Here is a 144,179-nt window from a genome sequence, read left to right as displayed (position 1 = left end):
AAGAAGTAAAAATAATTTTAAAAACAAAATGAATAAAATAAAACATCTTCCTAGTCTTTTCTGCTTTCTGAACTTTTACTCCTTTCTCAAGATTTAGTTCTAGTGTTGTTATCTCTGAGAAGTATTTATTCCCTGACTCCTCACCCTCTTTTTTGACTAAATTGGGTGTTTTTTCCTCTGTACTCTCATAGATTCTTACCAAGTTAATATGATATATAAACTTATGCTTTATCCAGGCTTTTGGTTTGGTAAACCTACTCCTTTGTCCTGCAAATCCCATTAATTCTTGGAATGTGTTTTATTCGTGATTATTTTCTCTACCTTTCCTTGTAGGGCAACTTTGCATGTAGTAAGTGTCAAAATTGGCTATTGTCAGAAGAAAGCAATTCATCAGCTGAGTAACGATACAATGTTATTAATAACACTGTGTTGATGTTCAGGTCCATGTTCCCTAACCTTGAAATAATTTGGATTATTTTTCATTACGTGAAAAACCATGGGATGACTAAAATAATTATGATTATACTTTATATGAGCATGTAACTTCCACATGGAGATTTTTCCAGTGTTACGGGTCAATCCTTTGGACACCAAAGTTTGAAAGAATGTTTCGGTTTCTTAAAATGACAGAAGCATTACCAAATGCTTTGAAAAACCTAAATTTTGGATGTTATTTGAGTATTTCTCATAATCAGCTTTTCTCTAATCCCAAAAATGCAACCTTTAATAATAGATTTCTCTTATATAATCATGGCAGTGATCATGTCACTGCTCACTTTATAAGGCACATTTGAAAGTATTCCATCTTTATTACATACTAAATGACTATTCATAGCAAGGCCATATAAAACCAATATCTGTTAGTTCAAAATAGAGTGCAGTTGGATGTGACTACATTTTCCCAAGAGGCCAAATATGATTTTTCCATTAAAACTTTTGTTTTAAGGTGTTGCATGGGTAATATATCATAGCACCTGGAAAGAGAATCTTGGATCACCTAGCTTCTCAGTCAACTCTGTATGCGTTGCAAAACAGTTGTAAGTTAACGTGTGTGGTGGCGATCAATATTGTTTGACTTCCCGTGAGCAGAAACAAAAAAGTAAGATGTTCTGCATCTTAGTGAAATCTTGCGATGAGGTTGACCCATGTCACAACATACTTCCTTTTTCTTTTGGACTTGAATGTGGGGTACAGAGTTCACAGTGTGAAAATCTAAGTTAATGAGGAACACTTCCGTTAGGAAAGCTCATTTGAATGTGAGCTTATATGAAAATTAAGTTTGCAAATCATGATATCCTAGAAGTTAATCATATATTCAAGGATACAGTGACTTAACATCATAAAAGTGCCAATTCTATGAACATTTAGATACAAATTAACAGCAGATTTAGTAGAAAATGCCAGAAGGATTTTGGAAACTTCTTGATATAGTCAGTCTGTAAAGGAAAAGATTCACCCACAGCTAAGGTAATTTTCGAAAAATTAGAGCAAAATGGTGAGATTTAGTCCCCTTCCCAATATATTAATATATATTATAAGACTACAATAACTAAAACATGATGGTATTGGTATAAAGATAAATAGACCAATGTAACAGGATATTTTAGAAAGAGTTCTTACTATAAATGTGAAGTTGGCATGGGCTAAACGATAGCAAAATAAATCTGTAGACAATGGATTCATTTTTAGTCAGCTTTGTTGGGAAAATGCACTTGTATGTCTAACACATGTTATATATACAGTAGGTCCTCCACATCCACAGGTTCCACATTTGTATTCAACCCATCATGGATTTTGTAAGAGACCTGAGCTTCCGCAGATTTTGGTTTCTCTCGGGGGTCCAGGAACAAATCCCCTGAGGATACCGAGGGACGACTGCACTAGAATAAGTGAGCTAAATGCTTAAATGTCAGATGAAATTGTAAGGTAAACAGACACAATTACAGAAGAATAGCTTTTTGAACTTGGCATAGTGAAAATTTCTTAAACTGGACCTCAAAACCATAATGAAAAAAATGGAGAGATTTGACTAGATAACATGTAGGATTTTTTTAATAATAAAGGGTATTGACAAATTGGTCACAAATATGAAGATATGTGTACATCTATAATCTATAAAAAATTAATATCTGGTATGTAGAAAACATTTCTTTGAATAAGCAAGAAATAGACAAGAAAGCTCAATTCATTCACTTAATAAATAAATATGCTTTACTTTGTTCCAGAATTTTTGAAAGTGCTTAAAATATTAATTCATTTAATCAGAATAAGTCCCACAGTTTGTTAACTGCTAGAGCTGGGATTTGACTGCAGACAGTCAGTTCTAGAATCAGTATTTTACTTGTCAATAGAAAAACCAAGAGAAAAATGAGCACAGGATATTTAAAAAAACTTAGGGAGGAGGGCTCCTTAAAAACTAATGGGAGACAGACTAATTTACTAACTGGAATCTCCATGGCTCTTCCAAGTAGCCTAGCAATGAGTTGGATCCACAAACAGAATCTGCAAGATCTTCCAGCGAGAAAGCCTCTGGTGCCCAAACTCCACAAGTTGCCTGACTGGTGCCGTCAGGATGTTTCTCTCGTTGACAAAGCCATTCTTCCAAATGGAAAGCAAGCTCTGCTAAATCCCCTTCTCCGTTGCCCCTGATCCCATTTGGCAGCAGTAAGAGGCATTACTTAAAATGAATCAGAATACACCACATGCATCTGGACCAACTTGCAGTTGGAAGATGCATCTCACCCACAAAGGGGACAAAAGTTGAATTCGATGACCATAGACACATTTGTGGAATATGGAGCTGCCTTGTTGCCCCTGGAGCAGATAGAATACATACTACCAATATTACTGATTGACAATATTTGCAGGACACTGGAATTTCTTAACATAATAAAATTTATCAATGGGATCCTATTTATGTTTGTCACCAGGCCTCCCAGCATGGCATTTGGTGATGGCTGCCACTATCACACATGGATAGCAAATACCATTGAGCAATGGGATGGCCCTCTCAAAGATGACCTACAACAGCCTCTCTGGCAATGACTTCTACAGCGATGTCTGTTTCAGCTACCCTTGGTGATTGAACTCTGGAACACTGCCATACTCTGCAAGGATTTTCTGCCTCAGTGAAGCTCCTCAGCCCTCAGGTGTTGGTTATGGGGAATGAAGAAGAAGGTCCATGTGATAAATCAGGATACTCAAATTTTAATATCACAACATAAGGAGTTTTATATATTTAACAAAATAGAACATATTGGTACCACACCTACTGTTATGCAGCTTGCTCTTTTCACTTAGCACATCTGGAGATCTTTCCATTTCACTTTATACAGAGATTTTCTTTTAAAAAATGCTACAAAGTACTGCATTTCTGCATTTCTATCTGATATATAGGAACTCTAATGATTCTGTATCTCAGTACTCACTTTTCCTTCCCCTTTATTCACATGTACTTGACCACCAAAGAATGGATGGGTATTTGCATTGCATGGAATAAGGATGACTGGATAGACACGATACACGTGATTTTTGGATCCTCTTGCCCCCAGGCTAGCACCATATCATTCCCTGGGGTTTTATGATTCCTACTCTCTGGAAGTGAAACATTGCTATAGTTTCAAGATTTTGCTACAGATTCCCTTTCCCTTACAGTTGTCCTTATTTTTCTTTAGAGGTCATTATTAAAGGGAGAACGGTGACTATTGGATTTCTGTTTATGGCTGCAGAGGAAGGACAAGCATTCTAGCAGTTTCCCAAAGCAGCAATAAGCATGAACATATCTGATCTCGGGATGTTGGGGAGGGTGGTCAGAAGGTGGATACAAATTATCTTTCTCCTTTCCTATCACAAAACAACCAGCCTCCAAGGTCACCTATAACTGGGTCAGTCTGTGGCTCATAGTGATGTGGCAAATGGTCCTTGCAGTGTGACCAAGGTGTGGGGGACCTTGTCAGAAACCCTTCCCTTTACCAGGCAGTCACTCATTCCTGCTGACTGTTGCAGCCTCTTTAGTCGATTTGCCTTAGTCCTCCACATAGATATTTCCATCAACCACACAAGCTCTTTCAACATTTCCTTGTTCCCTCTGGCATAGAATGCTATACTTCTCCTGATATCTTGGCTCTTTGCAACCACTCCACATAGTAAGTCTTACTGCAAAAAGCTTGGTTGCAATTTTCTCCACCTTCTTGATGAAACCAGACCTTGCCACCACCTTAAATAGCAGAAAAGCTATATGCCCAGAGCAGGAGGTAATCAATACTAGTTGGATATATGATTTTACCTCAAAATGAACTACTATTACCACATTTTGCGTCCCCTAGGGCTTGTTTTTCTCTAAAGTAGGCAAACTCGCTCTTGCTTTCCACGTAGATATAATATTATTTGTGCTCTGGAGGGGGCCATATTATTCTTCATGATGACCCAAGAACTAGGGGTGGGGAGGGACATATCTCATTATCCACACAGGTTTCTTGCACTATCAGCAATATTCCTAGGCTAAAAAGGGACACATGGGCTTTCACTCAGTGAAATAAAAAAAAATGACAGTGAGCCATCCTTCAATTTGATCCCAGGAGTTTCTCTTGTTTTCTCAGCCTGAGCTTCAAGCCAAGTGGTTTAGATGATCTCCACAAATCCTTCTGATGAGAATTTTGCTGACTTTCTATATACGTAATATCTTCTTCACCATTTTCAAGAGAAGCTAGAAGTTTCACTGAAGGTTCAATTAACTTCCACCCCTGATAGGAAGGATTATGTTTAATTAGTTCTCCTCCTAGGGACCAGTAGGTGACCAAGAAGATTCAGAACCCTCTGTTGGATGGATGGATGGATGCCCCAGACAGCTCTCTATTTAGGTAGCCTAGGAATGAACTGGCTCAGCATGAAGATCTGCAAGATTGCTACCTGATATTGGCCCTGAGAAGCAAATTCCTGTAGACAATTCAGGCAGTCTGGATGTTCCTCTCATCAGTAAAGATCCTTCTAAGCATGGGAAGGTCAAGATCTTCTGATTCCCAGATTATGTAATTAATCAGGTGTTCCCTGTCTCTTTCAAATTTCCCAAATAAACATGTAAAGAAGAAGGTTAGTGGAATACCTTTCCTGGAGTACCAACTATAGTACAAACTATAGTACAAACTATAATATAGTGTGTCCAGTTACATTAGGCCTAGTTGTAGTAGACCAGTGGGAAAGTAAGGACACAGGGGACTGCATATAAACAAATTTTACCTAAGAATTTCCCCAATAAATCTACTTTATACTTGTAGGGCATGTATATCATCTCTGCTATGAGGCTAATAACCAACTAATAAATGTAGGGAGAGATGCACAAGTTTACTAGTAATCAGAAAAAAGCAATTGAAGCAACAATGGGAATGTTGGAAAACAGCAAGCCCTGGCCAAGATATGAGAATAGATTACCACTCAGGATTTCATGGGGAATATAAATTGTTACTCTTAGTCTTGCAATAGGTTTTGAACTTTATTTGGTATATAGCCCACAATATGATGTTCCTCTTCTTGGTATATAACCCAAAGGAACCCTCACACTGATCAAAAGAAACCATGAATGAGAATGATTTTCACAGCATTTTCATGGGAGAAAAAAAATTGGAAGCTAAATTGGTGCCCATTTCTAGGGGAATGGCTAAATACTATATAGTATAAGCATAATATTGAATAGGTAAAATGAATGAATGAAGTCTACATGTAAAACATTGGTAGGTTTCAAAAACATCAAACATGTGAATGAAAAAAGAACAAAATCAAATTTGGAGTACAATGTCATTTAATTAAGTAAAAAATACATATATTAGAACAGGCACCTTAAAATAGAGGATGTTCAATCTTCAATTTAAAAGATACACAATTTCATTAATAGTCAGGGAAAAGTAAATTAAAATCACAGATGTGCAATAACACGTTCACAGAATGACTGAAATGAGAAAAGACAGAAAATTTCAATTATTATCAACAACATGGAACAACTGCAATCCTCCGAAACCATTCTGAGAGTATGACACTTTTAGAGAAATGTTTGCATATCTAATACACTGAATACATGTGTACGCCATGACTCAGTAATTCCTGTTCTAGGTATATACCAAATATAAACACATACATGTGTTCAAGAAAAGGCATTTGTGAGAATGTTCCTAGCAGCACTAATCATAAAAGCCAAAACCTAGAAGCTACCCATATGTTCACTGATAGTAGAATGATACGCTAGACACTGACAGTTCCCTGGCCAGACACCTTGGGCCTTTCCATTGTAGCGCACACCAGACTGACTTCCAGCTGCTCACATCTGGAACTCATTGCCTGAGGCCCTTCTTGACTGGCTGGATTGCACTCTACCACAGGCATCTCAGGAAATAAGGCCAGAGAATTAGTGCTCTCTGGGAGCAGCCTGAAAACAGTGACTATTCGGAGAGTATGTATAAATACCTCAGCCTGTGGTTCTGCTGGGCTCAGTCTGAGAGCTGAGTTCTAAGTTAGCTTTCAGACTTCCCCAGGGAGATTAAGATCTAGTTACCTGTTTTGATAACTTGCTTGGTAACAACTCTCCCTCCGCTTCACTTCTTCGCTTTCCTAGTGGAGTCTCCTGCTCTCACCCCAGTCCTTACAATCATTACCATTGCTCCTAAATAAGCTACTCTGCGAGAGCAGCTGTAAACATAGGAGGTTATTTATTGGTTGTTTTTAAGTGACTTTGATGCACTGAAGGAAGAAACTCATATGACTGAATCAGTCAACTATCAACTCAGGGCACAAAGTGAAAGCCAGAAGGCCTTGATGAAACGTGTAACACACCCTTATCTCCTGCAGCCAGAGAGCAGGTTGTGCTGAAAATGAGGTGCAGGACACAATTTTGAGAATAATAGAGTTTGAAATAGGCTGAAATTTCTATGCTAACTTCTGGCCCCTGAGAGAGAAAGAGTGTGGCCCTGGGACCGGCTCGGGAAAATCTAGCTTGATGTGCTTAAGAACTAGAACCTCCACATTTCTCAGAACTCTCTGAAAAGCAAAATTGACCTGCTCCTCTTAGCTAGAGAATAACCACCTCTTCTTGCCTGTAGACTCTGTGGAGTCTGCATCTGAGGTGATGCACGATGCATCCTGCCTTCCTCAGAATCGGCCTCCATCTTTTCTCATTACTTTTGGGCCAATAAATGGAATCAAATGTCAACATGACCCAAAAGGTTGTCTGCAGCTCCACCAGGGTCATATACTCTGACCCAAGACATCATTATCTCTCAGCAGGGTTACTGCAAAAGGTTTCGACTGATTTGTTGCTGTTAGCCTTCCCTTTCTACCATCTCTGCTTAACATACCAGCCAAAGCTGTCAGCTCATGGCTCTGCTCTTCTCAAAATACTTCAGTGGTGTTCTACCTTACTCAGAATAAAACTTAAAATGTTTACAATGGACTCTAGAAAGTGCCCTTCCTTTGATGACCCCACCCTCCACCCATACTTCTCTGAGCTCAGTCTTATTTCTCTCCTCCTCCCTCAGTCACCTCCATCCACAGTGGCTTTCTTGCTGTTCCTCAAATAAACCAGCACAATCCCATCCCAGGCCTCTTAGACAAGCTGTGTCCTCTGCTCCAAATGCTGTTCCTCAGGATATTCACCTGGTCGCCCTCTCTTATCTCATGCACGTGTTCTTTGAATTGTCACTTTTTAAATGTGGTCTTTTCTTACCACCTCATTAAAACTATAAACCCTCTCTCTCCTCTAAGATACTCTGTACAACCTCCGTGCTTTCTTTTTTTCTCCATAGCCCTTATCATATTCTAATATACAGTTTCCTTTACGTATTTAATCTGTGTATTACCTTTTTCTTTCTATTAGAAGATAAACTTTATGAGCACAGCTATATTTTTCTATTGTATTCCCTTATGCATCCCCAGAACTTAGAGCAGTACCTGACTCATAGTAGGTGCTCAATCCATAAGTGTTGAAAGGATTATTATATAAAGAATAAAATATGGGAAGAAAAAAAGAAAAAGTGAAAAATTAGTAAAGGTAATGATAATAATAACTGCTATAGATTACTGAAGTCCTACTTGGTGCCATATAATACAATACTTAGAACAATCCTATAGGTAAAACATCCATCCATTTCACAGATGAGGAAACTAAGTCTCTGGTACATTCAGGGAGAAGCTTAAGATTACACAAAAGGATGAGTATTTATTAAGTGTGTCTGACTCACACCTTAGTGGTCTTTCTATATCTCAACACTGCCTTCATCAACTAGTCTCCAATGGTAACTTACTCTTTTTTAGTCATCTGATATTTCAATTTGGTAACATAGATGCATATTGATAAGCAATAAACCAGTAAACCCGATTGCAATAACAGGCACTGGTTCAGAGCAGAGATTCTGGTATTGGACTGCATGGGCACACATCCTGGCTCGTACAAGTACTGGTTAAATTTCCTTGGATGTTTTTGTTCATCTCTCTGTGGCTCAGTTTTCACCTTTGTAAAAAGGGGATAACAATTATTCTCTCTCGACAGTTTTTATAAGAATGTAGTAAACTAGCAGAAATAAATAATATTTAGAATAATGATATTATAAGCACAAGTGTTATGCTCATTTACATTACACAGCACTTTAAAGATTTACAGTGTTTTCACAAAGTTTCCATTATTTAAATTTATAGCAATTTCATGAGGTAGATAAGGAGAATATTTTATCCCTGTGTTATTCTTTGACTTGCTAGTTATTTATCATTTGATGTTTGATATGTCCTAGTCTCAGCTTAAGTCTTACACAGATAAAAAATAAAACACAATCCCTGTCTTCAAGAACACCCAGATAAGAAAGAAAATATAGTAGAATAAATGTTTTGATAGAGGTAGCCAGAGGATGCTGAGAAAACTGAAAGCTACAGAGGTTAATAAACCTGTCCAAGAGTGCCCAAACAATAAGTCTTCTCACTCTCCATCCACAGTTTTCCCCTAAACACTGGTAGGAATGGTGGATAAAGCAGTCTTATGAGGTGGGAGATACAGGGTCTGAGCTTTTTCTTGCTGCCAGGAAAATCCCAGCTTCTCCTTGCATTGCAGCAAAGGACTGATCTCATTCCTCCTTCTTTCACCTGGTCTCCAGGTTGGTGAGCAACATCCCATTATCCCGAAATTATAAGTAATAATTCTTATTAAAGCACCAAGGTGGTACAAATAGATGCTGTGGTCATGAACTCTTATCTGACTGGTTCACAGAAGAGTAGAATAAAGTCAGTGTTTCACTTAACTGGGAACCAGGAAACCTGGATATGACCTTGGGCAAATGATTCCATTTCTCTGCACCTTGGTAAATATTAGCTATCATTATCACCTTTATGGTTTCTAGAATGACTTGGATAGGAGTCACATTCTGTAAAAGAAAACCAAAACAAGGCGCTGCATGACCTCAGAATGTAAGTTCATTTTCTATGTTGATTCTTTGCCATCTTTTCCAGTGTGTCAAATTTTGTTTGCTTTTTAAGCTAAAGGAAGTGACTAGCACACTGCTTTGTCCGGAGCTCACATTGAAAAATATTTGCTCAAAGAATGAACTGTCATCCACACAAAAAAGCATATTGGTAACTCGGTGTTCAGAAAGACACATCTATACATCTCGTGCTCTTTCTAATCACAGTCTCATCTTTTAGACTCAATTCGTAACACCTGCAGGTCCTTTAGAGCTTCTGTTTCTTTGCAAGGCAGCTTTCCCCGCAGAAAGTCTGTGTTCTGCCACAGCTGCACCAATTAGTCTCCCTGCCCGAGAAGAGTGACAATAGTGATATTTCTCCAGATGAATGATAGACCTACTGGAGAGTCCACAAATCAAACTGTCAATTTTCTTTTCTCCTTCAGTTTCTTTTGTGTTGTGTGTTTGTATGTAATTTCTTCTACAAAAATGCCTTTGGATAGAGATAAAATATCTTTTTTTTTTCAAGCTTAACTAAATAATGAAGCATATCTGTGACAGATTTTGACACATTTTGGAATTACATTCATTGCCTACAAAGTGTGGCAATCACATGAATTCTTTGAAAATAATGATTTAAAAATGCCAGTGGTACCTAGAAAAGAAGCAGGCTAGGGAGAGGGTGCTAATGCACGCTCCTGATAATTATATAAAACAAAATGTGGATTTGCAACTAAAGCACAAAAGCCTAGTAGATGCCCAATTCAAATTTTTTCTAATTATAATATCATCATTTCTTTACAGTTTTGTCATAACCTAAAGATTTTATGGTATTTTAAATTTCTGTACAACTTTAAAAGGAATACATGCTACAGTCTTGCAGTGTGTTGAAAACAATATTAAGGGCAGGATAACTACATTCATGCCTCTATTTTCTATTAAAAATATCTCCAGTGACTCACTAAGTTTTCAGAAACCAGTTTTTGTTCATTTGCTTGTTCTTAATTCAGACATTCAAAGAGAGTTTTAGATTAATGTGCAGAATTTAAGGTGAAATAATGTTGAAAAATACTTTTCCCCACAGAAATCTAAGAAAGTACATGACAAATCATGAAAGCATGACGAAGGAGAAAAACCAAAACATGAATTCACAGTTATAAATCATGAGATACTGAAAAGTTCCAGATAAAATGACTGAACCATGCTTGAGGGTAGAGTGACTTGATTTTAGCATGTGGTAAAACTTCGAGGGGCTTTTAGGATTCATCCTACTTTATCTCCTTTCCATGTAATGGCTTAAGAATCAGAATTCCTCGGTTTAATTCTGATGCAAGCCACTTAAGTTGTTCATGCAGTCTCTTCTTATTTTTTTTATTTCTCCTTAATTTTTTTTTATTGGAGTTTAGTTGATGTACGATGTTTTGTTAGTTTCAGGTGTACAGCAAAGTGAATCAGTTATACATATACTTATATCCACTCTTTTTTAGATTCTTTTCACATCGTAGGAATTCCATATAGTATTTTGCATGGAAAGAATAAAAGAATGCACATGCATACTCTTCTAAGGTTTATTAATTCTTACCAATGCAAAATACTATATGGAATTCCAATGATGTGTATCGTACTATGCTAGATGCGGCTAGGGGAAAAAACAAAACCAAAAACAAACGAACAGGAAGAGAAAGCTGCAACAATAAGCCTACCATGTAAAGGGAGAGATGATACACATGTTTAATTAATTATATAAATAAGAGAGAAGGGAAAATATTGTAAGAGAAAATAATGTGCTCTAGGAATCCAGAAGAGGGAAATACATCATTATCAGATGGAGGAAATGGGCAAATTCTTATAGAGGAGGAGATATTTGAACTGGGTCTTAAGTGACAGGAGATGTTTAGTTATGTGAAAATAAAAAGTGGCAAATGCAAAAGCAAGTTTGCAGCCTTATAAAAATAATATTTTGTAGGCCAGTTTAATTGGAGTAAGAATATAGGAAGACTAGTGTGCAAACATAAATGAGGATGCAACTGTGGAAGCTTGAAAATCACACCTGATCTACCTAGAATAGGTTGTAAAAATGCTGTGTAAAATGTCATACAAATTTATATTACTGTTATCAGGCATTTGACATGTAGAAGATATATGGAATGTGGTGGTACTATCAGGGTAAATGGTTATTAGTGAAAATCATGTCATAATGTGAATGTATGTTGGAAAAGATCACTGTAATAATGTAGATGAAACATGAGAGCCTGCAGAATCCCTGAGTCCTGCACAGGAAGCCTTCGATTATGTTTTAATTTTTCTTTTGTAGAGGGGAAAATGAATATGAAGGGACTAAAATCTAAGTATTTCAGATAATTTTTTTCTCCTATGAAAAAAGCAGCAATTATTTTAATGTGGTATTTGTGATAAACAGTATTTTTTTATTCATTTGCACGCCATGAGTAAGCTTACAAGAAGTATGATAAGCAACAAAGAATGACTTTGTACAATAAGCAATCACTTTTATTTTGCATAACATGAATGAAAGAAACATTAATAAAATACTGTAGTAAATATATATATCGGAGGACCTCAGCAATGTATTATCGGTTTCATGTTTTAAGTGGTAAGTTTTGAGAAATGCATTCCTCTGAGGAAAAAAAAAAAAGATAGATATTAACAGGTTTACATAATCCTGTTGCAAATAGTTGGAGACTGACTGCATGAAAATGGAACATTTCCTAAAAATTCACTATACATTTCAGCAGTTTTAGCTGGGTCAATTACAGTTTCCAATGAAAGCAAATCTGTGCATGTGGCATTGTCTTGAAGGAAGATATCTCATTCAGGCATTCTGTACAAAACCATTTAATCAGCCTCTGTGTTATGTAGGAACCAGAGTATCTCGACTGCAGCTGACTTTATGGATCCAACTCTAGATAAATTTGCCCTGCATAAACTGAAGGATTATTTTGCTTGTTTTATATATATATATGTATATATATTATATGTGTATATATATATATATATACACATATAATATATATACATATATAATATATATTATTTTGCTTGTTATATATGTGTATGTATAAATATATGTACGTGTATAAATACACACACACATTTATATATATAAAAATATGTAAAGCAAATTAAAAGAATGTACTCACACTATGAATATTATTATGTAGCATTTACTGAGCAAAAATAAATAAACATTTTGATATTTAGATGTAAGTACATACAATATAATACAGTGATAAAAACATAGATTAAATGACCAGATTGCCTTAGTTTGGAGCCTATTGTTTCCACCTGAGAATTATGGGATCTTAGATCTTTGTTTTAATCTTTCTATACTTCAATTTTGTCATTTGAAACTCTAGAATTAGCATTATTAAAAGAATTAAATGAAATACTACAAGTAACTTGTGTAGGACACAGTGCCTAGCAGGAACTGAGTGCTTAATATTTGTTAGCAGTTGTTGTTATTGTATAAGATACTCATTTCCTTTGCTGTTATTATTATAATTACATTATATGTATCCTCTCTTCCCTGAAGTGATGGTGAAATCTTGAGTCAAGCGTAATTAAGGAATACTGTCTCTTGATTCCTTCTGAGTCCTCTTCCTTCTTTGCCCCATTCTGCACTGTTACTGGAGCTCTGGGGCCTTCGACTTTGATCCATGTATTTTTCCCAGGGAGCTCTCATTTTATATATATATATCTAAGTCCTTCAGTTCACTTTAGTATGAAAACAGCTTGTGTGTAATAAGATTTATAAGTGAATAAAATTTCAGTAGCTAAAACCATAAGTACCTCAGTAATTTTTCATATTTTATGTTTGAGACCCCAAAGGGCAATAGGCAATTCTCTGTACCATAGGGGAAATTGGAGAATGTAAAGTATAAGAATTCTTATTTTACCAGCCATGTTATTAGAAAGAACAAGCAAACCTTATCTTCAGTACATTAAAGGAAAGGTCATTGAGCAGCTTTTCATTTCCTTCGTTGCGTTTTCCTTTTGGAACAGTGTCAGTTCCAGGCAAGAGCCTATCACTTGTTCTTTCATTTTCTTTTCTCTTTCAAGATACTTAGGAATCTAAAAATATCATTTTTTTTCACTTGGTTATTTCTCAAAAAAGCCACCTTTCTATCCTTTTACCCTTCTACTTTTCTTTATATCCTGCGGACATATTTTTGCTATGTGATTTTTCAGTTGTAGTTGTTCGTTTGGAAAAGGGTTAATATCAATTCTTGACCCTGTGAAATAGGGGTGAGATAAAAAGCTGTATGCCTTGATATGAGACACCGTAAAGTCAACTGAGGGAAGCCAAGGAAATCCAGTTGTGGGTACTTGCAAACTTATCAGCTTGCAAACAACTCAACACATTATAAATTATTTACATGTTCAGATTTCCACAGTAATTTATTTATGTGAAAAAGTGCTATAAGCTGAGTAGAATCTCTTTCAATCTTCAGTAAAGTTTCAGAATATGCACATGAAACAGTATAAAAATCATATTGCTTTTTTAAAAAATAAAAAACAAAATGTTTTTGAAATAATATTTTTTAAAACATGTATCTTTATGAGGAAGATGGCATTGTCAGTATCTACTAATTTCTCAGTGTTAATTAACTACATTATGAAACTGCAAAAGTGAGACGAAAAGGGCACAAAACTGAAAATTATTAGCAACATTTTTCTCATGCATTTCTGAGTTTAGGATAAAATGATATTGCCATGGCCTTAGAATTACAACTTAAGGCAATTTTTTTTTTTACTATACTTACTCATTTTTTAACTTGAAGTATAATTGATTTAAAATACTGTTTGTTTCAGATGTACAGCAAAGTGATTCAGTAATTTTTTAAGATTATATTTCATTGTAGGTTATTACAAACTTTTGAGTATAATTTCCTGTGCTTTACAGTAAATCCTTGTTGCTTATTTATTTTATGTATAGTAGTTTGCACCTGTTAATCTCACATTCCTAATTTGTCCTTCCTTCCCTCCCTCTCCCTTTTGGTAACCATAAATTTGTTTTCTATATCTGTGAGTCTGTTTCTATTCTGTAAATAAGTTCATTTGTACCATTTTTAGATTCCATATATAAGTGATACCATATAGTATTTGTCTTCCTCTGTCAGGCTTACATCCTTAAATATTATATTCTCTAGGTCCATCCATATTTATTTTCTGGATATATACCTAAGAGTGGGATTGCTGGATCATATGGTAGCTCTATATTTAATTTTTTAAGGAACCTCCATACTGTTCTCCATCGTGGTTTCACCAATTTACATTCCCACCAACAGTGTAGGAGGGCTCCTTTTTCTCCACATCCTCTCCAGCATTTATTATTTATAGACTTTTTGATGATGGCCATTCTGATCCCTGTGAGGTAGTACCTCATGGTAGTTTTGATTTGCATTTCTTTAATAATTGGCGATGTTGAACATCTTTTCATGTGCCTGTTGGCCATGTGTATGTCTTCTTTGGAAAAATGTCTACTTAGGCCTTCTGCCCGTTTTTTGATTACTTTTTTTTTTTTTAATATTGAGTTGCATGAGCTGTTTGTATAGTTTGCGTATTAACCCCTTGTTTGTTGCATCATTTGCAAACATTTTCTTCCATTCCATAAGGTTGTCTTTTCATTTTGTTGATGGTTTCCTTTGCTGTGCTAGAGCTTTTAAGTTTGATTAGGTTCCATTTGTTTAGTTTTGCTTTTATTTCTTTTGCCTTGGGAGACTGATCTAAGAAAATATTTCTATGATTTATGTCAGAGAATGTTTTGCTTATGTTCTCTTTTAGGAGTTTTATGGTATAATGTCTTATATTTAGGTCTTTGAACCAACTTTGAGTTTATTTTTGTACATGGTGTGAGGGAGTGTTCTAATTTCATTGTTTTACATGTAGTTGTCCAGCTTTCCCAGCACCACTTGTTGAAAAGACTATCTGTTCTCCATTGTATATTCTTGCCTCTTTGTCATAGATTAATTGACCAATTTAATCTTTTTAAAAATCTTATTTATTTATTTATTTGAGGTAGAAACACTTACCATGAGATCTACCTTCTTAATAAATTTTTAAGTGCACAATGTATTATTGTTAACTATAGGCACAATGTTGTACAACTTAATAATCCTGCTTAACTGAACATTTATACCTATCAAACGATGACTCCTCATTTCCTCCTCCCAGCCCCTGGCAATTGTCATTTTACTCTTTCTATGAGTTTGATTATTTATTTATTTATTTATTTATTTATGGCTGTGTTGGGTCTTCGCTTCTGTGCGAGGGCTTCCTGCAGTTGCGGCAAGCGGGGGCCACTCTTCATCGCGGTGCGCGGGCCTCTCACTATCGCGGCCTCTCTTGTTGCGGAGCACAGGCTCCAGACGCGCAGGCTCAGTAGTTGTGGCTCACGGGCCCAGTTGCTCCGCGGCATGTGGGATCTTCCCAGACCAGGGCTCGAACCCGTGTCCCCTGCATTGGCAGGCAGATCCTCAACCACTGCGCCACCAGGGAAGCCCATGAGTTAGATTTTTTTAGGTACTTCATAATTAGAATCATGCAGTACTTGTCCTTCTGTGACTGGCATATTTCACTTAATATAATGTCCTTCAGTTTCATTCATATTGTTGCATGCCATAGGAATCTCTTCTTTTTTTATGGCTGGATAAAGTACCCTTGCATGTGTATGTCACATTTAAAAAATCTGTTCATTCACTGATGGACATTTAGGTTGCTTTTACAGGTTGACTATTGTGAATGATGATGCAGTAAACATGGGAGAGAAGATATCTCTTCCAGATCCTGATTTCAATTCCTCTGGGTATATATCCAAAACTGGTGTTGCTGAATTATATGGTAATTCTGTTTTTAATTATTAAAACAATACATACAGTACTGGCATAAAAACAGATCGAAATATATGAAATATAAGGAAAGGTGCACAAAATCACTAAACATCAGGGCAATGCAAATCAAAACCACAATACAGTATGACCTCAGATCTGTTAGGATGCCTACTATTAGAAATAACAGTAATAATACAAGTGTTGGTGAGGATGTAGAGAAAAGGGAACCCTTATAAACTGTTTGTGGGAGTGTAAAATGGTATAGCTGCTATGGGAAACAGCATGGTGGTTCCTTGAAAAATTAACAATAGATGTGCCTATTTATTCTTGATTGCACCAAATATTAATTTTTAAGTTCTCAATGTTACTCTGATATATTATTATTATTTATGCCTATAAACTTAATTCTGATATTAACATTTTTATAAACATAAACGCAGATACAAATATACAACCATTTCTAAAATGCAGTAAACGAAGGAAAAATTATTATAAATATGCAAATAATTTGTAATCAGTATTTTGGAAGAGTGTTTAAGTGGAAATTATCACTGCACTTCAATTTCCTTAGGGAAGATTTTTTATGGAATAGGAAGAATTAAGAAGGTGTCTGGCAGAAGGACTAAATGAACATTTTAGAAAATATAACAAGATTGTTACACATACCAGAACATAGTATACAAACTGTGATGAAAGCAGAAGAAATGGATTTTAAAAAAAATTAAATGGTGACAGGCAGTGTAAAAGTAGTGAAAAAAAAAAAAGTATTCAGCCTCTGGTCTATTATTTTAGTTCTATAGGGGAAAAAAAATGAACGCGTGGGGAAAGGAAGATCAGCTTCCTACTTGGCTTGTCAATACCAGCTGACAGGCGAATTGGGGCAGTACCTCCTTCCACCAAGTGGAGGGTGGAAGATTAGTTCTTTGTTTGTTCCAGCTAACACCACTGGCCCGGGGAGTCAGCGTGCTGCCAACTGTTTTGATAGAAAAGGGGTGGGATGGAAGATCAGCCCCTAGCTCAGCCTCACTGAAACCATACAGGAGAGGGTTCTGTTGGTATTTGGCTGTAATAGGGTGAGTACTTCCAAAATTGTTTTTCTGTTCTGTTAAGTCCCTTTAGGGAACAGCCTTCCCTCAGAGGTTTTGTTGTTTGTTTACTTGTTTGTCTTTGCCTATCGTAGGTTCTGGACTAGAATCTTTCGCAACACTCTGCCCAGGATACATAGGCGGCAATAAGGAAACCCAGGGGGCCCAGCATTGTGTTATTCCTCAAGTCCCAAGGTCCCTAGGCAGTCCACATTCTTCTTTCTACCTTTCAGAGTCTTATACTTGTCTGTTGTGTTATATCCAGGAGATTTTTAGTTGTAGGCGGGATAATCTTGGAGAAATGGGGTGACTCCACTTGGGCTGAAAGTAGAAGTACACATTGCTCTGTTTTGCTCTATTCATCACACCTGCAGGTGTCTTCCATTCTCTCACACTTTCCTTTAGAAATGCAGCTTTCTAAACTATTTTTCCTTCTGTAGAGTGATATTTTTTGAATATGCCTGAGAATTAAAGATAATGGACACAGCACTACCTATAGCTAAGGATCCTTGCACTCTCTTCTCTCTATGGGAAGCTATTTTAAAGATTATACTGTAATGATTCAGAGAGAATAAGGAACTTGACCAAAGTCATATGCTTTGATAATGACTGAGCCTTGATTTTTAACCGGGTCTGTGAGATTCCAAACCAGTTTTTTTTTTTCTTTTACGGCATGTTCTTCCTTGAATGGAATTATTGCTTTGCTTTTCATTGCCAATATGTCGATATATCAAGAGTTCTTTATGTAAAGATCAATTTCAGTAATCTTTTTATGCTTAGAGCTTAGCATATACTAAGAATTTGAGCTTGTTTCTTAAATAGGTGCTAATTGGAGCGTCCTTTAAATTTTTTTTAAAAGAAAGTGGAGCTCTTAAAGAGATTAAAGCCTACTCTGGAAAATAAAAATAAAAAGGAAATAATTCTTTGTAAAAGCATCTTTTTCCGTATGCAAAGGAAGGAAAATTTAGAGGCACTTACACAGAAAAGAAAAAGATTTGAAATAAATGTAAAATACGGGCAACTTAACCTGCAACTAAAACATGAAAGGAATTGTTAAATCATCTTCTTTCAGCTTTATCTCCAGAGTCATCAGTTAAATATGCCAGATGAAGAGTCTGTGATGGAGAACACTTGCTGGATCAAAACCAAGAATGAAAGGTAAGCTTATGATTTACAACAAATGTTTATCATGTGTTTTTCAACTTAAAGGAAAAGAAAAATTCCTAAATATGTCCAGATTGCCAAAAGTTTTGTTCTTTACATAAACAAATATATCCAGAGACAGAAATATTTGATATCCATGAAAGCTTTTTTAAAACTTTTATTCAATGAGTAGAATATAACTATACTTGAAGTTCTCAAAGCTTCTGTTAGCAGCAAAGAAATAAACAGTGTGAGCTTAATTTTCTTTGACTTTCCCTCAAAGTGTATATGGAACCAAATACCAAAATATTCTTCAAATATTTCATCTAAAAATTCTTCCACAAAGAGATGGAGGAACATTAGCTCTTAAAAGAATAGTGAATATTTGATATATGTAGATAGTTATTTTCTTCCAGAAAATTCAGTCATAAGTAGCAGGGAAAGAGTACCACATAAATAAGCAAAACTTAATAGCTAATGTTTCCTGATCTTTAGAATATTTAATTTGGCGAACACAAAATTGTCTTGAAATGATTCTATAAAATTTGCGTATATTTATAAAATCAATATTTTCATATTTATTTTCATGTTTGTAGTGTGTCTATGCCATTTATTTACAAATGTATGTATTTGAATATTAAAAGTAACTACAACCACAGCAGGGTAGCTTGGCAAGATATAATATCTGTTTAGGCTAGTGTGGAAATTGGTAATATCCCTTTTTCCAAGTAATTAGTTAAAACTGTTGATTTCTACAGACACTCAAGAGGGAGAATGACTGAAACCACAGTTATAATAATAGTTCTCTCATAAAGATGTATATCAAGGGAGGACAGGTTGCTGAAAAGGAACTTGTGATCACAGCCTGGTTAAAGTAAGAGATACATTTTTTTCACCCTAAAGGGAGAAAAAAAATGACCAGAGCTGGAAGCCAGATTTGTTAAACAGGGTTTAAAAGTAAAAATGAAATGAGGTGTTCTCTGCAGCATGGTAACAGGTGCTTGAACTTAATAAGCCTCAGCTTCTCTGGTAGTAGGCTTGTCACATAAAAGAAGAGTTATATTTGACAAAGTTTACCTAGTTTTCACTGTAGTTTTTTGTCTTTTCTTCTGTCCTTTTAAGGGAAGAGGTGAAAGAATGGAGTGGTAGAGGTGATCTGGAAACAGCACTCATAGTGTGTGCTCATAATGTATTAATTTATTTTGCCAGAAGAAAGAAAACCCTAGTTGTTTCACATTTGAGTACTCCCACTTTAAAAAGAGTTATTTGATACTATAGCATGACAATTTTTAGAGTTGGAAGTGAACATAGAAACGTATTGTCTTGCTATAATTTTAATTTCTCAAATTTGACTTCTATTAAATAAATGAGCTACAGAATCAAAATTTTCTGGCAGTGTAGTTACATTTGTCATTATTCACAATATGCCATAATAATAGTAATAATAAATCAAATATTCTGCTTAAATTTTTAAATTTTATGCATTATAAAACAGTATTCCCTTAAACGACAAAAATTTCAATCATCAAGTTTATAATTAGACAAAAAAATTGTCAATTTAAAAACTAAAATATACCCTGCTAAAAAGGATTATAGAGACTTTAGATTTGTGTTAAGTTCTTTTTTTAATTTAATTTTTATTTTACACTGGAGTATAGTTGATTTACAATGTTGTGTTAGTTTCCTGTGTACAGCAAAGTGATTCAATTGTACATATATCCATTCTTTTTCAGATTCTTTTCCCATATAGGTTATTACAGAATATTGAGTAGAGCTCCCTGTACTATACAGTAGGTCTTTGTTGATTATCTATTTTATATATAGTAGTGTGTATATTTGTGTTAATTTCTACTTCTTGAAAGTATAGCATCAATGTAATATATTTAAATATGAAATATGTTTTCAGATTTTGGAACCATTTTGAATTTAAGTTTCCACTGGTCATTCAGAGGGAAAGTATGCATGAAAAAATTATGTTCATCATTCTGTCTGCCAAGGTGGTAGTTGTGAAGCTGCACTCCTTTTTAAATATAGCTGTGCCTATGACACCTTGCAGTGAAGGTAGCTAGACTTATAGCAGCTAATTCAGTTAGATGAAATGTGGCAAAGCAAAGACTGTGTGATTTGATGAAGGTTATTTATGACATTGATGAAGAACACCTCACAAAATAATTTTTATTAAAACTATGTAGAACTGGGCAATATTTAAATTGTTAATTTGTGCTTGCTAATTAATTATGCTCAAAAAGTCTATTCATGACATATTATTGTTCCTTCCAGCATGTATGCTTACTGACAAAATGGAAGAGAGCAAATAGATTAAAATATGGAGGTATTAACGGAGTGAAAATTTACTGAATTAAAGTCTAAAGAGGTGCCATGAATAATCTATTATGAAATTGTTGCTCAGCACCAGAAGAATGTGCTAGAATCTAGCTTGTTTGGTTGATGAAGAGTTGATATTTTAACCTCATACTTTAACCTACACCGAGAGATTTTTTTTTTTCTTAAATTTCCAATATAGTTAGAATGTTTAGCACTAATATGAATTTTGAAATTACGGTAAGTAACAGAAGGGTCTTGCTTCCTAAAAAGTCATGTCCTCTAACAGTAACATAGAATGTTCTGGGAGCAGCTTCAAATCTGAGGAATTTGCCATTTATATCTATAGAATATACAGTCTACTTGAAGCATTTCAGTCACCCTAAAGACATAAACTAGCAATTGTTCACCTTAAAGAAATGAAATGTAAGAATGTTTCACTCTTAACGTTGTCTATACAAAAGATCTATTTCAATTGATTGGTAGGCTAAAATAAATTTTGGAAAAATATTGAAAGGCAAACAGTTATATTGTCTCTAAAATTCTTTGAAGCACTAAAATTCCAAAGTTCTATGATAATTCACCTGGACTATATAATACAGGTTTCTGACATTGTAGTTATACTTGTTATTATTCAAGTCCTGTCATAATTTTAAAGCTCAGATAATCCAATATATAACAGTGTTGGCAAAAAGATGTAGAGTATATCTTTTCATTCTTTTACTCCCTGAGATCATTCTAGAATATACAATTGTTTGGCAATGCAAGTGATAGAAACCAGACATGCTGCGAGATCTATAGATATAGATTGATCTTATCTTGTTTTCCTCCCTAAACTTGGCAGCTACTTTTGACATCTCTCAAGTTAATCCATCAAGTTTAGAGAACAAATCATGATATATTCAAGCACTAAATTTTAATTGACTAGGAATAACATTGGTTCCCATGTCTTTTTGGACTAAACCACAACATATAGAGAGGTTTCTGTGGTGGTGTTTTGTTTTATTTCCTACAGCAGTCCAGAAGAACTGTTTATCTGTTCCAAATTAGAAATCAGATAACTCACTTTTTTTCTTTCTTTTTAATTATAGGGAGATTGAGAATTTCCAAAGATAAGTAAAAGAACAAGGAATTAAACTTGAGCCAACAAAATGAATGAATCTAGTAATAGAATTAAGTGAGCCAATAATATATACATATATAGCTAGACAGTGACAAAGGTATTTACCATGTGGGAGTAGCTCATTGGTTGTAGGGACCCCTAAGGAAGTTACTCTCCACAAACTGAAAAAGTGAGGAAACAAGGAGAGAGACAATATAGGAACTACCAACAACATTAAGTTGCTCTCCTTGATATAAAAGTGAGGGCTTGCTAATATGTGTGAAAGACTAGAAGAGATTAGCCCTAGTGACAGTAAGATATGGTGATTTGACCAAGTCAGACTTGAGGGGGAATTATTGGCTCTTTCCAACAATCAGTGCATGTAGAAAATATCGGCTGCTAGATACGCACACCAAGATCTCAAAGGTCTACCTAGAAAAGGGAATAAAATCCAACCTAAAGCTGTATGTGATTTAACAGTATATCTACAATGTAGGCACAATCTTGGCATATATGATATGTAATTTTTACCTTTTACTTTTTAAAATTAAATTTATTAATGTAAATTCGTGGCAAGGATGTACTTCAGAAATTCCCAAGTGTGCTTGGAAAATGCACATTCTTCAATTATACTTCATGTGGATGAATGAAAATTTGCATAAATAGGTATGCCACAAAGACTACTTTGAGAATCAGAGGCTGATTGAATAAAAAAACAGGCATTCTCACTCATCTCATGTACCTTAGTCCCTTTGGTTGCTGTAACAAAAATACCATAGGCTGGGTGACTGGAACAACATTTATTTCTCACAGTTTTGGAGGCTGAAAAGTCCAAGATCAAGGTGTCTGTTGGGGCCCTGCTTCCTTGTTCATGGACGGCTGTCTTCTTGTTGTGTCCTCACATGGCTGAAGGGGCCAGGGAGCTCTCCAAGGTCTCTTTTTATAAAAGCATTAGTCGTCTTCATGAGGGCTCCATCCTTACAACCTAATCACCTTCCAAAGGACCCACCTCCAAATACATGGTATTTGGGGATGCACACTGGGGATTAGGTTTCAACATAAGAATTCTGGGGAGACATAAATGTTCAGTCTATAGCATCATCGTTTAATACCAAGAGGCTGAAAATTGAGAAGTCTTAATTTAACCAACTTTTCAACACTAAACATCTGCAAAACCACTCTTGAAACTGCTAAATCATATATATAATACATATAATTATATATATACAATTATATATATTATTTATTTTCCAGAATTTTGTTAGATTCCAGCTCTCCAGTTCTCTGGAGGTTAGGACAAGGGTTTACATGCCACTAATACAAGTTTACCATATCCTGAAGTTCAAACCCTAACCTTGGCTCAAAAGTCAAGTTAGCTCTCTGTACCATCATTCCTAGTGAAGGTTGAGCAAGTCTTTCTTTGTTTTCCAGTGCATTCTATATTCACAGTAAGATTTTCCCCCAATGATTAACAAATCTGGGAATGAACTCAGACAAGCTTTGGTTGAACTCATCCTGAGTATTCAGCAATTTCTTCACAATAATAAGTCAGACTTTGGAAATGTAAGTTATATGGTTATCTCTGTTAAAATTCCATTTACTGATTGATTTAAAACCTGGAAGACTTTAGGGGAAGATTTGCTCTATGCGTTTGGACAAATCTCCTCTAGGAAAGATATAATTTAAATCAAATCATTTCAAATCATGATTGAAACCACTAGTCAGGAAGACTTGTAATCAATGCTTGTGTGAAAAAAATGAATATGTGTAGCTTGATACAACGTCAGTGTATTTTTCTCATAGCTCAGATGTAGATGTTTTCTATTAGGAGGTACATACATTGTGAAGCAGTGTATTGTTTTGCATTACATCTGTCATTACATTAGAAAACCATTTGGCGGGTTTAGTCATGCCTATGATACGCCCATTCATCTCTTAGTGCTTATGTGGTACCAACATACTGCCTTGCTTAGTGATTATATTTTTACTCCTTATTTCCTTTCAAAGACTCTGCGGTAATGGAGGGCAGGTGTTTTGCATTATTACTATTTCTTTTATGCAGTTATTAGGTAGTAAATATTTGTGATTGAGACTAATCTTTTTTATTTTCTCAGTATTACTAGGTACCTACCATTGAAACAATTATCACATCAGTAATTTTTAGACTTTTATTTGCGATTTTTGATGGCTGTTCCCAAAATATTCGTATCTGAGAGCAGAACTTAGTGTCTTTGCTCAGTGCTGTGTCTCTTGTGGCTACATAGTGCTCAGCCCATAGTAGTTGTTAGAGAAATATTTATTGAATAAATTAATAATTTGAATGAATAACTATATTCCAATATCTAAGTTTTCATAACTTTCTGTCTATAAAGAAATGGCATTAAAATGTCTCAGTGTATTTATAGAGCAGTTTTAGCATTTAGTGGTTCTGGTATTAAATTACATGCTAAGCTGCTATGAAAAAGAGATCTGAAAACAGTGACTTAATAAGACAATAGTTTATTTCTTTTTCACCCATCAATATGGACATGAGTGTTCTGAGGTGACCAGGCTTGCTCTTGTCTACAGTGTTATTAAGGGACTGGATCTTATTAATAGCTTCAAATGATAACCTTTTAAAAATATGAGACATTAGACACTCATTCAAATGGTTCTTTAAATATGCTATTGACCAGTGTGAATAAGTGTTTTACAGGTATTGGCTTCTCTCAAAATTTTTACTTAACTTTTGTTTCAAACTTCTTTATCAAGTGTTAAAAGCTGCATTACATATGTCTGCACATATATATCTTCTACATGAGACAATCTTTCCTTGATCTACAAAAGTAGATGAACTATGAATAGTATGATTACACTTCAGCTGTATATACACAAATGTGTATGACTTGGTACACAAAAGACACATCTGAGCAATATGTTTACAGTAACATCTCTGGGGATTTATAGGAGACAGTGACTGTACAGTATAGATTTCTGTAAAGTATGACTTTAAAGAACTTTTTATGACTTTTGTAATCAGAAAAACTATGTTTTAAAGAGGATAAAATTTTGAAGAAATAGTTCTTTATGATGATGCATATTTTAACCATTTGTGACAGAGCAAAGGAATTATGCCAAAACACAAAAAACACCAAAGTTTTTTACATTAAAAATTTTATCTTCACAAAGTAATTTTAAAAATATGAAAATAGTAGCTAAGCCCTTATTTTTCGGGAGACCAGGATGTAATTAATATTTTCAAAGATACTAAGGTAAAACATATTAACTTTAAATGTTGGAATCTCAAAGAATATTTACCATAAATATGAAATCTATTTTGGAACTACTATTTGAAAGGAATGAACCATTAAATAAAATTATAACCAAACATGTGCCAATTTTCTACAAGTTTGATATACAAGTTATTCCTAAATTTAATCTGAAAAGGACTATGCGAAGTTTAATTTCATCTATAAGAGAATCAGTTTAATTGAGTTTGGCCATTTATTCAGTATAGCTTTTAGAATAATATTCTATACAATTCCAAAATAGTGCATACTTATTTGACTCAACTAATCATAGCAGTCAGCACAATAGCTTGCCTTTCCTAAAACCTTTCTTGAAAACTTTTCAAGTGACATGGAGAGAGAGCAAGAGAACAAGAGAAAGAGAAAGGGGACTGGCAATAAGGATATTGAACAAAAATTAGTAATGAAACTGATGGAGCCTAAAGAAATCAGTAGTATTTGAAAAATATTTGCTACCTCACCTGGAAGACACATTATGCTTTATGAATTTAGTTCAATCAATGAGCACTTCAGTTGAAGTTTTATATTTTACATTTCAAATTTCAACTCATAAGACTTAAATCTTACTTTCAGAGTCTAACCTAGGTGAAATCTTGAGACCCTTGCTGGAATGACATTTAAAAAATGTACGTGTTCGCTTCTGAATAATACCACAAGGATTCAATGAATATCTCATTTACAAAATGCAAAACTAATTTTTTCACAATATTTATTTTAATCCTTATGGCTAACTTGTGAGGGAAGCTATGTCCATTTTAAAGATGAGGAAACCAGTCCGCAGTCCTGCTGCCAGAGTGTACCCGGGATTTGAACCCAGACAGCAGTCTGGCTCTGCAGTCCAGTCACTAAACTACCACATTATAAAGTTGCTACAGACTTGAGTTGTTTGTAATATACTGGAATCTCCTCTCTTAGCCTGCCCCCTCCCCCCAGTTTTAGTAATGGTGTGTCTGTAATGTGGCTATTTGCTTAGTGTAGATCGTAAAGAGTCTCCCATGTGCACCTTCTTAATCCCACTACCTTTTCCCCTACAAATTATTCAATCTTCTGAAATTCATATTTATCACTTATATTTCCTCATAGGTTAATGACCCGAATATGCATACCTAATTGCATAAATTTAGTTCACCCCTTTTTATTATTTACTTTGTGGAGTCTCCATTATTCTACAAATCCTCATCTATTTCTTTCTTTTCCTTACAGTTAATTTGTTGAAGAACCCAGGCTATTTGATGATTGCATACTTCTTCCCCTCTGTATTTCCTGCAAATGGATCCAGAATTAAAGCCACTTAGATTTGATCACTTTAGCAACTCTAGATGATGTTGTGTTCTTTCATCAAGAGTCATTTTGTATCTGGTTGTCTCACTTTTTATGATGCTAGCATCTGTTGCTGCTTAGTGCCTAGATCCATGTATTTAGATTGAGCTGAAAAAATGATGATATTTTAAGTTTATCATATCCTTTCAATTATTAGATGGAATTCTTCTAAAAAGAGATTTTTTCCTCCTTCCAATAGTTGGTTATCCTGTGGTACAGTTCATCTAGTAGAGACAACACAAATATTTTCCCTTTACTTATGAGTTCGCAAGATAATAAAATTGTTCACCTCAAAAGTAAGATTTTTTTTCCTGCAATATCATGGAGAAACCATTGATTTAAACATAGTTTTGATCAGTTTTCTACTCATATCTTTCCAGTGTACTTTTATTTTCTGCAGGTATACTATTTTGCTACTTACTCTCTTTTTCCTTATAATAACTTTTTATGGGGTTTGGGCCATAACGCTTTCCTATTGCTCACTCTTATGTGAAATCAGGTTTTCTGGATATTTAAAAGGAGGTTAGTTCAGGGTAGCTTTTATTGCTTAAAAGAGCTGCTCCCTGTTGTTTTTATGCAGTTTTCAAAAATACGATGATTTGATTTCTGAGCTTTTCCTGCTCTGGTCTGCTCCCTCACATTCCTCTTGAAAGTCTCTTTTCTTTTCTTTTTTCTTTGTTTTTTTTTTAAAATAATAATACTATTTTATTTTATTTTTTAATTAATTAATTTACTTGTTTATTTTGGCTGTGTTGGGTCTTCGTTGCTGTGCACGGGCTTTCTCTAGTTGCGGCGAGTGGGGGCTACTCTTCGTTGCGGTTCGTGGGCTTCTCGTTGTGGTGGCTTCTCTTGTTGCGGAGCACGGGCTCTACATGTGCGGGCTTCAGTAGTGGTGGTGCACGGGCTCGGTAGTTGTGGCTCGCAGGCTCTAGAGCACAGGCTCAGTAGTTGTGGCGCACAGGCTTAGTTGCTCCGCGGCATGTGGGATCTTCCTGGACCAGGGCTCGAACCCATGTTCTGTATTGGCAGGCAGATTCTTAACCACTGTGCCACCAGAGAAGTCAGAAAGTCTCTTTTCTTTCCTTCTATACTCTCTGTTCTACTTTTTAAAAATTTTATTCTCAAGAATTTTTTCTCAATGTGGAATCATGTTCTGGAAGGAAATTTTTGCTGGTCTATTTCAGAAGTTGAGAGTTAATAGACTGCTCCAGCCTTTTTAGAGCTAACTAGAACCCTAGTACACACCTGATAATGAGTTGCTCATTGTGCCTTTCATTTTCAACTACTGCTCCAAAACTGACACACTGTGCCTTTCTGTTGGTTCTTAGGTACTAATATTAATCCTTATTTCTTTGAAAATATTTATTTATCATAGCATAGCATTCACTTTTTAATATATAAGACAGATTATTTTCTTTCTGTAAATGATACCCAGATGTCTTAATATCTTTTCTTCACAATATGTCACAAATATCAGCAAATCATCCATTCTGTATTTTATATCCATGACTGAAAAAAACATCTTGTTTTATCATTCTTTTACTGTTAATATAACCTCTAAGCAGAAATTCTAGGTACATCCAGAGAAGGGGTGTGAACAGTCTTTATTACATGAACATCCTTAATTTCAATAGTGGGCTTGATAATTATTTGCTGTATAAACATTTGAAATGGATTTGCTGTCTATATATTTATACCATACTGACAATTCACTTCAGTAATTTCCATCAGCTGAATGACCTATTCAAGTTATAGAACACAGATAATTAAATGACAAAACCATATAACATTCAGTTTAAAATCGAATATTCCATAAAATATAACTTCGGGTAACAAATTAACTCGTTTCTTCTACAGTGTATACATAATGCACTAAGCAATAAGTTCAAAATTAATACCTTTTACCTTGGCAACTCTTCTTTAATTTCAGTTGTAGGTGGTCTGCTTCCATGTATAATGTAGAAAAGAAAAGAGCATTGCTACCAATCTAACAACAAGAAAAAATGAAGAAACTATAAGACTGTAACTTTTCATAAACCCATCAGAGACAGGATGCAGAGTAAATAAGCAGTCTGAAATCTAAGGAAAGACAAACTTCTCCAAGAGGAGATGGGGAGTGAGCTTTGGCTCACCTTTGATAGAATTTAAGAAAGAGATTCTGGCTGTCACATAGGAATGTAAGAATACAGGTAAAATTTTTAGGTAAGTGTTCAAGGCTGAATGGAAAAGACTGCTAAAGTATAGAAACCTTAGGAAAAATAGACACGGGGAATTTTAAATAACTCTAAAAATAATTGAGTGTCTAATGCAAAAATGGTAGAAATGTGGGTTTACAGAGTATGTGAAAGTAAAACGCATGACTGCAATAGTATAAAATTTGACAGAAAGAAATTAGAAATACATTGTGTGTTCCTTCATTTTATAATTGATATGATTTAATATTATTTGAAGTTAGACTGTAATGAAAGATAAATACTGTAAACACAAGGGAAAATAAAAATAAAATAATAGTTATAGAAATTGGCTGTTACTAGAGATAGCATGAAATCATAAAATAAATTTAATCACATATAAGTGAACAAAAGGAACAAAGGAAAAAGTGAACCAAGTAGAAAACAAATTTTAGGATTGTAGATATAAATCTAGTCATATCAAAAATCGCATTAAATTTAAACAGCGTAAGCACAACAATTAAAAGATGAAGATTGCCAGAATGGATTTTTTTAAAAAGGCAATTAACCCCTTATCAGTCATATCACAGCTCGCACAACTCCACATCAAGAAAACCAAATAACCCAGTTAAAAAATGGCAGAAGAACTGAATAGACATTTCTCCAAACAGGAAATGCAGATGGCCAACAGGCACATGAAAAGATGCTCAACACTTCTAGTCTTCAGGGAAATGCAAATCAAAACAATGAGGTATCACCCCACACCTGTCAGAACGGCTGTCATCAAAAAGAACTCAAATAACAAACGTTGGCGAGGATGTTGAGGAAAGGGAACCCTTATACACTGTTGGTGGGAATGTAAATTGGTACTGTGGAAAACAGTATGGAGATTTTTCAAAACACTAAAGATAGAACCACCATATGATCCAGCAGTTCCACTTCTGGGTATATATCTGAGAAAAAACAAAAACACTAATTCGAAAATATACATGCACCCCATTGTTCATAGCAACATTATTTACAACTGCCAAGATATGGAAGCAACATAATTGCCCATGAACAGATAAAGAAGATGTGGTATACATATCTATATACATAGATAGATAGATAGATAGATAGATAGATAGATAGATAGATATAGATATATATACATGTACACACACACACACACTCAGACACACTCACAATGGAATACTACTCAGCCATAAAAAAGAATGAAATTTTGCCCTTTGTAGCAACATGGATGGACTTGGAGGGTATTATGCTAAGAGAAATAAATTTGACAAAAAAAGATAAATACTGTATGATATTACTTATATGTTGAATCTAAAGAACACAACAAACTAGTCAATATAACAAAAAAGAAGCAGACTCACAGATATAGAGAACGAACTACTGGTTACCAGTGAGGAGAGGGAAGGGGAGAGGGGCAAGAAAGGAGTACGGGATTAAGAGGTACAAACTATTAAGAGGTACAAGCTACAAAGATATATTGTACAATATAGTCAATATTTTGTAATAACTACAAAGGGAGTATAAACTTTAAAAATTGTGAATCATATATTGTATACCTGTAACATATAATATTGTAAAGCAAATATACTTCAATAAAAGAAGGCAGGCCCAACTATATGCTGCCCACAAAAAAAGCAGCTTACATCAATTTATCAGTGACTCCCTTAAGATTTATTAAGCACTTAAAACTTTGGAAAAAGTAAAAAAAACTAGAAAGTATGATAGTAGTATATCAGTTTTAGTATGATTATTATGATATTCAGTCTGATATTAAAGTCCAATATCACCAGTTATCACTGATTTCTCAGTTACTCATTCCCCACATTATCTGGCCTATATCCGCTGATATTCGAACTCTTTATTTTCATTTTACAAAGCATAATTTCCATGAAATGTCTTTTCACTTCTTTACTCACTCACAAACCTGTTGAATTCTTAATCTGATTTGGACATTATGCTATAAGTAGAATAGCTTCATTCCTCTTCTCACTTAATAGAAAGTTTTCATTGAATTTCATATTCTAGCTTAAAACCTGCTTACAACCTATCTCTTTACTTCGAGTTCTTAGTAAGTAATTTTTTTATTTCCTGTTTGAAAATGCTTATTTTTAGATGTCTTAAGTTTGTTGAGTGTTGATGTTTGCCTCTTTGGTTTGGTAAACACCTGGTGGATGAAATTGGGTTTTATAGGTTTCTTTTTTATATGTCTTTTCAAAGTTTTAACTGTTTAATACACAACTTAAGTCTTAAGAGAGTCACTGATAAGTTAGTGTAATTTTTTAGTCTAAGATATCAATGACTACATTTTAGGAAATATTTCTGTGGAACATCTATTCATCCATCATGCTTGTCTTTCTCTCGGTATTGAAAACTGCAGATGTTTTTCTACTATTAGCACACATACTTGTACAGTATCCCTCATGAGTTTCCTTTGCCTTTTCCCCAAATCTGTCATTATGCTTGCACTGTGCATTTTAATGCATAATGGAAAACCTGCATGCATTGTGAACAGTGGCATAATGTATTCTTCAGGGTGATAAGTTATGTTTCATGTAATGTCAGTTCCTCTTTCTGAATCTACTCTGTTCTCAGTAGATGTGTTTCAAATTAATAGAGCATTAGTCCCTAATCAAGGAAGTATTTAGGAATACATTTTTAATTAAAATGAACTATGGGGAGGAATAAATAGTGTTAGACTTTTTTGTGTTAATTTGACATAATGCATTACTCATGAATCTTTGTGCATTATTAAAGATTAGATCATTGGTATTTCTGTAAACCCAACATAAAAATTAAGGCAAATGGAAAGAAGATTTAGTAGAACATTTTTTAAAAAGCTTAAAATGACAGAGGCTGTGATATAAACCAAATCATAGAGTATATACTTTTAAGGACCAAAAGCAATTATATAATCAAGCCATCTACTTGCTTAGAAACAAAGAACACTACAAGACAGACGCATCGCCTGTTTTTAATTACAGAGACTACGTGATCTCCCTTTGTAGCTTTATCATCTTTGCCATCAGGAAGTTCTTTCACAAGACAGCTTCAATGAACAATAACGTCCGACTTTTTGTTTGTTGGTTGTTAAAATATATTCATTTTATTTGTAGAACTCCAATAAATGCATTTTCATTTTAGGCATGAAATAGTAAAATCCCAAGTTCTAGCTCCAAGGATTTCATAGTTAATATTTACGCCTCAGCTAAAGTTCAGAATATATGAAAAAGAAACAGCAGACTCAAATCTGTAAGATACTATCTGTGAAAAGACACAATCTTATAATCTTGCAAGATATGTGAATTAATAGTAGAAATATTTTTCTGTAATTGCGGTCTATGGTCTTTTCATCTTATCAAGATTATAAAAATAAAATAATTGTACAATTATTGGGAAAATATTATTGGGATTGAGACTGTTCCCTTGACACTGACCTTATTAGAAGACAAAACTATGTAAAATTTGTAAGGCACATACTCTAGGGCATGAGTGATAACTTCCTTAGAAATTATTTCCAGGGTGTATACAGGGTTACTTACATGACATGGTGCTCAGCAATTGGAAATTCACTTTCAAAAAGTAAGTGACTCCTCCCCACAAAGAAGTAAAACCTCTCTCCTCTATGTAGCAACCCACAGATGGTCTTTGAATGAGGTTCAGATCCAGAAGTCAAAAAGGGAAGAAATACTACTATCTCAGAAGGAAAACATACCAGCATGCTCCACTTATAGAGTCAGAGAATCAAAACCAGGATTAATAAGCAAAGAGTAAGAACTACCAGTAATAAGTTCTATAGGACTTGCAGCAAAAATGGGAGATCTTGGCACAGACCAGTCAGAAGAGGATACAACTGGAAATAAATTACTTTCTGATTCACATTGAGTAAGGATTATGACCAAGGCTTTGTGATGAGGATCCAAAGACGGATGACAAAAATCTATTACATATCTTCTATAATTTCATTTCGTTCAAGTAAATATATGATAGTTGTAGTTTTCATTACAGAATTTGGGTCCTGGAAGGTTTTATAAAGTTTTTTGATATATTCATAAATAGCTAAAGAATTATCTCTGTATTGTCTTATATAGCTGTATGGGCGGGGCAAATATCACAATAAATATTTTGGTTGTATAAAAATAAAGTTAGAGAAACAACACCTCATGCCTATTTTGACTTAAAGACACATTTGTTTTTCTGTCTGGTGTGAGAGCTTTCCTCAAATGACCTCAAATAGGATTGTGGTTCAGACTCAGAGAAGCTGAAAAAACTTTCAGTAATGTCAATTAATAGTTGTGTGTACTTAAGCAAATAGTTTTCTCTCTTCAAACTTCACATGGCTCAGCCATAAAATGGCAACAATAGTTACTCAAAGGAATTTTGTGATGCTAAAAGGACACAATGGACATTATTACAACTAGATCAATGCCTATCACATATCAACTACTCAAATAGATGAATATGAAAAACTGTGCATAATAGATGGCCCTCTGTTTCTACTGTTATCTTTCACAATTTTCTTCCTAGCACTCATTGTTGTCATTTATATCTACTTGAGTAATTGTTTTGTGTGTGAATGAATAATCACTCCTTAGGCTTGTGCTGAAGGCGTGATCAACAGAAACAATTTCCTTGAATACTAGCCAAGGAAAACCCTTTGTGGCTTTATTACAACAAGAAGCAAATGCCTCTAGAGCTTTATGCTCAGAAGCTGCCATATTAATTTGGAAAACCAAAACAATCTATTGTGTACTATTGGATGGTTAAACAGACAAGAGTTATAAGTGTAAAAATGCTTCCACTTACCAAATTTGGAGAGAAGTTGCTGTGGTTCATAAGGAACTTGGAATTTTATCTGTGACTCCATTTCACCGTTGAAAACCAGAATGCCACCTAGGGATTTAGTGTTTATCTCTGTGCTCTGCAAGAAAAAGCCCACAATAAGTATAGATCAATCATTCCTTAAAATCTAAAGGCTCAAAGAGGAAAGATACATGTGCAAAAAATACATATTATTTTGGAAACCATCTCAAAATAATAAATATTAAGCCAGTATATAGTATATGAACTTATCTTGAAAGTAGCCATTTTTCTGCTTTATTTGTACCCATATATTGCTCTGGATACTGGTAACAAGCAAAACCACACTATAAACTCCTCATCCTCCACCAAAGACCTCTGCTGTTAAGCCTTTGCTGGAATATGATATTGGGCCACTTTATTTGGCATGGATTAGTGCTTTCAGTTTAAGCAGCCTTGCTTATATAAGAAACAAAAGATACAAGAATTAAACTGAGCATGTGTCAGTATATATATCTACATTTTTTTCTTTTCTTGTACATTGATTTTTTATATAATTATATATTTATTGTACTAAATGTAGAAAATATTTAATTGTATATTAAATAACATTTAATAAATCAATATATTTAATGATGTCAAATATAAAATATTTTATATATTTAATATATATTTCTATACTTTCAGGTTTTTTTTTCTTTTCAGCCCTGTCAGGTATAAGAGAATTCAGAACGTTTGAAAGCATTTTATTTATGCTAATGTATTGAAAAAGGTAGAAAAGGAATCAAATGGGACTCAGGTATTTTTATAGTCAAATATTTAAGTATCAGCCTAACCACTGCAAGGAAATTAGAGAAAATACATTTAGAATTTTTAAATATTTTATTAAGCTACTCTCAGTATTTTGTTTACATATATATTTAACTGACAATGTACCCAAAAGTCTACTAAAATTCAGTGACGAAAATATTTCAAAATATGTATGCATGTGATCTGATTAGGGTCAATGTTGAGGATGAGCTTAGGTGATGACTTGATTGGGTTAAGGTAGCTATCACCTTAGTTAACCATCAAACCTGGGACAAGCTGTGCAGAGGACAAACACAAGGTCAAGAATACAGTGAGCCGCATCACTCATGCCTCCCTTGTTCATCCTGGGGATGCACCAGTAATTCTAGGGGCTCAGGGCTGTGATTGTTGTGAGGAATCTCACACCAGGAGTTCACCTTACTACAACAGAGGGAAATTCTTGTGTGCCAAAGTTACATACAGCCACCTTTCATTCCTCATGTGGAAACCTGCCATACTGTGGGCTCTGGTGCAGCTGGCCCGGCCATAGCTTATCAGGAGCTAAGAGCAAGCAGGATGCTATCTCCTTACCAAATACCATATTTTCTTAGATAACTCTCTCCTAACAAATGTGTCCCCACCTTCCCCTTGGAGATATTGAAAAATTCTATATAGAGTTAAAAAAAAAAACTTTATTTTTTACCCTTATAATACAATTTATATGAATCATTATTAGGATAAGCTGCCACTAAAACATTTTCCTTAATAGAAAGATACTGTAGATAGTAAAACAAATTCTAAAATATATTCCTCAGCAGATTAGCCTCTCAAGGTTATTTAAATGGTGGGAATATTAAGAAAATACAAATACTGCTACATGTCCTAGTTATAAAACTCAGTCAAGACTTCTGGCTTCTTCAGAGTCGTTAGCAAGCTAAAAACATTTGCTCTCATCCTTACCACAACAAAGGTCTGAGGATGCAGGGCAACCACGTAACTCCAAATCCATGAAAATAGTCTCTCCACAGAGTGAAGAAGGGAGGACTTGCCGACTGGGGTAGCTTCTTCCAGGTACCATACAAGCTGGTAAGGAGAATTCAGCTAAAATTCTAACAAGTTGCTTAAGTCTGAGTTTGGACTAGCATGAGAATCTAGAATCCTTAAGAGCTAAACCATATAATTCACAAGGTGAATTAACTACCACTCAGGGCTCTTCTCCATGGACATCACCAGGTGCTCATAAGAAACATGTGGACAACACAAGAGACCTGAGACAGCATCCCTCATGGTACTGGCCTCCCTCCTGGGGACAGGAACAGAAGCTGTTGCATAAAACCCTACCTCAATCCATATCCCCTTCTCCCCTCGGGAACAAGAGCCCCACCATGCTGGTGGAAAGGCAGCCAACCCTGTCATCTTGTGGCACTGGTAAAAGACCATCGCAGCTGGGAGGAGGGAACAGAAAAGCATCCTCTCTAGTGGGGCAAGGGTTATAGATACACCCTGGGCCTAGACAATTAAAGGCTGGGAAAGGAAAAATCACTGAGAACTCTTCATTCCTGAAACCCAGACACTGTATGTAGCTGCTTAAGACTGAGGTCAAATCAGATCAACAGAGAATTTCCTCTCCCCTGCGCCCCACTGTGAGGCCAATAAGCACTGAATAGTAAGTAACCACAGTCTAATTTGAGGAGAGGAACAAGAGAGAGGAGGCACAGCGCCAAGTAAGGGTCTGACACTGAGTGTGGAGGAGACACTGACAAAGATCCTCTGGCAACACAGCGCTCATCCAAATACAACTTCAACTATAGAAATCTGAAACCTGTGGTACACTGAAGGCAAACATAATAATAATACAATCTGAACTCAGTATAATTCCTGACTAGATTAACACAAGCTCCACACGAAAGGCCTGGCAGAAGAATATGCACGCACAGGCATAAAGTTATTTACTTCAGTGTCTACTGTTTTACAAAAAAAATGTGGGTGAATCTCCAATGCTTTATGCTAAGTGAAGGGATCTAGATGTAAAAGGCCAGATAATGCATGAGTCCATTCATATCATTTCTGGAAAAGGCAAAATTAGAGGGAAAGAGAGTAGGTCAATAGTTGCTAGTGCCTGGAGTTGGGGGAGGGGTTAACTCCAAAGGGATATGGGATAATTTGTTCTATACCTTATTATATTGTTTGTTTCACAACTGTATATATTTGTCAAAATTTGCAGAATTGTATGCTAAAATGGTGAATTTTACTGTTTGAAAATTATACTCTAAATGAATAAAAATAAATTAATCATGATACATTGCAGATTTAAGAACAGATTTTTTGTTTTAAAAAATGGAAATATTACAGTAAACGTACATGTACTTTTCAGATAGATCTTGGTTTCAAAATGTCAATAAGTGGGGTATAATAGGTACATCTTAGAAGTGATATACTGATACTGCTTCCATTCTGGAGAATTACAAAGCACATTAGTGTGTTAAAGACTCTGATTGCTCTGAATAAAGAAAAATCTAGAGAATCTTTTTGTGAATATACACTTCTTAAGGCAATACCCTTTTGTGAAACACACACTAAGAAAAGATGACTTACAAGTTCTAGAACTTTGAAGAATTTATTGCTATATATTAGCTAAGAAGCATTTTTCAAGAAGCCATTTTAGAGAAGTACAATTTATATAAATTGTCACTAAAGAAAAACAATATAGGCCCCCCTCCTCCAGTGGGTAGTTTAGTTAATTGACCAGTAGAAAGTTATTTTCACATTAATACTATGATAACTATGTGAAAATTGCTCCTCTTCCCACAAAAAAAAACCCATGCAGCCGTATCTTAGGAACTTGCGCTAATGAAAGATCAAGTTGGAAATCACCCATGAACAATATCAGGCAGAGTTGGCTATGCAAATTGTGGGATCCATTGCAAAATGAAAATGAGGGGGCCACTGTCTAAAAAGCAGGTGAAAAAAAGTGTCATTTGAAATACTAAAGTATAAAACTTATTTCTTTTTTTCCTCTCTCTTGTCTTATCATGGTATTTTTTATTTGCTATTTAATGTCCTCTCCTACTGCACTGTATACTCTCCTGGTGAGTGCAAACCCTCATACATCTCCCTGGGCTCGAACTCATGACCCAACCTGTGTGTGTTCATGTAGTAAGGGAATCGGTTCCCCTCCCCATGGCCAGCCACCCCAATCCATAGAGGCTGGGCAACCCCCAAGAGGTTGCAACCTTCTTGGGTTGTTACCTGGTTTGGAAACGGGCGAGAGTCACCTGCCTAATGCACCATGGTGCAGCTAACCTTGGGTGGAGATGGCCACGCCATGCCCACTAGGGACAGCTCACACTCAACGTACACGGTAGCCTCCTGCCTTGTTAAACACAGATTCCTGTGCTCATTCATGGAGATTCTGGTTAACTAAGGTTTTTTGAGTCCCAGAAATCTGCATGTTGAAGGAGCTCTACAAATGATTTTGATATGCAACCACATTTGGGAGTAAGATATTACTCCTGAATTTGAGGTCTAGAGGCGAGTACAAGGGCTAGTTTGGAGAAGGTCTGATTTTTCACATTACATTAAATTGGCATCTGAGATGAGGGTATTTTCTGCTTCTTTATTTGGAAGCAGAATTCAGCCGAGACCAGCCATTAAAAAATATAAAAAACTTAACATCTTGCTTTTTATGAGACTAAGAATTGAAAGGAGGAAGTAAGGGAAAAATTCAGGATTTGTTGTCACGAGTGTACCTTAAAGATAAAGTCACATAAAAGCTCCTTAAAAACAAAGTAACCTCACAAGAGAGAAATTGCCAACCTTTTCTATATAACGTGGAAGAAGCAGATGGGTCTGTTTACTTGAACTGTTCAAAATAAATTTACATATTATTATATCTCTAAGAAACCAGATTATTTCCAAAGTAACCAAAGAAGTAAAATGTTGAAAATTTTCACACAATCTTGTTCTAATTATTTCAGTATCATTATCTGTAGATAATTAAACAGTTTCATAATTCAAAAAAGAAAAAAAAAGCCTTTAAAATGTTCAAATATTTTTGGCAAAGAAAACAATTTCTTAAGTTTTTAAATTTGTTTGAAGATAATTAAAACTGTGACAACCTATTGAAGTAGTGCCAAGTAACTTGTTTACACATATAAGCAACATAGTTTTTTCCCGGTGTCTACTCCAACACTTCTTTCACATGGCTCTCAGGGGCATGCATCTAAGCAAAAGTATGATCTTGTTACCACCTTACTGTAAATACTTCAATGGCTTCCTAATCTTTTCAACAAAATTGTCAATTGTTTAGCATGGCATAAAGGGACTTTAAAATTTGGCTGTTTCATTTCCCACTTAACTCCTTCATCAGTTTGAAAAAATTAATAAACAGAAACTTCAACTAAATAGAGTTAGGAGACCAGAAGGAGGAACTCTCAAGTCCTGCTACCATAGCTGAGCTCAGCAGGAAAAAGAAAGACTCCTCTTCTTTCCTGGCAAGGACTGAGCCAATGAAAAGCCATGAACTCCTTATTTACTGTAGCCCTCCAAACTTCCTTTTCCTCTCTGGAAAAGCCTTCTTCCCTTGCTGTGAGGGGACTTGCATGTGGCTCACCATAGTTGCAGACCCCAAATTGCAATTCTCTGCTGATCCTAAATAAACTCAATTTTGCTGAAGAAATATCTAGCAGTCTTTTTGTCAACTTTTTTAGGTCAGCAAGTTCTTTATACTTTCCAGACTTTCTGGACTGCTTGCTTTCACATAAGTTTTTTTTTTTTTTTTTTTGACTTCACTACTAGATAAATGCTTCTTTATTCTTTGAGGATGTGCTCAAATGTTCCTTCTTTGAGAGAGCCTTCTCTGGCCTGTTGTAGACATCATTAGATGCTTCGTCAAAAGAGGAGAAAAAAATGAGAGAGTGAAAAGGGACAATAGTAGTGGAATAAGAAAAAGAACCTAGTACAGGTGTGTGGAACATTCCTTATAATCCTAGATTTGTGATTATCTTTCCTGTGACCTTCAATATGCCACTCTTCCTCTCTGTCTTGTTTATGTCATTGATTAAAAGAGAAAGATGAACCAGATGACCTGTAAATTACAGCCATCTGCTTCTATGCAGTTAAGAGTGAAGAGAAAAAAAATGAAAAAAAACCCACAAAAAAAACATGGAATGGGATAGCAAAACACAGTCTCAGATTTTGGCCTTTCTGAAGAGACTGGAGATGGAGAAGAGATAAGGTAAAGATATGTACAAGTAGTGAGGTTGTGTTGCGAAAATTTTCTCATAAATTGGAAGCTATCCAACAAGAGTAATTCTAACTTCTCTCATCACAAAATGTTTACGATTTGAAAAAACAAGAGGAAGAAATGGGAGCAGGTATCAACTGGTCTTGAGAGTGAAGCGTAGTAGAGATAGAACAAATCGGAGATGATTTGAACAAACAGCTGCAATGTATTCTATTATCAAGTATTTACTGAGCATCTACCAAGCAGGACTTTCTGTTCCAGGCAACGGGATTACAAGGACAGACAAGTTAACCTTGAACCCTCCCCTTTTAGAGCATCATTAAATTGTCAAATGGTAGTATTGGTTGTAGACGTGAATTTCTGGAAGGCCCAATTGGCCGAGGTTATAATTGCTTCAACAATGCTCAGCAGCTGACTATCGGGGAAGAAGAGGCCAGTGGTGCTTCCTAAGGATTTGTTGAAGAAATGATCAGTTCAGAGAGGAGGCGTCTTAGGGTGGTTGTGAATTTTATTTAAAATACGATCCTAATTGCTTGGAAAGACAAATGAAGCCTGAATATAAGAAGTCAGAGATTGGGGTCAAGATGAGAGTGAAGAGTGAATATTTTCTAGTTATGATATTCAGTTGCAAATGATTCAAATTTATGATTTTAATCAAGCTAAGCATAACAAAAAAAAAAAAACATAATGCACAAGGCAAGAAGCCAGCACTCAAAAAGCAATGATATTATGGCTAAATGAAAATTATTAACTCCAGTTGTACACTTGATTACCCTTGAGCAATTTCAATTGATTTGGGTAAGACTCACATATGAGGAAATCTGAGATTTTATCCTGCATTTTTGGCTCAGTTTATAGTCCTCACACAAACACTAAAGTGCAAGTCCAAGGAATTAGATAACATTGCATGAGCTATTTTTTGAGTTGTTGGTTTTTTATATTTATAAATAATTCTAAATGATAGTTTGTTGAGAAAAATAAAGAAGAGTGAATTTGGAAATAAAGTAGAAATGTGCTAACTTAAATCCTTGTAGATGAAAAAGAAATATCTTTAAACATTTAATCTCTTGAATATCAGTTGTTAAGCCATTTGACTTTTACATGATGTTTAAGAAAAATCAAGTGCAGCAGAGCTACCAGGATTTATCACTGCATTTAAATAAATGCATGAGTTGACAACTTTGTATGAATTAGTTATTAGATTTTATCCTGAGAGATGGGTATTGTCACGTCACCTAAAACAATAATTATTCACTAGGAGAAAAAGAAAGAAAGAAAAAAAGGATATAACACTTGATCAGTTTTTGCAAAAGGAAATTACTTTTAGTGAAGCGTGATTCAATCATAACACAAAAAAATCATACCAATGCCATATCCTTTTCACTTACTTAAAAAAATCAATTTACTGTATATTTGTGATTCTATAAATTCTTACTAAAAGTATTATAATTCTCATTCTTCCCACTTTATTTAAAAGTGTTACTGGATATCAAGCTGAAGCATCAACTACTTGGTTAAAACTAGGCCAAGGGTTACTGTCCATAGGAAGTAATTTGATTATTCCTCCTGAAATGATGACAGATTCTAATGTATGCAACACAGCACTATGGACAGGATATCCTGTACATGTATATGAGTATTTGCTTTTGTGGAAGGTGGAAAATGGAGGCAATATCTAATTAGTCATGACAAGAGTGACTGGTACACATGATTTGGCATCCATGCCTGTGTTTCAAGCAGGGGCTTCACCAAACACCTGAACTGGGTGCATAGAATCTCCTTATGTCAGTGAATCCTGTTGCAACCAAAATTGTACTGCTGAAAAGGATGAAATTATTTGGGGTTGCACACAGTAAGATTTCTTGAAGATATTTTGCTAATAAATTCAATTTTATTAAGTTTATTTATTTTTTATTTTTGGCCACGTCGGGTCTTAGCTGCGGCACGCGGGATCCTCATTGCAGCACACGGGCTCAGTAGTTGCGGTGCGCGGGCTTTAATTACCTCGTGGCATGTGGGACCTAAGTTCCCTGACCAGGGCTTGAACCTGCGTCTCCTTCATTGGGAGGTGGATTCTTAACCACTGCGCCACCAGGGAAGTCCCTATTCTTAAGTTTATTAAAGATAAAATATATGAAAAATTGTACCTGTGTTTACATACAGCATCTATTTATTAATATCTGTTCTTTACTCAATTGTTAAAAATTTATTTTGATGGTCTGACATTTAAGGAACTTCCACATACCTGACTGCTTCTTATCACAGCCTGGAGCTGATGAAGCACTGTGTTGTGCAACTGCAGATGAATTCTTGGACAGATTTTTCTGCTTCACTACCTATTTTGTAGGTGCCAAAAATAATTGTTGATTGTGCCAAGTTGTGTCTTTATCACCTGTTAAACATCTCGGTGCACTGTCACATGGCATCTAAGGTAAGTATGCATTTCTTCTTGCCTTTACTTTCTTTATTGCACTCTATTCATAAAGCTTTTCTTTCTTTCATTGGCCTGTGTCATCTGTTGTATGAGATGAGCTTTAAGTCCATGTGATGTTTCTGTTTTTTAATTTGCTTTTTCAAACATGGTTACTTTTTAAAGTCATCTAAAAATTTGAAACCAGAAAATGAATCTACTTTATTTTCACTGCCACTTAGCTGTCTTTTGCTTTTCAAGCACATCAAACCACAACCAAAGCAAAGAATGAAGATGAGAGAAGGAGTGAATTCTGAACCAGATCCAGTGTTTTCTGCCCAAAGCTCCAAGAGACAATGTTGGAAACTCTTGCAATTCACATCCTGGAAGTATTCTGACTCAATGCAACTGGTAAATATTAAGTATATGCTTTTGTGGATTAAATCTTAGCTCTTTTCCCAACACAACTTAATAATCATTTGGATTGGCTTATTTGTTTGTGAAAATATCTAAATAAAACAGCACTATATGCAAGGATAAATGTCTCAGAAGCAGTTGTACTTTACTTAGTGTCAGATTTAAAACAGCTTTATTTGCATTTATATTTGCAAAAGTAATGAAAAAGTATAAATATATTTTATACTAAAATTTTATAGAAATACATGTGCTTTGCAATTCTTTTCTGTACCCACACCACCACAAAATATATGACATGGCATCTCTGGCTTTCCTGTATTGTGGTATTTGAACATGAGAATTCTGAAGTGAAAAATCACTTTTTTACAATAAATGATAGTAACACTTATAAATCATTTAGATTATGCAATCCAAACAGGGATAAAAACAAATAATACACTTACTTAAGCTTCTGCTATTTTTTCAGGTCATTAACTTTTAATCATCTAAGATGTTCAGTCACCATAAAGGAATTAAAAATGTACTATATCTGGGTAATTGGTAGTATAAAAAGTGCTCTTCTGCATTAAAAGTCAGTAAGTGAGATGAGATATATTCTTTTTTATACACTAGTAAAGGGGTATTTTTTCTGTTATACATGATGAAAGAAAATATTTATAGCATTGTTTTGCTTCTATTTACAAACATTAAATTGATGTACTTTATTTTTATGAAGAATAGACTTTAAGCATTGCAATCTATAACTGAAATAGCTCAGCAGTCACTCAAAAGGTAGCTTTGTGTTAGGAATGACAAAGCAGAATTGGTACCAATTCTTACCTGATTTTGATGAATACATTTTGAGGTTTTGCTCTACTCACCCCATAGGACACTGACAGAAACAGAAGACATGCACAAGGTCCTATGAGAGGACTGTTAGAGAAGGTGCATGGACTGAGGAGGAATTTCACCTGGAATGTGCCAAAGACAAGGACATACACCCAAGGCATTGGCTACCCTTGCTGACGTTAGAATCGTGGACTATGAATTACGAAATGTATAAGCAAATACTGTTTTTTTAAAAGCTATATATGTGTGTATATGTATGTATACATGCATGCACACACATATCTTTGCATGCCCACATACACAGATACGCAGTTTTGTAAGCTGTATCATTGCTCTATGTAGTAATGATCAAAATGCTTTCTTTTTCCTTTGTTTGAATTGGATCTATTTGAAACATTTCTATTTCATTTCATAGATTTGTGGTGGTTTCCCACTGGGAAAAGAGAAGAATGGGAGAAAAATCCAAACCTAGATTCCACTTTCCTGGAGATGTTCTCCAAGGCTTCTAGCTCCACGCTCTGCATTGTCCTCTTTTATTCATCACCATCACATTTGGGAACTAAAGAGCTTTTCACAGTCTTCTTCCTGCCTTTGGGTCCACAGGTTGTTTTAAGGCTTGGACACTAAAACATTTTTTGGCCCAGGTTTGCGGTTTCTTTGGAAATAACCCCTCTTTAAAACTAGAAGATCTTGAAGTTATTTCCTGCCATCCACTTTCATGTGCCAATAATCCCATCCAAATTTTTTCTAGACATAATTCTCAAGCATGATTTCTTTCTTTTGTTCTCATCGTTACTTCTCTCTTTCACCGTCTTCTCCTCTTCCCTTTTTCCTTCCTTTATAATAGCAGACAATTAAAGGTAATTAGAAAAAAGTAATCTTGAGTGGGAAGGTAACACACTTAATCTGATCATCTGATCTTTGCTACCAGACCAAGTACTTGGATCAACTGAGAAATCTTACTAGGTCTGTGGTACTCAAAAATTTTTTTTTCAGTTTTATCCATTTTTGACCTTCAACATTGTCTTTTCCAAACTCTAAAACCCTTGTTCTCATCATGAAAGCCAGCCAGTCATTGTCTGAGCGCATCTTTATTTTGTAATACCTTGTTAGAGGCAACTAAGACCTTAGTGGCAACTAACCTACATTCTGACTCTTTTCAGCAACTTCCTCTAAAGTCACAGGAAGAATTGTCACATGGTCTTACTTCTAAGGTATCCCAGGCCCCCATTTTAGGTGTTTCACAACAGAGCAGGGGTCTGTACTCAAAAGCCTACTACATCTGTACATCTGTGTCCTCACCACCTGCTGCCAACACATTAAGTCAATTCTATGCATTTAGTTTTTCTCCTACTAATTTATGTTTTATGGTTGTTAATACTAGTTGGTAAAATGTCAGCTCTGATATTTCAGTAAGTTGGTAAAATGGAAGTTAATTGTCATGCATATAGTGTTTTGTTGATGGCACGAAAGAGCTGGGGGTTGTGTTTCACATAGTCACTTAGTGACTCAGGCTACTCCATCTCCTGGTGTCTCAGTCTTTTGCTGGATCCTCTGCATCTGGCTGACAGATGGGGAAGTAGGTAAAGATAATACATGGGGGAATTTTATGACCCAAACCTAGAAATGATACATATTTTAAAAGTTTGCCCATTTCTGTTGGCCAAAATGCAGCCATATCTCACTGCAAGGGAGTCTGTGGGTACAGGAAGAAAAGAACAAATTATAGATACAGTTTGCAAGTTTCTGCTGCAAGTTAGAATTAACCCTTTATTTTTCTTTGTTAGAGTTTGGATTATCTGAAAAACTTCTGTGTCATTGATTTATGATAAATTATTTTTCTTAAAATAATTTTTCTTATTTTCTTAAAAAGGTAAAGCATTTCCTTGTCTATGCATTTATTTTTCCTCATAGTAATTTCTTAATCACTTCAAACAGAAGTAAGAAAATTATATGCCATGGGTTGGCTGCCTGCTTTTGTAAATAAAGTTTTATTGGATCATAGCCACTTCCATTTTTTTACATGTTGTCTATGATTGCTTTTAAACTCTAATGGTAATGTTGAATAGTTCCAAAAGAGATCTTATGGCCGGCAAGTCTAAAATATTTGCTTTGGGAAAAGCTTGTGCACTCCTTATTTAGCGAATACAAAACCAGCTTTGTATATATCTGCTTAGGACAGTGAATGAAAAAATGTTGTCTCCAAAATGATCTCTTCATTGATCTCAAGCCAACCTCAATAATATTTTATTCAAGGAAGCAAATGATAATTTACTTCCTTTTTAACTTGACAACATCATTTTCAGTACCTGAGCATCCGAGAATTAAATGCTTCATGTAGGAAACAGCACTTAATTATAAAATCAATGTGATTTTGGCAAACTCCCAGACAGGAACTTCATTTCTATATCTTTCTCCAGTTGATCAAGATGCAGTAAAGCAAAGCTATATTATCAAAATATACATTACCAAACCTCAAAAGAGAAATGATGATCAATTTTTGGACAATGAAAACTCTAGAATGTTTGATATATCAGGGAATGATCAGTGAATTAGTTTATGTGGTGGGCAGATTTAATGATAATACTAGGTTTATATTGAAACTTTTTCCCCTTAATTCTCAGAATTATGATGTGTACAATTTTCACTCTTTATAATTCTGGAAATTGACAGAATAGTGCCACCACACAGGTAAGTTTTGAATGAGAACTTGGTCCAAGGCATTTGACATCAGGTCTGTTATGGTTTCCACTGTGATGCAGCCATTTTCGTATTAGCTACTCCTTGGGTTTTAGTTAATTTCCCAAATAGCCTCTTCAAAACAACTCTTCAGAATGTTGTTTTACTCTTTGATAAAATGAAAATTGCCTTCACATTGAGCTAGGTGCTTTACATACATTGTCTCATTTACTCTCTAACAATAACTTGTGCATTAGTAGTATTAATATGTGAAGAAAAAGTTGGACTCAAAGAAGATACGTAACTTGCCTAAGCTCACACAGGAAAAATAGTCCTTACACCTATCAATTTCATTAGCTAAAGTGTTTTGCACTGATAAGTGTTTTAAAGGAAACAAAGGGGAAAGTGTGATGGATAGGTAAGTAGAGTAGAGGAGACCTACTAAATTGAGGAGTTGTAGAAAGCCTCTCTGAAAAGTGATATTCATGTTGAGACCTAATGTGAGGAGTCAGTCATAAGAAACTCAACAAGTTCTTCACAAGAGAAGTAACACCAAGTGTAATGACATTAAAAAGAGAAATAGGTGGTGTTCTGCATTCTACTGAGCAATACTCTAGTCACTATTTTTCTTTTCTGCTGTTACACGTATCTATTAAACATTTAGTTTCAGAAATTTTACTTTTGGTACAAAAGTATTCATCTGCTTTATTTTTAGATGTCATATCTCTGGTAAAGTTCATCATTTTATCTATTTTTGTAATGGTTTTGAACATTTTAATTAAAGCTGTACTAAAGTTTGTTTCTGATGACTCCAAAATCTTGACCACTGGTGGTTTATTTCTATTGGCTATTTTTTTCTCTTGGTTTTTGATAATTTATTTCTGTCTCTGTCATGACTGGTAATTTTTAACTGAGTGTCAATCTTTGTAAAGAATGCTAAAGACTCTGAGTGATGTTACCTTTCTTCAGAGAAGACTTAATATTCACCTGGTAGGCAGGTAGCATATGGGAAGATCACCTTGATCCAATTTGAGACTAAAATTTTTCTAAGCTGTTTGCAGGCTTTGGTAGGACTGGTCTACTTCTACTCTGTCCTTACTCCTACAGTGTATTGATAGATTTCCCAGAGTAGTCTCAATGGAAAGGCTGGGGCTTTTCAGAGCTCCTCCTATTTGGTGAATAGCCTAGCACTGTCAGATTATTAAGCACTCTTGAGTGTTTCAGCCTTTACCAAACATTTTCCTCCTAGTTTCTTGATTTTTCACCCCTTCATGCAAAGATCAGGAATTGGTTCAGATTTGAGGGGAAAGTTACACCAAATGTCACTTCATTTCTTCATGATTCCCTTTTCTCCTAATTTGGATCCTCAAATTCCTGCTGCCATGGTAACTTTGATTTCTACTATTTTTCCCATCCCATTTGAGTGAGTTGGCCACAAAATCTATGATGTTGTTTTTTGTTCAGCCTCTTTATCCTGTCCTGGGACTGGCAAATGTCTGAAGTGGAAAAAAATCAGTGGTGAATGGAGGGCTTTTTTAATTGCATTTTCCTCGCTTCAGGATTGCGGCCCCTCAAATCCTGGCTTCCTTGTCTGCTCCAAGATTCCTTCAAACTGCTGTTTGTTTGTTTGTTTTAATTTTAGACAGCTTTAGTAGTTTCTTGGCAGAAGAGTCTGTCTGATACAAGTCAATTATAGGTGGAAGCAGAGGACTGGAACATGACTCTGGTTTAAATTTCCATCTACAGTAATAAATATGTTTAGTTAGGCATTTAAAAAAACTGTCAGCATAGTTTGTCTTTTCTGGAATAAAGATAATAATGATAGTTTATGAGACTGATATGATGATTTATATATATGTGTATATATACATACACATATATATAATCTCATAGCAGAGCACTTGGCAAATAATAATGAAGCAATAAATGTTGGTTCTTTCCCTTCCTTCTCTTGTCTTATTTAAAGGTCATATTTTTGACTGCTCATTGATCCATATTTACCAGATCAGTGACATTTTCATGATATATGTAATAAGTTTCGAATGATGACAGAGAAGAAATAAATATGCAGGAAGTAGAGCATGCATGAATATATTCCAAGAAAATACATTTCATCTGCATACCAGGTACCTTCTCAATTGTTAAGTTTTTTGTGAATTTTTATTATAGTTTTTTTAGTATGATGTACTTAGAATGATTTAACCAAACATCAAGTAAACCCAGAACAAATACATAAGAGAATACATATTTTTTAAGATATTCACATTATGATGAAGAGAAAAAGATACGCACTGAATTTGTATGTGCTAAAATCGATATAAAGTGGACAAGATGATGTAAGGTAGATTTCATGAAAATACAAATATATTTTAAATGCATTTGTAATGTTCCTTGCCTAGTAATCAAAAAAATATTGCTAATGCTTTTGTTGTTCACATGAATGTTAGTATTTATTTATATTTAATGAATTCACCATTTTATTTAATTTTCTGTAAAGTCTTTTCTAATATAAAAGTCTGTAGTAATTGATAATATCTCTTTGTTTGCTGTTTTTCATTGTGAGTTTCCAAAATACAGTGCTGTGGATTTATTTTCATGGTAGCAGATTACTTGTCACTTCACTTTTCCAGGGCTAGCAGCCTAGCAGATCAATGAGAAACTCATTGCCTTGAAAGAGATCAGGTGTTAGGTTTGTCATAAGTAAATCTTCAGTCAAAAAATGTGTAAAATTAATAGATTGTGTTTAAAAGTCCATCCGAGAATTGAACAAGTTGATAGTTATATTCTTTATTTTCTTTTGAGAGAATATGAACTAAATATAAATCCAAAAAAATCATTTAATAAAAAGGCACTGAAGGAGCCAGAAGCCACAGAGAAGAAAAACAGCTCAGATACAGGTCAAAAGTTCGCCTTTCCTAACAGACAATGGATATTAAGTAAAGTGATCATTGGAATTGATCAAATTAGTCCAGTCACCCAAAATGCGACCACACACCTGCCACTCAGCCTCAGGTTAACATTGCTGGAGATTTAGTGTAACAACCGAGGAGAAGGGGGTGTTCTGATACACACACAGATGTAACAAATAATAGCAGCAGTTTTCAGAATTTTGTATTTCTGAAATACAAATAAAATTTTAAAGAATTTTTGAGACAAAAACATTTTTATTTTGCCAAAGAAGGAAGTCTCTTTTTTTTAAGAAAAGCAAAAAAAAAAAAAAAAAAAAAAAAAACCCACTAAAATATTTACAACCATAATTTATTTCAGAACAATAAGGATTTTTGGACAACAAAATGTAAGAAAGATGTAATCTAAAAAACAGACTCTCTTATGAAAAAATAGTAAAAGTGTTGTCAGTGACATATACATACACATGTACATCCATATTACATTGTCATTTTTATTTGGGGGACTATTGAAACAAAGGCAGAGAACAGCCTCAGTCAGAGTACTAGCTTGACAGATCTGCTATTATAAGACCTTCTTTATAGTCTCCTCTGGAGGTACAGGATGTTCTCATTTTACTATTTTGTTTAACTGTCTTTACCACCATTAAAGTTTTGGTAATATACCTAATATCTTCCAACTTTTTCACTGAATCCCTTCAAGTTATTTTTCTGTATTAGACTGTGCTTTATTTTATTTGTTTGACATTGAGCGTTAATATGTAGTGCATTAAAATTTTTGAAGATAAATGGTGTATTTAAGAATGAAGAAGAGATGATAAAGTAAGCCCTCCTTTTGTCTCCTAAGCCTATAAACTTGTTTTCCAATCTGCTGATTATCTGAATATGTGGTTGGTCTTTTAACCAGTTTCTACTATTGTATAATATAAAAAGTGCTGCTGCAATGCTTACACAAGAAGTCGCTGTGTTATAGATATATATTCTGTACTCTAGGAAATTATTCTACAGAATAACACCCACAAGAAAACATTCATTAGATAAAGCACTGAATTCTAAATCTGCTTCAATCTGACATTCACTTACCATTTATAAGATGAAGATTAATTTTTGTTGGTGTTGGGTTAAAATATTTGAACTAGTAGACAAGATTTACAAATAGAGATTTCACATGAAATTCCAGATTCCCCACTTCCTTCAAAAATCCAATTTACTTCACTTCCCTGTGCCTTAGTCATCTGTAAAATGGGAATGGTGATGGCACCCTTCTCACAAGTACTGCCCATTTGGGAATAGATGGGGTGTTTTAAATATGGTGTTGTGAGATTTAATAAACCATTATATATCAAACAATGAGCACAGTCCTGGTACACAATCAACACTCCACTGACACTGAAGACTCACTGTGCCCAGCACTGTGTGCGGACTCAACATACCACGGCATCCCTCTTCCCTCTGTTTTCTGAGGATGGTCACCTGGCCTCCCAGTCTCACAGCTCTGGCCTTTGCTGACTCAGATGGCAGGGCTGAAAAAGAGCACAGGGTAGGCAGGGACCAGCCAGTGAGGAACTCCCACTGCACATATGCAGACAAAATGGACAGAACTCTGATCTTGCCCTCCTCTGCCCAGGAATGAGGCAGAATTTGCATAGAATATTAACAAAAACTGACCAAAAACCATACTAGATTTTAAAAAATCAACATAATAAAGACTACATTTTCTGACTGTAATGTTAATCAGAAATCATTTACAAAAAGTGTTATGTGTGTATATTTAAAATATAAAATATTTATATATGTATATTATACATGTATATATATGTAATCATTTGTCTGAAACCCCAAACAACCATATTAATAAACACTTGGGTTAAAGTAAAAATGATAGAAGACTATAGAAAGTATATTTCTTATTTTTTTAAACATCGTATTTTAAAATGTAGGTATAGGAACAAAGATCGATAAATAACTGAATCAATTTCCAAAAATAAAAGGAAATAAAAGGCCAAAGAGTGATTATCCACCTTATCAAATATTTATAAAACATGTCACATATCCATTTTAAAACAATGTAATACTGTCCCAGTTATAGACAAATATACACATGGAACAAAATAGAGGGGTCAGAATGAGAGTACCTTATAAGGAGAGAAATTCGAAGTGCAAAATGTCAGTCATTTGGGAATTGATGGAGCACTTTGCATATGATGTGGGGCAATCACACACTAATAAGAGGAAAAGGAGGTCATTTTTAAACAAAACAAAGGTAAACTATGACAGATTGAGTAAAAATAAAGTTATACAATTAAAAGAAGGGCATGAAAGGAGAATATTTTTTGTGTATTTGTGTTAGAGGAAATTTTCTTTAACAAGACTGAAGAACACAAACCATAAAAAATCAGATTTTGTTACATTAAAAGTAGGTTCTACAATATAAATCACCAAATGCTAACTTTCAATAAATATCACAATAGAAGATTTTTGCATGAATTGAACCAACTAGGTACTAATATCTAGAATACTAAAGGAATTTGTAAAATAAACAATAACAAAACTAAAAGACAGGAAACACAATAGAAATATAGTTAAAGTTATGACTAACCAACATATGGAAAGAAAAACAATGGTTAACAGATATTTGGAGATATTCTTATGAGAAGTGGAACCATGCAATTGAGACAATGATGAGTACATGTTCTACAGCTCAGATTAGCAAAAACCTTCAAGCTGATCAGTACTAATTATTAGTGAGACTATAGCAAAAATATTTAATTTTGATGCAGTATATACTGGAGTGGTCCATTCTGGAGAAATGTGTCATACTTGATGAGATTAATATTCACATAGCCCAACACTCAAAAATTTCACTTTTCATAAATTAACAAAGTCCATAAGGAAGCTCTTTGTAGCACTGATTGCGGTATCAGGGGTGTGAAGACAACTTGGGTAGTCATCACTAAGAAAATGAGTATGTAAATTTTTGTGGCTACACTGTTTACTGCAGCAATGTATGTATCACACCAGGGTCGGCCATTAAAACAGATACCAAGAGAAACAAATAAGAGAATAAAATCCATACCATGACATGTGAATTAAACATTTTCTACACTTACTATACAGCACTATCTCTTTTACAAGGATTCACACATAGGCCATTGTTTTTGTTATTCGATCTCGGATCCATTCCCCTCCTTCACCGGCAAGCTACATTTCCAAAGGTCCTCTGCTAACTGCTGTCTGGTGAGGTTTGGCTAATGGAAGCACTGGTTAAAGTTGGAGAGGAAGAGGAAAGGAATCAGGAAACTCTTCCTCTCCCCATGCCTCCCTTATACTCCTTCCTTTCTCCCTCTTCTCTCTCTCTTTCCCTCTCTCTGTTTTGGGTAGGCATTTTTGAGCAGTAGCCATATCTTTTCCAAGGTTCTCACTCTTCACTAAACAGAACCTATTTCTGTGGCCCTAACTCCTCCAGAGCAATTCTGGACATGGTTCAGAACCATGCAGGATTTCCCTGATGTCTGGATTCTGGTGAATAGCACTCCTTTCCTAGTGTCATTCCAGTCCCAATGGGGTGTAGTGGTCTCCTGCTGTCTACTTTGCTAGTGTTCTCCTTTTGCTAATCTCTGATTTGCTTCACCATCCCGTTTGCCTTCTCAGTTTCTCTACCACCTGTTTAATTTTGTATGCTGAGTTTCTCACTCGAAATTCTAGAATGGTTTCCATTTACTGATTGGAATCTGAAATAGTATTTGATATTGGGAGTGTTCCCAGGAAACAGACCCTAATGCAGGATACTAAGATTGGGAGACTCATCTGCTTAATCTTTAACATGATGATAACCTCTGCAGATGGAAACTGAAATAATAGCAATCTGTGACAGGCAGAGGCATTAAATACACAGTTGCTTGAAGTATAACACTGGCTGAAAGGAAGTATTTGGAGGATTAAGTAATGGCTATAGTAACCATTATGGTAACAGTGACGGCTGCAAGGACTGCAGTTTTCTAACTGTGATCAAGAGTTTACTGAAAGAAAAAGAGAAGCTCAGGGCTGTGTTACCTTTCCTGCTCTCCGTCATAATGTTATTCAGACTTTAATTATCAGCACATCCCACAGAACATCACACAGGTCAATTATATTGATGGTATTCAGGTTGCTCTTGGAAGCAGCAAGAAGCAAGAACCTTAGATGCCTTAATGAGACACACAGTGTCAGAGATTAGGTGGTGAACACCATGAACACTTAGATCCACTTGGATGATGTCTCTACAGATCTTGTAGGCTGGGGCATGTTGAGATAATCCCTCTAAATTAGAAGATCACTTTAGATTTTGGAGGCAAAATATGCCATACTTGGTGTGTTGCTCCAAAGAATTTACTGAATAACCTGAAGGCTTCCTGCTATTGCCTAATTCCATTTGTTTCAGCATCTGTTGTTTGGCTTATTACTCATAGAGCAATTCCCTTACATGAAATTCCCTCTGTTTGAAACACTAGATGGCTTCTGTTTTCTTGAATAGCCATTGACTTATACAATGTGTACCCAAAGACATAATCTATACAAATTATAGTGAGTTTCTATGTGTGAGATAATAACTAGAGAGAGTATCAGAGTAGAAGAGGAAAACTACAAAACAATAAAAAAGATGGAGCTTGAAGAGAATGTAATATAAATGAAAGGGTGTAATTAATTCTGATAATCTTAAATGACAAATTAAAAATCTATAAACATGAAACTAAGATCGTGTGACCTATTAAAGTTTAAATATATTCTTAGTGGCAAATTAGGACTAAAACCCTCATCTCTTGAATTGCAAGCTATTTCAATGACTCAATACTGTTCCATGCTTGCTTTCAGGTTTTAATTTGTATCCTACTTGTGCTGAGAGCCTCTTTCAGAGAAAAAAATAAGGATATATATGAAAATGCATACTGTGAAGCAAAGAGTCTTGAGGGTAGAAATTGTACACTTGAAGGAGGATAGTTATTATGAGAATTTCCATTAAAAACACAGTGCTACATTTTTCACCCAAAGCTCTGTGGTTTATTTTTCTGTCTTTGGGAATTTCACAAACAACTTGTAAAGTTCTAGCCAAACCTTTGAGGTTTGCCTTTCCATAAGTATATGGAACAAGCCAAAGGCTGCAAATGTAGCCAAATGAAACAATGGAAACCACAAGACCTGCTGGCCTGGCTCCTCTCTCCTCTACTTGATTTTGAGCCCCTGGAGAGGAAACCACCTGAGTTGCATTTGTGTATGGTTAGAGCTCTTGAGAACTAAGCCTCCTAACTAACGGTTCTTATTTAATTTGAAATAAAGGGATAAAAGTATTGAATTCTAAGGAAGCAGAAACAGTTTTGTTCTTACCATTGTTGTTCCTTTTTTCTTTTTAATTTATGTCTTCATTGCTAACCTTTCAAAGGAGCCTCTGCATAGATGCATGTAGCCACAGTGTGTTTCTATTCCCAGGGGTTCTGGAGGCCACAGTGATCCGTGTACTTCCTTAGAAAACTCTTTAAATAAATGGAATCTATTGGGCCCCACCAGCTGGTGTAATAAGACTGTATACTGCTTGAAAACAGAGTTAACGTGTTTTAAAATCCCTTTGCTATTCACTGGTAAACAGCTAGGATATTATTCAGTAAAAGTTTATTTTTAACTTTTCGGCTCAATTTATACCCTAGACAGGGCTGTGTCATACACTACATTTATCTTCCTTGTCTGTAGCCTGTTAGTGCCATGCCCTCCTCCAGTCCCAACCCTTATTACATTGTTGTGCAAATTTAATTTAGCCAAGACCTATTGAGCAATATAATCTCTAGAGCCTGACTGCCGGAGTTACTTAAACTTTCAGTGCTTCAATTTCATTATCTACACTAGTCTTCATAGTATTGTTGTGAGATTAAATGAGTGAATACATATAAAATGCTTACAACATGCCTAGTACATTGGAAATAATCAATAAGTATTTGCCGCTAGTCGTCATCATAGCAGTAGTACTAGTAGTAGTAGTAGTAGGATGTCCCAGTAGCATGTTACATATTAGAATATGGAGAAGATGGGAAACTCTGAGAATCCTTAAAGAGCATAATTAAAATTTTTAATTGGTAGCATTTGATAACAGGTCTGCCTTCTTCAGTGTCATTTGTGTTTTTATTGAGATCAAACACCAAAGATGAATAAACTCTCAGGCTGATGTTTCTTGCACTTAGTAGAAGAGAGCTTTTGGAGAGCTGGGCAGTTTTACTCACTACTTATTCAATTACACGTCATTCTTTCAGCAACGATTGAGTTACCTGCTGTTCCTGTGCATGTTAGGTAGGGTAATTCTAGATGCTGTAACAAATAAACTTCAAAATTTCAGTGTGTAAGGAAATACAAGTTTAATTCTGGCTCATGCAACCGTCCAATGACGATGCTCCCGGTTCGCATGCAGCTTTCTTCAGGAGGTGGTTCAGGGACACAGGTCCCTTCTGTCTTCTTGCTCAAGTATCCCCCTGGGCCTCAAAGGGCTATGCTTCTTATCACAAGATGGAGTAGAAAAGGAAAGATATGGTAACATTGTCTATTAATTACTTTGTTCTGGAAATGCAAATTCCACTTCTTTTTTTTTTTTTTTTTTACTTGACAAGACTCCATCCAAATGCAAGAGAAACTGGGAAATCAAATAGTGCTTATGGAGCTGCTCATGAAAAACAACTCTATCCTACAGAAGAGGGGGAATAACTCTTGTTGTATGGTTAGCCACTTCTTCCATACAAGGCTACAGAGATGAATCTAAGATCTGCTTTCATTTATCAAGGGAGTAGTGGGGGCACAGGCTGGAAACCAGGAGGTGAGGTTCTTCATTAAGCCCAAGAAGGTCAAGTCATGCTTTAGAGAGGATATGGACACCACAGTCGCATCATAAATGCGCACAGTTCAGCAACACAAAAGGAAAGGTATCATATTCTAAAAAGGGACTATGATTTCCAGAGGTGTTGAGGCCAAGGAATTCCAAAAGGCTGAGCGTAGGTGTGGAGAACTGGCTGAAAGATGAGCAGTACATTCAACTGAGCAATGTTTTGTAGGGGACATAAGCTAATTTTTAGAAAAATTACCCAGAAAACAGGGTATAATACATTTGAAGATATTAGAGGCTCTGAAGCTAGTTGACAGATGAAGAAACATAAGTGGAGGGAGGCGGAGATGGCAGATTATGCAAGAAATTCAAAGAAGCTTTGGTATTTCACCTTTTTTATGGTTGCCCATTCTTTCTGCGTGCGATGTCTGTCCTTCTTTGCATGTTTACAATATAAAAAAAACAAAATGGATTAAAATTTTTATAAGCTTTTGGAGAACTGTAAGTTACTTTTTATTTTTTAAAACTTATGTTGCAAAACAACAATAGTAATGAGAATCAACATATGCATATAGGGTACTATACTATCAATGGTGAACTAAGTATCCACCATGCTGGACTCAAATAAACAGACTTACACACACACACACACACACACACACACACACACTATTACATGGGGGACAAAGTCAATTAGGAATTGAGTATAAAGTAAAGGAATATTTAGCCCTATTTGTATTTCTTCTGATGGCTTACTTCCTTACATACCCCACAGTTAATGTCTTAGTAATTGTAAATCCACTAGGAGATTTAGCTTACATATAAGTAACCACCATCGCTTAAAATTTTCTGGGAACTTGGCTGCCGTTTGTGTTCATCAAATATTTGAGAGTTATTTTCAAAGACTCTAGGCTGTCCAGTGCCAAGCTATTGTTGGCCCAGCAGCTTACCCTCAATTCCTAAGTAGCTTCTTTCTAGAGAAATTTAATCTGCATGTTTCTAATCCATTTAAAATTAGATCATCAAAATAAAGTTTTGTATGAGCTATCCAGAATCCCTGTGAGAGAGTTTCTTTATTTTTCCTCCACTAAAGGAAGATGTCGCATTTGTTAAAATTCAAGTATGCTGCAAAGCTAGAAACCTCTTAGAAACTGATTTTAAAACTTGGCAGTCTCTATTCTTTTATCCCCAAGGCATACAGTAGGTGCTTTGGAAGTTTCTTTGTGAATTCATTTTTAGAACATTGCTTGAAGTTTACTCATATAGGACTGAGTTCCTTCCTTTCCACCAAGCCACAGTTCTTCCTTTGGAACTTCTCCTGAATTCAAAGGGTGCTACACAGGTGGAGTGTCATGATGGCTTCATAAGAAAGAGTTTGAGACATATTTCCAATTTTCTCTTTAAGATAATCTTATATACTTCTTCAAGCAGGACTGTGTTCAAAATCACTTCCTGCCACCTGAATTCTGAATTTCATTGTAATTTTCCTTGGTGTACTGTTTGCTATTACAATCAATCCGATTTCAATTTGACCCTTTTTGGATCTCCATTTTATATATTTTTCTTGTAGAAGCCTAGAGAAATTAACTGCCTAATCACCCTATATATAAATGTTATATTAATAATAATTTATTTGGTGTTACATAATTTTTTAGTTTATTGGTATTATTCACAAGTAAAAATAGAAATTAAATGTTTTTATCATCACCTCAAATGACTTGCAATATTGCCTATCACTAATTCCATTTACTCACTGAAAAAAAATCGATTGCCTTAATGTTCGAATATAATTTTAGGTTCTACAATGAACACTAAAATGAATCTGACAAAATCTACCATGCTAAAAATCATTGTCCAAGCGTAGTGTGTTGATGGGGGTTCCATATCTCCAACGCTTATCCAAGGGAAATCTCTAAGTATTTCATATGATAATTACTAACACTGTGTTTTTAGATGATTTAAGAGGATTTATGTCTCATAAAAAATTGATATATTTTAATGGAACTTTCAGACTAGAAGGATAAAATAAATGTGGGGACCATATAACATTCTTATTGATCATACTTCCATATTTTCATCTGCCCCTTAGCCACTCCTCCACTCTGATCAGCGTTTCTCCCTTTCATCCCCAATTCTCTGTCTTCTCCACTCTGGGCTGGACCCAGCACTCCTCTTGTTAGCCCTTATTTACAGGAGAACATTTACAGTCTGCCTTCCATATCTGCGGAATCGAAACCCTTGCATAAGAAGGGGTGACTGTATTCATTGTGCTACATCATTTTATACAAGGGACTTGAGCATCTGCAGTTTTTGGTATCTGCAAGGGGTCCTGAAGCCAATCCCCAGCCAATACTGAGGGAGGACTGTATATTGTGACATTTTCACTCATCTAATACCAAATCCTACAGATACTTTTCAGTTTCTGTAACATTCAGCAACATTTCATTCCATCAGACATTCTCTTGCTGAAAACGTACTCATCATAAGACACTCTTTTTTTCTGTAACAGAATTCTATCCTTGTTGTCTCCCCTGTGTTCCCAACCATCACTTCTCAGTCTCTTATGTTAGTTCCTCCTATACATGAGTTTCATTATTTTAGTTCTTTATGACAACTTAATGGAGCAGGTATTATTTTCAGTAGTTTAGAAACAATGACTCTGAAGATGCTTTTAGATCACATAAATAATACATTGCAGGGCTAGGATTTGAATCCAAATCTATATGCCTCCAAAGTCAGAATTTTCCAATCCACACTTTGCCTTGCTAGGCCACAGCTGGGCTGGCTCCAGGGCTCGCCTCTTTGCCTGCTGAAGGCATCAAGAGATCCACTAGCTTTCTTTTGTTCTTTAGGGCTACTTCCACCCATGCCTAACCTGTATTATACCCATTCAGTCTCTTATGTTTCATCTCCCTACATGCCTAGTTTTGAGTAGCACATAATCTTTCAAGTTCACCACGTTTTTTTTTTTTTGTATTATTTGAAAATTTTGCTACAAATCACTATAGGAAAGCAAATGGCACAACCACGTGATTGTCCCAATGGTTGAAGAATCATATCAACTTCTTGATAAATCTAGATAACCTACTCAGTTATAAGCTAGTGCTATTTTAATGCCAAGACATTGTAACCCATATGTTCCTTTGTACAAAGAAGCAAGTTAAATGTGTTTAACAAACAATTGCATGCAATCTCTTGTATCTGCTTCCACAAACCTTTACAACCAAATGTCCCACCAACAGAAGTTATGAAGTTTTTGCTGTTTATAATTAACAAAAGTCAAGTATAATTAACCTTGGCCAGCTCTCTCAGCTCTCTTGTATACTTCAGCTCTATCACTTTGGAAATCATGGAGGTTTAGGTGTGATTGTAACTAGTACATTCCCATACGTGTCTAACACCTCTCCTTAGCAGCCCCAGACTTCCTTATGCACAATTATTCTGGAAAGTGTAGATTTATTCCCTTATGAGCATTTTCAAAAAGGTGCAAACTGAAGTGTAAATGGCATTCATCTCACCAAATCAATTAGAATGTAGCTGCTGTTAAGGTAGTTTAAAAAAAAAAAAAAGAAAGAAAGAAATATAATACCTCTCTCAGACATAAAGATTTTGAATACAAAATATCTAGGCATGAACATCATTTGCAGACTTAGTTCTGGCAGTTTGATTTGCAACTTTAATTTGAGGACAGTCATGGTTTTGGTATGATTTAAAGACAAAACTTGGAAACCTGAATAAGCAAAGAGATAGGTCTCTCCTCACGTACGTGGTATATTCCTGCTAACAGTGTGCTTCTGGAAAAGAGGTAAATGTGACTTCGTTAGGTGACAGATCTGCTCAGTTCTCTCATGCATGTAAGCACAATCTAAGACTAGCTCTGAGGGTAATTTCATTTTCAAATAATTTATTCATTAAATAATCTCTTCCACATCTTATTAAAACCCAATAAGCATAAGAAAAAGAAAGAAAAAAAAAAACGACTGCTTTTAGAAACTGCAATCAATCTCATTGATTTAAAAAGTAAATTGCAACCCTACCCCCTCCTACCCTGCTGGATTGTGATTCTCTAAATGAAAGGGCTGGGATTTGAGCATCTTTGTTCTTGTGCTTCTCACAGTAATGGCATACAATAGAAATGCAATAAATGTTTGTTGTGATAAACTAAAGATACAAATAATGCTGCTATTCAGAGAAATTACAGAATCCCTAAGATGGCAGCTTAGTAGTCTACTATCACATGGTTTTGAAGCTGGAAATAGCCATTATTTTGTTTGTGAGACTTGGAGTTTTTAAATGGCTAAGGGCGGAGTTAATTTTGACAGTTAAGTTTTATAGTTTGGATACATATTAAACATTTGGTTTTAATTGAGGTTTTTTGCTCAGGCCACCCAAAAGCTTCCTTTTAAGAATATGTTTATGCCTGTATGTTTCTTCCCTGTCACCATTTGCTGATGCAGTATTTAATTTCTTTCATTTATGGCCTAAAGTATAATAGTCTGCCAAAAGAAAGAGAGTTCTCTAAGTATGAAAAAATATATTTTCCAGTTTTCCATTAGGAAATCCAAACCTCCATAGTTCCATTTGGATGCTGCATTTCACTATTTTGTCCCAATTCACTAGTTATAGATGTTTTAAAAAGTGCTGAAAGGCATAAAACCAATATCTAACATGGATATGGAAATTAACTCGGTAGGTATCCCAAATTTTATTTCCCCTTAACTTAAACTTACATGAAACTAAAATAACTAGTAAATTCATTCAATTTAGTTTTTTTAAAATACATGATAATGATTGTTTCATTGCCTGATTTTTAAGAGACACACATACATGCACACACACACAGAAGAAAGAGATTGATTTCTTAACAATTTCTTTTACAAATCTAGAAGACAGGAAAAGTCCTAAAACCTCGCCTTTCATCTGTTGCTGTCTTCGTGATTACAAAAGCATCTGCAGACTCCAAGAAGCGTGCACTCCAAAAATCTGAGGACCAGGTCGTAAAATGTCATTCTCATAGTACAAGAATAAATTCATAGTAAAGAAATTAATAATTTATAGAAGTAACCCACCCAAAGAGATGGTTTGTAACTTTGTTGTAAATCAAGAGGTTTGTGATTTAACTAATTTTATTTAGAGAAATATACCCTGTCAGGAGCATGGCATTCTGTGTGGAATTTTTGGAAAATAAAGTTTAAATAAATCAGTATTTTTCTAGTACTACTGAAATGAGAACAAGACATTATTTGAGAGGCATCAGCACTTGAGCCATTAGAAAGTTGTAGTCTATAGAAAAGCAAAGATGATTTTCCAAGCTCTACCACAGCCTGAATGAAATATCCCTCAAGACCACACAGATCCCTTTGCCTGGATTGCATGCTTAGCATATATTTTTATAGTAAGAAAAAGATGACACAGTTTGCAAATATAATTATTCCAGGAACTAGAAAGGAATGTTAAAAAATTCTATTCTATGTGAAAAACTGGTATTCTATTTCATAAACTAAACTTTTATTAAAGCAAATAATTATACAAATATTCATTGAGCTAAGCATATAAAAATGAGCAAGACACAGTCTCTACATTGAGGAAATTCACAATCTGAAAGGATGGAAAGAAAGGCACATATGCAGCTCTACTACTTGATATGTGTTCATGTCCTGATGGTTTAAGTGCAGACGGGAGAGAACATTGATTGTGCCTGGGTTTGTCCACTGAAGGCTTCCTACATGAGGTGATATTTCTACTTCAGTGGATAGTTTTTCTTCATGAGTTTAGTTAGCATGTATTGATTCAGTTAAATTTCATAAGAAGTGGATCACCAAATTAATTGTTTGCCTCTCTCTCTTTACCTCTCTTTATGCTTTTTAATAATAGCACATTGAACATGATTAAAGTATGAATATATAAAAAAATCATTTTAGGTGGGCCCAAGAAGTATAACCTAAATGGAATTGCGCATCTTTTTTAAAAAATTTTTATTGGGGTATAATTGATTTATAATGTTGTGTTAGTTTCAGGTGTACAGCAAAGTGAATCTGTTATACAAATACATATATCCACTGTTTTTTTACATTCTTTTCTCATATAGGCCATTACATAGTATTGAGTAGAGTTCCCTGTGCTATACAGTAGGTCCTTATTAGTTACCTATTTTATATATAGTAGTGTGTAGGTGTCAATCCCAATCTTCCAATTTATCCCTCCCCACCCTTCCTCCCCATTTTATTTTCTACATCTGTAACTCTATTTTGTTTTTGTAGTTAAGTTCATGTGTAGCCTTTTTTTTAGTTTCCACATATAAGCGATATCATATGATATTTGTCTTTCTCTGTCTGACTCACTTCACTCAGTATGAGAATCTCTAGGTCCATCCATGTTGCTGCAAAAGGCATTATTTTGTTCTTTTTTATGACTGAGTAATATCCCATTGTATATATGTGCCACATCTTCTTTATCCATTTCTCTGTTGATGGACATTTAGGTTGCTTCCATGTCCTGGCTATTGTGAAGAGTGCTGCAATGTTCATTGCAGGAATTGGGTGTCTTTGAACTATACTAGATCCTACCTTAGTATTTTATTACAGTGAAGAAAACAGACACAATTACATGTAGGTGTACACACATATGCTCACATACAAATTCAAATAAAAAACATTGAAAAATAATGTAGACTTTCTTGAAGTTTTGTTTGGAGGAGGGGAGATTAAGATTGTGGATACACTGCACATATTTTTAAAACTCCCCTCTGAATTTTCTCTCTTCCCTAATCTTCTTCAGCTACTCCTTCTTGTCCTTTGTCCTTATTCCCTTAACCTTTCCATTCGAAACATTACTTCCACAATCCCTCTCCACAATCCTATAATATACCCAACACCACAATTTAAAAATTAGTGAAAAAGTATTTGACAATATTCAAACCTTTCCTCTAATTAAAACTTAGACTTCTTTTTGTCAGTCAGCATTCTGTGAGGCACATTAATTCATATGTGTAGTTCCCAAATGATAATGGAAAACAGTCAGTCTAATTTTTCTCTGTTTAAATGTAAGCAGGGAATAATAATAACTTTGTGAAATGCTCATTACACGTCATGAACTGCAGGTAAAATATCACTTGTGATTCTCACCATACCAAAGTAGATAAAAATTTTCTCTATTTTAACAGACAAGGAAGCTGACACACTTCATTAAGAACATAGATGAGAATTTAAACCAAGTTTGTCTGCCTCTAGCATCCTCACTTTTCCCACTACATTATAATGATTTTACACAAAGCTGTAATGGCAGTATATTTTGAATATGTGAACACAGGCGCTTGAAAATAAATTGACCAACGCCTGGAGGAGAGAAGATGGCGGAAGAGTAAGACGCGGAGATCACCTTCCTTCCCACAGATACAGTAGAAATACATCTACACGTGGAACTGCTCCTACAGAACACCCACTGAACGCTGGCAGAAAACGTCAGACCTCCCAAAAGGCAAGAAACTCCCCCCGTACTTGGGTAGGGCAAAAGAAAAAAGAAATAACAGAGACAAAAGAATAGGGACGGCACCTGCACCAGTGAGAGGGAGCTGTGAAGGAGGAAAGGTTTCCACACACTAGGAAGCCCCTTCGCGGGCAGAGACTGCGGGTGGCAGAGGGGGGAAGCTTCGGAGCCACGGAGGAGAGCGCAGCCACAGGGGTGCGGAGGGCAAAGCGGAGAGACTCCCGCACGGAGGAGCGGTGCCGACCAGCACTCTCCAGCCCGAGAGGCTTCTCTGCTCCCCCGCCGGGGCGGGCGGGGCTGGGAGCTGAGGCTCGGGCTTCGGTCAGATCGCAGGGAGAGGACTGGGGTTGGCGGCGTGAACACAGCCTGAAGGGGTTAGTGCACCACAGCTAGCCGGGAGGGAGTCCGGGAAAAAGTCCAGAGCTGCCGAAGAGGCAAGAGACTTTTTCTTCTCCCTTTGTTTCCTGGTGCGCCGCCTAAACGAACTTCAGAGACGGGCGTGAGCCGCGGCTATCAGCACGGATCCCACAGCAACAGGGGCGCAGAGGAAAAAACGGAGAGATTCCCGCACAGAGGCTTGGCGCCGAGCAGCGCTCAGCAGCCCGAGAGGCTTGTCTGCTCCCCCGCCGGGGCGGGCGGGGCTGGGAGCTGAGGCTCAGCTTGGGTTGGATCGCAGGGAGAGGAATGGGGTTGGCGGCGTGAACACAGCCTGAAGGAGTTAGCGCACCACAGCTGGCTGGGAGGGAGACCGGGGAAAAAGTCTGCAGCTGCCGAAGAGGCAAGAGACTTTTTCTTGCCTCTTTGTCTCACGGCGTGCAAGGAGAAGGGATTCAGAGCGCCGCCTAAACGAAATCCAGAGACTGGCGCGAGCCGCGGTTGTCAGCGCGGACCCCAGAGACGGGCGTGAGACGCTGGGGCTGCTGCTGCCGCCTCCAAAAAGCCTGTGTGTGAGCACAGGTCACTCTCCACACCGCCCCACCCGGGAGCCTGTGCAGCCCGCCACTGCCAGGGTCCCGTGATCCGGGGACAACTTCCCCGGGAGAACGCACTGCGCGCCTCAGGCTGGTGCAACGTCACACCAGCATCTGACGCCGCAGGCTCACCCCGCCTCCTCTGTACCCCTCCCTCCCCGTGGCCTGGGTGAGCCAGAGCCCCCGAAGCAGCTGCTCCTTTAACCCCGTCCTGTCTGGGTGGGGAACAGACGCCCTCAGGTGACCTACACGCAGAGGCGGGTCCAAATCCAAAGCTGATCTCCAGGAGCTGTGCGAACAGAGAAGAGAAGGGGAAATCTCTCCCAGCAGCCTCAGAAGCAGCGGATTAAAACTCCACAAACAACTTGATGTGCCTGCATCTGTTGAATACCTGAATAGACAACGAATCATCCCAAATTCAGGAGGTGGACTTTGGGAGCAGGATATATTAATTTTTCCCCTTTTCCTTTTTTTGTCAGTGTATATGTATATGCTTCTGGGTGAGATTTTGTCTGTATAGCTTTGCTTTATAATAGCTTTATTTTACTTCACTATATTATAGCCTCTTTCTTTCTTTCTTTCTTTCTTTCTTTCTTTCTTTCTTTCTTTCTTTCTTTCTTTCTTTCTTTCTATTTTTTCTCCCTTTTACTCTGAGCCGTGTGGACGAAAGGCTCTTGGTGCTCCAGCCAGGCATCAGGGCCGTGCCTCTGAGGTGGGAGAGCCAACTACAGGACACTGGTCCACAAGAGACCTCCCAGCTCCACGTAACACCAAACGGCAAAAATCTCTCAGAGATCTCCATCTCAACATCAAGACCCAGCTTCACTCAACGACCAGCAAGCTACAGTGCTGGACACCCTATGCCAAACAACTAGCAAGACAGGAACACAGCCCCATCCATTAGCAGAGAGGCTGCCTAAAATCATAATAAGGCCACAGACACCCCAAAATACACCACCAGACGTGGACGTGCCCACCAGAAAGACAAGATCCAGCCTCATCCACCAGAACTCAGGCACTAGTTCCCTCCACCAGGAAGCCTACACAACCCACTGAACCAACCTTAGCCACTGGGGACAGATACCAAAAACAACGGGAACTACGAACCTGCAGCCTGTGAAAAGGAGACCCCAAACACAGTCAGATAAGCAAAATGAGATGACAGAAAAACACACAGCAGATGAAGGAGCAGGGTCAAAGCACACTAGACTTAACAAATGAAGAGGAAATAGGTAGTCTACCTGAAAAAGAATTCAGAATAATGATAGTAAGGATGATCCAAAATCTTGGAAATAGAATAGACAAAATGCAAGAAACATTTAACAAGGACGTAGAAGAACTAAAGAGGAACCAAGCAACGATGAAAAACACAATAAATGAAATTAAAAATACTCTAGATGGGATCAACAGCAGAATAACTGAGGCAGAAGAAAGGATAAGTGACCTGGAAGATAAAATGGTGGAAATAACTACTGCAGAGCAGGATAAAGAAAAAAGAATGAAAAGAACTGAGGACAGTCTCAGAGACCTCTGGGACAACATTAAACGCACCAACATTTGAATTATAGGGGTCCCAGAAGAAGAAGAGAAAAAGAAAGGGACTGAGAAAATATTTGAAGAGATTATAGTTGAAAACTTCCCTAATATGGGAAAGGAAATAGTTAATCAAGTCCTGGAAGCACAGAGAGTCCCATACAGGATAAACCCAAGGAGAAACACGCCAAGACACATATTAATCAAAATGTCAAAAATTAAATATAAGGAAAACATATTAAAGGCAGCAAGGGAAAAACAACAAATAACACACAAGGGAGTCCCCATAAGGTTAACATCTGATCTTTCAGCAGAAACTCTGCAAGCCAGAAGGGAGTGGCAGGATATACTTAAAGTGATGAAGGAGAAAAACCTACAACCAAGATTACTCTACCCAGCAAGGATCTCATTCAGATTCGATGGAGAAATTAAAACCTTTACAGACAAACAAAAGCTGAGAGAGTTCAGCACCACCAAACCAGCTTTACAACAAATGCTAAAGGAACTTCTCTAGGCAAGAAACACAAGAGAAGGAAAACACCTACAATAACAAACCCAAAACATTTAAGAAAATGGGAATAGGAACATACATATCGATAATTACCTTGAATGTAAATGGATTAAATGCTCCCACCAAAAGACACAGGCTGGCTGAATGGATACAAAAACAAGACCCATATATATGCTGTCTACAAGAGACCCACTTCAGACCTAGAGACACATACAGACTGAAAGTGAGGGGATGGAAAAAGATATTCCATGCAAATGGAAATCAAAAGAAAGCTGGAGTAGCAATTCTCATATCAGACAAAATAGACTTTAAAATAAAGACTATTACAAGAGACAAAGAAGGACACTATATAATGATCAAGGGATCGATCCAAGAGGAAGCTATAACAATTGTAAATATTTATGCACCCAACATAGGAGCACCTCAATACATAAGGCAAATACTAACAGCCATAAAAGGGGAAATCGACAGCAACACAATCATAGTAGGGGACTTTAACACCCCACTTTCACCAATGGACAGATCATCCAAAATGAAAATAAATAAGGAAACCCAAGCTTTAAATGATACATTAAACAAGATGGGCTTAATTGATATTTATAGGACATTCCACCCAAAAACAACAGAATACACATTTTTCTCAAGTGCTCATGGAACATTCTCCAGGATAGATCATATCTTGGGTCACAAATCAAGCCTTGGTAAATTTAAGAAAATTGATATCGTATCAAGTATCTTTTCCGACCACAACGCTATGAGACTAGATATAAATTACAGGAAAAGATCTGTAAAAAATACAAACACATGGAGGCTACACAATACACTACTTAATAACGAAGTGATCACTGAAGAAATCAAAGGGGAAATCAAAAAATACCTAGAAACAAATGACAATGGAGATACGACGACCCAAAACCTATGGGACGCAGCAAAAGCAGTGCTAAGAGGGAAGTTTATAGCAATACAAGCCTACCTCAAGAAACAGGAAACACCTCGAATAAACAACCTAACCTTGCACCTAAAGCAATTAGAGAAAGAAGAACAAAAAAACCCCAAAGCCAGCAGAAGGAAAGAAATCATAAAGATTAGGTCAGAAATAAATGAAAAAGAAATGAAGGAAACAATAGCAAAAATCAATGAAACTAAAAGCTGGTTCTTTGAGAAGATAAACAAAATTGATAAACCATTAGCCAGACTCATCAAGAGAAAAAGGGAGAAGACTCAAATCAATAGAATTAGAAATGAAAAAGGAGAAGTAACCACTGACACTGCAGAAGTACAAAAGATCATGAGAGATTACTACAAGCAACTCTATGCCAATAAAATGGACAACCTGGAAGAAATGGACAGATTCTTAGAAATGCACAAACTGCCGAGACTGAACCAGGAAGAAATAGAAAATATGAACAGACCAATCACAAGCACTGAAATTGAAACTGTGATTAAAAACCTTCCAACAAACAAAAGCCCAGGACCAGATGGCTTCACAGGCGAATTCTATCAAACATTTAGAGAAGAGCTAACACCTATCCTTCTCAAACTCTTCCAAAATATTGCAGAGGGAGGAACACTCCCCAACTCATTCTACGAGGCCACCATCACCCTGATACCAAAACCAGACAAAGATGTCACAAAGAAAGAAAACTACAGGCCAATATCACTGATGAACATAGATGCAAAAATCCTCAACAAAATACTAGCAAACAGAATCCAAGAGCACATTAAAAGGATCATACACCATGATCAAGTGGGGTTTATCCCAGGAATGCAAGGATTCTTCAACATACGCAAATCAATCAATGTGATACACCATATTAACAAATTGAACGAGAAAAACCATATGATCATCTCAATAGATGCAGAGAAAGCTTTCGACAAAATTCAACACCCATTTATGATAAAAGCCCTGCAGAAAGTAGGCATAGAGGGAACTTGCCTCAACATAATAAAGGCCATATATGACAAACCCACAGCCAACATTGTCCTCAATGGTGAAAAACTGAAACCATTTCCACTAAGATCAGGAACAAGACAAGGTTGCCCACTCTCACCACTATTATTCAACATAGTTTTGGAAGTGTTAGCCACAGCAATCAGAGAAGACAAAGAAATAAAAGGAATCCAAATCGGAAAAGAAGAAGTAAAGCTGTCACTGTTTGCAGATGACATGATACTATACATAGAGAATCCTAAAGATGCTACCAGAAAACTCCTAGAGCTAATCAATGAATTTGGTAAAGTAGCAGGATACAAAATTAATGCACAGAAATCTCTTGCATTTCTATACACTAATGACGAAAAATCTGAAAGTGAAATTAAGAAAACACTCCCGTTTACCATTGTAACAAAAAGAATAAAATATCTAGGAATAAACCTACCTAAGCAGACAAAAGACCTGTATGCAGAAAATTATAAGACCCTGATGAAAGAAATTAAAGATGATACAAATAGATGGAGAGATATACCATGTTCCTGGATTGGAAGAATCAACATTGTGAAAATGACTCTACTGCCCAAAGCAATCTACAGATTCAATGCAATCCCTATCAAACTACCACTGGCATTTTTCACAGAACTAGAACAAACAATTTCACAATTTGTATGGAAACACAAAAGACCCCGAATAGCCAAAGCCATCTTGAGAACGAAAAATGGAGCTGGGGGAATCAGGCTCCCTGACTTCAGACTATATTACAAAGCTTCAGTAATCAAGACAGTTTGGTACTGGCACAAAAACAGAAATATAGATCAATGGAACAGGATAGAAAGCCCAGACATAAACCCACACACATATGGTCACCTTATCTTTGATAAAGGAGGCAAGCATATACAGTGGAGAAAAGACAGCCTCTTCAATAAGTGGTGCTGGGAAAATTGGACAGCTACATGTAAAAGTATGAAATTAGAACACTCCCTGACACCATGCACAAAAATAAACTCAAAATGGATTAAAGACCTAAGTGTAAGGGCAGACACTATCAAACTCTTAGAGGAAAACATAGGCAGAACACTCTATGACATACATCACAGCAAGATTCTTTTTGACCCAGCTCCCAGAGAAATGGAAATAAGAACACAAATAAACAAATGGGACCTAATGAAACTTAAAAGCTTTTGCACAGCAAAGGAAACCATAAACGAGACCAAAAGACAACAATCAGAATAGTAGAAAATATTTGCAAATGAAGCAACTGACAAAGGATTAATCTCCAAGATTTACAAGCAGCTCATGCAGCTCAATAACAAAAAAACGAACAACCCAATCCAAAAATGGGCAGAAGACCTAAATAGACATTTCTCCAAAGAAGATATACAGATGGCCTACAGACACATGAAAGAATGCTCAACATCATTAATCATTAGAGAAATGCAAATCAAAACTACAATGAGATATCATCTCACACCGGTCAGAATGGCCATCATCAAAAAATCTAGAAACAATAAATGCTGGAGAGGGTGTGGAGGAAAGGGAACACTCTTGCACTGTTGGTGGGAATGTAAATTGATACAGCCACTACGGAGAACAGTATGGAGGTTCCTTAAATTTCCAGGACATGGAAGCAACCTAAATGTCCATCGACAGATGAATGGATAAAGAAGATGTGGCACATATATACAATGGAATATTACTCAGCCATAAAAAGAAATGAAATGGAGGTATTTGTAATGAGGTGGATGGAGTTAGAGTCTGTCATACAGAGTGAAGTAAGTCAGAAAGAGAAAAACAAATACAGTATGCTAACACATATATACGGAATCTAAGGAAAAAAAAAAAAAAAAAAGGCCATGAAGAACCCAGTGGCAAGACGGGAATAAAGACACAGACCTACTAGAGAATGGACTTGAGGATATGGGAAGGGGGTGGGGTGAGATGTGACAGGGTAAGAGAGTGTCATGGACATATATACACTACCAAATGTAAAATAGATAACTAGTGGGAAGCAGCCGCATAGCACAGGGAGATCAGCTCGGTGCTTTGTGACCACCTAGAGGGGTGGGATGGGGAGGGTGGGAGGGAGCGAGATGCAAGAGGGAAGAGAAATGGGAACATATTGTATATGTATAACTGATTCACTTTGTTATAAAGCAGAAGCTAACACACCAATGTAAGGCAATTATATTTCAATAAAGATGTTTAAAAAAAAAAAAAATTGACCAACAACAATATCAATAACAAACTTCCTAAGACCCCAAAGTATCTTTGACTTCCTTTTCCTTTCTCTCCCCCAACAAAAATGGGTGCATTCATCTACATCCTGAAAATAACCAGTTTAAGAATAACCCCCAATTGCTAAATGCCATAAAGTCCAAGGCAGCACCCATTGCTTGCACCTGGAAATCTTGGGATTGTGAAGGAGTAGAAATATTTCCTAAAGTTACCTTTTCGGGAAAAGTGAGCTCTGTAGATCTGATTTCTTAAAATGCCATTCCATAAACAGTTTATCACAGACACTCAAATTGGAAGACTTTAGAAATGAGTCTACCAGTGGCCGAGGATGGCAAAGATTGATATAGGATATTTGAAGCATAAAAAATGACTAATATTAAGTATTTTAAAAATTACCTGAGGCACCAAAATACGAAATTTAATACAACAGAACCCTTCCACAATTACAAAATGTCTATGCTGGTCTAGCTACATTTTTGGAGTTCTTCAGTTGACAAAGACATTTGTCAGATTAAATACATATAGAAAATTGTTATCTACTGTATCTAGATGCAAACTTTCAAACATCCCCAGAGGAACGTATATGTTTAAGACTTTTTCAACAACCACTAAAGTAGTATCAGGAAACTACAAGTTAAAGTATAATACAAATAAAACAGGTATCATGATTTGATCCAGAGTTTTATATATTCCCTATTAGAAGAATTCAAATAAAAGTCCAAAATAGCCCAGTAGAGATGTCTACTTTGAAAAGAGGCAAAGGAGCACCTATAATAACTAAGAAAAATGTTCTCTGCTAATGAGCCATTTCCAGTCAGAAACTAATAATGTAGGGATACTAGATGGGACATTTTAAAAATAGTTATGTTTTCTAATGCTAACCAGCAAGATATAAAATAATTTTTCTTTACTTCAGAAATGTGTTGTACTGTATAGGGAATTTACAGTTTTAAGGAGAATGATTGATGTGTTGAATTTGAAAAAGTTCACATAATTTAGTAATATAACCTCCTTTTCTGTTATGATTTGAAGCATTTGCAGCTGTAATGGGCTTTGAGTCCCTGGGATAAAGGCCTCAGCCAAAGCCAGGAGTTGCCTATAAAGTTCTCTTTGACAGAAACTGGGATGGAATCCAGGCTCATTTCAGCAATATTTGTGGAGAAGAGGATTGAACTCAATATATGTGACCCCAAAGTGCATTTTTGGGGCTTGCACCATATTTATTAAAGCCTTGTGGCAGACCTAGAAGTTATTAAATGGGTGAGAGCAGGATTTATAAAGACACAGTTCTAAGCAGCCATAGTTCAATTCGACATACTTTTACTGATCGCCTACCTGGAGCCATATCTTAGGCTAGGAACTCATGGTTATAAAAAAAGAGGCAAATATCGTCCACAGACTCAGGCAACTCTCAATCTAGTAGAGAGAGAGAAGGCAGATATAAATAACTGTAACACATGGCATAGTATGATAAAAGATTGTAAAACAGGTACACAGTGCAACTGGGAGTTACAGATACTGAAAAGAATCAGGACTACATTGACGGGGAAGGTAGCCTTTTGAGTTGGGTGCTGATGAAATTGTGCATGCCAGTGTGTATGGAGGGTGAGGGGAGGGGGACAGGATTCCAGCTAAAAAATTAGTAAATTCAGAATATATTCAAGAAACTGAAGTTAGCATTTCAGGAAGCAACACTTTAGCAGAATTCTAAGATACATATTTTTAGAAGAAAATGGTTTAAAATATTGAAATTAAGATTTTCATGTCATTGTCATTGATTCAATTGTAGTTGGAAAGATAGGCTGGCCATATAAGAAGGAAAATCAGAAATTTGGAAGTCACACAGAGAAGAGTTAAAGTAACTGCTTCAGTACTTACCAGTCCTGTTGCCCTGTGTATAAGTTTCCTATTGCTGCTGTAACAAATTGTCATAATTAGTGGCTTAAAGCACCACAGATCTATTATTTGACGTTCTGGAAGTCAGAAGTCCAAAATGGATCAGCAGAGTTCTATTCCTTCCAGAGATGCTGGGGGAAAATCTATTTCTCTGCTATTTCCAGCTGGCAGAAGCTACCTCATTCCTTGGTTCATGGCCTCTTCATTCATCTTCAAGGCCAACAGCACAGCATCTTCAAATCTCTGCTTCTGTCATCACACCTTCTATGATTCTGATCCTTCTGTCTCCCTGTTATAAGTAAACTTGTGATTACATAGACAGACTTGGATAATTCAGGATTATCTCTCCAACTAATAATCCTTAACTTTATCACGTCTACAGAGTCCCTTTGCCATGTAAGGTAACATATTTACATTTTCTGGGGATTAGGGATGTTTACATCTTTGAGGGACCATTATTCAACCTACTATACCCTGGGAACATTATCTAATTTCTAAAGCTTAACTTTTTATCTTATTGTAAAATAGGGATAATAATGTTTCACAGGGTACTTTTGGAGCTCAAATGAGAAAAAGAATATAAAATAATTAGCAGAGCACTTAATAAAAATTGTAATTACCACTGCCAGTACTATTAATGGTGTTATCATTTTGAGTGTTCTGAATAATAGGATGAGTTTTACCCATCTTATTTGGCAATATAGACCTGATCCTTTGAGGAGTGAGGTTACACTGTCAGAACTTGACATGTCAATGTTGAGTGTTATGAAATATTCTATAGAGAGACTGGAGACATAGGGCACTCTCAGGGGTGGGGGGACAGTGTAAATACTCAGGTGTAATAGGATAAACTATAAATATTTGCAATGTATGTGATAGATGTAGAATGAATATTCTCAAGATTTTTAGAGGGCCTGAAAGTTAATAGGTAAATGATATTATTCCAATAGCAAACTGGGCAAGAACATGATAAAAATTATCTGAAGAGGATCACTGATGAAAAACAAATGTTTAAACTATATATTTACAATTAGTAGTGACCAAATAAAATAATTAATTGCTGTGATCCATAAATGGGCCACAAGAAATAAAGAACTGTTGAGGGTCACCTTGGATCCTATCCTGTAGTGCATCCTCAATGGGTAATGAGACCTCACCTTTTGGAAGCTGGAGGGGAGTTGGCCATACTCATAGGGGTCCATAATGAATGAGATAAGAGAAAAATGCATTATGCAAAATGCAGTGGAAATTTCCCAGTGGTGGCCTCTGGTAAATTTAGAAAAGTATTCACAAAAGAGTAGCCTTCAAACATCTGCCAGATTTTGAGAGTAACAAGCTTGTTTACAAAAATGCCAAGCAAATGAAAAATGTCTTGTTTTCCTTACCTCTTGTTTATCTGCTTCAACCCCAAAGGAGAAATAAACAAAACAAAATAAAACAAATAAACAGGCAAACAAAGGCAAAATGTTCAGCAGAATTCATTCAGAGAAGGAGGAGACTCAGAAAAGAGAAAAAAAGCCAACCACCTCCTATTCCTGAAGTCAGGAGGCACATCCTTAAAAGGCAAGGTATGAAAGAGCTGGAGAGACTATTTATCTTCAAATGGAGTTCAAAGTTTCGGTTATTACCTGAGGCTAAATGCATTTAATTACTGAAGTGAGAATGCATTTAGCAGTTTAAAGTAGCAATAGGACTTGCTCTTACGAAAAAGTGATTGGAAGAGTCATGAACTTTCACTACTGAGTGGTTTTAGAGGGAGAGTGGCAGAAAATATAATACAGCTGCTTTTTATTACACTCAGTGAATACTAATCGTTCAATGTCTGGTTAAATGTACATATTTACCCAAGCCATCATTAATATTCATAAAAGCTAGAAAATAATCTAAATATTCAACAACAGTAGAAATTAGATAAATGGTGAGACAATCATAAGTAGAAGTTTATGTGGTTTTTGAAGACTATTATTTTATCATAAAATCTCAGACAGTTATTGCATAATATATCTGTTCATTTTAATATAAAATTAATTTCATAAACTATTCACCATAGAGGGCTGTGATGATGTTTTCCATTGCTCTGTAGTGGTATGTCAACTTGGGCTAAATTGAAGAGAACTGATGCTGCCCGTTAGGCTTGATACCTAAACAATTTCTCTTTTCATGCCTTGGATTTATAATATTGTGAGGAGGGAAGTACAGAATTATTACAGAGAATAATAAAATAAAATAGTAATGATTTTTGATATTGCAAGTTTTAGATACTTAGTATGTAGTTGAAATAAAAATACAGTCTGTAATATGAAAGAGCAATAATATCTGTGATCCACTGAACACTCTTTTAGTTATGTCAGGGGAATATTTCTCAAAGGACTTCTTAGAAAATAAAGATTCTTTCTTTCTTTCAACACGTTTATTGAGTGTCCATAATAAAGCAATAACCACACCAATTTCCAGGAATAAAACAGGACACCTAGCAGACATGTTTCTTGGTCTAGTAAGGACACTAGACCTTAATCAAATAATTACAAATGCGTTTAAATCGACATTGTGATAGTGGCATTAAAAAGAGACACGTGGTTTTAAGAGATCATATATTAGAAAAAGTTTCCATGAATGAGTGTCAATTCAGCTACTATTTAAATCAGAGAAGCAGGGAGAGGAAGAGCATATTGGACTGAGGAAATTGGATGTGTATAGGCCAAGAGTAGGAAGGAAATTTAAAAGGTGAAAGAGGATATGTGTCTGGACATTTAACACAAGAGGAAATGTGATATGAAATACAACCAGAGAGGTAGATAGTAACCAGACCACACAAGACTGAATAGGTCATTTTGGAGTATTTAATTTTGCAGTGTTAAACATTTTAGTTATTTAACATCGCTCTTAGGGTAAATATATTGTTTCAAAAGATAAGGGCAGTGAAGACATGAACTCAAAGTGTTGAAGATTCCTTGGAGAAATCTGGCAGTAAAAGAAAGGAACTAGGACAGTAGCCGGAAGGTACTGCCAGGGTGATGAGAAGTATTTTCAATTGGCAGAGACATCAGCATACTTCCAAGCCAATGGAACTTGTGGCTAAAGATACTGAAATAAAAGCATTTCTATTTTATTCCCCCACTTTCACACACACCAAAACCAAGAACAAAATCATAAAAGCAATTCAGGTAGAGAACAATTCTATGTTTAATAAAACAAGTACATCAGAGGAATATTTTGATATTCATCAATGTGTTTTTCATTACTGGTATTCTGATTTGTTCCCACCCTGTCTCCCCATTTCAGGAAACATCTATGTAAGTCCAGGAATACCAACCCAAAGCAACAGAGGTTGAACAGTTGAACAATAGAGAAAAAAGTGTCAAGTTCTTGACTTTTGAGCTCAAAAATTGTCTTCTGAAACTCACTGTAAAGATATCATTTGAAAGAAATTGATTCTTGAAAATTTTTTTTAGTTATAAAATATTTTGAACTATGTAGGACCCAATATCTATAGAATAAATATAGATGTGGGAATAATGAATACTGATGTAGGCGCCAGTTTTCCCACCATGAGCTGAATAAAGATCCCATGAGCAGGAGAAGAGAAAGGCTTAAAGATGTGGGTTCTGGGAAGGGACTAGTTCCAGGGAGAGGATATGATGAAGGAACTACCCAATGCTTTGGGGTAAATCTGAGAGCGGAGGAAACTCATAAGCAGTTTCCATTAGGATCCTGATGACACCCTGATGGCACCAGACTTTTACCTGTTCCTTCCACCAGCAGAGTCTGATAATAGGAAAAGTTATACATATAGAAGCCTCTGAAGGAATAGGACAGGCATCCCTACCAAGAGTCGCTGGAGTATTATGAGAAAGCAGTCACATTTTCTCTTACATTGAGAAGGGCAAAGTTTGACAAGAAACTTCCAGAGAGCATGAAGGGTAGAAGTTCCAAAACTGACTTTGTTGTTAGGTTTTAGCAGATATCAATGTGGTGCTATAATTAAGGCGAATAATTAGACACCTCAGATGATACATTCAAGGCACTGATGGGATTGTTCACCTCAAGGGATACCAGAATAAACAAATACTAAACCATGTGGTTTTTACCTTTCCAAGATTCAGGGTGGATACATAAGCCAGGAGGAATTTAAATGACACTCTAGAGATACAAAGGAGGAGATCAGTGAAAAACATTTGTTGAAGCCTGAAATGATAAATATACCTAAAGTAAGTAGATTAATTTTTAGAACCAAATTTGGACTTGAAATAAAAATTGTTATAGAAAAATAAAGCTGTCTTTATTGTACATCTGAATTTTTTTCTTGTAAAAGATATGCTCACTCCATAAGGAATCAGCTACAATCCAAGGATATAAATCACAAGTGTATCTCATGATCCACAATGATAGAGAACATTGAAAACTGATTCATACTTCCTCAAAACTTGGGTAGAAAAAAAAATAATGAAGGTTGCTGTCACAGATGAGATAAGAGCAAGGGAATCTTGGCTAAGCTGTGAGCCAAAACTGAAGCCAGCGATGTACCTTTGGAAAACCAAGTGATATCATTGAAAGATGGTCAGGTAGAGCTGAAAGATAAATCACATTGACACACCATTGTTAATTGTTTACAAACTAACACTCTACCTGAGATAGACTTCTGAAGGTAACATCAAGTAAAGGGTAAAGAATGAGGATACAATAATCATGAAATGGGAATTTGACCTATAATATGAATGCTGAAAATTGAGTGAAGATATATCCTGGGATATATCTCCAAATAACAATCCCATAATAAAAGCAGAGCATGCCAACTCGTCACCCTGCCTCTCCCACCGGACATTACTTCTTTGTTATACCATTATTCAGCAGATAAGTTACTACATTCAAAATTAAACGTCAATAAAGGAACCCATGTAAGACTTAGCTATAGATTTTATAACCCTCATTCTCATGTTCCCCAATAGGGAAATTGTGGTCTTGAATATCCGCTGCCAATAAATCACTAAATTCTTTCAGTTATGCATACCACATTACAAAAAAAAAAGTATCACTTTGAACAGTGGGAAAGAATTTGTCTGTTTTATATACTCAAAGGTATACTTTGAGCAAGTGAACTGATTTTGTCTTACAGAAAGTGTAAATTATATAACTTATTGAGTTACTTTTTACACACTAGCTATTAAAAGCTTATTCTCAATATTATAACCTAACTAACCTACCCTCTAATAAGTCCTCTAAATACTTTAGTTTTGTTTCTAGCTACAGTTTATGTTCTCACTTCATTTTTATCCTTAATTTGATTGAATTCTATATTTAAAACACTTTTGCTTTTATATATTCTTGGGGAAAATCCATCATTTATTTGAATGAGGGAGAGTAAAATAATAAAAATTATTTTCATAAATACATTCAAAGATTTATATAAAGATTAAAATAATACCGTGTGGTTATCATTGGTGAGATCCCATGTGAAATTTTTTCTTCTTTATACTCTTATTATTTAATAGTCTTTTGGAAGCATGTTTTTTCCCATAATGAGAAGACATTTTATATTAAAAAACAAAGTTTAGATGAGAAATTTTCGGTCAAAAAGTTTATTTGCAGAGAAATAACCCCCTAGATCTCAGGTTCTTTAAAAGTCTATTTCTCACTCACACAACTTATCCAACATGCATCAGCAGGCCCTGCTCATTGTTGTCACTCATGGATCTAGGGCAATGGATACTTTATACAGAATGCTACCAATTGTCACTGCAGAGTGAAACATGCACTGGCTTGTAAAGTTTCCGTCCAGAATTTGCACATAACACTTCTCTTCACACCTCATCCATCAAAGGAAGTCATACTTCATGGGAGACAGGGAGTGACATTCCTACCATATGCCTGGAAGTAAATGAGACTGAAAATAATTCAAAAGGACTAATGACAGTCTCAAATAATAGTGATCATTTTTACTAGAATGGTGAAAAAATGTTGGGAAGAAGTATTGCATGGAGAGAAAAAAATTATATATGTATATGTGTATATATGTATGTATATATAGATATATACACACACATATATATGATTGATATATGAGTAGAGACAGTGTAGAGAAAAAAAAACAGCAAGAATAATTCATGGATCTTTAGGGAATGAAAAAATATGTGCATTAAGAAAAGTAGAAAACCCATGATAATTGTGTAAAAGGTGGTGATTATTTAATTTTAGGCTTATTGACTCTAGGATAGTAATAATAAATATACAGTTACAAATTTGGCTGTTTCTTGGAAAAGATTTGGAAGCAACTGACTTGGAGATGGAAGCTGAAAATGTGGAGTTACCTAAGGTTTCCAAAGGAGAAAGTGCACATCAAAAATGGCTGTCAGCAGATTTTTGGAAATTAGTCTAACAGAAAGATGGAGATAAAAGATGAATGTGATGAGTAAGAGAAGGGACACTAAAAGGATTCCAAGATAATTGTGATAGGCTAATGTCAGAAAAGCCAACAAATATCTAGGAGAATGATGAAATTACATCATTGGAATGATCTATAATGTCATATACCATGGGTATAATCAGGAGGTGGCAACTGAAGGAAAGGATTTAGTGTGTTTTATGTCAATGGGAATTTCTGAAGGAGGGCTGGCTTCTAGTAGAGTGGGAAGGACATATACCAGAAAACAAAGGGTTAATAAGTAAGTTGATGTGAAAGAACTAACAGTAGTCCTTCAAAACAATTCTTTGAAGATGATGATTATGAAAATGAGAGAGATTTTTAGATGAGGAACAGTCTAGATAAGGGCAGCAATATATTGTCAAAGAAAATCAGTAAAAATGGAAGTAGGAATAGTAATGTGTAGATACAGAGGTAAATGATAGAAACTGATGGATTAATAAAATAAAAATGAAACACACACATTTAAAAATAATCCCTGACCAAATTTTAATCAATCTCTGGTAGCTATCAAGCATTTATCTAGGTTGGTTACTTCACTAAATATTTGTTGGCACGAGTGCTAGTCATATGAGCAAATTATAACATAGCTCTTCTTTATCCATTTGTTCTATCAGTTACTGAGAGAGGTGTGTAACAGTTTCTGACTATAACTGTGGATTTATTTTTATTGTTAGTCCGGTGAATTTTTACTCATATAATTTGAGTTTTATGCTGTAAGTTGCACAAAAATATTTTTTTTTGTTAGCAAACTGAACTGTGATTCTCAGCTAATTTACTATTGTATGCCAGGATGTAGCTTTTTTTTGTTTACCCTGCTTGGGGTTTGTCCCACTTTCTGAATCTGGAGCTTAATGTGTTTCATCACTTTGGAAAATACTTAGCCATTATTTCTTTAAATAATTTCTGTATTTCACTTTCTTTCCCTTTTATTTTTGAGATTTTATTTTCATATAGTTTTTTTTTTTACTCTTTTCCTGTGTCTCTTACTCTCTGTTTTGTAATTTCTCCTCATATTTCTTTCTATTTCATTCTGGAAATTTTCTTCCTTTGAATACCTGTTTACTAATTTTTTCTTCAGCTCCATTTAATCTATTATTAAGTCCATCCACTAAGGTTTTGATTCACTATATTTTTCCTGTTCTGTGATTTCCATTTGTTTCATTTTTATAATTTCCAATTTTCTGCTAAAATTTCCAATGTTATTTATCTCCTTGAATATGTCAGGACTACCTAAATACTGTGTTTGATAACTCCATTTTCTATAGCTGTTTTACATTTCCTATTTCTCTCTCTTTTTTTAATAGAGAAAGAATTTGAAGTCTAAAATAATGACTTGAAGCTGAGATACAGTCCTTCAAGGATTTTTTTTTTCTCAGCTCATTTCAGTCCCATTCAAAGCAGGAGGGTTTATTACTCTACCTTATAAACTCTGAACTCACCAACCTCCCAAACACTTTTTCTGGAATTCAAAGACATTTTAAGGGAAAATTAGCCCCAACTGCTGGGCTCACATCCCTGGGTTTTCTGTTTTGCCTTGGATCTTGGTCCTGTTATTTTCCTCTGCCTTTTTAGGTCTTCAAGTACATATTTTTTTTTAAATGTTAAGTTTTCTCGCTGTCTTCAGTAAGGTGATTGTCTCTAACGAATCTGGTTGGTCAACACAAGAAGCAGTAGAACTACACCCCTTTGCTGAATTTTAAAGAAGCACAGAAAATGTTAGCCATTTGTTAAATTGTGAGATATTTTTAGGGCAGAAATTCTAATTTATTCATTGTTATGTAGAAAATAATCAATACACATTTTAGTTTGAATATTAGCTGTTCTCTTAATTTCAAGTAACTCCATGTAACAAGAAACTTGAATTTTTTATATACTTCTGCTTATCTGATTCTTATCTTTCAACTTGTAACCATATGTGATGATTTTCATTTCTTTGACTGCCATCTACTTCCTCTGGATTTTTCCTGCAAGTATGTCATCAAGTATTAATCAAATTTATCTTGGACTTCAGGTTTTTGCTTCCAGCTACCCCTACTCTCATTCTGCCCATCCACCCAGTGGCCAATTGCTCAGACTTGTCCCCTTCCTATTTCATACAGTTTTAAAAATCTGATAACTGCACTAATATGAATTTAACTGTTAGAGACAACTGTTGATTTCTATACTATTCTTAAATTTAGATTCTAGTATAACTTGATTGAGGAAAATTTCTAATTAATATAAGCTATTTATCCTGTATTTTAGGTTTTCTGGCTTAGAATCTAATCTGATTGCTTAGACATCTGAAGTCTAATTTGCTTTCTCAAGGCCATTTTTATTTTCAATTTGCAGGTTGTGTCTGAAATTCTGTGAATTTAGGACAGGTTATAACTTGAAATGACAGGCAACACAGTATGATTTAACATTTCAGAAATAAGGATTTGTTATTACTGTTGTTTTTTAACTTACATGCCTTGTGAAACTTGTTAATGAGAAAGTTAATTGTTTTATTGCTTGTATCCCTGGAGTCTGTGGTCTTTTACATGTTGTGAGCATGCTTGCTTTAAAAATCAGAAGTAAGAAACCATTGCAAAGATGTGCCAGTGAAAAACCTGTATCAATCTGAATTGAATGCTGTTTTAACTCTAAATATTATAATATGAGAGAAATATAAAATGTTAACTAGAGAAGGCAAAGAACTGACAAATATATTTTATTATGACAGGAATTATTGAAAGTTTAGAAAAAAAGAAACAATTTGCACCCTTGAATAAATAGCCATCACATGGTAGTTTACTAGCAGGATAACCTTTTGAATCATGATTTATTTTTACCTAAAGCACTCTTTATGCCAGTATTTTCCAGAAACATTTTAGAAATACCTCACCATCAGTAGTAATGATCATCATCATTACTACTCATCATCAGTAGTAATCTGTTATTATATTATGTGCAGGACACTTGACTAAGTGCAGAGAAACATCTTTTTAAATGTTCTGGAATAATTAGTTCACTCTACTTAACATTTTACCTTTCATTGACTCAAATGGAAATAAGAAAATAGAAATGTACATAATGGGGTAATTTCAAACTCTTGGAGTACATTCAACAATTATCTCTGAGCAGTAGGTTAATATGGTCTATTTTCCAAATTAGCACCTAAAGTGGATTAAAATGAGCATTGAAAATATTGTATGTTTAAGCCCAAATTAATTATCCAGTACTTTTCACTGAAAAACAAAAGTACAGATTCTAATTTTGTACCAATTTAGAAATGTGCTTACTTATGACATTTTAGGTAATTTCCTCTTAGGTATACCTAAATTAGTAAGTACTGTGCATATAAGCCCAAAATGGGAAGAAAAGTTTATTTAGAAACTACTTTATTAGTCAAGGAACAATATCCTTACTGAACTTTGGGATTCTCCTCTTCACTGTTAGATGAATAATCTGAAGCTAGAGTAAGAAAGCATCCATTAAATTTACCTGGGAGAAGCAAATGATGTACATTTTTTCCTGCAATTTGGAAAGCAATAATATGCCTATGGACTACTCTAAAATTCAGTCATTGATCTGAACAACTAAAAGTCTTTCAACTGATTAGATCAATAGACTGACAAACCAAATCAAGGATAACTCAAATAAACAGAACTCTCTGTCAAATAATTATTTTATTTACATAAATTTGTTCCCTAACTGTTGCCTTTGGGAAATTCTGTTTTACCTATCCGAGGAGGAAAGTCTACAGACTATCCTAGATATTTCATTTAAACAAAACAGGAAAGGCAAATTATCTTTCCTCCCACACAGGAGAGAAAAACGATCTTCCTTTCAGGTAACAGTGACCTATCATTGTACTGAGTTGGAGATGTCTTTGTGATCATTCTGTCTCAGCACACTTTTTTTTTTTTTTTTGTAGTTAAATGCCTATACTGAACGTCAGTGATTTAGTAACTAATAAATACTATTTTTAATACTGAGCCTGATAAAAGAGTGAACTGTGCTCAACTGATAGAACATATTCTTAAATGTCAGAATGAGCTTTAAAAAAACCAGAAGATATTTATCTCGTGTTATAATCTATGTAAACAGGCATGAATTTTACAAAAACAGTCACAGAAATAAAAAGAGGCAGTGCGAGAAAGAGTGGCATACATCAGAGAATTAACAAGCAGCACAAAATGGCCTTCTTTTTAGAAAGATGCTAATTAATAGTGTCTTTTATATTTATCCTAAATTTGTTTACCTCTGGTGAGAGGAAGCTATGAAAGGAATACCTCACAGATATTATAAGAGGCCTGAAATGTAGAGATTTACCAGCTGAGATAAGGCATCGATGTCCCTAGAAATTGATGTTGGTGTAACTGGGAGCAGATCCAAAGATCAGTAGTGCCAGAGGTGGCACAATTATAATAAAATCAGATGAAAGGGTTCATTATGCTCACAAATGGTGAAGAGATGCCTGTCTCCTCTCCTGTTATATCTCCTCTATCTCGATTATACATTTGGGGGCGGGTGAATGGAATTAATACACACAACACCATGTTTGAAGTAGAAAGAAATTTTCATAGTAGTCTAGAAATCTACACAAACATTTATGATGAGATCATTTTCAATTGAATAAAAAATAAAAAATATTATCAGGCATGAGAGTACAAATGAAGATTCTGTTTTATTTGGACTATCTTTTATCACACAAGAGAAAAACTATCAAAGAAAAAACGTAGGTCTAAACAAGAATACAAAGTGACTCTTAAGTTTTAAAAAAATTTAAATAGTCAAATAGTTTATCATTTAAATAGTTATAATTTTATAATTTAAATAGTTTTTTAATTTAAATAGTTATAACCTACCTATCAAAATGGGTACAGAAATAATCATTACACATATATTATGCATATTTATATATCTATTCTCTATATATCTATCATTATCTCTCTGAATAATATTTGGCTAAACCTATCACAGTCAGGCAATCAGTTTGTTTTTCTTTTAGCCTTTATTTAAATAGAATTAGTGTATTACATTACTATGGTGATAGAATATTCTTATTGAGGTATAATTTACATACCTTATAAAGCATAAATTTTAATACTTAAGTTTCACAAGTTTTGATAAATATATAAACCTGCATAACAGCTACCCCAATCAAGCTATGTGAGATTTTATTATCCCAGGTACTTTCCTACTTCCCTCTCCAATGAATATCTCTACCCTAACTCTACACATAACTATTTTTATTTCCATCATTATAGATTTGTTTTTGTTGTTTTAGAACTTCCTGTAAAGGGAATCATGTAGTATATACGCTTTTCTGTCTGGGTTCTATTATTCAACATAATATTTTGAGATTTATTCATGACTTGCATACAGCAGTAGACAATTTTGTTTATTGATTAGTATTGCTGAGTATGATATGAACTTACCATTGACAAGTGTTTTTCTTGCAGAATATTTTTCCCTAATGGCAATTAACTGACAAGGAGACCTGAATTCTAGTCCCAACTCTATCACTTATTTATTTTGCAAATTAGTGTATGTCTCTTTTTCAAGCTACATCTCATCCTCATCTGCCCAATTAAAGAGTAGTATTAGATGACCTCTGAATCTATTTCAAGTCATATATTCTGTTTTCTTGTTCATGGTTGTTTAGCAATTGAATATCAATTTGATAAAGAACTATCTCTAAATTACTAGCAGATTCATTCATCTTAAGTTAATGAGTATTATTGTTGGTTCAATTGCTAGTTAACAGAGTTATGCTTTCCTCTCTTCCTGAGGTTAGCTTTTCAGTATTACTCTAAAGGGAGTAGAATATATGGTGTTCGTCTGATAATAACGCCTAAACTAATCTCTCAGTGTTTGTTGCAATACTTTTAGTTTTTGCCTAACCAGACTTTGATCAAACTGAAATGCACTTCATCTGTCTGTCAAAATTCTCAACATCTTTTAAAGATGATATCAATTGTCACCTTTTCCACAAAACTTTTTCTAATCACTCAAGTCAGGAGTGAGTAAATCTCTTTCAGCTTTGAAATCTTATTGTATTTTGTATCATTCTTTCCTTATTTTAATCATTCATTCAAATACTATTGCATGTTTCAAGCCTGTGATAAGTGTAAGGCACACAATAATGAGCAAAAAAGATAAAGTCTCAACTGTCATGAGCTTACATTCCATTATGACAATTATGAAGAAATTATGCCCAATTACAAACTAGTTAGTACTCTGAAAAAACATTTACTGGTGCTATTATGCTGCCATAACAAGGGGATCTGGTTTAGTGTTGGATGGATCAGTGGGAGATCCTGTAAGAATGTGATGTTGCAATTGAAGTCTGATAATAAGATTTAACCATCTGAAGGTATGTGTATGTGTATTTAGTGTGTGTGTGTGGGGGGTGGGGGGTGATGGTGGTGGGGGATATAGACAGAATGGATTGGTTTCCTGGCATGTTAACCAGTGTTGGAAAGCAACACAACACAGTTTAGAAACCCACAGAATTTTCAGAAGTACAGGTGAGAAAAATGTGAGAGGAGTCGGGAACATGTAGGCAAGTACACGACCCTTTAGAATATCACATACCTTTTTTAGGGTTTTGACTTGTATCCTATGAGCTGTTCACAGACTTTTAAACAGATCAAATACATGTGTTTAGAAGAAAGTTTTGGACTGATGTTCACATTAGGAAGTCATTGGCTAATGGATGACAAATGAAGCCATGTGTGTTGATGAGATGCCTGTGGAGAGTGTTAGGAGTAAGAAGAGTGCAAATTCTGAGACTTCAGAATCTCCCAATATAACCTTTTGTGAGTTTAAATGTATTATAGATATTTTTAGAAATATCTCATTATCTCCTCTTAAATTTTAAAATCATGTGACACAATTAAAATAACAAAAAGTCTAAAGCTTTACATCTAAGCAGTATTGGGTTCAAATTAAGACATTATCCTTTAGTGACTATGGGATCCTGGGCAATGTGCTTAAATCCTATGATGCTTCCTTAAAATGCAGATAATAATACTCCTACTATGGGAGCCTTAAGAATCAAGTGATTCTTATATATAACAAACAGAACAATGCCATGCACATCATACATACTAATATATATTCATTTTCTTGTTTTCCAATTTTTTTAAACACACAATGCATAGCATGGGTCTTTAAAGTAATATTTAATAAATTGTATTGAATAGGTGAGACCCATAATGGAGGAACAGAACACAGAATCATGAAAAAAAGACTCAAGTAAATAAAAAATGGTTATAAAATTATAAAATTAGTGTATAGATTCAAGACTTTAATTTTAATTTTAATTAATTATAAAACGCAGGCATTCAAAGCCCATTTTACAAGGTTGCAGATATACTAGGTGCTGACCTGTGACAAGGGCTGGGGAGGGGACAGGTGACAGGCAGCAGGGTTGAAGGGCAAAGGGAAAAAAGGAAAGTGGGGACAATGTGTTTTATTTTAATTTTAATTATAATGTGTTTAATTTAAATTATACTTTAATTATTAACACAGCCTGATCCACAGTTAACTGAATTGGTCTAGGTTTATACATCAACCCCAATTCCCCAAGGCCTTGGTCTCTTCCCTTGTTCTTGTTGAGTTAGGAACTGTTAAGGTTCTGTGATTTTACCCTGTTTGCAACCTAATAAGTAATCCTTCTATAGATTCATACGCACATACTGACAAAAGAACACCACAACCTGGGTCAGAGACACAGATAATGTATTATAGCAAAAGGCACCAGCCAGAGCAATAGTCGCATCCATTCCTCATGCCCTCATTCCCACAGGGCAATTTGAGAAGGCCAGGTGTTTAGCTGCACGTTCAGTGGGTGCACCACAGGAAAGGAACTCCCACAGTTAGAAGACAGAAGCTTTTATATGTGCTGACACATCTGCCCATCCTTCACTCCAGAGAAATCAATTACCCCTGGCCTCGGAATGTAACAAAATGTTTCCGGGGTGGGGCAGGTGGTTTGCTATCTTAGGATATCCCAGAGTCTCTATCTTTAGGGAGATACTAGCTTCCAAGGCAAGATTATTATACAAGTGTGCCTTTACTCCAAAGGCCCAAACCAGGCAGAAATGCGAGAAATCCATGGAGAATTGTCACCCAACCGTTTTTTGGCCAGAGTGATCCCAGATACCACCCCACTCTTCTTATGCTTAGAAAGTTGTGGCCGCCACCACAGTCACTTTGTTCTCCCAGCATATCCTTTTCATTTGCCTTCCCCAAGCAGGAGGGTGACACTCCCTCCTTTGCACCTGCCATGGTGGGTTGATGGCAGCTGCAGAGTCTGCACCTGCTGGACACATGAAGGCTCTGGCCACCTTAGCAATAACATAACTTGGAAATGCAGCAAACTTTGACTCAATAAGAGACTTAAAAGAGAAGCAGTCTGCAGATCAATTTTTGACCCTTCCACTTCATGAATGGACTCCTTCTGGAGGCAGGAGTTCCCTCACATCCTCTCAGGAGACACCCTCATTGACTAAATAGCCAGCTGTTTTCTCAGTAATGCAGCATCTTGTATTTGGATTTTTCTTCTTCTCTGTCTCATTTCCACTGTCTGTAACTTTTTATCCCCACTTCCCTTCCACCAAGAAAGCATTAACCTGTGATCTTTTCCTTGGGCTCTTTTTTCTCAGGTATCCATATTAACATACTGGAGATTTTGCTGTGTGCATGTGATATATACATCTTTTTGTAAGAAAGTGAAAAAACATAGAGAAAAAATAAACGTAAGTACTACTGCTGTCATTAATTTAACACACACATTACCAATCCCAGTCATATCAAAAAGTGTTGGAGGGACCTTCAGGATGGCAGAGGAATAAGACATGGAGATCACCTTCCTCCCCACAAATACATCAGAAATACATCTACATGTGGAACAACTCCTACATAACACCTACTGAACGCTGGCAGAAGACCTCAGACTTCCCAAAAGGCAAGAAACTACCCACGTACCTGGGTAGGGCAAAAGAAGAAAGGAAAAACAGAAACAAAAGAATAGGGACAGGACCTGCACCTCTGGGAGGGAGCTGTGAAGGAGGTAAAGTTTCCAAACACTAGGAAGCCCCTTCACTGGCGGAGATGGGGTCAGGACGGGGGGGAAGCTTCAGAGCCATGGAGGAGAGCACAGCAACAGGGGTGCAGAGGGCAAAGCAGAGAGATTCCTGCACAGAGGATTGGTGCTGAACAGCACTCACCAGCCCGAGAGGCTTGTCTGCTCACCTGCCAGGGGAGGTGGGGGCTGGGAGCTGAGGCTCAGGCTTCAGAGGTCGGATCCCAGGGAGAGGACTGGAGTTGGCTGCGTGAACACAGCCTGAGGGGGGCTAGTGCACTGCAGCTAGCTGGGAGGGAGTCTGGGAAAAACTCTGGACTAGTCTAAGAGGCAAGAGACCATTGTTTCGGGGTGCATGAGGACAGAGGATTCCTTCACTGCCTGCCCACAGAAGGCAGAGCACTGTCTAAATGAGCTCCAGAGACAGGTGCAAGCTGCGGCTATCAGCTCGGACCCCAGAGATGGGCATGAAACTCTAACGTTGCTGCTGCAGCCACCAAGAATCCTGGGTTCAAGCACAGGTCACTATCCACACCCCCCTGGGAACCTGTGCAGCATGGCAGCGCAAGGGTGTCATGATCCAAGGACAAGTTCCCCGGGAGAACAAATGGTGTGCCTCAGGCTGTTGCAACGTCACACAGGCCTCTGCCACCACAGGCTCACCCCGCATTCCAATTATAAGTACCGTACCCCTCCTTCCCCCGGGCCTGAGTGAGGCAGAGCCCCCTAATCAGCCGCTGCTTTAACCCCGTCCTGTCTGGGCAGGAACAGATGCCTGAGGGCAACCTACACGTAGATGTGGGGCCAAAACCAAAGCTGAACCCCAGGAGCCGTGTGAACAAAGAAGAGAAAGGGAAATTTCTCCCAGCAGCCTTAGGAGCAGCAGATTAAATCCCCACAATCAACTTGATGTACCCTGCATCTGTGGAATACCTGAATAGGCAACAAATAATCCCAAAATGGATGTGGTAGACTTTGGGAGCAACTGTAGACTTGGGGTTTGCTGTCTGCGACTGATTTGTTTCTAATTTTTCTGTTTTAGTATGGTTTTTTCTTAGTATAGTTTTTAGCGCTTGTTATCATTGGTGGATTTGTTTATTGGTTTGGTTGCTCTCTTTTTATTATTATTATTTTTAATTTTAATAATTTTTTAATTTATTTTTTCTTTCTTTTTTTTCTCCCTTTTATTCTGAGCCATGTGGCTGACAGGGTCTTGGTGATCCAGCCTGGAGTCAGGCCTGAACATCTGAGGTGGGAGAGCCGAGTTCAGGACATTGGACCAACAGAGACCTCCCAGGCACATATGATATCAATCGCTGAGAGCTCTCCCAGAGATCTCTGTCTCAAGGCTAAGAACCAGCACCACCCAATGGCCAGCAAGTTCCAGTGCTGGATGCCTCATGCCAATCAACTAGCAAGAAAGGAATACAACCACACCCATTAGCAGAGAGGCTGCCTAAAATCATAAAAAGGTCACAGACACCCCAAAAAACATGACCGGATGTGGCCTTGCCCACCAGAAAGACAAGATCCAGCCCCACCCACCAGAACACAGGCACCTGTCCCCTCCACCAAGGAGCTTACACAAGCCACTGAACTAACCATACCCACTGGGGGCAGAAATAAAAAACAACGGGAACTACAAACTTACAGCCTGAGATAAGGAGACCCCAAACACAGTAAGTTAAACAAAATGAGAAGACAGAGAAATATGCAGCACATGAAGGAGCAATGTAAAAACCCACAGACTGAACAAATAAAGAGGAAGTAGGCAGTCTACTTGAAAAAGAATTCAGAGTAATGATAGTAAAGATGATCCAAAATCTTGGAAGTAAAATGGAGAAAATACAAGAAACGTTTAACAAGGACCTAGAAGAACTAAAGAGCAAACAAACAATGATGAACAACACAATAAATAAAATTAAAAATTCTCTAGAAGGAATCAATAGCAGAATAACTGAGGCAGAAGAACAGATAAGTGACGTGGAAGATAAAATAGTGGAAAAAACTACTGCAGAGCAGATTAAAGAAAAAAGAATGAAAGGAAGTGAGGACAGTCTCAGAGACCTCTAGGACAACATTAAATGCACCAACATTCGAATTATAGGGGTCCCAGAAGAAGAAGAGAAACAGAAAGGGACTGAGAAAATATTTGAAGAGATTATAGTTGAAAACTTCCCTAACATGGGAAAGGAAATAGTCAACCAAGTCCAGGAAGCTCAGAGAATCCCATACAGGATAAATCCAAGGAGAAACATGCAAAGACACATATTACTCAAACTGTCAAAAATTAAATACATAGAAAAATATTAAAAGCAGCAAGGGAAAAGCAACAAATAATATATAAGGGAATCCCCATAAGGTTAAGAGCTCATCTTTCAGCATAAACTCTGCAAACCAGAAGGGAGTGGCAGGACATATTTAACGTGATGCAAGGGAAAAACCTACAACCAAGATTACTCTACCCAGCAAGGATCTCATTCAGATTCGACGGAGAAATTAAAACCTTTACAGACAAGCAAAAGTTAAGAGAATTCAGCACCACCAAACCAGCTTTACAACAAATGCTAAAGGAACTTCTCTAGGCAGGAACATAAGAGAAGGAAAAATCTACAAAAACAAACCCCAAATAAATAAGAAAATGGTAATAGGGATATACATATGAATAATTACCTTAAATGTAAATGGGTTAAATGCTCCAACCAAAAGACATAGACTGGCTGAATGGATACAAAAACAAACCCGTACATATGCTGTCTACAAGAGACTCACTTCAGACCTAGGGGCACATACAGTCTGAAAGTGAGGGGATGGAAAAAGATATTCCATGCAAATGGAAATCAAAAGAAAGCTGGAGTAGCAATTCTTACATCACAAAAAATAGACTTTAAAATAAAGACTATTATAAGAGACAAAGAAGTACACCACATAATGATTAAGGGATCAATCCAAGAAGAAGATGTAACAATGTAGATATTTATGCACCCAACATAGGAGCACCTCAATACATACGGCAAATACTAACAGCCATAAAAGGGGAAATCGACAGTAACACAATAATAGTAGGGGACTTTAACACCCCACTTTCACCAATAGACAGATCATCCAAAATGAAAATAAATATGGAAACACAAGCTTTAAATGACACATTCAACAAGATGGACTTAATTGATATTTATAGGACATTCCATCCAAAAACAGCAGAATACACTTTCTTCTCAAGTACTCATGGAACATTCTCCAGAATAGATCATATCTTGGGTCACAAATCCAGCCTTGGTAAATTTAAGAAAATTGAAATTGTATCAAGTATCCTTTCCAACCAAAATGCTATGAGACTAGATATCAATTATAGGGAAAAAAACTGTAAAAAATACAAACACATGGAGGCTAAACAATATGCTATTAAATTACCAAGAGATCACCAAAGAAATCAAAGAGGAAATCAAAAAATACTAGAAACAAATGACAATGAAAACACGATGACCCAAAACCTATGGAATGCAGGAAAAGCAGTTCTAAGAGGGAAGTTTATAGCAATAAAATCCTACCTCAAGAAACAAGAAACATATCAAATAAACAAACTAACCTTACACCTAAAGCAATTAGAGAAAAAGGACAAAAAAACCCCAAAGTTAGCAGAAGGAAAGAAATCATACAAATCAAATCAGAAATAAATGAAAAAGAAATGAAGGAAACAATAGCTAATATCAATAAAACTAAAAGCCGATTCTTTGAGAAGATAAACAAAATTGATAAAACATTAGCCAGACTCAACAAGAAAAAAAGGAAGACGCAAATCAACAGAATTAGAAATGAAAAGGGAGAAGTAACAACTGACACTGCAGAAATGCAAAGGATCTTGAGAGATTATTACAAGCAACTATATGCCAGTAAAATGGACAACCTGGAAGAAATGGACAAATTCTTAGAAAAACACAACCTTCTGAGACTGGAAGCAGGAAGAAACAAAAAATATAAACAGACCAAACACAAGCACTGAAACTGAAAATCTTCCAACAAACAAATCTTCCAACAAACAAAAGTCTTCCAACAAACAAAAAAATCTTCCAACAAACAAAAGTCCAGGACCAGATGGCTTCACAGGCGAATTCTATCAAACATTTAGAGAAGAGCTAACACCTATCCTTCTCAAGCTCCTCCAAAATATAGCAGAGGTAGGATCACTCCCAAACTCATCCTACAAAGCCACCATCACCCTGATGCCAAAACCAAAGATGTCACAAAAAAAGAAAACAACAGACCAATATCACTGATGAACATAGATGCAGAAATCCTCAACAAAATACTAGCAAACAGAATTCAACAGCACATTAAAAGGATCAGACACCATGATCAAGTGGGGTTGATCCCAGGAATGCAAGGATTCTTCAATATACACAAATCAATCAATGTGATACACCATATTAACAAATTGAAGGATAAAAACCATATGATCATCTCAATAGATTCAGAAAAAGCTTTCAACAAAATTCAACACCCACTTATGATAAAAATGCTCCAGAAAGTAGGCATAGAGGGAACCTACCTCAACATAATAAAGACCATATATGACAAACCCACAGCCAACATCATTCTCAGTGGTGAAAACTGAAACCATTTCCTCAAAGATCAGGAACACGACAAGGTTGCCCACTCTCACCACTATTATTCAACATAGTTTTGGAAGTTTTAGCCACAGCAATCAGAGAAGAAAAAAAATAAATAAAAGGGATCCAAATTGGAAAAGAAGTAAAACTATCACTGTTTGCAGATGACATGATACTATACATAGAGAAACCTAAAGGTGCTACAAGATAACTACTAGAGGTAATCAACGAATTTGGTAAAGTAGCAGGATACAAAGTTAATACACAGAAATTTCTTGCATTCCTATACATTAACGATGAAAACTCTGAAAGAGAAATTAAGGAAACACTCTCATTTACCACTGCAACAAAAAGAATAAAATACCAGGGATAAACCTACCTAAGGAGACAAAAGACCCGTATGCAGAAAACTATCAGACACTGATGAAAGAAATTAATGACGATACAAACAGATGGAGACTTATATCATGTTCTTGGATTGGAAGAATCAACACTGTGAAAATGACTACACTAGCGAAAGCAAGCTACAGAATTCAATGCAATCCCTATCAAACTACCAATGGTATTTTCCACAGAACTAGGACAAAAAATTTCACAATTTGCATGGAAACACACAAGACCCCAAATATCAAAAGCAATCTTGAGAAAGAAAAATGGAGCTGGAAGAATCAGGCTCCCTGACCTCAGACTATACTACAAAGCTACAGTAATCAAGAGAGGATGGTATTGGAACAAAAACAGAAATATAGATCAATGGAACAGGATAGAAAGCCCAGAGATAAACCCACGCACATATGGTCACCTTATCTTTGGTAAAGGAGACAAGAATATAAAATGGAGAAAAGACAGCCTCTTTAATAAGTGGTGATGGGAAAACTGGACAGCTACATGTAAAAGAATGAGATTAGAACACTTCCTAACACCATACACAAAAATAAACTCAAAATGGATTAAAGACCTACATGTAAGGCCAGACACTATAAAACTCTTAGAGGAAAATATACGCAGTACACTCTATGACATAAATCACAGCAAGATCCTTTTTGACCCACCTCCTAGAGAAATGGAAATAAAAACAAATGAGACCTAATGAAACTTAAAAGCTTTTGCACAGCAAAGGAAACCATAAACAAGACGAAAAGACAACCCTCAGAATGGGAGAAAATATTTGCAAATGAAGCAACTGACAAAGGATTAATCTCTAAAATATACAAGCAACTCATGCAGCTCAATATCAAAAAACCAAACAACCCAGTCCAAAAATGGGCATAAGACCTAAATAGACATTTCTCAAAGAAGATATACAGATTGCCAACAAACACATGGAAGGATACTCAACATCACCAATCATTAGAGAAATGCAAATCAAAACTACAATGAGGTATCACCTCACACTGGTCAGAATGGCCATCATCAAAAAATCTACAAACCATAAATGGTGGAGAGGGTGTGGAGAAAAGGGAACCCTCTTGCACTGTTGGTGGGAATGTAAATTGATAGAGACACTATGGAGAACAATATGGAGGTTCCTTAAAAAACTAAAAATATAACTACCAGATGACCCAGCAATCCCACTACTGGGCATATACCCTGAGAAAACCATAATTTAAAGAGTCATGTAGCACAATGTTCACTGCAGCACTATTTACAGTAGCCAGGACATGGAAGCAACCTAGGTGCCCATCGATAGATGAGTGGATAAAGAAGATGTGGCACATATATACAATGGAATATTACTCAGCCATAAAAAGAAACGAAATTGAGTTATTTGTAGTGAGGTGGATGGACCTAGAGTCTGTCATACAGAGTGAAGTAAGACAGAAAAAGAAAAACAGATACCGTATGCTAACACATATATATGGAATCTAAAAAAAAAAAAAAAAAAGGTTCTGGAGAACCTAGGGGTAGGACAGGAATAAAGATGCAGATATACTGAATGGACTTGAGGACACGGGGAAGGTGAAGGGTAAGCTGGGACGAAGTGAGAGAGTAGCATTGACATATATACACTACCAAATGTAAAATAGATAGCGAGTGGGAAGCAGCTGCATCGCACAGGGAGATCAGCTCAGTGCTTTGTGACCACCTAGAGTGGTGTGATAGGGAGGGTGTCAGGGAGATGCAAGAGGGAGGGGATATGGGGATATATGTGTACATATAGCTGATTCACTTTGTTATACAGGAGAAACTAACACAACATTGGAAAGCAATTATACTCCAATAAAGATGTTTTTTTAAAAAACTGCTGGATTAAATATATCTCTTTGGATTCACATCTTCACTTCATATTTTCATGGACCAAATGTACTACCCTCAAGCTGTCCTGAGGATTACAGGATGGTCAAGTGCTCTTGGCATTTCCCATCAGTTCTCTGTACTTTCCACATCCCCATGACCTCACATCTCTGCATGGTATTCTTGTACATCATGCTAACTTAAATATGAGTGATAGCAAATTAATGCACTAAAAGTCCACAGATAAAAGCTTATTTTGGTGAAACAAAATCTTATTTCAATGTAAGAATTTTAGTGGTAAGAATTAGGAGTCATTTTAGATAGAAAGATATTTTACACAGAGGTATAAATTTACATCTTAAATCAAACTATGTAGGCAACATTCTATTTTGTCTATTTGCATAAAGTCTTTCCTCAGCTTTTAAATATTCAAAAAGTTCAAAATGAGCATTCAGATACTTCAGATAGTCTTAATATTGATCTCTTTCTGAACACTGACTTAAGTGTGGGCATACTTATTCCTCAAACAATTAGTAGTAATATGTGTGTTTGTATATAAGTATATAATTATAGTTATATATATAATTTGCTGTCATTTTTCAACTACTGCCTCCTATATATTGCCATAATTAAAATTATAATGGTAGTTAAGTCATTAGCATATACATTAGATTCAGTTGTCTGTTAATGGGATATAATTAAAGTAAGTCAATATAATATACTTTATTGGATATACCCTGTTAATAGGTAATAGATGACCAGAAAAATACAGTTTGAATGGGGAAATAAAGTATTATGGAATGTCTCTGCAAAATTAAATGATCAATAAAAAAAAATAAAATCAACAGCAATATCAACATAGTAATCCAGGAAGTAGTAAATATATCTACAGGTAGGGTGGCCAAGGTAACTTTAAGGGCTCAGCAAACTTGTTTTCTCTATCAGTGTCTGCTGAAAACAAATAAACTATAATTTCTCAGGCCAAATATCAATTACTTTTGGACTTATTGACAGATTTCTGGGCAGTGGAATATTTGGAATAATGAAGACATGATTTTCCGGCCTTGAATATAAAATGTTTCACTTGGTCATGCACTTTTTCTCTCTCCCACCAAAGTAGTAGTTTTTGAAAGATTCTAGATAAAAGAGGCATAAAATGGCATGTCTTATTCCCTATATATACCCCTAAAGGAGAACTTCCCAGGAGAGCCATACGATCTTCATCAGACTCTGACGTGATCAAGAAGTAAACTCTCATTCTGTTAAACTACGGATATTGGGGTTGTTTGCTCCAACCAGTTTGCTTATCCTGGTATAAGCAGGGACTCTGTAATACATGTAGAGAGGAAAGGTCAGATTCAAGAGTTATTGTCAAAGAAGTGTTGACTGGGTATAGGACAATTCATCTGATGGAATGCACAGAAGTGAAGAAGGAGAATTCAGACAGCTTCTACTTCTGAAACAGGAGCAGAAAAACAGATTCTGATAGACACGGGAAATTTATGAAGGAAGCTTGTTTAAAAAGTATGTCATTTTCTGCCACCTAATATGGAATAAGTTTCAGAGAGAATCAGAAATTCTCATTTCTGTTGGTGACAACAAATGATTTATGTGGCCTGATTAACTAGCATAAAAATAGCCAATTGATTTAATTCTTGTATGTATAACTTAAAAATATATATATATACTATGTATTTTTGGGGGAAGGATTAGTCACATTTTCTATAAATAAAAAATACAGTAATATATGTAGAAAATACACAATTTCTATTTCTAAATTATAAAGTACATAACAAAGAATATGTATTGAAAGGGAATTTGGAGTAATTCTTTGCTTTGTTAAGAGATCATGTTCTCAGACTGAATACATTCAGGCTCAGGTTAATCAATAATTTGGGGATAAAGTTTTCTGTCATCTATGGATTTGCTTAACTACATTATATTAAAAACATTTGGGCTTCCCTGGTGGCGCAGTGGTTGAGAATCCGCCTGCCAATGCAGGGGACACGGGTTCGAGCCCTGGTCTGGGAAGATCCCACATGCCGCGGAGCAACTAGGCCCGTGAGCCACAACTACTGAGCCTGCGCGTCTGGAGCCTGTGCTCCGCGACAAGAGAGGCCGCGATAGTGAGAGGCCCCGCGCACCGCGATGAAGAGTGACCCCCGCTTGCCACAACTAGAGAAAGCCCCCGCACAGAAACGAAGACCCAACACAGCCAAAAATAAAATAAATAATTATTAAAAAATAAAAAATAAAAAATAAAGTTGCTCTACGATTCAATGATGCTATGTTCAGTAAAAAAAAAAATTTAAAAACGTTTATTTTTCTGTCTTGTCTATATTGGTTTCAAGCCAAACTCAGCCACTGTGTATATTGGGAAACTTATTTGATGTCTCTGAGCTTCAATTTACCAATCTGTAACAGGGATGATATCCTGTTTCACAGGATGAAAACAGATATAGAATTCTTTGCAGTTAGAAAAAGGAAGTCCATGTGTTTGTGTAATATCAGTGCAAAATTCAAATGCATTTAGTACATTTTGTTACTTTGAACAATTAGTCCAATAATATGAATAAAAAGGAAATAAATTTATTTTAGAACCATGTGTTCTTAGAGAGTCTATTCTGGTACATAATTTTCATGTCTTACTTTTTACAGTGTTAATAAAACATTTTTATCAATGTCAAATTTATGATTATACAGTTATATGAATTTACTTTGAAAAGTTGTGACATTTGCCTGTTTTGGGTCATGTTTCCCAATATCTGACCAGTTTCCATTTGTTGCCAGAAGTTCACAAAGAAGTTATGCAGGGGAGTCTCTACAGAAAAATAAATAATGTTTATTACGAGAGCTGTGTGATTTCACAGCTCTATGAATACATGTTTGTCTCTTGATAATATCAAATATCTATTTCTGGCTTCACGATATGTTGTCTTCATTCTGGAATAAAGCTGATGGAACAGTCTCTATCTGGGATATTGGTAGTATTGTGGCAAATAGATAAAAATACTTAGCAAGCCATGTGCTTGATCAGAGCTCCTTCCTAGAAGTGATGCTCAAATCTCATTGAACAAAGAACACTCCTGAGTTCAATGGGAGGCAAACATATAAAGCTTCTCTAAGAAGCATATCAAACAAAGGGACTTGAATATTCAGCAAAAGGTAATGCAATCCACCACAGAAACTCATGTTTGTTTATGAAGAAATTTACTTTAGTTATGAAACTGTGATGGAGACAAAGAAAGAATAATGAAGGAATATTAAATACTAATTATCTAATACCGGCAACTTATTTAATTTCACTGAGCCTCAGTTTACTTATGTGTAATTGGGAATTTTAGTCCCTGGTTCATGGAATCATTGTTAAAGTAAAACGTGTTAAAGTGTTACTAAAATTAAATATATAGCATAGTAACTAGAGCTTGGTTAAGGCTAAATAAATGTTAGCTCTCATTATCTTTATTTTTATCTCATTTTAAAGTAAGAGTAAAATAACAAAACACATTTAAATTGGAAATTTAAAAAATTTACATAACTCCTCTTTAGTAGGGTATATGTCTTATTTTTTCATCTGCACCATCCATTTCATTTTCTTCTGGTAACTGATTTCAGCTTTTCTCTGGGGAACCATAATTCCCTCACTCTCAGTTCATGCCTTTGAATAGTCTTGTCTAATTATCCCTTATCCCCCAACAGCTCTAGAAGACAACACATGGTTTGTTGGCCCTAACTGTCACCTTGCTGTCCAAAACACTTGGCTTCACGATGGGCATGTGGCTCAAGCCAGGATAATGGGCATCACTTTCTGGGCTTTGTTTGAAGTACTGTGAAAGGGAAGCTGTTATTCTGCTGAAGTTGAAGCTAGCAAGATAAAAACTAGAACTGTGTCCCAGGTTGGGTTACCCAGGAAACAGACTTTAAGCAGAGATATGTGTTTAAGAAGTTTATTGGGGAGTATCCTCAGGATCAATGAAGAAAAGGAAGTGTCTTAGTTTGTTCAGACTGCTATGACAATAAGATCATACACTGATACAAAATTAATGCACAGAAATCTCTTGCATTCTTATACACTAATGATGAAAAATCTGAAAGTGAAATTAAGGAAACACTCCCATTTACCACTGCAACAAAAAGAATAAAATACCTAGGAATAAACCTACCTAAGGAGACAAAAGACCTGTATGCAGAAAACTATAAGACACTGATGAAAGAAATTAAAGATGATACAAATAGATGGAGAGATATACCATATTCTTAGATTGGAAGAATCAACATTGTGAAAATGACTATACTACCCAAAGCAATCTACAGATTCAATTCAATCCCTATCAAACTACGACTGGCATTTTTCACAGAACTAGAACAAAAAATTTCACAACTTGTATGGAAACACAAAAGACCCCGAATAGCCAAAATAATTTTGAGAAAGAAAAACGGAGCTGGAGGAATCAGGCTCACAGACTTCAGACTATACTACAAAGCTACAGTAATCAAGACAGTATGGTATTGGCATAAAAACAGAAATATAGATCAATCAAACAGGATACAAAGCCCAGACATAAACCCATGTACATATGGTCACCTTATTTTTGAAAAAGGAGGCAGGCAAGAATATACAATGGAGAAAAGACAGCCTCTTCAATAAGTGGTGATGGGAAAACTGGACAGCTACATGTAAAAGAATGAAATTAGAACACTCCCTAACACCACACACTAAAATAAACTCAAAATGGATTAAATACCTAAATGTAAGGCCAGACATTATCAAACTCTTAGAGGAAAGCATAGGCAGGACACTCTGCGACATAAATCACAGCAAGATCGTTTTTGACCTACCTCGTAGAGAAATGGAAATAAAAACAAAAATAAACAAATGGGACCTAATGAAACTTAAAGGCTTTTGCACAGCAAAGGAAACCATAAACAAGACGAAAAGACAACCCTCAGAATGGGAGAAAATATTTGCAAATGAAGCAACTGACAAAGGATTAATCTCCACAATTTACAAGCAGCTCATGCAGCTCAGTATCAAAAAAAAGAACAACCCAATCCAAAATGGGCAGAAGACCAAAATAGACATTTCTCCAAAGAAGATATACAGATTGCCAACAAACACATGAAAGGATGCTCAACATCACTAATCATTAGAGAAATGCAAATCAAAACTACAATGAGATATCATCTCACACCACTCAGAATGGCCATCATCAAAAAATCTACAAACAATAAATGCTGGAGAAGGTGTGGAGAACAGGGAACCCTCTTGCACTGTTGTGGGAATGTAAATTGATACAGCCACTATGGAGAACAGTATGGAGTTTCCTTAAAAAACTAAAAATAGAACTACCATTCGATCCAGCAATCTCACTACTGGGCATATACCCTGAGGAAACCATAATTCAAAAAGAGTCATGTACCACAGTGTTCATTGCAGCTCTCTTTACAATAGCCAGGACATGGAAGCAACCTAAGTGTCCATCGACAGATGAATGGATCAAGAAGATGTGGCACAGATATACAATGGAATATTACTCAGACATAAAAAGAAACGAAATTGAGTTATTTATAGTGAGGTGGATGAACCTAGAGTCTGTCATACAGAGTGAAGTAAGTCAGAAAGAGAAAAACAAATACCGCATGCTAACACATATATATGGAATCTAAAAAAAAAAAAAAATGATCATGAAGAACTTAGGGGCAGGACAGGAATAAAGATGCAGACCTACTAGAGAATGGACTTGAGGACACAGGGAGGGGGAAGGGTAAGCTGGGACAAAGTAAGAGAGTGGAATGGACATATATACACTACCAAATGTAAAACCAACAGCTAGTGGGAAGCAGCCGCATAGCACAAGGAGATCAGCTTGGTGCTTTGTGACCACCTAGAGGGGTGGGAAAGGGAGGGTGGGAGGGAGGGAGATGGAAGAGGGAACAGATATGGGGATATATGTATATGTATAGCTGATTCACTTTGTTATAAAGCAGAAACTAACACACCATTGTAAAGCAATTATACTCCAATACAGATGTTAAAAAAAAAAAACAAAAAAAAAAACAGATCGTACACTGAGTGCCTTATAAGCAACAGAAATTTATTTCCCACACTTCTGGAGGTTGGGAACTCCAAGATCAAGGTGCTTGCAATTTGGTGTCTGCTAAGAGCCTGTTTCCTGCTTCAGAGACAGTGTGTTTTTGCTGTGTTCTCACACGGTGGAAGGGAGCAAGAGAGCTTTCTCTGGTCTCTTTCATAAGGATACTAGTCCCATTCAGGAGGGCTCCACCCTCATGACCTAATCACCCCCAAAGCCTTACCTCCTAATATCATCATCTTGGGAGTTAGGATTTCAGCACATGAAGTTTGGGGAGAACACAAATATTCAGACCATAGTAAGGTGTAAAAGAAGTAGAATTAGGCAGAAGGAGGACTGAGTTGTGATGAGTCACAAGGACCTCAGCTGATCCTCCAGAGCTCTGGAACTAGACGGCCCTTCAGAAATGGCTACTTGAGGCAAGAAGGCAGGGCCTTTATACTCCCTGTTGAGCAGTCATTGGATGCAGGCTGCTTCTGGAGAGAAGCAGTGTTCTTGGAAAAGTGGATCTCCTTAGCTGAGCACAACTCCTAGAAAGGGACTCAGCATCCATGATCAAAGGAGAAACAAATGTATCAAGCCTGAAAGGATAATCTAATGACAGGTTTTCAAGCCAGCCCAGGAATCAAAGTATCACAGAGAAATATATAGTTGAGAGATTAAAAGTGAGCACTGGACACAGTATTTGTGCCCCTGGATTCAACCACTCCTGAATTACTACCTCCTGGACATTCTCATGTTAATTTTAAAAATTTTCTCATCTATTCTTTTTGTTCGGTTTTTTTTTTGTTTGTTTTTAACTGACATTTTCTGGCATCAAGACATCATTTCCTCATATTATCCACTCTTTACAAAGGATTTATCTCCTTCATTTTTTTTTTTTTTTTTACATTCTTACTTTATGTTATACAAGCAGAGGATCCTAAAGAAAACAAAGTTGAAGAAGAGGAATATCAGACAACTTGTTTTCTGAAATCTGAAAAAGAGTTACTGAAAGATTATAATGGTTAATGGCTTGAGCATGGTTATAAAACTGAAGACTGTGTTTCACAAATGGGCACTGTTAAACCTATTACTCTTAATGAGAGGGAATAAGGATGAACAATAAACTTCCTGAAAATTGGATGAATTTAGGAAGAGGCATTGATTTGACCATAACAGCAATGCTTCCCCATTCATTTACTAAACAATGTTGCTTCTTCAGGTCTGAAAGAAAACTCAAATGACTTGGGAACGCAAGTATTACTTTAAAAAAGAAAAAAATTCTCTAAATATAGTGTTGCTCAGAAAGAAGAATATGACTTGATATTTAGAACTGTGTCTCCACTGTGTGCCATGCTTTGTCAGAGAAATGAGTTTAGATCTTAGTTGTTATAATTGCTTATATCAAAACAAGAAAACTACATGAGCAAATATAATATGTCCTCTACTATGGTTTTCAAAAAACAGAATTAAGTAATTTTACATTGTTCATGCTCAGTTGATCATTGCTTCATTGCAAAAAAACTAAGGTAAAGAAGTAAGTTGCAATATAAACACTATTTATTTAGTGATGTTTGGCAAAAACATCATATTAAATCAAATTCTGGCTTTATAGGGAATATCCCAGTTTCAGTGATTTTTTTTTTTTTTTGATTCAGCTGATATCGCCTATTTCAGGAAGCTGTTAAAACAAAACAGTGAACAAATTTGGGACCTGGATAAAGAAGTTCATTATTAGCAGTTAATATCATTAGAGGCATTCACTACATTTAGGCTGCTGATCAACAGTGACTCTCAATGCTACAAAATTCAATAGTTTTAAAGACAAAAAGCAAACAGCTAAGTGTTCTAGAGTCCCATAAAGGCTGGGTTACTTCAGGAGGCTCAAAACTGAAGGATTATCAGACTTGCAAACATGTAGTGTACCTAGTTTTTTATTCTGCTTAATTGAATTAGATTATTTTCCTAGATATGACTTTTGGGGGTAGAGTTGGGGAGGTGTGTGTTATAAAATTGAAGTTCAGGTGTGCTTCCTTAGCCAGATAGTTTGGCTAGGTAAATATCTGATTAAAATAAATGAATCAAAAAGAAAAAGGTGGGTTAAAAAAAAACAACAAATAGTAATATAGCAGATGTGCCACGAACTGAGCTAAGAACTTTAGAAATATTAACTCATTTAACACTCATTGCAATTTTAGGAGATGGGTGCTACTATTATCCCCAAATGAAAATGAGGTGTCTGGGGCACAGAGGATTAAGTAACCTGGCCTAATATCCCCAGACGACTGCCAGGAAGAGTCAGAGTTTGAAGCCAGTGAAGCCTGTACTGAACCCAATACAGAGATCAGGGTTCTGACCACTATGCTTTGAAAGGCAAGTTTTTTTCTCTTAAAATCAGAATATGAGTATTATTTGCCCATTTCTGCTCCAACTCCAATCCCAAGTAGAAATTACTGAAAAGAATATGGGTATAGTCTTACTTTAAAAAGGATTCATATGAAATTACACTGAGAATGTCCTCTCTCTAGTGGCTTTTCTATTTGAAGCTAAGAAACTTAGAAAGTCTTCTTTCTCATCACTGAAATGTATACGGTAAAATAATTTCTATAAAGTATATTTTGCTCAAACATTACAGAGTTCTGGATGCAGAAGGTAAAGGGTTCCTCTACATTCAATTGAAAACAGAGGTTAAATTCAGAAAAAAAATCAACTCTCCTAGAAATATTTTAAAATTTCTCCATAATAGCTATAATTAACTTTTTATAAATTCTTTTCTACCAGATACAAGGTTTGCTGTGGAATAATACAGCCTTAGTCAAACAATATATGCACTTAGTTGAAGAGTATATAACACTCCTATTTCATTCCCGCAGTCACTTAATGTATATTTTTTGACGTCCTAATTACTTAAGACACTCCAATTTGTTATTTTGTTGCTTAGTTCTTTTTTTTCAAGATTTTTGTCAGATAAAAGGTGATCTAAAATTACAGCCAATGCAAGGACCCTGTGTCCAGTACCTCTACCCTGTTGCTGCCAACAGGACAGTTGATCACTGAGGGCCTCCAACAGGGCCCTTCCCTTCTCTCGCCCTACAGAGTTTTCCTTCTTCCAACTTCAATGCCTACAATCATCTGTTAATTACTATTCAGTTCATGCATATAGTCTATATTTTATACTTTAAAATATTTTTCCTTATTAGCACTTAACTCTGAAATAGTCACCAATTCCAAGGCAAAGCAGAGTGTCCGTTTTCCTAATAACATTTTCAAATGTTTTCCCTCATTTTGCTTTCTTACTTACTTTTAATTTATTACTTCATGAAGCTTTACATTTAGGTAGGTGTATCAATCTAAATTCACATAATTTTCATCACTTATAAGACGATTTTATTGGACTTGTTGTCATTTCAGTCTCTTTTATGCATTCTTGCCATAAACATGTTTTTTTTAATTGACCAATTACTTTTCTTCTTTTCCATTAATTCTCCTTATAAAGTTCAGTGACAATATATCATCTCACATCTATTCTCCTTCTCCTAAACACATAAACTCACAACACAAGAAAAAAACTTTATCCAAGTTAGTCAAAGGATTTGTTGAAAAACAGCAATAACCAATCCCTGGACTATTTCTTTTTACCCACTTCTTTCCACCCTCAACCAGAAAAATCCAGAGCTCTCTAGGGTGCTGGAACGTAGAGAGCAGACAGACCCCACAGCAGTGTCCAGGCTGGGAAAGTCTGGTAACCTTCTAGGAGTACAGACCCAGCAATCATGTGATGATGACCCTCCCTCTTGCTCTCTGTCTCCCTCTCTCATACAGATGTTCTCTCCCAGAACCACAGAAAAAGTGAGAGCTCAGTAAGTCTATCTCTGAACCAGTATCTAAAGTCTTTGATACAATTTTCCCCAGTGAGAAGGGTGTTGGCTGAAACATACGACTACAGACTGACAATGTAAATTCTGAAGTGTCTAACATACTTTTTAGTGTAATGTTTTTCAAGGATGTGACTCAGTAAGGCATTCAGCAGTGACTGATTTGCAGATCTCAAGGCTTCCTCTTACATCTTGGCATAACCTGTCAATATTCTGATTTTCCTAAGAGCTTGCCTGAAGCAACTAGTACACTCTGGACTTAAGTAGCAATTGCAGAGGATGTGTAACTTTTAACGCAGTTCCGGAGTTTAACTGTCATTTACATGGTTAGTTAGAGTGACATTTCTGAACAATGGGCTCTCAGGATCATTAAAATTTAATTTTCTTTAGGGATAGAACACAGGAGATTATGTTCAGTTTATTAGCTCTGACTCTTTACACAGACAATTTTTCTGTTTAATTTGGCTTAGGGACTACATAATTCATGTGGCCTTGATTTTTATGTACTTTTATTCTTATAGATGCTATTTCAAATGCCTGAATTAGAGTTTCTAACTTCCTTCACTACTATAGAAAGTAGCTTCCTGGACAGGAAACAGAGGAGAAGAAAAAAACAAGAGAGAATAGACAATATTATTTTCAGACAAAGAAAAGTTCAGAAAAAGAAAGAAAAAGATAACATGAATTGTAAAAACATAAAATAATATTTATAATTTTACCTTTAGATATTATAATGAATTTTGTTTTAATTCTTATCTCAGAAACACAGAGCATAATGCTTTAAATAACAAAAGTCTTTTAAAACTTTAAAAAAACAATCTTGCTATTGTAAAAATGTTTTTTCTAGAACTACAATGTTTAGTGCAGTATATACTAGCCACATTTGGCTATCTAAATTTAAACATTAACAAATTAAAATCAAATAAAATTTAATCTTTAGTTGCAATAGCTACTTTCCTGTGTATAATAGTCAAGTTTTATAGCCAAATGCTTAAGAGCCAAAGCTATCATATTGAACAGCAAAGAAAAGAACATTTCCCTCATCTATTGATTGGATAGCACTGGCCTGGAATGCAGACATAATACTTCCAGTAAACCTGATTCTTTTTATTACATGTGTCGGTGCTTTCTCCTTAAGCATAATTTGTTGCTTACCTCTGGGTCTACTGCTTGTGGGCCTGAGAGTGACATCTAGCCTTGTCTACTGAGTTGGTCCAAGGCAGATGTTGCAGAATTGACCTTCAGAGCAAGCATAATGGAATGGCCAAGGCTTCTGAAAATTCCTGATTCTAGTTCACGCAAATGCCTGATATGAGGGCAAGACTGAGAAGCAAGGTATCTTTCAGGTGGACCGAGGATCAATTTTGAAGACTGGGGCACATGGAAGAAAAGGTGGAAGAAGACATATTAGAATTAGATACTCCAAAATATATACATTAAGAGAGATTGGGGCCTGGCAGTTTAAATTTGTAGAGCTGAACCAAAAGAATTGTGATTAACACAATTCTTCTAAAACCATAGAAATGGCTTTGCATGTAAGCAGAATAACAGCCACCTAATTTCTTTTAATTGTATTATAGAAAACGGGTACTAGCATAAGCAGTTAGCATGTGTTGCATCATTCCTCACAACCACTAGTAACTAACTTATTATGCCTTTTTTGGCAGAGAAGGAACTTTAAAATTGGTGAGATAAAGTGAGATAAAGTAACTTTCTCAACTTTACTCTTAATAAATACTAAAATTAATGATTGAAACTCAGGTTTATTGGCTCTCAAATCCTTGATTTTAACACTACACATAATATGTTTTCAAGGTACAAAAGAAATTCCTTTATATCCTGAAATATTTTACATAGAAATCATTCATGTGATTTAAAATCCATAAAACATCCAAGTTCTGGATACTGCCATTGGCTTAATTCAATTTGTCCCACGGTGCAGGTACCATCTATGCCTATCCTTAATAAATGTCAAGTGTTCTTTGAAAATCTGTGCTGATTAGTATATGTAGGTGAAAATGATGCTTCCTGGACCCCACACCTTATCTGTACTTTCAAATATTTTGGGAGCTTCAACATTCAAAGTACAGAGGCTTTTACAATTGAATGATTTTACAATGTGGAGACTAAGAAAGTTAGCATTTCTTAGTGCAGGAAAATTTGGATGTGAGGCTTTCTTCTCCATAGGAAAACAAAAACTGGAGATAACAGCTTAATTACTAGACTATTTTACAGTCTAAAGGGAACTTCCAGTCCTTTGGGAGAGGTATATTTTCACAGAATGGAAACTTCTGGTAGGATATATGTTATATTATGTATTTGCAACAGATTTTTTTTCTCATTTTTAAAATGAATTGTATTTTTGGTAACTAAATTTTCCTCTAAAAATGAACAATGATTTTTTAAGATGAATAAAAAAGTTTCTTAAGAAAACATGGAACATTCATGCTTGTTTTTTCCTATTGTTCTTCTTTTGAATAGGCTCCTCAAATGAAAGAATGAAAAAATATAAAAACATGAAAAAATGTAAAAATCTAAGCATTTGGTGTTCAAGTGACCTTCTGAAAGGTGATAGGCCTGGGGAGAGCAATAGTAGGTGTTTATTATTCTTTAAAACTTGATCTTTTTAGCAAAGGGTTTCATGCATGGTCGGGGGATGAAAAATAGGATGAGCCTCCATGTTTTGATGTGGAGAATAGAAAGGAAATCAGAAAAGCCCTGGGAGCTTCCTGGGAGCAGGTTTATCAGAGAAAAAAGCCCCAGGAGCCACTAGCCCAGATTTTTGATTTGATTTTACTGATTAGCTGTGTATGGATAAGTTTCTCTGCATCTTGATGTTTAATTCCTTCAATTGTAAAATGAACAGCTTAGAGCAGATGCTTCCTAAGGTTCTCTGACTATTGCATTCTGAAGAGTAGAATGAACAAGAGAAAAATGCCAGCTGGTAAAACACATATGACTTTCACTGTAGAATGCTACTTAACAGCATTTTCAACTTAGCAAAACAGTATTTTATTCACATGGGAATGAAGCCTGGAAAAAGTTCCATCAATACAGACTGATTTATAAAGACTTTAAAGCTAGGCACATATAATGAACTGTACTTGTCCAGAAAAAGAGAACTAGTTACATCATGTGGCACAGAATTCTGTCTCTGGCAGGATAATGAACTTCTCCGTTTCTGCTATCTAATAAAGAAAAAGGGACTGAGAATTTAAGTAAATAAAGCTGGAATTAAGCAAATGCATGTCCAGAAGCAGAATGAGATTAAGGACCCTTTTCCACTGATATTAATTTAGTAAGACACTATTTAGTTTAAGTAACTTTCTTATACTGCTTGACAGCTTGGTTGACTCTACAGTGACATGAGCCAAAACGATTCCTAAAATAGCCACACTTATGCTATAGCATCTCATCAAGGTTTTGCCAACATAATTTGTGTGATGTGGGAAAAGATACAACCCTCTGTGCAATTGTGAACCCAAATAAAGACAAAAAATCCTTGACTTCAAAGTTCATGCTGTGTGCATGACTCAGCCTGGTAGTGTCACGGCTTGCCAGCACTGCAACTTTTTTATTAAAGGTTTCTTTGGGTTCTGTTTTAGGAAGAGATTTAATTTAAGCAGAAGAAAGTTGTAGTCCTTTCCAATCATAAAACCTAGCATTGAAAATAACCTTCAGACCCAGAATTGATAACACCGAGACACAACATAATTATCATCGTTCCTACTCTTACTGTTGAGCCCAACTGCCTCCAAAGAAAATGAAAATGATGTGATCCCACAGGGGAAACAGAACAGAATGAATCATTTATCTTTCCAAATTTACAGGGATTTCCAAATTTACAGGATAATTTGTATACACTCTGTATTTGTCTTGTGCAGGTTGTGTGAGTCTGCATGTTTATCCTATATACCTGGATGAGCTGACTTAGCCCGATGTCCCCTCTCCTTGATCTTGAAGCTCTTTCTTCTCTCAGGAGCATCTCATTCATTTTACACAGGGAAAGTTAAATTTAGCAAAAGGAGCTTTTCAGAGCAGAGAGTTCTTGCTGATCAGGGAACCTGTCAAGGTGATTCTATGCCAACTTGGACCTGCCTGGAGTTGAAGCTTCCAATCTTGCCAAATGTTGTGCTTATTTTGTGACAAAGTCGCAGTTGGATTTAAAAGGAGACCATCCAGTTTATTTTATTCTTGTCTCAGCTCTCTAAATCTATGTCTCCATGACTGAAGGCTTTGTAAATAAACAGGTGTCCACATGCCCCAGTGTGAATTAAAATTTTTTGGAGCCAGAGAGGGAGTTGATTTATTTAAAAAAGAAAAGTTATTGTAATACTTTTCTTTGGTATGTAGAAATAATAGTTGCTCTATACTTTGTTTCCATACATATATTACTGGCCATACTCAGAATATTTTCATGGGATTTAGGGTAGGAATGTTACATAAAAGGATATGGATTTGACATATGTCTTGGGAGCTAGACAAGCTCTGGTCAATGTAAGAACTGTTTATATACTGGTTAGTTTTTTAGTAAGTACTAAAGAGAGGCCATCTCACATACATACAGTTTTATGTACAACATCTATACACTAAAATAGATATGTAAATTCAGGTATGCTCAGACAGAAGTGTTTTGTCACTTCTTTCTAACATACCTAAAAATATGTTTTCTTCTTCTGCTGCTGAATAATAAGTAAATAATATAAATATTCCCAACTATTTACTATGAATAATATCAGATATATTAATGCACACATACACATACATTTGTGCAAAAGCACATTTTCTTCTAATTAACTAATTCCCCAAGCACCTAAGAATCTACTGTTTGAACATTAGGCAGCTAAGGTACCTGCCTTTACAACTGCTTCAGCAAACTAAGTGCCCAAGTGTCTAATTTACAGCAGCACAATAATTTAAGCATTGAGAGGTACATTACTGGGCTTACATTGTTTTTACTATTAAAGATAGGCATTGGCAATGATGCAGTATTTACTGTAAAGTAAATGTTGACAGTTTTGATATATTTTATATATATAATATTTATACAGCATAGAAAATATCCTAACTTGAAAAGTCTTAGTAATTATACCCATTGGCACATTTAAGAACATTTATTAACCATATATGTGCTCATTTTCCAATGTGTTTATCTCATATAGAGTATGCATAAATATATTATATAGGTACCTAAGAAAATATGCATAAGTAGGCATCTTTGTTATACATATCATTTGCTTTGCAAGCATTCATATTCCCTAGTTGGAGATTTAGGCATTTTGCAATGGAATGATCAATTATTTAATTTAAATATATAAATTATTCAATTACAAATACAATCACAGCAGGATGTCAAAATACTTCACAACCAGAAGCCAAAAGAAACCAATGTTTCTGTTTTTTGAAAATACCTCAATAACTCATACAACTTTGATTATTTTAACAACTTAATTATTTAAATGAATGAATGGATGAATCTAATGCCATAGTATTGCAATTTCACCCTAAATAGACAAAGCAGCTTTTCTCATAGATCTCCTAGCAGCTGGATGACATTAGATGGGCCCATTCACATTGTAGCACGTGGAAGCTATGGGTATGGGGTAGCTGGGGTCACGGGGCCGCACGTCTCTCATTCTACAGTTGGCTATCTCAGGCATTCCACATGGTGGCCATAGGATTCCAATAGCAGCAAGGAGATATGTACTTTTCAAGTCCCTGCTTGTGTCATATATGCTACAGTCCCACTGGCTAACACAAGTCACATATCCATGCCCAGACTCAGAGTGGGAGGGCCCTACAATGAGCATGGATGAAGGAGAGGAAGGGAAAATTTGTGGTCTTTCTTGAACAATACCACAAACATCATTCCTAAAGATTTACATTCTTCTGAAGGGACCTCCTTTTCTAAGCCTCCATGTTTTGAAGAGGAGAAAAAATGAGCGTAAGTGGCAGCTGGATTGATATAACCAAAATATAAAGTCAAAAAACATAATTAGTAAATAAACATGTCAGGGATGATGTATCATAGAAGGGCAAAGCAGTATAAGAGCTCTCAGGATGACGGTTCCTTGAATGTAATCATTGTATTTTATATGCTTTCTACTATAGCTGCAGAAGACTAACATCTTTTTCTTACTCATATCATCCAAATACAGTATTTTCCAAATGTGGGACCTGGACCAACTGCAGTGGTACTGCAATGGTACTACCTGAGATGTTTGTGACAAATGCAGCTCCCCAAGTCCACTCTCAGAGGTTTTTTGACTCAGAAAGGTGGAGATGGTAATAATATGATCTGTAACAAGCACCTCACAATACTCTATGAACAAGAAACACAGCTCCATAGAGCCACAGTATATAGTGCTGAACTGAATTTTTAAAATCCAAGGTCAGCACTGAGGATTTTAGGGTACTAAATATTACCTTAATAATTAAAAGGGCTAATTTTGTTTTCATGAAGAAAACCTATCCTTCTACTCCTGGGTGAGTTAGATACCAATATAATTTGTATTTTCTTATTTTCTTTCTTCTACAAGTTTCAAGGTATTTCTCCTCCTTCTAGATGCCGAGACGTACAATGAATTCCCTCATAGAAGAAAGAAGAATATTATTTACACTTCAAAAATTACTTTTCAACCTTAAAATTAATAATTTTACGAAATAAAAAGACCTTTGAATATCAACATTGAGAAAATGAAATCAATGAATTTTCATGATATACAAATATTAAAAGCATCTTCTATTTGTTGTTTATAACTTCCAGGGTTATTTTTCACAAATGTTGAAAGTGATAACATTCTTTCAAACTCACCTTTGTTTTTCCAGGGAAATTTTTCAAACACCTGTAGCCTAACTACTCTTATAGATAAAAAAACAAACACAAGTAGGTTTTGTAAGCACGATGCCATGGAGCAGATAACTGTTAAAAACGGAAGTCAGATCTTGTGACTTCCTGTAGCGCATTCTTTAGACAACACATTTCAAGGCACTAAACTAGGTACGGAAATGATTTGAGAAGTCTTTTTCTCCTAAGGCCATCCATATGCTTGGATCCAGTCCTGCCTAGAAATTGGGGAACTAGCTAATGAGCCCTGGTGTTCCTTCCTGCTGACAATTCTATATCATTATAAATCTTTCAAGATACACAGTTCCCTAAACAGGTTTTGAACAAACATTCATTTGTTACTGAAGCAGGCAATGCACCCTCACTATCATAACTTGCAAAAATAACTTACAAAATCACCTTATTTACTTATCTAAATATGAGTCTATCAGTGGTGAGTTTTCTCAGGTTGAAACGTAGGGGTGCATGAGCTCTAATCTGAGTGGAGAGAAGGCAAGAACAGATTGTCTTTAACATCAGGCAAGAGTGTTATCTTGGACTGTCTGCGCAGCCTGAGGTGCTTTGACACTTCTTTCTAACACACCTAAAAATACTTTTTTTTTCCTCCTGCTGCTGCAGTCACAGGCATTAAGTCAACTGAGGAAGCACATAATCCATCTTCTGAATATATCAATGAGCGGTATCCTCAAAGACCTAACAACACTGCCTTTATTGAGAAAGAATAAACAATTGTACAAAGAATGGAATATTTTCCTTAAATCATACAAACAAAAAATGGAAAACAAAAGCATGCATATCTCTTTACAGAAAGGTGCATATAAATTAAGACCATAATTTTATCTATACAAATAATAAGAAACACAAAGAAAATGTTTGATTCTTGGGAGAATCAATTATGAACATGTTAAAAAAATAAAAGGCTGTATTTTGAAGACAATAATCATTTACCCAAAATAAATAGCTAAATAAATCTACATTTTAAGCATCAAAAGGCACACATTGCAAGGTTTTTCATTCATTTACTTACTCATTCAAAGTATAATTATTGAGCACTTGCTATGTGCTAGACACTGTGCAAATGCTGCAAACACAGAGCCAACATTCCAGAACTTACTATCTGGTGGTAAAGGCACATATACTAGTGTGATTAGAATCACAAAGAAAAATATAGAGAGGGATGATATCAAATACCATAGCTATGTAGTCTGAGGGTCAAGGAAAGCTTCAGAGAGAAAAGCATTTGAACTCAGATCATTTTGCACACTATAAAATCAATCACAATCCTTCTTCCTGTCTGAGTTACTCTATGTCCCCATAGCAAACCATGTTGTGTACATCAGTCACAAAACTTGATAAATTCTGTTAATTTGACTTCTAGAGTTGAGTGAGGAGTTTCATAGGGAGGATGGACTATACATGTTTAGCTTTTTTAACCTCAGTACATGAAATATAGAAATCTATCAATAAATATATGTCTGTCAAATGAATGAATGACTTAAATTGATAACTGCATAATATATTTGAATATTCATATTTTTAATCTCTGTGAATACGCATTTATAGATATAATTATTTTATCAACTGGCACCAAAGTTCTTCATAAGGAGGGAATGTTGTTTAGGAAATTAAGCTCCTTTGATGTGGAAAATGAAACCCTGAGGCTGTACTGTGAAAATAAACAGCAAAATAAAACTAACAGCTAAACTTCTATGCATAAAAAATGATGACGAAACGTTTGGGAGTGGGAGAGTAGAAAAAGGAGAGAGAATGAAGTTGGGGAGAAGACATGTGAGGAGACTGAAGACTTAACAGAAGATGACCAGGCAGAATTTTGCAAGGGCAGAGTGACCAAAAATGTGTTAAATCACAAGAATACCTAATAAGTAATTTAAAATTATTTGCATTTGTGTGCTATAAAATTCTGTTTCCTAAACCTCAGTAAATTCTATAACAAATGCAAATATCTTGCATTACCTGTGGAAAATCCAAGTAAAGTCTGAATTTCATTTTTGGGTCAATGTAAAGGAGAGAAGAGAATGGCCATAAGAGATGAGATGCGATTGAGATTATTAGTTTATTAAGAGGATTTAAAATCCTGGATTTTATGGAATAATTGGTACTGGATCAACTATCTCACAGCAAATAGTCATAAAACTGGACAAAATATATGAGACAATTGCTTTCTTTACTTACTCAGAGTATAATTACTGAGCCCTTTCTCTGGGCTAGTCACTGTGCAAGTGCTGACAACAGTGACACATCTCTGATCTCTGATAGGATGAAACCCACAAAAAAAGCCCCATGTCTTCCCTGGACAATTCCTTATTTGTAGTGCAAGAACCTGGAATCCAAGAAGGACAGGTAAGTCCTGCTGAGATGAGATCAGAGCTTGGGACACCTGATGTGGCTAGAGATGGAATTGTGCAGGAAGAAGTACAAACGTCTTTCTTGCATCCTTGGCTGAGAGCTTGCCTGCACAGATGCAGGGTTGGATTATCGGAAAACAGTTTCTGCTGGATTGAAAATGGAATTAAGCTCCTAGAGGTTAAGCAGAACTGACAGATGCTGGGGGACTGGGGTCATTTAAAAATTTAAGCAAATAAATATTCATTAAACAGTCCAAATTAAAGTTTAGTAATTTAAAACATCCAACAACCATTCTGTAATGACCTATATGAGATAAGAATCTAAAAAAGAGTGGATATATGTATATGTATAACTGATTCACTTTGCTGTACAGCAGAAACTAACACCACATTTTAAATCAACTATACTCCAATAAAAATTTTTTTAAAAAGTCAACAACCACTTATGAGCTACATACTCTATGTGAAGTACTGTGTTAGCCTGGAGGAATACAAAGATTAACCAGGTATCATTTCTACTGTCAATTACAATACGGTGGCTGAAGCAGTATTTAACAAGAGCTGTACTAGAGTTCTTAAGGAGAGAGTGAGGGAAAGGTCTCTTAATGACAGAGCTACATCATTAACACCTCATTAAGACCTCAGGCATTGGACAGAGACACACAAAAAATGTCACATTATGAAAAAGGACCTCATCAAAGGGTAAGGTCTTCTCTAAGTCTACTTTAACAAAGCCTAAAATCAAGATCTGAAGAGATGCACACTTTGGAGTTTTAGACCTACCAAATTTGAAGGGTTTGAGGAATGCTGGGATTTCTACAGATTGACATTCAGAAAGCATAAAAATAAGCTTACAGAATTTCAAGATGAGCATCTAGTAAATGTACTATTACAATTAACATTCTTCAGAAAGATTAACATTCTTCAGAAAGACAATAACAGGATCTAGAGTCTCTATAATACATCTCCACAATAGCCAGTACACAATCAAAAATGTGACCCATGTTCAGAAAAAATATCATTCAAGAGAAACTAACCCTGAAATGGTTCAGATGTTGGATTTAAAAGACAGAAAGTTTAAGGAGGCTGATATAAATATACTCAAAGAATTAAAGAAAATGTAGTCAACAAAATAATGTAATTTTTTTGCCTTAATGAATCAAAAGATAGGGATTTCAGCAGAAAATTAGAAACTATTAAAAAGAATCAAATCAAAATTCTAAAATGAAAGAAACTGAAATTTAAAAGTCACTAGATATGTTTTACAGCATACTGGAGATTGTAGAAGAAAAAAGCCTGAGGACTTAAAGAAAGACTAATAGAAATAATCCAGTTTAAGAAACAGAGAAAAAAAATGAACAAAGCCTAAGGGACAATGTTAATGGCTTAACATACGTGTAACTGGAGTACTGGAATAAGAAAATGAGATAGAAAGAAATATCAGACAAAATATTACGTGACAATTTACAAAGTGTAATGAAAAACACCACCTCTCAGATCACAGAATCTCAGCAAGTCTCAAGCAAGATAAATATAAAGAAAACTACACTTAGACCCATCATAATCCAACTGCTAAAATGCAAGCATAAAAAGAATACCAAGAAAACGGAGAAAATAGAAGCTTTACATATGGAGGAAACAATGACGCAAATTATGACTGACTTCTCTTTATAAACAATGGAGGGCAAAAGAAAATAGAATGCCACCTTTAAATTATGGAAAAAATAAAAGAATAAGCCACCTAGAATTTTATATCAAATAAAAATATCCTTCAAAAAAGGAGGATAAAAAATGTATTTTCAGATAAACAAAAACTGAAAATTTGTTACCAGCTGACCTATAGTATAAAAAATGTGAAAAAAATCGTCTTTAGACTGAAAGGAAATTACACAAGATATATTTCAGATATAGAGGAAGTATTAAAGAGCACTAGAATGGTAACATAAAACATGATTTTTTTCTCTGTAATTTCCTTAAAAGACAGCTCTGTGTATAAACAAATTAACATTGTCAAAAGGGATTCCTAACATATATAAGAGTAGAAAACATGTTAACAATAGCAAACACAATGGGACTGATAAATGGAATTATACTATTGTAAGTATATTTACATCATGCAATATTACATATGCAATATTATACATACAATTACTACATATGCAAAGTGGGTCATGTGAAGTGTGAAGTGTTGGGGGTGATGTCTGAACTAAAGTGGTAAACTATTAACTTGAATAGATTTTTTAAAATAAACTTTTTATTTTATAATAATATAGTGCAGAGAGTTCCTTCATACCCCATGCTGAGTTTTTCCTATTATTAACATCTTACATTCCTATGGTACATTTATCACAACTAAGGTACCAATCCTGGTAGATCGATAAGAATTAAATGCTGTGCATTATTTGGATTTTATTTTATTTTTTAATTTTTTTTTTTTTTTTTACACCAATGTTCTTTTACTGTTTCAGGATCCTATCTAGAATTCTACATTACGTTTATTCATTATGTCTGCTTAGCTTCCTCTTGCCTATGGCAATTTTTCAGACTTTGCGTATTTTAGATGACATTGACAGTTTTGAGGAGCACTGATCAGGAGTTTTGTAGAATATTACTCAATTGGGATTTATCCGATGTTTTTCTCATGATTAGATTGAGGTTATGGATCTTGAGGAGGAGGACCAAAAGAGGGAAGTGCATTTTCATCATAGCATATTAAAGGAACATGTTATTAACATAACTTATCCCTGATGGTGCTAACCTTCACCTGGCTCAAGTAAAGTTTGCCAAGGTTCTGTAAAGCCCTCTCTCCCACCACTTTTCATACTGTACTTTTTGGAAGGAATTCACTCAGTGCTGCTACACTTAAAGGTGGCAGATCCAATTCCATCTTTTTGAGGGATGAATAACTTCTCTTGAGGGGTGATAGATCTCTTCACTTTATTTACTTATTTTTTCTATAATTTATTTATATTATCTTAGTCTCATGGATATTTATTTTATATCTTGGGTTGTAACACAATACTACATTATTTAGTTATTCATATCTTTCAGATCTATTCATTGGGAGTTCTTTCCCTTGGGTCCTATGACCCCCTTGACAAATCTCCATTTGTTTTTTCCAGAACTTTCTTACTTTCTGGCACTATAAAATGGTCCAGGCTTATCTTGTACATTTCCTGTCTTATTCCTAGTATTGGTTATTTCTCCAAGGAGGTCTGGTTCCTTTTACTGAGGACTCGTGATAGAAACCAGTATCTGGGCGCTGGGTGCACGCATTGCTGCTGTGTATGATTGTTATAGGCCCTCTCTGCAGACAAAACTGGAGAATATTTTTGTGAATATTAACACTGTATATACATGCATCTATATTTCTCTATCTACTCACCTGCATCTATATTAAGCTCATATTGACATCTCTGCCTCTAAGGCAGTACTGCATAGTTCATTCTAGCCTCTCCCCTTTGCTTATCTGTTACTTTCCTCTACAACAGTCCTGGATCCTACCACTGGCCATATCCATTCACTTATTTGTTCATTCCTAGTAAAATGTACAGTGGTTTCAGAATTGGTAACCTATACCCCAGTGAGAAACAAGTTTACCACTTAGAGTATAATTCTTATGTACAATTCCTTTTGTCTTCAGTCTTACAATTTCCACTCTTTTCCAGAATTACTTAGGTCAGTATTCCCCCCGCCCCCAACCTTTTTAGTGGAGGTATGGCATACACTTACAACATAGTTAGATTATTTTGTCTCCATCTGTATTTCATCCTGAGATCCCTCAACTTCTAGGTTGATTTTTTATTTTCAATGAAAAGTTATGGGTGCATATTATAAGCACTAAAGCCACCATTAAGACAATAATTCTTAACTTAGGTAATAATCTAATAGAGTTGATAAAATGGAATGCTTAAAAATATTCTCTTGTCCAGAGAGAGATCAGAGAAAGAGCAAGTGGGAGGACAAACACAGGAGAAAAAAATATAAAATAAAGAGCAAGATGATAGATTTAAACCCAATCATATCAATAATTACATTCAATGTAGATGAACACTACACTTCAATCAAAAGGAAAAGAATTTACTGAGTTGGTAAAAAAGCAAGACCTAACTCTATTGTTTCTCAAACAGACATTAAACATAACGAAAAGAACAAGTTAAAATTAAAGGGATGGAAAAAGATCTATCATACAAACTGTATACATAAGAAAGATGTTCTGTCTGTATTAATATCAGATAAGTTAGACTCCAAGCCAAAGAATATTATAAGAAAGAAAGAGGGACATTTAATAATGATTAATGGGGCAATTCATCAGGAAGACACAATAATCCTAAATATGTATGACTTAATAACAGAGTTTCAAAATTCATGAAGAAATGCTGACAGAATAAAAGTGAAAGAAATGGAGAAATCTACAACCATAGCTAAAGATTTTTAACAGTCCCTTCTCAATAGCTGATAAAAATAGTAGACAAAAAATCAGAAAGGATATAAACAACACTCTCAGTTTGGATCTCCCAAAGCAAACCCCGAGCAAGAGTTCGGGGTGCAAGACAGCATTTGGAAGAAGGAAACAGAACTGAGTAAGAATAGAAGTCAAACTGTGACACAGGTCTGACAGATTCTGAGGCTAACCCAGTGAGGAGCTCTGGAGAAAGTATTTCCTGTCAGAGTTGCCCACATCAGGCTGAACCAGCAGTGCTTTTATACCCACACCTCTCTTAGTTACTGCTTGTGAGCTTTCCCAGGAAAAGATGTGACCTCTGGTGAGGCAACTCTTGCAGTTGAGACAGAACTGAAGGAGCTGAAATCTAATTATTCTCTGTTGATTGCATTCCCAGCAAGTTCTTCCTCAATAGGGGACCTGGACAGCCCATTTCCATGTCTACCACAAACACCATGAGCAAACTTGACCTAATTAGTAATTACAGAATGTCACACCTATCACTAGCAGAAAAAATATTCTTTTCAACTGCCCATAAAAAATACAAAACAAGTAGCAAGATGATAGATTTAAACCTAACCATTTCAAAATTACAAGATAGACCATATGGTGTACCATAAAATGTCTCAATAAACTTCAAAAGTTTAAAATTTTATAAAATATGTTCTGATTATAACTAAATTAAATTATGTTAAGAACAAAAAGATATCTATAAAATATGCCAATACTTGGAAATTAAATAAAACACTTCTAAATCACCGTGGGTCCAAGAAAATTATGTAACAAAAGCTCAAAAATATATCAGATTGAATGGTAATGAAAATAGAGCATACTTATGGAATGCAGCGAACACAGTGCATAGAGGGAAATTTATACTTTAATTGCTTATATTCGAAAAGAAGAAAGGCTTAACATCATTAATTTAAATTGATAATTAGGAAATGCTAAAGAAGAAGAGCAAGAAATAAAAAACAGTAAATATAAAGAAAGTAATAAAATAGGAGTATAAATCAATGAAATAGAAAGTGAAAAAATACTCGTTCATTGAAAAAAATTATAGACTTGATAAACACCAAGCAGATATAATTAAGAGAAAAGGGAAAATATAAATGATCACTATCACAAATAAAAATAAATATTACTAAAATATTACTGGATCAAAGGGAAATAGACAAATGCTATTAATTTCTTTATCACAATACATTAAAAAAAAGAAACAGCTAGAAGAATATTAAGACTTAAATCCCTGGGAAGCCAAAAATATCTTGGAGAGAACTGAACTTCGTGGTTAAGGGACTCAAACAATTTAATTTATATATTAAATGGCAGGGTCACCTCAGCTGTCATGTAGATGATACTGATATAGATATATTTTATAGGCTGCAGGTCAGACTCCGAAGGTAGTTTTACGTTTGAATTTTTTAACTTAATTAAGCAGGAGCATTTTCTCATCCTAAAACTTTTGAAAACATGAATTTTTAGTGCTGCATAATACTGCCTCCTGTGGAACTCCTGTGGATGTTACAAAATTCAATCAACCATTCTATTATTGGTTATTTTGTTTGCTTCCATGCTTTTGCAATTATGGATTGCTTTGATAACAAATCAAATTCATTTCCCCTGAATAGATTTCTACATGTGAATCCTGAGTTAAAAGTGAGACTATATTTCAGGTTATTATAACTAGTCCAAATTGCTCTTAAAAGTACTTATATCAACTTAAGCTTTATTAGCATAGTACACAAGTAATCTATTCTATACACTTTGCTAATACCACATATTCTCCTTTAAGAAATAATCTATAACAATTATAGAGGATAACAATAATATTTTTGCTTGTTTTGGCATTTATTAATTATTTATAGGAATTCATAATTGCACATTGCCATTATATTTCTTGTTTTGTTAATAGTCTGCATGAATCAGATGGTCTTGATTGTGTACGAGTCAAAGAAGCAAGACGTTCATATATTCAGAACTCTTTGTTCAATACCTTATTATAAAAACACCAATATTCATTAATACTAGTAAATCAAAGACATCAAGTATGGTTGTGCTATATCAATGGTCAATGGAGCTATCTACATTATTTTTGCTAAGGTACTTAGTTAAGGAGGTCCTTCTAGGGTCTTAAAGACTACAGTAAGTACAAAGTTGATATTGCGCTCAATTTAAATCTGCCTTGTAAACATGCCTTAGATGTATTTTTCATGGAGAAGCTTCCATTTCTTATCACAAGGTAGAAAAACAAAACTCTTGGTGGGATGGAATTAAGTCACATTTCCAGAATTCTAGGCTGGCCAGACCAGCTGGAATACAGAAAACAGTTAAAACAACCCCTAAGTAATTATCTGAGGCACATCCAAATTAACTTCACACTTTAATTTACAGCTCTCTGTCACTGGTACTATTATATTAGTATTCTCCCATTTCTCAGAGCCCAGACATATCAGTTATGAAAAATCCTTTGGTTCATAAGAGAAGGTAAGACTATTTCAGCAGATTTGGTGGATAAAGAGAAAACAATGACTACTTATGTTTTGCAACTCTGGTGAATATTACATGAGGTACAACTGAAACCAAATGCCACAAGGCTGTAAGAAAAATGTCTCAAAGCATTTTACAATGTCAGATCAAACTATGAAGCATACCTTCCCAGATTGTTGGCATCGCAATATCACAATAGCATAGGGAAATTCCAGTCTTTTCATCTCTTCTAAATCCAAGGACTTGGTTAAGCTATACTATTATTATCAAAGATTAACTCATATTGGGTCTGGACCAAGATTATAGAAAGGCAATACAGCTCTTGATCATTGGTTATATTAATATTTGGTCAACAGTCCCGAAATGCTTCTCTATTACCAAATGAAAAGGCTGATTCAATTTCTTAAAGTAACAAGGAAAAATGGAAGGTAAAGTGTAGAGTAGGATACAAATAATACCCTCTGACTTTTCAGTGTTATTTGATTGCCAAAGGAGGGCTTATTTGCCAAAAGTCACATAATTTTGAGGAATAAGAAAGAAAGCAAACAAGCCTTATGGCCCAAACTTCTCCTCCAAACCACTCCGGGACATATTCCATGAGCTGCACCATTCTTTTGGTTTGAGGATAATGATGTAAAATGGTGCCAATTCAGGTGACGTTCTTGAATATAAATGTATTAAATACATTGGTGGCAATGGCCAGCAAGCTCCAGTGCTGGACGCCCCATGCCAAACAACTAGTAAGACAGGAACACAACCCTACTCATTAGCAGAGAGCTTGCCTAAAATCATATTAAGTCCACAGACACCACAAAACACACCACCAGACGCGGCCCTGCCCACCAGAGAGACAAAATCCAGCCCCACTCACTAGAACACAGGCATCAGTCACCTCCACCAGGAAGGTGACACAAGCCACTGAACTAACCTCACCCACTGGGGGCAGACACCAAAAACAAAGGGAACTACGAACCTACAGCCTGAGAAAAGGAGACCCCAAACACAGTAAGTTAAACAAAATGAGAAGACAGAGAAATATGCAGCAGCACATGAAGGAGCAAGGTAAAAACCCACCAACCAAACAAATGAAGAGGAAATAGGCAGTCTACCTGGAAAAGAATACAGAGTAATGATAGTAAATATGATCCAAAATCTTAGAAATCGAATGGAGAAAATACAAGACATGTTTAACAAGGACCTAGAACTAAAGAGCAAACAATGATGAACAACACAATAAACGAAATTAAAAATTCTCTAGAAGGAATCAATAGCAGAATAACTGAGGCAGAAGAACAGATAAGTGACATGGAAGACAAAATAGTAGAAATAACTACCACAGAGGAGAATAAAGAAAAAAGAATGAAAAGAATTGAGGACAGTCTCAGAGACCTCTGGGACAATAATAAATGCACCAACATTCGAATTATAGGGGTTCCAGAAGAAGAAGAGAACAATAAAGGGTCTGAGAAAATACTTGAAGAGATTATAGTTGAAAACTTCCCTAACATGGGAAAGGAAATAGTCAATCAAGTCCAGGAAGCTCAGAGGGTCCCATACAGGATAAATCCAAGGAATAACATGCCAACACATATTAATCAAACTATCAAAAATTAAATACATAGAAAAGTATTAAAAGCAGCAAGGGAAAAGCAACAAATAGTATACAAGGGAATCCCCATAAGGTTAAGAGCTCATCTTTCAGCAGAAACACTACAAGCCAGAAGGGAGTGGCAGGACATATTTAAAGTGATGAAAAGGGAAAAACCTACAACCAAGATTACTCAACCCAGCAAGGATCTCATTCAGATTCGACGGAGAACTTAAAACCTTTACAGACAAACAAAAGTTAAGAGAATTCACCAAACCAGCTTTAAAACAAATGCTAAAGGAACTTCTCTAGTCAGGAAACACAATAGAAGGAAAAGACCTACAGAAACAAACCCAAAACAATTAAGAAAATGGTAATAGGAACATACATATTGACAATTACCTTAAATGTAAATGGATTAAATGCTCCAACCAAAAGACACAGACTGGCTGAATGGATACAAAAACAAGACCCATACATATGTGGTCTACAAGAGACCCACTTCAGACCTAGGGACACATACAGATTGAAAGTGAGGGGATAGATGTGACAAAGTGAGAGAGTGGCATGGACATATATACACTACCAAACGTAAAGTAGATAGCTAGTGGGAAGCAGCCGCATAGCACAGGGAGATCAGCTTGGTGCTTTGTGACCACCTAGAGGGGTGGGATAGGGAGGGTGGGAAGGAGGGAGATGCAAGAGGGAAGAGATATGGGAACATATGTATATGTATAACTGATTCACTTTGTTATAAAGCAGAAACTAACACACCATTGTAAAGCAACTATACTCCAATAAAGATGTTTAAAAAAAAAAATCTACAAACAATAAATGCTGGAGAGGCTGTGGAGAAAAGGGAACCCCCTTGCACTGTTGGTGGGAATGTAAATTGATACAGCCACTATGGAGAACAGTATGGAGGTTCCTTAAAAAACTAAAAATAGAACCACCATATGACCCAGCAATGCCACTACTGGCCATATACCCTGAGAAAACCATAGTTCAAAAAGAATCATGTACCACAATGTTCATGGCAGCACTATTTACAATAGCCTGGACATGGAAGCAACCTAAGTGTCCATCGACAGATGAATGGATAAAGAGATCTGGCTAATATATACAATGGAATATTACTCAGCCATAAAAAGAAACGAAATTGAGTTATTTGTAGTGAGGTGGATGGACCTAGAGTCTGTCATACAGAGTGAAGTATGTCAGAAAGAGAAAAACAAATACCGTAGGCTAACACATATATATGGGATCCAAAAAGAAAAAAAATGGTTCGGAGGAACCTAGGGGCAGGACAGGAATAAAGACGCAGACATAGAGAATGGACTTGAGTACACGGGGAGGGGGAAGGGTAATTTGGGACGAAGTGAGAGTGTAGTATTGACATATATACACTACCAAATGTAAAATAGATAGCTAGTGGGAAGCAGCTGCATAGCACAAGGAGAACGGCTCAGTGCTTTGTGATCATCGAGAGGGGTGGGATAGGGAGCGTTGGAGTGAGTCGCAAGAGGGAGTGGATATGGGAATATATGTATACATGTGGCTGATTCACTTGTTATACAGCAGAAACTAACACAACTTTTTAAAGCAACTATACTCCAATAAAGTTGTTTAAAACAAAATACACTGGTGGCACATTGCTAATGGTCAAATGAAGCCAGATAAATCAAACATTAGAAATTTACTACAGCAATTCTATTGGCTTATAAGTAATGTCTTCTATATCCCATCATTTTATATTTGTGAAAAAAAATGTGATGATTACCTTTTTCATGCCTTATGGCATTGAATTACTGAGGTGGCAGCACCTTACCCAAGGACATTCAGTAACACACACTTTTCCTATAATAAGCTATTATAGATAGAAAAAAAATTCTACTCATTAATCAATCATAATTTCAGTGGAGCAAGGTGTCATGGGAAGCCCTTCCACTGCCCCTGCTTCCCTAATAAGATATGCTCATAAAGGAAATGTAAAATTATGCAACCTGAAAGAGATATGTCATATAATGAGAAACAATGCATAGGGCTTTTAATTACAAAATCATGAATGTATGCATCATTATTCTTTTAAAGAATTCAGAAAGCAACACGTGTTTTCTCCTTTATTCTCACAGTTTAGTTGGGGTTAAGGATTTAGAGAGAAGATTATTTGTACAGCCCCTGAAAATATCATCCAGGGGAGGCAGTATAGGATGCTCTACTTTAAAAAGGCAAGCAGGTTATGTATCCAAGGCTTGTTGTCAATGAAATGAAATGCCCTATGTTATTTTTGCCCTCCCTTCAATAAGGTGAGCAAACAGTTTATAGAGCATATTGATTAAACTGTTTTCCATCTTCTTCTCTGGTTTTCCTGTAGGTAGCAAAGTGCCTACAGAATCTATATGTTGAAACTTAAAATGTTGAAGTTGATAGCTGAAGGGAGAGTTAGTTTTTTCCAATAGTGCAGACTAATTCAGTTTTGGATTTTCACTGCCAGAATCTCTTTAATGCCTCTCTGTATTTATGCAATTAGTGTAAGCTTTTAAAAACATTGCTACATACAGATTCTAAGTCACTTTTAATTTGGATTTGTCCACCATTAGATTATAAGCAAATCAAAGGCAGAGGGAACATTTTTTATTCTTTGGTATCATACTGTAAAATCTCTCATATTTTAATGACAAAATGAGATAAATTAAAGTACTAATTAAATCTTCTTTTTAGGTCATTATACCTCAGGTCTCACACATACACACACACACACACACACACACACATATTTTCTATGTAGAGAACATATGCCGTTTAAGAAAAAGTAAGAATGATCTCTTCAGATAGTAAAATAAAAATTAGGTTTTTGTGGCTATTGATAATTTATTCTGGGCAAACAAAGAAGAATGCATGTACCGATTTACATGAACTATATTTCTAAGGGAAGAAAAACTGTAAGGGGAATATGTAAATAGAAAAGATAAAAATTATTTGAGAAAGATTTTCAAGGCAAGGTCTTACCCAGAAAAGAAATACAGTTGTATTTTTTCCTTCATTTTAAGGAGTTAACAGCAGTTACTTTTCTTAATCTGTTCAATTCAATTCAGTTCAACAAATATATATTGAGTAACTTCTTTGTGTCAGACACTTTATTAATTAGACACCGGAAATAGGGAAACAAACAAAATACAGTCCTGCTCTCTAGGGGCTCACAGCCTAGTTGAAAAACAAATTTGAATACTGTGGTAATATATCCTTGACATCAAGTTACCAACTTTTACTCTTTTGTTACTTTTTACTGTTTATTAAATACTTGATTTTAAAGAGCATTTGAGAATTGAGAGGAAGGTACAGAGATTTTCTATAAACTCCCACCCTGACACATGTACAGCCTCCCCCATTATAAACATCCACCAGAGTGATCCATTTGCTACAACTGATGAACCTACACTGGCACATAATAACCACCTGAAGTTCATACTTTATATTAGGGTTCTCTCTCTGTGATGTACATTTTATGAATTTGGACAAATGTACGATGACATATCATATAGAGTATTTTCACTGACCTAAAAATCCCCTGTGCTCTATCTCCTCACACCCCCTCAGCCTCTGGCAACCACTGATCCTTTTACTGTCTCTATAGTTTTGCCTTTTCCTGAATGCCATATAGTTGGAATTATACAGTATGTAGCCTTTTCAGACTGGCTTCTTTCACTTGGTATTTAATTTTCCTCCATATCATTTCATGGCTTGATAGCTCATTTCTTCTTAGCACTGAATAGTATTCCACTGTGTGAATGGACTACAGGTTATTTATCCATTCACCTATTGAAAGACATGTTGGTTGCTTACAAGTTATGGCAATTATGAATAAAGCTGCTGTAAACATAGGCGTGCAGGGCTTTGTGTGGACGTACATTTTAAAATCCTTTGGGTAACTACCAAGGAGTACAATCTCTGGATTCCATATTTATTTCTTGTCTCAAATGTTCACGTAAGTAAATTTCAGAAATCTGAATTTAGGAATAAATATTACTTAACACTTTTTGTTTTTTGACCACAATGATATTTGGGTGTTGGGATTTTGTTTTTGTTTTTTTTTAAAGGAATTCCTTTATTTTTATTATTTATTTATTTATTTTTGGCTGAGTTGGGTCTTCGTTTCTGTGCGAGGGCTTTCTCCAGTTGCGGCGAGCGGGGGCCACTCTTCATCGCGGTGCGCGGGGCCTCTCACTATCGCGGCCTCTCTTGTCGCGGAGCACAGGCTCCAGACGCGCAGGCTCAGTAGTTGTGGCTCACGGGCCTAGTTGCTCCGCGGCATGTGGGATCCTCCCAGACCAGGGCTCGAACCCGTGTCCCCTGCATTGGCAGGCAGATTCTCAACCACTGTGCCACCAGGGAAGCCCTGGGATTTTGTTTTTGACATAGTATATCAGAAACAATGAAGCTGCACCCTCAACTCTGTCTCTTCCAGTGTTCATGATTGTATGTGGCTACGAATTAAATGAGCCCAAAAAGTGTCAGTAGGAGGGATAAACAGAAGAGACACAGTGTTGTGCTATGATCACACATTTACTACAGATAGATGCTTTTGGCCATGGTGGACTCATGAACTCAAGAGTTATTTCTATTATTATTTCAAGGGCTTTGCTTGAAAGATTAAAGAAATGATAAAGCAGACAAAAATAATATTTTTAAAATGGTCTATAGCAGATTTACAGTTATCGTAGAAAGTAACAAGGTCTCTATTCTTTCTGAGATGGCATGATTAAAATAGCATCTTCAAAATAATCAAAAATCAAGATAAATGTATAAGGTGAGAAAAGTTATATCTCTTTCACTGACTTGTATTTAGTATAGAATCAAAGAAGTTTATAATAATCAAATACCCCAACAACCTCAATAAAGAGTTTGCATAGTAAAACACTACACTATAGCTTTGCAAAAGTGAGAATTCTTCACTTACTATACATTACATTTATTTCTTAAAGATTTTGTCCTACAAAAGTTTTCAGGAGTGCCCAAACTGTCATATTAATGGGAAACAAAGGGAAATGTTTGTTTTTTTCACCATCTTTCACGGATGGAATTCCTAAGTAATAAACTGCAGAAACATACCATTCGACATTTAATTTTTAGGTCAAATGATCCCGCATGCGTGGCGATACATATGGAGTCAAAACTCTATATAGAACAGGATACAGTAAATGTGTATAGCTCTACCCTGATGCAAGTGGTTGAGACTCTATTTTCAGTACAAGTTCCATGTTCAACTTTAAAAGAGTAGTTACAAGTAGCTGTAGAATGTACTTTCTGTGCTATCATTAATTCATGTGGTCAAAATGCTGCCGAGTCGACAGATAAGTGCAGCCCAAAGCCTAAAATTCATAACCCTGGTAATGATCAGTGGGGTACACAAATATCTTCAAGTCACATAATTGTGGTGATCTCAAATGTGCTCGCTTCTGGTGGACTGTTGCCCATACCACTAAATCAGCATTCACAGCACCATGCACATATGGCACAGTTGGAGTACAGTGGGAGCCTAGGACCTTGTTAGCATGGGGGCCAAGTCACTCACTCTTAACCTCCATAAAAGGCATCCCTTTAAAGAATAGGGTAAAGGTCATTGCAGCTCATGCCAAGTGTAAAAATGAGAACTACAGACAGGAAACACTGTTCAGATGTTGTAGGGCTGTAGGCCTGTTTTATGTCTGCTCTGAGCCCTCTGCAGCTACAGGAGACCAAAGATATACTCGCCATCCCCATTTATACTAGGTCAGCGGCCAAATGGGCCCAGACGTTAAAAGCAGGGGAAATCCAGGGGCTAATCAGAAATTGCCTGTCTCAGAGGTATGACATGAAATACTGCAATAGGACATTGTGTGATTGGAATTGTGACTGTGATGTGTTGCTGTGGGTTGTAGGCTGAGTGTTCAACATTATGAATGTGTGACACCGAAGCAGGCTGGAGCATGACTGCATAACTACTTACTCCCAAGTCACTCATAAATTTGAGATGTACATCTCCTGAGAATACCAAGGAGCAAAAACTGTAAATAAAATCAATGTTCAGTGTGTCCGAATTAATGAGCATATATTATGATCATATATAACTTGAGGAAATAAGAAAACAGCACAACCGAGATTTCCCTGAGTAATAGAGAGAAATAGGGGAAGTTATTTTTATTATCTAATTGGTAAAAAGTCTCCAATTTTTCTGTCAAAGTTTATAAAAGAAAATTACACACAGGTTCCAGGACGGGAGGGGGGTGGTTATGTGTGGCAAATGTGGAAAAGCGTTCAGTGAGGAAATACATTTCACACAAAAAACAGGGCTATAGACAAAAGTTGAAATAAAAACCATATTTACATAGCATGACTTCTCAAAAATGTTTTCTTCATTAAATTCACAATTATAACCAGTTTGGTGAGTAAGCTGGCATCATGGTTTCCGTGGTGTGAAGAACCAGTCTTGTCACAGCCTATCCCTGTCATTTATGTTCATTCTCCATATCCATTAGATATTCTATTTCTAGTACCCGACCTTCTTTCTTTCTTTTTTCCTTCCTTCCTCCCTCCCTCCCTCCCTTCCTTCTTCTTTCTTCCTCTCTCCCTCAAAACTGGCAAATGGATTTAAGAGAATTTTTAAAAATGAAAGAGCCTATTTTCTCTACCATTCAAAACTATGAGCTTAGATTTGGGGTGGGGGGGGATAAGGAGGCTAGGTTGCTAAAAATGTAAATGCTAAAATTAAAAAATAACTGTAGTGATTACCCTGAAGACTGGCATGAATGAGGAAAATACGCTTTCAGCCATGCCATAGCATGAGATGTGTCTCAAAATGCTGCAGCCGTACCCCAAAGTTGAGACGAACAGATAGATATTTATTAAAAATTATTTTCCAGTTTATAGACTCATGAAATAGGTATATATTTTGTGAGGAAAAGGTAGTTGTAAGGCCTTATAACAAGAGATCTTTAAGTCAGGTAACAAATAAAAGATATTCAATCTAAAGTGAGATTATAATAATCAATCATTTTTGAAAAATGTGATATTGTAGTGTAGTGTCCTCCTTCTCATACCCATCTCTCCAAAAATCTACCACCATCAATATGTCCATTCTGGTGTGTCTGAAGATTTACTTAATTTCTTTATTTGAATTTATGCCTTTTGTTAATCATGTTAATGATTAATTAAATTCTTGAATCCATTGAATTTAATGTTAATTAAATTCTTAGTTCTTGAATCCATTGTGAAATGCATTTCATATTCTTATCACATAAAATACATATCTCCTCTTACTATTGATATTTGTATTTTTCATTTAAAGAGGAGAAAGCCAGACATTATGCATTGTACTGCATACCTATCAAACACATATACATTTAAATATGTGTAGATGTGTGTATGTATATAAATACATACAATTAAGTGCCCTACTTTTAATCTTTTGAAATATAAGATTTATGTACTAAAAAGAATCTTCAAAATGATTTCCTCCAACTACTTTATTTTAAAAGTAAGGAAATTAAGGCAAGGATAAATTAAGTGTTCGGTACAAGATCACTTAGCTTGCTAGTGGCAGAAAAAGTTATCAGAAATCAAGTCCACTAACTCCTTGATCAGGGCTCTTTTCATTATGCCATGTTACTTGAGTTTTCATTCAAGTCAGAGGCACTTGTAAAGGTTTCATTCATTAAGGCCCTGCATTTCTTTTAGTATTTCTTTCAACCTATGACTGAATCATAAAATAGTCTCTCAACTGTATTAGTCCATTTGGGCTGTCAAAAAAAAAAATCATAGATTAGATGACTTAAATAACAGGATGTATTTCTTATAGTTCTGGAGAATGAAAAGTCCAAGATCAACATTCTGGCCAATTCAGTAGTCCAGTGAGGATTCTTTTCCTAGCTTGCAGACAGTGCCTTCTCACTGTATTTTCATATGGTGAAGAGAGGACATTCTGGTGTCTCTTTTTCCTATAAAAACACTTATCACATCATAGGGCTCCACTCATGAGCTCATCTAAAACTAATTACCTCTCAAAGATCCCACTTCCTAAAACGATCACATTTGGGGTTAGGGCTTCAACATATGAATTTTGGGGGAATACAAACATTTAGTCTATAATACCAACTGGAGAAATCTGAAAAATTATTATGAATAAATCATGATAGATTCCCCTTAGCTCACTTATGATTTGGGTCTACAGGTTTCTTTGGTTCCTTTAAAGACTATCAAAATATGTTTTAAGTTTAATCAAAAATATTGAATTTATGTAAGTAATAATTTTGCCTCTTATTGGTTATATTTTGAAAATCTTAAAATAAATGGCTTAAGAAATATTCGTAACTTTGACATTGTCCTGGAAACAGTTACAGTGATCTAAGATAAGACCACAATTGTGTTATGTAATAAACAGATGTACCTGTTTCCACCTAATAAAGTCACTTAAGCATCATCCTAAGAGTCACGGTGATGAGCTCAAAGATGACAGAAATACAACCTTGCAGAATTGATTTTATAATGCTTCCAGCATCAACAATACAAGCTATTTAGCATTTTCATCAGTGTTCTAAGTGATGTCTTAGAAGAAAGCTCATTAAGTTTGCTGTTGAGAGAAGCTGAAGAGGATGTTTCAGAGAGGAGATGCTTGTTTTCCTTTGGGAAAATGAGTCTAGAATTCCCAATGAGCTTGAGGTGAGCAGAAACATATTTTAAATATAGGAGAATATATATAAGAAAACTTAGGGAGCAGACCATATCAAAGAGCTATACAGGAAAATAAAACAAAACATATCAAAGTTTAACTATGTATAAAAAAAAGACTCTATTAGAAATGGGAATTGTACAGATGTAAATACAGTGGAATCACATGCTGTCATAATCCCTACTATAGAAAATATAAAAATATTTCATCCAGAAGAAAATAAGGATCAAAATACATTAGCCCTGTATCCATCTTTCTATGTGCTTCTCTAGCTTCTTTTTATCACTATGCTAAGCTCTTAGTTTACTAAATTAAAGGACTGTAAATATTAGCCTGAAACCATTGTTTGCCTCCAAAAGCTGACTCTCATGAAAAACAGAACAGAAATACCAGAAAGGAAAATCTAAGTGCAATGCACTGAATTTTTTTATGGGTGTGTTCTCCCATTTCTATTAGACACACTCTGATTATCTTTAAGTAAAAAATACATATTTATTTTCTTGGCTAGGTTAAAAAGGTAATAGGAATAACATCAGTATTTTGATAAGTAGCTACACAAAAGGAAAGAACAGCAGAGCGAAATGCCATTAACAGGAGGAGTCATTTAACATTAAATAATTTGAGATCATTAGAGTCATTCCACTGTTACTGTCACTTTGACTTTTTTTATAAGAAATTATCCAGTGGTTATGCAGCTGCTTTGCCCTTTTAACAATCCTCACTTTTGATATATTTCCTTTCTTCCAGAACCTTCTGTGGTTGACTAGAAGTAACCATGTTCTATGTTCTTGGTGCCTTGGATCCTTCCCAGAAACCTTCTACAATCCCTACTACCTGTTGTATTCTTTATGTGTAAAAATTCTGTAATAAAATATGATCACGTTAGATGATTATATATACACACATACATGAACTATATTAAAGTACTTTATGAAGTGCTTGGCACATCCTTCATGCTCAGTAAAAATTAAATTTCAACCAATTTTGGGTTAAGTTCTAGAATTATGAGATGTGTAAGTCATGCTCCCTGTATACAAGACGTTTTCAATCTAGTACAGACGCTCTAATTTCAACTCAATAAATGGTGTATGAATATATATTCATTGTGGTAGCACAGAAGAGGAAGCATTACAATATGCATGAGGGAATACCTTTGAAGTAATATTTCTTTCTTATACTATTGGTCCATATGCCATTGATCCAAGATCCTCTTCCACCCTACAAACAAGCAAACAAACAGAAAAACCAAATTAATAGATACCACTTATATCTTTCCAAAAAAATTCAACAGACTGCAAGAGCTCATTTAAAATGCTCAGTGTTCTGAGAACCTGATAACTTCTGGATAATCCACTGTTAGCTACCTAAACTGAGACTTAATAAACTGTACAAAAAGAAAAATATAATCAAAAATTAATAAAATTATACTACTTAACTCTTCAGAAAGCAGTTTATTTAAAATAGTCTAAACAATATAAACATTATTAATTTTTAGATATAATAATTAAACAGGACAGGGACTGAAAATTGAGCACTAGGTATATTGGAAAGGCTTGAGGGAGGGATAAAGGGTGACTTGAGTTAGCAATTCTTCTATCAAAGGAAGAATTGAATAGGACATGTCTTAAATTGATATATCTAGAATCCTAATAAACAAATATTTTTAAGATATGTGAGTAGAGGCAATACAAATAAACTGCTTTTTTAGGGGGGCAAAGATTGGGAATAACTTTTATTAATTGCTGGCACAGAGTACATATGATATGTATAAAAAGTACATAAGATATGTATAAAATAAATGGCATATTAATGACTACTTAAAATTGTGGTAAATTTTTCTCAACCCATAGACGTCACTATTAAGTGAAAAAACAAAGGGTTTTATAGAATTATGAAAAAAGTAATTTTTAGCACTAAGGGTAATAATAAAATTTTATATTTCAAACGTATTAATTAAAATTAACATTTTAAATAAATTAAGGCTAGGGAATATCTAGTTACATAATTTTAAAAATTATTTCAGTTAGAAAAATATTTCCCTTCTTGATTTCAAAGATCTAAGGATTAGTTAATCAACTTTCTTTCCTTAACTAGTCTGCTACTCTAAATATCACTTACCATTTGTGTGTGTGTAACTGTGCAAGTCATTAATACTGTCTACCATCTATTTCTCATTTGCTTCCTAGGTACATACTAGACTTGTGCTTCCTCATAGTTTTGAAATTCATGTAACTAGGTAACTCTCACTGGTCACTAATTTGAGAGCAGAAATCATGTGTCACCTTCTGTAAAAGTCTGAGAACAAGTTAGTGACTTGTCATGTCCCTCCCACAGGTGTCATGATTGTGAAATAAACCTTGAGATAAGGTATCCATCAGCTTGGATCCCTGAGAGAAGACATGGAATGTAGCCTCCAAACAATTCACAAAAGTCATGTCATGTGAGCAAGAAATGACCTATGATTGTTTCAAGCCACTGAAATATGGAGGTTGTTACTGCAGCAGAAAACAATCTATCACAATTAATAAACCGTGGTTTGCAGATTATGTTTCAGGTTCCACTCAACTCAAACATTTTTCCAGCCTCAAATAACTCCAGTTTTTTTCATTCCTACTTGGGAGTTCATAAAAATGCTTAGTACACCACAGAAAACAACTGGATTCATGAGAAATCCAGTATAAATATAATATAGATAATGACATAACCTGACCTAACGTTTCCTATTCATATAAGAGTATTAGAGATGAGATTTCTAAAAGAGGATTATTATGTGAAATAGAGAAAATCTTAACTGTTCGAGAGACAAGAAACAACCATCTTGAGGGTAACTATCAGCAGTTATTTTCATAATCTGACTTGCTAACTTTCATTATATGGAACTCAGAATTAGACGTTATGCACCGTTTCTCAAATTTGAAATATATAAAATTATTGTAACTTTTTTGTGATGTAGGTCTAATATCTGAGACGAGTTCCCTTCTGTCACCTAGTGATATATAATAAACCCTAATTCCAGCTTTATATTAAAAAAATCATTTGAAAATGATATTATTACTTGAATTAGTAACAATTCCCCAGCACTGGAAATCTGATTGTTTGTCTGTAAAATAGCATGAGGTTTTAAAGAAACAATGAAAACAAATTTATGGTCTCCATAAAAATACATTTCAACTGAAAAGAGTACTGACCACCTGTGGTATCTTTCAGTTTGTGAGAAATGTTTGTTTGCATATTTCTCTTATTCTGTCATTACTGTAATACACCACCAGATACATTCTATATGCAATTTACAGTAATCTGAAATTAAGCTTTTGTTGAAACAGACTATTCGTATAAAAGAATTTAACATATTCTGATAAGCATATGCCCTAGTTCATTTCTAATAACTACAGTGGTGGCTGAATTATATTACCAAGGCATTTGGGTATGCAAATGTGCCTGGTTAAAGCTTTGTTAAATTTTATAAGAGCAGAAGTTTGCCTTTGTATAACTAAGCTTAAGAGTCACTGGGTTTCATGATCTCATTTTTCATATTTTCTAGGTATAGAGTTTTTAAAAAATTTATATACATATAAGCCTTTATATGTAATACATATCATACATATACATAAACATGCCACTATATCTTCTGGCATATATATATTCTTAAACTGAAATATTCAAATGAAAAGGAACAGAGTATAAATGCCTGATTATTGCTATAAAAGGGAAAAAGCCAATAGCTTTCATGAATAAATGAATCAATGAATGAGGGCTTCTTAGTGAAGCTTTAGAAACTAAACTAGAGGTAAATTTCACCGGCTTTCCTGGAAAAAGAATCTCAAGCAAAATATGGAAAATCAGACAGGGTCAGAGAATTTCCCCTAACTGATTACTGAAGACACTAGGGATACAGTGCTGGAGTTTAGGTACAACAGAGATGTCATTTTGGGTTTTGTGTGAGACCTGAGGATACATAGGCATGCTGGGAGTCCCTTGTTCTACTGAATCAAAATTTATTTGATTCATGTACCTTTCTTTATTTTCTTGAATTAAATCTGCCAGTTTTCATAATTTTCCTCAATAAGAATATTGCTTTCCTCACAGAATACTATGCTGTAGCTGTGTATGAGTAACTTTTGTTAAAGGAGATATTTTTGCGACAGGAACAAATGACCCCAATTAGCTTAAGTAGAGATCTGATATCCCTTTATCTTCTTTAAAACTCAAAATACGTTCTTGAGAAATGATTCAGTCAAATTAGGCAAATAAGTTTTGTTAATATCATTCTGCTTCTCTTTCCTGTGCTATTTAGTTCCAGATAAATAAGTTCCTACGGGGAGCTAAAAAGGAATGTTCCCTGCATTGGCCTTAGTTAAAAAGGCAACTATTCCAGAAGACTCAATGATTCTCAATTCTTCCAAAAAACAATATCTGAAATTCCACTTATATTTTACCCATTTAGATTAAATGTGTTATCTTTGTTAAAACAGAAATAAACAGAACCTTAGATGTGGGAAGGATAACACATTTTTCCTGCCCAAACAGATCTGAAAGCAGTCAGATGAAAACTGAATATAGCTTGTCCTGCTAAATGAGAAATTCTAAACTTGTCAATATTTAGCACCTTTTGACACAGGGTGAGAAAGAAAAAAAAGAAAAGAAACATTCCTATAAAGAGAATTAAAAGAAAGTTTTGAAAAAGTTTTTAATATTTTTAATATAGGCAATTTTCTATTACAGGAATAGTCTTACTTGCAGGTATAGCAGGGTGCCAAGTTAGAATGGGATTGTAGGGGCCCGGAAAGAATACTGATGGGTCTTCAAACGTATTTTTTCCTCTCTTTTACATGCAATCTCTAGAACTTGTTTTGTGCAATTTAAGTCTTCATTTTTGACAGAATACAAATTCCCCTGTATAAGTTATTTTAAGACCTTATCAATCATATACTTCTTAATTTAGTCTCATCTGGTTTTAAATGCTAACTTTCTCATTCTCTTGACACTTTGCAACACTCGCTCTCATTCCTTCCATTCACTGCCAAAGTCATCATATACTTTCTCACCACCTACAGTTGGTTCTGTTATAATGCTTATTTTAAAAATGACAATGTTTTCCAATAAGATGGCTATTTTAAGGAACAATTTGAGCAAAACGCAGGTTTTGTGTTTGCTTATACATATGTGACTTTGTCCAGGAGAAACTCTGTGTGAACATGGAAAACTTCCCCAAGCTGAACCTAGCCACAGAGCACACACAACACGCACACATGCACTCACTGCAAACGTCTACAGGTACCTCCGTCCACCATGTACCTTATGAGCACACCCAACCTTGTATACTGTTACAACTTTCTGTCCCATTTCAGATAAACTTTCTTCATCACTTCACTGTTACACTCAAGCTGCTACAACCCTTCCTATGACCACTTCCGCAAACAAATTTCAGATCATTTTCAAGGCTAACTGCCAGATTTATTGTAGTATATGTAATATACTTATTGATATATTTATATATTGTAGTATAGCTTATATATTTCTGGCCTATTTAATAGGTTTAAAACTGTGCTACAGTTTTTATTAGTTTCCTGCAGTTTTTTACTTCGTTTTGTTTTAATGTCTCATTGACAGAGTTTTAGAGTGTTATGATCCGATCTCCATTTTCTCTTTAAGTGCTACAGAATGTATTGCTCTGTTTTGCCTATGTTTAGTGATTTTTAGGAATGCATGAGGTGGATTATAGCAGAATGGATTGTACTTTGTCTTTAGTTCTTTGTGATCTGATATAGGTGTCCCCCATTTTATTGAAACTAATATCTCTAAGGTCACCAATGCCCACTCTAATTCCAATGGTCTTGTCTACATTCTCAGTCTCCACAACCTTTCAACATTATTTGACACTGCTGAACACATCCTTCAGGTTTTTTTTAACCAACATATTACTGAACATCTTTTATGTGTATGGCTTTTTCTTAAATTCACAGAGGATAGAAAGATAAATAAATATACTCTTTGCCTAATAGAGAGGGATAAGGTAAAGGTTTGACCAGTTCTACTGCTGGCAGAATCTATGGTATAAAGAGATATGGATGCTACATGCAACACATCCGCTTTGGATGTCAGGAAGATGTCACAGAAGAGGCAGTGTTTGAGATAATAATATCACCTTACATAGAAATTTCATGGATCTGCTTATTTTTTTCTATATGAGATAAGTTACTTAAGAACAGAATGCTCTCATCACAATCCTTTTAACATGTTTTTGAGTACATATTATAATTGATTCTAAGGACTTGACATAGCACTTACCTCTTCATAACTTAAATATGCCCTTGCTCAGCACAGTGACTGCCGCAGAAGTCAGTGTGTACTTAATGATGAAAGAATATGTGGCTTGTAGTGTAGTTGGTATTGAAGGACAAAGAGGAGAGAAAGCATTTCAGACGAAGAAATGAAACAGCAAAGGTCTAGAGGGAGTAACGCTCCTGGTATGTTCACGCAATATCTAGAGAAGTGGAAGATAGGAGGCCGTCATGTTTTAAAGATTTTTCAGTAGCAAGTTAAAGAGTCTGTACTCATCAAAGCTTTCTTTACTCTTGACAATTGTTTTTTATCTCTTTGCCAACCTGTCTGGCCCTCATTATAGTCTTTTAATGGCTTATTGTTATTTTTTCCCACATTCATAAAAATACAAAATAAATTTTCCCCATACCTAGTTGTCCAATTCCCACTAAAGTTCAAAGATCAGCTCAAATACTGCATTTTCAGTTTTTATTAACTGCCCCCGCTGGAACTTATCTTTCTCTAAATATAAGCTTCCTTCAACTTGGTAAAATAAAAAAAGTCTGCTGACCGTTAAAGCAGACACAGGTAAATATGTATTGCTTGATTACTAAAGTAAATATTTGTTCCAAAGCACAAGACGGACCTTTATATACTGGTATAAATGTATTTAATATAAGTAAACCCACACACATTTTACGTCTATACTTAACTCCATACACACTTAATACATCTGGCTATCCAAAGAGTTTTCAACTTTTTCGTAGAAAAAATAAACCGTAATCTGAATGAAAGATCGCAAAGAAATTTTACTTGTATCTCTATTGCAAGTGAAAAGTCAATCTATATCATAAGTAGCTTTATTTCTTGCTGCAAAAACTTTTTTCAGAAATATATATTTTAAATTGAAAGAGTTTAAAGACTTGGTTGACTATGCTTAAATCCTAAGGTGGCTGAGTTTACCTGAGTTTAAGTGGTCATTAAACTAAGCCAGGGAGTGGTAGTGCTCACAGAGATAAAATTACCATAGGAAATTTTATAAATCACATATTTTGAGCCCCTAATTCAGGATCTTGAGGACTCAGAACCACTTTACATGTTGAGAAATCTAGGACATATTCTATAGACAAGGGAAAAAAATGGGAATATTTTTAAGAAGGTCAATGACTAGGTTTACATTTTAAAAGTACCATTCTAAACACAATGTAGAAAAAAACCCATTGTCAAGGAGACAAATATGAGGTTACTTCTATACTTCATCCAGTAACAGTGACAATGGGAATAGAGAAGTTAAGATTTTTTTTTTTTTTTTTTAATTTCCAGCGTAGAGTTAAAAGACATTGAAAACCTGATGGCATATGAATAATGAAGGACAGAAAGAAGTAAAGATTAAAACTTAGCCTTCCTATTTAGGCAGCTAAGTGATAAGCAGTTCTGTTCACTGATTTAGAAATAATAAAAGGAAGAACACATCTGGAGGAGAAAAAGACATGGGCAGATTGTGAAGATTTGAGTGCCTGCAACACCCAATTGAATAAATTCTAAAGATTATTAGATATAAAGGACAGAAACTCAAGATTGAGATCTTGGAGCAAAAGAGTTGGGAACCACCTGGTCATATGTTGAAGCAATGTGGAAGCATAGTTGAAGCAATGTACCTGTGTGTGATCATATCACATATCAGTGAAATAGTCAGAAGAAGATTGACAGTCAGCTAATTAAATTCTTTAATAATGAAATTTCACACTTACAGAGCAGGAGCTTTACAATTATAATCATCCTTAAAATATTTGAAGGAGAGCAAGGAAAAACTTTGCCAAGACAAAGTACTCCACCATCTAAGAGATTATTACACTCAGGACAGTGCTCAAGAGGGCAGAGAAGCTGGATTGTATTGAAATTTGTTCACAATTTTCACAATTTTTGACAATATTTAAAGCAAGAAAATTTATGTCAAAGACAGATTTTAAAGGGAAAAGAGCATAACTAAACATAAAGCCTGATGATTCAATAGGGGAATATGAACACATTTCATTTTGATCTGCACTGGTGAAGATGAGAGGTACGTGTTTGTGTATGTATGTGTGTATATACATATATATGCATATACATACACACAAATATACATCTGTGTATACTGCATGGATATGTGCCTTCAGTCAGTAATGGAAACAGTAGGAAAAGGAGTACCCTTCTCCCACACTGGTTGCCTTCCTAAATCATTGCTCAGCAAAAACATACATCTCCCAAGGCAATTACTGGATTCACGTCACACTGAATGTATTTCAGGCAACATTACACAAATATGATAGTTAAAATAAACTAGCTTTTGAACCATTTATTTGGCCCCAAAATATTATTTGAAGATTATAAATACAATTACTATGCTAAACATTCTACTCTTTATTGTATAGTTTAATAAGTACTTGGCTGACTTTTAAACTTGATTCATTTGCCATTTTCCAGTGGTCATATAAGTTCTAGATGTCTTAGAAATGTAAATCAGCATGTTCAGTTTGTAAAAAAGAAATCTTTTCCCCCAGATATTATGACGAAATGTATCATGATGAAATGTTTATAGCTTAAAATGTGTAAAATCAAGTAGATTTCAGGTCTAATGCAAATGATTCACAATGTTCACAATGTCAGATGATTCAGGGATTGAGAATTTCATTGTTTTACTAAATAAACCCACTTATAAATCAAAACATTTTCTCACTTATCACATTTATTTAATTTACTTGTACATCTTAAAATCTATGTAAAAATAATTCTAATGAATATAGAAATCTTCAATCATAGAATGACTGATGTACATATATTTATGAAGCAAATAGTCACATTATGTGTTGTGATTGTTACTTTTTATTTGACCTACTTAGATCACATAGTTACAACTCTAATAGTAAGTATAAAGTTTTATACAACATTCAACGTGAAAAATGAAAGTCCTCATTATCAAAAGATTGACGGTTATGATTTACGAATCATTGGCAAAACAACAAAACCTCAACAATCATGTACACTTGGCAGTGTCTCAACTGTAAACATGAATAAAATCAACAGATTTAATAGAAAAAAAAGTGTGTGGATAAACATGCAGTTATCCTCTACAATTTTAGTCAAAAACGATCAAATATATCTTATTGTCGTTATGCTTATCATTATCAATTGTATTTCTACGTGTTGGTATTCTGATAATCAAATTCAACTTTAACACTAATACAACGACATAACAAAAAAAAAAACAGTTACATGCAAATTTTGTGTATCTTTAATTATTATTCATACTTTAATAATAATAAGTGAATACTATATTCACTTTTGAAAAGTTAACCTTGAAACAAGAAGCAAAGCAGAGAGAAGAGAGAGTGAGAGCAAGAAAGAGGACCTTTTTTATTTATAAGTAGGCTCAACTGAATACTTACATAACCCTTTAGTAATAATACAACCTGTTTCTCATTATTAAGAATTTCATCCATTGCTCCCAATGGTTTGGACAGTATGCTTAGTTTGGTAATAGAAAGTGTTTTCCCTTTTTTCTACCAGGGATCTTCAAATGATTAGCTAATAATAGTCGTACAATGATTTCCAGATGTTGCTTACAATACAAGGAGTGTCCACGGGATGGTGTGGGAATTGAGGCTCTCTCATAGCTGTAAAATAGAGATCACATTTCCACCCAGAATCTAAAATTCTAAATGAGAAAAAAGACTGCTCCTAACGCAAGCTTGTTGACTGATTGAAGAGATTTTGGAATCAGCTACTTTAAGCCCGAATTCTTGATATGCTAAAAGAGGGATTGGGTTGTTTAACAAACATCTTAGGGGATGTTTGATTTTGATTTTCTCTCTAAAGACTGGACTTTATTTGTAATTCAAAGGCAGTGAGAGTTAGTATGAAGAACTACTTCAGGAGGAGTTAGAAAACGTAGGTTCAAATTTTGAGAACTAAATCTCTGCAATCTTTTCCAGCTGCAAAATATGACCACTCTCTTTATCCCCCCGCCCCTGCCTTTTTTTGAGAATTAATGTGAAATCATTCCAAAGGGACTTTGAAAATGATATGGTTTAATTTAGTCAGGTTTAATTAGCAGTGACAGTCACACCTAAAAGTTCAAGCCATTCGGAATTCTTTACCACTTTGTTTGAGTAATTGTCAAGTCAAATGACCCTTTTTGTTCTTTATCTTGAGCTCTGGCTTTCAAACAACTGTTGATGTTGTGTTGTTGTTTTTGTTGTTGTTGTTTTTTAAATCAAAGACCTGTTGAGAAAAGAGACTCAAGCAGATAAGCAGACATTTTTCACTTTTTTTCCTCAGGAAATTTAGAAGGGGAAATAAAATGCTGCTTGAAATCAAACACACTCGTCCTCTTTTATAAATGTCTGAGCTCACTGAGCTCTGTGCTGGACAACTCAGACTGGGAGGGGCAACAGCAATGTGCTCGAGTGTTAGAAAAGGAATTAAAAAGATCAGGGTTAAACATCTGGTCAGGAATCCCATAAAAATGGAAAGACCTGAAAGGCAACAAGACCTAGAGAACCTAGACCCTAAATCCAGGGTATCTGAATCTCACCTAAGATTCTCAAGACCGAAGCAAAACCCTACAAGTTCAGGCCAGAGAGCCATGAGTGCTCTAACGTCAGACATGTCATCAGTAACCCCTCTAACCTAAAGCTAGAGAGATCTCTCTATTGCATTCCCACCACCAGTGAATGAGCGTTCCTGTTGCTCCACATCTTCACCAGCCTTTGGTGCTATCAGTGTTCTGGATTTTGGTCATTCTAATAGGTGTGTAGTGGTATCTCATTGTTTTAATTTGCATTTCCCTGATAACATATGATGTGGAGCATCTTTTCATATGCTTATTTTCCAACTGTATATCATTTTTGGTGACGTGTCTGTTAAAGTCTTTGGATCACTTTTTAAAATTAACCCTATATTGAGATATAATTCACATACCATAAAGATCACCCATTTAATGTTTTTTAGTATGTTCACAGAGGTATGCAACAATTACCACAATCCAATTTCAGAATATTTTAATCACCCCAAAAAGAAACCCTGTATCTACTATTAGTCATTCCCAATTCCCAGCCCCAACTCTAGTCTCTGGCAAACACTAATCTACTTTCTTTATAGATTTGTCTTCTTTGGACATTTCATATAAATGAAATCATATAATATTTAGTCCACTGTGACTAGCTTCCTTCACTTCCTTCATGTTTTCAAGGTTTAGCCACATTGTAGCATGTATAAATAGTTTGTTTCTTTTTATTGCCGAAGAGTATTCCAGTATATGGATATACCACATTTTGTTTATTCTTTCATTTGATGGGCATTTGGATTTCTTCCACTCTTTGGCTATTACAAATAATGATATTGTGAACATTCTTGTGTGAGTGTTCGCATAGACATGTTTTCATTATTCTTGGATATTTACCTAGGGGTGAAATGCTGAGTTATTGTATGTTTTAACATTTCAAGGAACTGTCAGAAAGTTTTTCAGAGTGATTGCACCATTTTACATTCTCACCAGCAATATATGAGGGTTCTTTTCTCCCCAACTCAAAAACATTATTATTTTTATGTTTTGATTATAGCCATCCTATTGGGTATATCATTGTCATTTTGATTTGAATTGCCCTACTGTTTTTTTTTTAACTGAAGTGTAATTGACATAAAATATTATGCTAGTTCCAGTTGTACTACGTAGTGATTCAAATTTAAATACATTATGAAATGATCAGCACCAAGTCTGAGAACCATCTATCTGTAAGTATACAAAGGTATTACAGTATTATTGGCTATATTCCTTAGGCTGTATATTGCATGCCCGTGACTGATTTATCTTATATCTGGAGGTTTGTACCTCTTAATCCCCTTTGCTTATTTGGCACAACGCTCACCCACAAGTTTGCTCTCTCTCTGATTATGTTTTTCTTTCATTTTGTTTTTCCATTTGTTTTTTTTAGATTACACATATGGAAATCATATGGTATTTGTCTTTGTCTGATGTATTTCACTTAGCACAATACCCTCTAGATCCATCCATGTTACTGAAAATGGCAAGATTTCTTTTTTTTATGGCTGAGTAATAGTTATATATATACAATTATATATATATTATAATTTATCCATTCATCTATAAATTGACACTTAGGATGCTTCCATATCTTTGTTATTGTGAATAGTATTGCATTGAATATATGGGTGCATATATTTTTTCAAATTACTCTTTCTGTTTTCTTCAGGTGAATACCCAGAAGTGGAGTGGCTGGATCATACGGTATTTCTATTTTTAACTTTTTGAGGACCTTCCATACTATTTTACGTAGTAATACCACACCAAATTACAATCCCACAAACAGTGTACGAAGGTTTCTTTTTCTCCACATCCTTGCCAACACTTGTTATTTATTGTCTTTTTGATGATAAACATTCTGAGAAGTGTGAGGTGATACCTTACTGTGGTTTTGATTTGCATTTCCCTGATGATTGGTGATGTTGAGCATCTTCTCATGTGCCTGTTGGCCATCTGTATGTCTTCTTTGGAAATATGTCTATTCATATCCTCTACCCATTTTAAAATCAGGTTGTTTGCTTTTTTGATGTTGAGTTGGAAGAGTTTTCTGTGTATTTTGGATAGTAAGCCTATATCAGATATATCATTTGGAACTATCTTCTCCCATTCAGTAGGTGGCTTTTTAATTTTGTTGATAGCTTCCTTCACTGTACAAAAGCATTTTGGTTTGATGTAGTCCCCATTTGTTTATTTTTGCTTTTGTCTTCCTTGCCTGAAGAAACGTATCAAAAAAAAAACAACAAAAAAAAGTACCGCCTACGTTTTCTTCTAGAAGTTTTACAGATTCCAGTGTTACATTTAGGTCTTTAATCCATTTTGAATTTATTTTTGTGCATGGTGTGAGAGAGTAGTCCAGACTGATTATTTTGCATGTAGCTGTCCAGTTTTCCCAACACCATTTATTGAAGAGGCTGTCTTTTCCCCACTGTATAG

This window comes from Eschrichtius robustus, chromosome 6, assembly GCF_028021215.1.
Source record: "Eschrichtius robustus isolate mEscRob2 chromosome 6, mEscRob2.pri, whole genome shotgun sequence".
Lineage (NCBI taxonomy): Eukaryota > Metazoa > Chordata > Mammalia > Artiodactyla > Eschrichtiidae > Eschrichtius > Eschrichtius robustus.
This window is presented reverse-complemented; position numbering follows the sequence as displayed.